Raw genomic sequence first — 142,271 nt, forward strand, 5'->3', positions numbered from 1 at the left:
ACACCCCAAATGTCCATTGAGACGCACAGAAGGACAAAACGTGGTATTGCTCGCTAAGGGGAAGAGCCCGTGAGGTCTGCGCGCTTCCTGAGTGGTAAGCAGGAGACTTATCTTCTTATCGAATTCTTTAAAGATAAAGCCTCTCTGTAAAGAATTCATCACTGTAATAATTTCAGGGCGAGACGGCCGAGGCCCCGGCACCACTCACCAGGGTGAGTATTAGTCGCACCATGTACGACAGCGCTAATTGCACGTTACTGGTGCCATATGTATATTTATTCAACATCCACCCACGTTTATTTGAGTCCCACTTTGTACTCGCAGTGAGCAGCCCAGAGCAACAGGCCTGACTAAAGCCGCAGGACGGATCCCATTGCAAACCACAAAGCTTTTAAAATTCCCCATTAAATGCAGAGAGTCCTCATGGAGGGAAGGAGCTAAGATCCCCATTGATAAGTGCAGACAGCAGATGACCTCACTGCCTCTGCCTGGTCCCCTCCCCTCCCTTGAGCGTCTCTCAAGGTCCCTGGGTGATTGTGACGCTAACAGGCTCCTTTGCAGATCAGTTATTAGTTTTAATTTTTTTAAAAAAGCCTTGCGGGGATCCCTGGGTGGCTCAGCGGTTTGGCGCCTGACTTGGGCCCAGGGCGTGACCCCAGGGTCCCGGGATTGAGTCCTGCATTGAGGTCCCTGGGTGGAGCCTGCTTCTCCCTGTGCCTGTGTCTCTGCCTCTCTCTCTCTCTCTCTATCATGAATAAATAAATCTTAAAAAAAAAAAAAGCCTTGGGATTGCATCTGAGCTCAAAGTTAGAAGAAGGAAGCGCCTGCGACCAAGGGTGACTGAGGGGCGGGCCCAGAGTCATGCCTAAGTGACTCAGGCAGGTCTCCTCAGCAAGACCCGGGTCCTCACCTGTTAGAGAAGCAGTGGGGGCAGTTATTTCAGGAAGCTTCCAGAGCTGGTTCTCAGCGCTGCTACTTCTTGATCTAATTAAATGAATTGGATTCCTTGCTAGGAATTTTGAAGTTGTACCTAAGCCTGGAATGCGAGAGCCCCGAGTTAGAGGATGTTCAGGCACTCATTGGCTCATTCATGGTTTCATCCACTGAGAGCAAAGATCGGGTGTCTACTGAGTGCGTTTCCTTAGGGGCTAGAAGGGTCTGGATGGACGTGACAGTTCTTACTGCAGAAACGCAGGATTTGCCTGGAAAGGCACAAAACCCTCATGAGGTGACCAGAGTTTTTTGTTTTACTTTTATTTTTAAAGATTTTTATTTATTTATTCACGAGAGACACAGAGACAGAAGCAGAGACCCAGGCAGAGGGAGAAGCAGGGTCCATGCAAGGGAGCCCGATGACATGGGACTCGATCCCGGGACCCGGGGGTCATGCCCTGGGCCAAAGGCAGATGCTCAACCGCTGAGCCACCCGGGCATCCCGATCAGAGCTTTAATAATAAAGGTGGGAACACGAAGGAGGAAATAGCTGCAAGGGGTGGGGTGGGGGATGTTTCTCAAAGCAATTAAATGAGAAGATAGGACCTTGAAAAGAAGGGTCTGCTTCGGGGAATGAAAGGGGTCGGGTCTCGGGACCTGCCGTGGTAAGAAGTTTGGTCATTTTCTGGTTGAAAATAATCCAGAGCAATGATGAAATAATCAAATAAACGAGGATGACAGTCACATAATGAACAAGGCAATAATCAAAAGTGGGTCATAAAAACAACCTCCCACTCTTTAAAAAACATTTTATTTTGATTAATCTCAACACCCAGTGTAGGGCTCGAACCCACAACCCCGAGATCAAGCATCACACGCTCCACCGACGGAGCCAGCTAGGCCCGCCTTTTAAAGAGAGTTCAGAACAAGAAAAATCCAAGGAGTTGCTCATATCCATAACCTGGTGGAACTGGACGGCAGAAATTGTAAAGGAGCCTCTGAGTCCCCAAAGCTTGATGGATAGTCACCCCTCATTGCCTTAACCGGGTAACGTGCCTCTTTGGCCAAGGACAAGATTTCGTTCCTTTTTCACGTTGGAATAACATTCCACTGCATAGATGTACCTCTTGTTCTTTATGGAGCTCAGATGTGGAATTCAGGAAACGGGAGGCTCCTGGGCTCAGTCGTCGGAGCATGCAACCCTCAATCTTGGGGTCATTAGTTTGAGCCCCACACTGGGGATGTACATTACTGAGAGAGAGAGAGGGAGGGAGAGAGACCAAGAAACAGACTCTTAATTATAGAGAGGTGATGGTACGGGGGGGGGGGGGGGGGGGCGGGGTAGACGGGTGATGGGGGTTACGGGGGGCGCCTGCTGTGATGGGCACCGGGTGACGCATGGAATTGCTGAATCACTATACTGTGCACCTGAAGCTAAGATAACACTGTGTGTTAACTGGAATTAAAATAAAAAATTAAAAACAAAACAAAACAAAACAAACCCAGAGTAACATGACTTAACATACCGTGATTCAGTGTCAAAACATTCAAGTTAAGTCCTTCTTTTTTAATAGGTGCAAGATGCAGAGGGCAGCTTTGAACGTCGACGACCCGGCTCAAATCCTAGCCCCACATAAGCTGAGGCTGACTATTCGGCCTCTCGGAACCCCGATTCACACAATTAAGATAATACTTCCTACCTTTCAGGGTTAAAAGAATCAAATAGGCCAATGAAAGTGTTCAGAATTTGTTCGTGCAATTACACACTTAATTTCTGTGATCTTCAAAGATAGTCTTCCCCACTGGACTAGACACTCCGTGAGGGTAACGAGGGTAACGGTTGCTTGTCCGTAGACCTGCGGCACCTGGCACGTGCCTGGCTGCCAACAAGCAGGGCTGAGGATGAGGACTTCTTAGACACGTTGTGATACATTGTGATATGTTGTGATACATTGTGATACGTTGTGATACGCCTTGGTACAGTCACATAGTGTGATGGGAGTGCCACTGCAGCGATTACTGGCATCTTTCTCAGCTTGCTTAATCATCATTTCTTTTTAGTGGTTGGGATAATTGAGATCTAACTTCTTAGCAAGCTTGATGATTATAATACAATATAATCGTCTATGTTCACGACATTGTACATTAGGTCTCCAGTACTCAGTACTCGCTGCAAGTTTGGACTCTTCATCAACATCTAGCCCACCCCTCCCCCACCCCCTGGTAACCATAATTTCACTATCTTTACAAGTTTTTTTTTAAAGATTCCACATATTAGCGATATATAGTATTTGTCTTTCTCCATCTGACGTCTCGTCTCGCTTATCATAATGTCCTCGAGGTCCGTCCGCATTGTCACACTGCAATTTTCTGAAGTGGATAACGTTAAGCCTAAGGACTTCTGGAGCTTGGGAAAACTATCGCATCGGCACAACCTCCTCCGTCAGATTTGAAAGTTACAGGCAGATCTATATTGGGCCAAGATAATAATTTGGGTGTTCTGGGCTTTATTCTCACGAGGATATGCACAGGGAAATTCTTCCGTAGGCATAATTTTCTGCTTCTCAGTTCCTTCCTGATTATGGGGAAAGAAGTAGCCTTTTCAGGGCAGCCTGGGTGGCTCAGCAGTTTGGCACCTGCCTTCAGCCCAGGGCATGATCCCGGCGACCCGGGATCGAGTCCCGCGTCGGACTCCCTGCATGGAGCCTGCTTCTCCCTCTGCCTGTCTCTCTCTCTCTCTGCATTTCTCATGAATAAATAAGTAAAATTTTATTTATTTATTTATTTATTTACTTACTTACTTATTTATTTATTTTAAAGTAGCCTTTTTCCATTTTCTTCTCTCCACAATGGGTCCTTCACCTGGAGCTTTCTGGGAGAACCTCAACATCACGGGGTCTTGCAAAAAATATGGACTTTACAGTCAGACAGATCTTAGTCACACTCTAGGCTTCCTGCATTTTCAACTATAAAGATGTGGGCAGGTGGTTTAGCTTTATTGTGTATCAGGTTCTTCATCTACAAAATGAAAATAATAATAATGTCTAATTCAGAGGGTTAGTATGAATGTCACAGGATATAGAACATACTATTTGCCTTAATTTGTCTTGTAGAGGATACTATACTTTGGAAGAAATACTGGGGAGAGGGTGACATCCAAGGACAAGGTCAAGATGCCCAATGTGAATAATGCATTAAACTCCACAAAATTCGAGAAGGATTTGACTTTGCCTATAAAGGGAAAGGGGAAGGAGGAGAGGGTGGAGGGCTCTGTATTGTTTTATCAGACATTTCCTCAAACCCTTTTCTTGCCCCCCGGCAAACCTATACATTTGCTTAAACTCATGAGATTGGTTCTGGAAGCAAGTAGCCGGGGCTGGATTTCAGGAGTAGCTTTCCTCAGCACTCAAGGCCTATAAAATATGTTTGTCCTTCCCATTAATGTGAAATTTGGGGATGGCCCGTGCATGTGCATGTGTACATTGGGGCAGGGAGAGTGAAGACTAAGCTAAGCTAGCTAAGAAGACTCTCCACTTGACTACAGGCCCTGGGTCCTAACCATATGTTCCAGACTTTTGGGACAGTCTCAGTTCCAAATATGCAGCCCTGCGGCCAAACCACGTATTTTAGTTTAGAAAATACGAAAATTAAAAAAAAAAAAAAAAAAAAAAAAGAAAATACGAAAATTGCTTCAGGGAAATAAGCAGGTGGTTCGTCGCAGTCCGAGTTTGCACTTTATAATTTGCTCATATGGAGAGCAGGTCCTGGGCAGCCCCCTGGACACCAGGGTCATCTGTTTAAGGTGATAACAAACGCCCAGGCCACTGAAGGCCGGGTCTGCTTCCAGTTTCCTTTCACTGGGTTGTAGAATGTGATGCGCCTCCGCCGCCTGCCTGGTCCGCCCTGGAGACAAGCAAGTGTGCTCCATCCAGGAAAAAAATCAGCTCTGCGTTTCCTCCCGGGCACAGGGAGGGCACCCAGCCTCCAGGGTACGATGTTATGGCAAAACACTCTTCCCTCCAAAACCCCCCAAAATAAGAATTAATATTCTTCTGACAATGGTTCGTCCCACAGACTGTTGACTTAGGTCTTGGAGGAAGGTGGGAATGAGTCACCCCATGAGGGCTGGAGCCCCAGGGCCCAAGTTCAAGATTTGACTGCACGAACCAAACTTCTGATTAAGGCTTCCGATTTCTTCTCCAGAGATGTGTGGGATTCCAAGCTTTACCAACACTTGGGAATGCCTAGGGGATTGTTTTGTTGTTGTTGTTGTTGTTGTTGTTGTTGTTTTAATGACACTATGTTCTTTGCTGATTGGAAACAGAAAAGCTCGATTAAAAAAGTTTTGGAGCCGGGCCTGGTGGGAGTCCGTGCCAGCGCTGCGCTGTGCACGTGCGTCCGAGGCCGATGGGCCCTCCCGCCCCGGCTCAGCCTCGCCTGTGCAGGAGCTCGGGTGCCCGCTGATGGCAGAAGGGAAGCCACTGCATTCGCCACCCTGCGGACGCCGCCAGCCCCTCGGGGCTCTGAGCTAACGTGGGGTTCGTTTGAGTTGAGGTGGGCCTGGAGTAGAGGTTCAGACCCCCCGCTTTCGGATCTCCCTGGCAGTGCTGGCCCGGCGTGGACGAGGCCCTCGGCACAGGCTTCCGGGTTTGGGCAGAGGCGGTTTTAACCGTGTTGGGATGCGCTTGGTCGGAGTTTCCATATTTGCGTCCCCCCCTTGCCCCCAAGGATGGGGCTATGGGGCCCTGGCTGCCCACCTGGTGAGTTGTCCCCTGGCACAGGACGGGCACTTTCAGTTTCCTGGCTTTTCAGCAAACACACTTATTTAGGCATTCTCATAAAACAAAAAACAAAAAACAAAAAAACAATGCCCCACGTTTCCCCCCTAATTGCCCGTTTCCCCTGTCTCCTAGGAAACTGCTGGAAGCGGGGCTGCTGGGCCCTTCCTGGAGCGGCTGGGTTCGCGTCTGCCAAGGCGCAGAATCCTGGCGTGTCCAGCCCGGGTCCCTGGCTCAGATCCCTACACTTTCCCGGTGTGGCAGCCGCGGCCTCGAGAGCCAGCGACTTGGCCGGAGTACGTGGCTCTGCTTATTTATTTCCTAATAGGTTCACGCGCCGTGGGAGTGGTGCCCTCGGCTGCGTCGTGGGCCGGGTCGCAGATGGGGACAGTCAGACAGACAGGGTCCCTTGGGGCGTTTGCGGTCGCCCAGAAAGCGGCTGAGAAAATAATTTCACATAGGACACTGTCCTCGATGAGCGAAGGGATGGCTGGGACGCGGGGATGGGCCGGAAAGTGATGCTTTGGGTGCTGGGAGGGGAGGGGAGGCCGGGGCACGGAGCGCGGGCAGTTGCGGGCCACTCGGATTCGGATTCTCCAGCGGGAGCCCCCCCGGGACTTGGTGGCAGTGGACTGTCGTCGGCACGGCCGCGGGGTGTGCTCCTGGTGTTCCGCTAAGTGGTTCAGGCGTTCCCGTCCCCTCCTCTCACCTGTTGTGAGGGAGTGACACGACCCAGGCCAGGAGGGATGTCACATCAAGGGTGGATCCAGCAGGTCCTGGCAGGGACCAGGGAGGAGCCACGCGGCCGCCGTCAGGGCCCCGGTACAGGTGTACACGGGAATGCCACCAGCCCCGACGGCTGTGCACCGCCCCCCCCCCCCCCCCCCCCCGGCTCCCGGGCTCCATGGTGGTGCTTTGCTCCAGCTAGTTTTTGGTTTAAGATCTTGTTTATCTGAGAGCATGCACGTGAGCTTGGGGGGCGCAGGGGGAGAGCACCTCTAGGCAGACTCCCTGCGGAGTGCGGACCCCGCCCACCAAACCTGCGAGCCAAGGCTTGGTCGCTCCACTACTGAGCCCCGGGCGCCCGGGCCACCTGTGTCCTGGGCACATCCCTCCTCTACACTGTCCTCTTCCTCGACGGCAGCACCGCACTGAAGTCGCACCCCTAACAGCTGCTCAGCCCTACAGCAGGACTTACGGATCCCCTCCGGGCGGAGGACTTGGTGGGCCGCTGCTTCTCTTCTCTTTGGCTTTTGCGCGGTGGTCGCTTTGGAGCTGCAACGGTTACTTCATCACCAGTAACAAAAAACGGCGATCGCAGGATCCCTGCTCATCTCCCGTGATGGAGCCACTGGCTCAGTGATGAGAACATCCCCGAGGTCAGAGAAGCAGACCCAGAGCTGTTTGCCCGAACCCGCCGCAGCCCAGTGTGCACCTTCCTGGAGCCTGAGGTCATGTCTGGGCGCCGGGTGCCCAGCGCTCGGCCCACCCCGGCCTGCTCCCAGGTCAGGGGTGCAGAGGCCGCCTCCTGTCTCCTGACCACCCCCCCACACTCCCCACTCCCGGCTCTGGCCTGGTCCCCAGTGGAGGTGGTGGGGCAGCCAGGCCCATGGAAGGTGTCACAGCCCCGGTAGGGGCTCACGAGGTCGGTGGGCTCTGGGTCGGCCCCAGAAGGAGGGGGGTGTGGGATCCTGCCCTGGGGCCGGGGCGACTCTGGGTCTGCCCAGAAGGAGGGGGGAGTCCTGACCCCGGTGCCATCCTTTCCTCTAACACTGCCCTGGCCCCACCCACAAACTGTCCTTCTAGGGCCATCTGTCTACGCAACAGAACACTGATGAACACCCAGGCCCCACGCCTGTTTCTTGCCAGAGCACAGAGCCCACCCTGAAATGAGGGTGGTGGTCCCCAGATGAAGGAGTTTCGGGGGAGGACCCAGAGGCCGACAGACCTGGTGGGTGCCGGAGGAGGCTCATCCTGCTGTGAACCTATGAGAAAAACTCATTCTGAGTGTCGAGGGAAGGGCTCAAAACCCCAGAGTCTGAGCTGAAGTTGAGCATGAAGTTGCTGGAGGTCGGAGGTGAGAGATGAAAATAAAGCTATTAAAAAGGATTAACGCCAGCAATTTGCTGACTGGACCCCTGCCTGGGGCAGTGCTCAGCTAACAGCAGGGGACCTGAGCCACAGTTAACCGGGCATCCGGACCACAGGCGCCAAGAGGGCTTTATTATTTATTTATTTATTTATTTATTTATTTATTTATTTATTTTTAGGACTTTATTATTTGGTGGAGGATTCCTGTTGATGAAGACTTCAGGGTTGACGCGCTTCCCTCCTGATTTGGTTCTTCCCAAAGACACTGTTGGGCCTCCTTGACTGTAATTCTTGTTAGATGAGGACAGAAAGATCCATGATATTTCTTACCGAAATGCTTGCCGAAAACACAGCGACAGAGCCTCTATGTTGAACAGCACCAGGACAGGTCATTGTGCTTGGGGTTGGGGTCACCAAGAGACCCATTAACTCCCAGTTTTGGGATTACCCACAGGGGCATCCGCAGATGGCTGCCTCGGAGCAGAGCTTAGAGTCCACGCTGCAGGGGTGACTCAAGTGTCCATCAAAGGGTTTCCAGAGAATATAAAAAATTGTGAAAGGGAATAAAGGGGAAAGGAGAAAAAAATGAGTGGGAAATATCAGAAAGGGAGACAGAATGTGAGAGACTCCTAACTGTGGGAAACAAACTAGGGGTGGTGGAAGGGGAGGTGGGTGGGTGGTAGGGTTGACTGGGTGACGGGCATTGAGTGGGGCACTGGATGGGATGAGCACTGGGGGTTATTTTGTTTGTTGGCAAATTGAACACCAATAAAAAATAAATTTATTTAAAAAAAAAAGGGGGCTTCCAGAGCAAATGAGGAAGCCGGCTGTCAACCCTGGAGGAGGCGTGCGGGGCCTCTGTCTGGGCTAACGGTGTGGCACTACATTCACTGCTGCAGGAATCCGAGCCCGACAAAAGCCAGCTTTTAAAGGAAGAACTCTTTTTTTTAAAAACTGGTTCACAGACGGTTTGTGCTCTGAAGGCTGTCTGGTTAGGGCCCCGTGGCCACCACATGTTCAGTTCTTCCAGGGGCCCTCGTCTTCCCCCGATTTGCAGCTCCTGTGTGCCAACTGGCTGTGGGCTGACCCCGTGAGATTTAAGCCGGGGAATCAAATCTTTGCTGTTCTTTGTTGCCATTGATGCCTAATTGGATATTGAATCAGTAAATGGAAAACTTTTGGCCTGTAATGCTTTTATACAAAGTTTTTTTTTTTTATTTTAATAAAATGTTTTTTGTTAAAACGATTTTATTTTAGACTTTACAAGGGCCACAGATCATTAACGCTGACAGGGATTCACCCAATCTTGTTTTATAGATGAGGAAACCGAGTCCCAGAGGCGAGAAATGATCCTCCTCCACCTCCGGGCCAGGGTCCTGGAGTTAGCTAGCCGCAGTGACTAGCAGAGCTGGGACAGGACCAGGGCTTTTGGTTTCTAGACGGGTTATTTAACTCATGAATTCGCATTGTCCAAGTTCCAACCTAGGTCTCCCGCAGAACGCATGACTCAGGTTTTATATTTGGTGTTGACTCGTTGAGGGCCGCCTGACTAGTTTAAATTTACTCAGCCAGCATTTCAGAAATTATAGCATTTCCACCACCTGTCTAAGAATTATCTGTTAAAAAATGCACATACCTGGACTTTCCCAACTTGCAGAATCAAAATGTCTGAGAACTGTATCCATGATCTGGATTTTAATGAGCTTCCCTGAAAGAGTCTTATGCACTTGAGAACCGTCCTATGTGGCTCCAAATCAGGCTACTACATTTTATTGTTTTAAAAGGCTTACTTGGGATCCCTGGGTGGCGCAGAGGTTTGGCGCCTGCCTTTGGCCCAGGGCGCGATCCTGGAGACTCGGGATCAAATCCCACGTCAGGCTCCCGGTGCATGGAGCCTGCTTCTCCCTCTGCTTGTGTCTCTGCCTCTCTCTGTGTGTCTCATGAATAAATATATAAAATCTTAAAAAAAAAAATCTCAATAAAAATTAAAAAAAATGGGCAGAAGAACTAAATAGTTCTTTTTTCTAAAAGAGACATTCAAATAGCCAACAGATCCATGCAAAGGTGCTCAGCATCATCAATCATCAGGGAAATGTAAATCAAAACCCTGATAAGAGATTACATCACACCTGTAGGAATGACTAGCATCGAGAAGACTAGAGATAAGTGTTGGCAAGGATGTGGGGGAGAGGGAGCCCTTGTGCATGTGGATGGGCCATTCAGGAGAACAATATGAAGATTCTCAAAAAATTAAAAATAGGACTGCCATAGCATCTGGCAACCTCCCTTTTGGGTATATATCCAAAGGAGATGGAAAGAGTTTATTGAAGAGCTAGATATATGCATTTTCATGGTTTTTTTTTTTTTTTTTTTTTTTTGGATTTGTTTGCGAGAGAGACAGAGAGAGTATTTCAGTCAGGTTCCCTGCTGAGCACAGAGCCCTGTGGGGAGCCCAACGCCAGGACCTGAGATCATGACCGAAGTCCAGCTCTTAACCAAGTGAGCCGCTCGGGCGCCTCTGTGCTCTCGCGTTTATTGCAGGATCATTCGCAAAAGCCAAGCTAAGGACACAAGTGTCAGTGGATGAATGCATGAGAACGATGGATAAAGATGAACGAGAAGAAAGGAAATTTTTCTACTTGCAACAACATGGTGGACCTTGAGGACATTAAGCAAAGTCAGAGAAAGCCAAATACTGTAGGATCTCTCTTATAGTAAGTGGAATCTAAAACTCTTTTTTTTTTTTTTTAAAAGATTTATTTATTCACGAGAAACACAGAGAGAGAGAGAGAGGCAGAGACCCAGGCAGAGGGAGAAGCAGGCTCCATGCAGGGAGCCCGACGTGGGACTCGAACCTGGGACCCGGGGTCATGCCCTGAGCCCAAGGCAGATGCTCAACCGCTGAGCCACCCCAGTGCCCCTAAAAATCCTTATTTTAAGTGAACTTTCAGATTCCGCTATTCTCATTTAATGTGGAGTGAAAGTCTCCCAATGTTGATTTTGTTGACTCCCTTTCTTAGTGTCAGTTTTCTTAAGTGTGTTAGAATTTTAATGCTTGGGATGTGTGCCTGGAGGGCTACCACAGGCACGTGCCCTTATTTCCTCTTTTTATCCCTTTCTCTTGTCCCGTTTGCTCCTCCCTGCCTAGCAGTTTTGCAGCTGCTCACAGTTCCCCCCGGGGCCCCAGTCCAGCCTCCCCTGGTGCTGGTGGCTGTGGACTCCATTCTTACGTGATTTGGGGCCTTTTCAGATTCAGTGACTGGCAGCTCGGTGGCCCGTGTCCCGGCCTCGAGGTCTTGCTTGCTTACTCCTGCTTTTCTAGATTCACATGTGTCCAAGCCCTCACCTCACTTGCAGCTTTTTCTCCGGCGGAAACTCGCCACCCCACTAAGCTTGCACCCGGCCTCACCCACTTGAGGCACGGTTATCACTGGTGTTGTGGAGGGTCAGCTCCTGCACCTTGCCCTCTGAGTCTACAGAGCGCACGGCTTTCGGAGCTTACTGTGTCAGAGTTCTGTTCAAAGTCTAGTGCACAGATATTTATTTCTTCTTTACGCGTGTATGTAAGTATGCTACGCTGCCCCTCCTCTAGCTATCGTTTAAATTTGCCCTTTTCAACTAGGTTATCTGTAATTGCAAAGGGTTTATTTATTTTATTTTATTTTATTTTATTTTATTTTATTTTATTTTATTTTATTTTATTTTATTATTTTATTTTATTTTATTTTATTTTATTTTATTTTATTTTATTTTATTTTTGCAAAGGGCTTAGAGAGTGGAGAGCATGCCTTCAAAGCGTGAGGTCGTGATGCCATCTGATCGCCAGGCTCTGGTGTTCTGGGGGTGGGAACAGCGGCAGTGCTCGTGGCACCTGTCTCGGAGACACCAGCCGTTATTGCCACTGCTCGGCCGGCCTTGTCCTTGGTTTCCCACAGAACATGCGTTACTCTCCTAATGTGGCTCAGGGCCTCACAAAGCCCACTGGATAAAGCTGAATTTTCCCTTAAATGACTCTGTGAAGCCCGTCAATGATTCACTTAGCAAGCACTTCAGTAATAGGTTTGCAATATCCTCTAACGACATGGATCTGGACGACGGCCAGACTAATTTCACAGGGAACGTGGCTTAAAAACGAATGAATCCTTCTCAAAAGCACACAAGATGGTCATAGAAATATATTAATATGTTTTTCTCTTTCCCCACATTAAGCTAAGATCCTCTGCAGATATTGAAACAAGCAGGAGATTCCCACAGATTAAGAATCCCAGCCGGGCTTTCCCTGAGCTTGTGCTTTAGCCTGGAGAGAAAATCATGATGTGCTGCTGCCTTACATCACTGAGGACCCAGAGGTGAGACTGGAGTTGGTTTTAGAAACCCCTTAGCCCTGCGGTATGCAAATCCCTGCAGCAGGGTAGGGATGCATGAATTATGCAAGAATTTTTTAGGGGCTCCCAGAGAAACCTCCATTTCTTTCATTAAAAATGGTTTCCTAAAGCAGCCCAGAAAATAATTTTTGGCAGGTCGCTATATTTGAGTTGTTTGAAACTCATCTACATTTTTTTCCCCCCCAGTGTTAAACCTGGTGGTTGGGATTCCCCGTCAGGCCGCAAGGGGCCATTTAACTCATAGCTGCGGAGGAGAAATGAATAATTTCAGGATTGGTCTCATAAGGGCTCTCGTGCAGATGAGGGGCTCCCAGCCCGGGCCGGGCTCAGAGGAGACTTCCCAGGGGGGGCAGAGCCAGAGCTGAGCTTAGGAAAAGACTCACGGATGCATGAGGCGGGGGTGGGGGGTGGGGGGTGTGGCAGTGGCGGGTGGGAGGGAAGATGTGCTGTTTCTTTTCTTTCTAAAAAATTTTTTTTAGATGTGCTGTTTCAGGTATGGAGAGAAGCAAGGCCGTGACATCCAGGACGGCGATGTCCCCGACGCACAGCCTCAGAGCCCCGCGCTGGTTTCCCGGGGGACCCCTCACTGCTTTCCTCTGCGCAGGGTCCCTTCCTCCTGGGGAGCCGAGTCTCAGCACAGCCACACCCCCAGGCTGAGCTGTGCTATTCAGATGCTTCCTCCTGGAACTCTGCTTTTTCTTTTTTTAATTTCAAATTTATTTATTTATTTATTTATTTATTTATTTATTTATTTATTATTGGTGTTCAATTTGCCAGCATATAGCATAACACCCAGTGCTCATCCCATCAAGTGCCCCCCTGAGTGCCCATCACCCAGTCACCCCCACCCCCCGCCCACCTCCCCTTCCACCACCCCTAGTTCGTTTCCCAGAGTTAGGAGTCTCTCATGTTCTGTCTCCCTTTCTGATATTTCCCAATCATTTTTTCTCCTTTCCCCTTTATTCCCTTTCACTATTATTTATATTCCCCAAATGAATGAGACCATATAATGTTTGTCCTTCGATTGACTTACTTCACTCAGCATCATATCCTCCAGGTCCATCCACGTCAAAGCAAATGGTGGGGATTCGTCGTTTCTAACGGCTGAGGAATATTCCATAGTATCCATATAAAAAAAAAAGAAGGAACTCTGCTTTTGAAGCGAGGCTGGGGTCAGGGCTTGGAGGGGAGTCACCGCCACGGTGGCAGGCCTGCTCGAGGGCTCCTATCCCGACCCCCTTGCTGTCCTATTTCCTCCCGAGTACCCACGGCTCCTACCTCTTTCCCAAGCGGCAACCCTCACGTACTTCCAGCAAATTCCTTTGCTTGAACTGGTTACACTATTCCACTTTGGGGGACAGTAAGGAGGTCAGCATGGGCGGGACACAGTGTATGCAGGAAGGCTAGGGCACGTCGTGGAGGGCTAGAGACATGAGCAGGCCAGAAAGTGCCTTACGTGGTATATGGAGTTTTATTTTCGCATGCTTAGGATGATTGCAAGCGTTATATTATTTTATATTATTTATATTATAAATATAATATAAATCATATTTATATAATTTTATATAAATTATAAAATTTATATTATTTTATATAATAAAATGTATTTTATTTTATATAAAATATATAGTCTATACTATAAATTATATATATAAATATATATTTGGCATATATATGGCATAAATATATATGGCATATACAAATATATATATGGCATATATATATGGCATATATATATATATATATATATATGCCACTTATATTATTTCTGTGGCCACTCCAAGGTGAACCATTTGGAAAAGGATGGGTGACGGGCACGGAAACATGGAGAACACCTCTCTCGGCGGTTCCCGTGCTCAAGGCAAGAAGCGATGATGGTTTGGGTCTCTAGGGCTTGGCTGATTCAGATGTGGGAGGTCAGGGAGAGCCGTGTGCTCATACTGTCTGATGGGGGGGCCCGGAGGGGAGAGGAGGGTCACTAGTCGGGGTTTTCAATTGAAACAGCATCAGTGAGAGATGTATTATGGACATTGGCTTATGGATTTTGGAGGCTGAGAGGTCCCATGATCGTCACCCGTGAGCCAGAGACCCAGGAGCGCTGCTGGTGTGGTTTAGTTGGACCCTGAAGCCCTGGGAACCAGTAGCAGAAATCAGTTATAGAGCTGGAGAAAATGCAGTGGGGTGAACCAGCTGCATCGTCCAGGCGGGAAGGAAAGGAGTGTGTGTCCCTCCTCCTCCTCTCCTTCGCTCCGTGCAGGCCCTCAACACACGGGACACCGCGGCCCTGGGCGTCTGGCCCTGCTGCAGCAACGTGCCCTGGAGCCGGTGGCCCCGTAACAACAGGAATCTATCCCTCGCAGTTCTAGAGGCTGGAAATCTGAGGTCGGGGCCCCGCACAGCCCTCCGGTGAGTGTCCTCTCCTTGGCTTCGTGCTACTGGCTTCTCGCTTTGTCCTTTTGTCGCAGAAAGGGAAAAAAGGGAGTTCTGTGGCACCTCTCCCATAAGGGCACTGATCACCCCCCACGGTCTCCCCTTCTACTATCGTCCCCTTGGGGATTAGGATTCCAACCCAAGAATCTTGGTGGGGGCACAAGTGTTCAGACGTGACCCCCACCCACACTGCGTCCATAGATGCAAACACCAATCTCGTCCAGGAACCTCCTTGCGGACATGCCCGGAAATAGCACTGAAGCTGGGTGGGCCGCCGCGAGGTCAGGAGTACGGGAGCAAGGGGGGCGGTCGTGCGTGTGGTGGGCTGGAGAGCTCGGTGGTGGTTTTAAGCGCTGACTTTAGACCAGAAAATTCTCTCCTGCTGCATCATCCGCAGGGCGGAGCATGTTTTTACCAATCTTGCTGTTGATGAACCTGGTCCGGGTTGGGAATTCCAGCTGGGCAGGTCTGGGGAAGGTCCGAAGGGGAGACATGGGGCCAACTGGGGAGAGAGGCAGGTGTAGTGGGGTGTGGGTTGCTGAGAGTCCCTGAAAGTTTGGGTGTAAAAAGCTGAACCTGCTGCCAACGTAATGCACTTTTCTAGGATTCCTCTTCTTTACGCCTCTGGTGGACCCCAGGGTAGGCCTGTCTTGTTCCCTTTCCCTTATTCCGGGGACCAAGGTGGGCACCCAACATTTCTCCCTCCCAGCGATCTGCCTGTATTTTGTCTGCCTCTGTGGAGCCCGCACCCTGAGATTTCTTTATGCTCCAGCTAAGTAGTTTCTGAGCATTCTAGAAAAAGGCATTCTGGAAGCGGTGGGGAGAGAATGACGATTCCAAGGGCTGTTTGCAGGGCGGAAAAAAGAACAACTCTCCTTTTCATTTTCCTCTCCTTGGAAGTGGAAAGAAGTCAGTGCCTCTGTCCGGGAGGGCTTATCTCTGGACGTTAGCACGGAACGCCGTGATCCCAGGAAGATCCACTCTGGGTTAAGGATCCAAGAGGAGCACAAGCTGGTTTGGGATGACAAGGGGGCAGATCCCAGAGATAACTTCCAAACTTCCAAGTATGGCAACGTGGTCTTCAAAGCAGGATCTGTTTTCTCGAAACTTCTCTTCTGGCTCACCGTCACCCAGCCAACAACATGCTTAGCATTTTGCACGATGTCTGCTTACCTTTCCTTAGACCGAGGGCTGCTTGAAAGCGTGGCCTCAGGCACATTCATGTCCTACCCTCTAAAGCCTGGTCCCGAGAGTGACATTCCCTAGGAACTCAGCTTGTGACTTGGATAATGAGTTGTTTTCAGAGACTCCTCTTTTCTTGGTGATTCCTTCTCTGCCCATCCTTTTCTGGGAGGCCCTCGCCCCACTTAGACTTAATGATGGAGGGAGGGAGGGAGGGGGGAGGGAGGGCATATTCAGGGCTCCAGGAGACCCAGCATCACGCATTCCTTATCCTGGTCTCATCCCTCCCTCAGAAAAGGAATCTAAGATTCCGGAAAACCTCCGAAACTCATTGACGTTTTGGGCTTAATGATGAATGTCGGGGGGTTGCTTATTAAAGCAGATCCTAAAAAAATAAAAATAAAAATAAAAATAAAAATAAAAATAAAAAAGCGGATCCTTTCATGGATAGTTCAGGACACTAACACTTTTTCTTTTCTTTCTTGGTTCTCCCTAAATTCTCTTTCTCTATGATTACCTAGTCCTTGAGAGATTAATTTCCATCCATTCTGGTTGTTAGTAAACTCCCCCCCCCTTTTTTTAGTAAACTCCCTTTTAAGAGTTATTTTAAGAGAGAGGCAATGGTCTGTATCTACATGAACAAATCCAAGCAGATGGATGGCAAGTTGAGTCAAAGAATCCCACTTTTATTTTTAAACATTTATTTAATTCTTTTTTTTCTTCATTTATTTAATTCTTTGAGAGAGAGTGAGAGAGTGAGCAATTCCAGAGAGTTCTTGGAGGCTCTTTAGATCCCAAGTCAAAAATCTCCGCCTTGGGAGGGGTGGGAGGAAGCTCTGTTGCTCGGTGGCTTCCTCACGTCCAGTTTCCATCAATTCCTTTGTGAACTCACCTATTTTGTTTCTCGAGCAGTGACCCGGCGGGTGGAGCCCCACACCCCAGGAAGCAGCGCCCGTCTGTAGTTTTAGTGCCGCAGGCTCATCCACATTCCTGGGGAGAACGGAGCTATGTGAGCATGGTTCCTTTTTCTTTGTGGCCCCAGAATTCAGCCCGATTCTGTGCAGAGGTGTTCGGCTGCTGACACGGGTGCACGGAAAGCAGAGAGGCTGCTTCTCCCAACGGGCACTCATCTTCCCCGCAGTGAGGCCCCGGGGTGGCGCCCACGGTGCCCAGGAGGCCGGGCCGCCGGACAGTGCGCCCTCCATGGTGCGCGGGTGTCACAGGGCCCCCTGCAAAACCCCGCACGGCCCTTCTTCAAAAGGGCCGAGGGGAGCTCCTGGAAATGCTCGTGTACGCAGGGGCCGGGGCGGCTTCTAGTGAGCGCTCTGTTGTGTGTTGCTCCTTAAGGAGTCGGCACCTTAGAGGACACACGGGCTCCTTCGTGGCAGTGACACGTCCCCTTCCAGGAGCCAGGCGCCCGTGGTGCTGCTCCCCGTGGTGGGCGCAGAGGGGGCGCGGAGGGGGTGCAGGGCAGGTGCAGGCAGGTGCGGGCAGGCACGGGGCAGGTGCAGGCAGGTGCAGGCAGGTGCGGGCAGGCACGGGGCAGGTGCAGGGCAGGTGGGGGGCAGGTGTGGGGAAGGTGGGGGGTGCCCTGCAAGCGGCATTGTAGCACCCGAGCACGTTTCCCGTCACTGGCGCGCCCTTTGGACCCACCCCGCAGTCCGAGGTCCAGTGTGTGCGAGTGTGTGCGGCTCTCTGTGGCAGGTCATTTTAGGGTGTAAAGCTGCCAGCCCTGAAGAGATGAAACACCCGTCACCCTGTTGTCAATGGTGGATGTCTTTCAGGGATAGCAAAGGACACGGTGTCTCCGGGGACCTCCTGCGCCAAGTCTCTCACTTTAAACTTAGCATCCTCCACACACAGGCAAGGACCAAGCCAGTGAGGAGTTCGAGCTACTGCAAGAGCCCCTGTGTCAGCTGCGGGACGCTGAGGGCTGAGGGCGGGTGCGAGGGGCAGGGGTGGGGGGACCGCCCAGGGGAGCCGGGGAGCACCTGCAGCGCAGGAAGGTGGGCCCTGGTGGCGGGTTCAAAGGTGCTCGTGTGACCAGGAGTCTCCCAAGAGGCTGAAAACTGACGCGGACGCTTTGCTCTTCTGGATCACAATGCTCCAGAAGCTTCCTATTGCTGAGGGCAGAGGAGTGTTGAAACCCTCCCAGGTGGGTCTGAATAGGGGATCCCCGTGCCCTGTGCCCATGCCCAGCCCGCCCAGCCCGTGGCCGAGCCGTCTCCTCTGGGACGTGGGCCTGTGACCTGCCCTCCCTGACCGTGTGTGTGACACGCAGATGCTGACGGCGTCTGCCGTGTCCCCGAGGCTGCTTTGCCTGGGGTGCACCGGTGGCCCCGGGCCGGGCGGGCCAGTTCTGTGGGGTCAGCGGGGCAGAGATGGGAGCCTGGGTGGCACCCGGGCCTGACGCAGGCCTTTGCTCGGCTGGGCCGTCGTCCTGGCTCCCTGGCACGCGTTCCTGCGCCCGCACCTGAGAGGGCGGCCCATGCGGACACCTAGGCCTCTCAGCAGCAGGGAGGCCGGGTTTGAACCTGAGAACCTCGGCATGCTTGTAAGGTTAAGTCGGGGCCGAGAAATGCCTGTGGGCCCAGGGTGCGGAGGGCTGGGACCACCCTGGGGACAGAAGGCGGCCGTCCCCCTGCTGGGGTGGACGGGGAGGGTCGTGGACGGCAAGTGGAGTCCCCGCTGACTGCCACTCTTCCGCTGGCTCTGAAGCCCAGCAGGAGGAAGGGCGACCTGGGCCCCGGGCCGGTTCCTGGAAGGGGCGTCGCGCAGCTTGCGGTGGTTCCCTGGGCCCCATGCTCTGGGGGTGTCCTGGGGCGGCCCTGGGACACAACGGAGGGAAGGGCACTGAGGGTGGGAACCATGGGGGCCCCGGCTGCCTGGCGGAGGGTGAGGCGAAGGTGGAGGGCGGCGTGTGCAAGGCGGTGATCCCAGGGCAAGGAAGCAGGATCACCGCCTAGGAGTGTGTCCGTTTCCATGTGAGCAATAAATGCCCGTGGCTAGGCCAGTTTGGGGGCGGCCTGGGGATCCGGTGAGCTGGAGTGGGCCTACTGCTGCCCTGCATCTCTGCCTTCCTGTCCGGGCTCGTGGGTCTGGCCACTGGCTCCCCCGACATTCAGATCCTGGTGCTAGATTCTAAGTTTCCTTAGAGATGGCTTGATTGCATTCCTCCCGCCAGGGAAGGAACCAAGGTCTGGAGATATGGAGAGGGCAGCCCAGGGTCGCATGGCGGGGCAGAGACTCGAGCCCGCGTACTTCAGTGTCAAAGGGAAAGCGGGGAAGGGACTTCACATTTATTCAGATCATCTCTGTGCTGGGTTCTGTGCTCTAGGTGTGTCTGCGGGCCCTTTACCTCCATGATGGAGTCCTAATCACTCCAAGATGTGGGAGGTGACACTGCGGAGATTGATCCCTTTGTGCTGATAAGCCGCGGACCTTTATCATATAGATTCTGAGCCAAGTCTCTGGGACCTTTACAGTCAGGTTCTCTCCTCCGCACCTCGCAGTACAAATGCCGAGGATCAGCGTCACTCGTGCACGTGGTGCATCAAAGTGACCTTGAGTCTTTCCCCGGCTCCTCTGGGCTCAAGATGTCGCTGATTTATGCTGCATTCTTCTGCAGGAGAAGCAGCACTTCTGCAGGAACTGCAGCAGTTCTTGGGAGATCATGAGTTGCAACCCAACTGTGTGGTTTGCTCAGGACTAGAGCTAACGTTTTGCCTTTGACCCCCCCTAAATACCCTAAGCAGGGGTGTCCCCCATTCCCAGGAGACATTGGTCAGTATGTCTGGCTGCACAGTGATTCTACAGAGTGGTACTGGCAGCCGATGCCGTGGGATGGAGCGCTCTGAACGTCTTTGGATGTCCTGATTATCCCAAACAGAAGAAATCTTTGTCTCAGAATGACAGTGACCCCCTCTTTGAAAAAAACTGCACTCGCTTCAAACACAAAGGCCTTCCTGAAGACTCTTTATGATTTTCATGCTAGAGATTTTGAATGGAAGTGAGCTGTCGAGAGCGACCTCTGGTCCGGTGGGCCTTCCTCCGTAGGAACGCGGCGGGAGACGGTGGTGTAATGCACGTAGAAACCTTGTCCTGAAGGAACATATCCTGTCACTCCTTTCTCTAAACTTCCTTTTCCTTATATGTAAAATGGGAATAATTATAGCACCTCCCTTATAGCAATGCTGGAGGCCAAAATGAAAGCCAAGACCTAGGACACCACAAGGTTACGTGGTGCCTGGGGGGCAGGTGGATCAAGGGCCGTCATGCAGGTGAGAGATGGTGCTTTTCAATCTTCAGTTACTGATTATAACAGCAAAAAGAAACGTCTGGAGGAGCTCCTGAAAAAGGACGGCTTCTTCCATCTTGAGCCAAAGTATCCCCTCAAGGGTCAGGAAAGTATACGGAGAGTGCTTACAACAGTGTCCGGTATGATTAATTCGGGTGAATCAATTAATAGCTTTAATCCTGAATATAATATAAAATGTTGAACAGAAACATCAGAGCTCTTTTGTAAAATGTGCAACTCTAGGTACTAAAAAGTTGAAATACCCTTACTGTCCACCTAAATTGTAAAAATCAAATATTTCGATACCCTTAAAACATGCATCTGCTACTAGAGACTAAGAATTCTAGGCGTTGAAGAGTTACAACCAACTCAAGTAACCATCTGCAGCCACCTCACATTCTACCTGCAGAACTCACAGAGACTCTGTTTTAGGGTGTTGGGTTATAGGGACGTCACTTTTAAAGTTGGACTTTAAAGAGCCAGGTCATTCTAGAGGAATGCAAGGAGTGTGAGGTCGGACAGTGGGAAAGCAGATAAGGAATCTGCTATCTCTCGACCAATGGCTAGAAGTTAACGTTTCACTGCCTCCTGCAGAGAAGCCAGGGAGCGGGCTACACACACACACACACACACACACACACACACACACACATACACACACACGGTTTTACTTAGGAGAAGAAAGAGAAAGTGGCAACCGGGGTAAGATGAATTCATCATTACCGCACACACAACCCCTCCATGCACAGCAGTCGTCGTCGTTTTTCAACAGCTCCGTGTTTGTCATCTTCGAATAGGCACAATGATGTTAGAGGGTCGATACGACATACTCAATGCTAATATTGAGTAGTAAATGTCAACGTAATGGCATTTTTCAGTGTCATCTGATCCATTTTGTGCCTGTTCTATGATAGAAACTGTCATAAAGCCCGTAGGAGATGCAAAGAAGAGCAAGGAGTGACCCCTAGCCTCAAAGGATTTACCATGTATTAAACCCCTCGAGACACATAGAGCAGTGTTTCTCGACTGGCTCAGTTGGTGGAGCATCCAACTCTTGGTCTAGGGGTCCATGTTAGGGTCTAGGTCTAGGGGTCAAGCTCCATGCTGAATGTAGAAATTACTTAAAAAAACCCAAAATCTTAAAGAGAAATCACAGATCTGTTACAAAGGGAGGTTCCCAGGACCCAAAGTAGATGGGATGCACGAATCTGCATTTAACCCCCCCCCACCCCCATAATTCTGATAAACACTGAGGTTTGAGTGGCATTGGTCTGAAGTAAGAATAGCCTCCGAGCCTAGGTTACAAAGCCTTCATTTCCTGTGCCTATACAGTTAGTGTAGCTGCGTCTTGTAGGGGCGTGCCAAGAATATTGAAAGAAGTGTGCAGCCTGGGGGCCCCAAGATGAGAAAGACATGTCAGATGTGTTTGGGAAGTAGAGGAATTGGCCTTGGGGAGCAAGGAGTGGCTTGATTTCTGTGGCAACTTGAGGAACAGATGAATGTAATCTCAATGTTTAGGAATGCCCCGTTGGTGTGCCCATCATCAGGGCTTAGGCCTCATGCTTTTTAGTGTGCTGTCAGAGGGAAATTCAGACATTTGCTTCTCCATAAATACTTATCGATGGATATTTTTGGAATTAAAACATACCAGGAAAGCGGTTTAATTCCCGTATGTCCGTCTTTGGGTGGATGGGTTGGGCAGATTGGATAGATCTGTTGGGTACAATAGATAGTGACTCCTGGTCAGTTTGGGGGGCTCCTGCTTGGGATGTTGAAGGTCTGTTCATGCTGGAAGAAACAGTAAGAAAGTCTGAACCTCGGAAAGGAGAACCTGTAGAGAGTCAGTGGGTGGAGAGAGGGAAGCATGCATGTGTTGGGAGGAAGAGGCAGTTCGGGGACGCGCAGAAGCTGTCCTTTTCCCTGGGAATCTCCCTGGAGGGGTTTCTGTGGCAGAGCTCGGAGCACATCGTCCAGCCTGGGCTTGAGAGGCTGAGTGGGAGATGCAGGAGGAGAAAAATCTAGAAGTGGACTGTGGTCGGACAGAGAGGGTCTTCCTTTCTTGTGACCAGAGAAGCAGAGAGAGCTTGGTGTAAGCTTGAAGAGGAAGTAGGAGAACCTGCTGGGAAGGAGTATGATCCCCTGGGTGGGGAAGACCTGGAAGAGAACCGGTTAAACAGGAAGCCTGAGTCCAGTTATCTGAATGGGAGGACAGTGTCTTTTAGTTTAACTCTTGACCTCGACCCTGAGATGCTCTCCCACTGCACCAAAAATGGGGGCGGGGCATTTATAGGACTCCTAATGGGATGGAGGAAAAGTGGAGTTCTAGATGAGGGAGTGGTAGACTGGAATAGAAGTCTTTGGACACATCCTTTTATAATCCTCTAGTAGGGATGGGCCAGGAACTGAGGAACCCCCAAGAAGCTGGTAGGGGAAGTACTTTGGTTCAAGGCCTGCCTCTGGGATTTTGCCTTTGGGATTCTTTTCATCCTGAGATGAAAAGCAGATTTGTGTGAAGCATAGTTTATCCTGCGAGCTGACTCCATCCATCGGCCCAGTCCTTGGGACCGTTGTCAAGTAAGTGCTATCACGGCTTGAAAGAAAAAGAAACCAATTCTGTCACTTTCCTGACCCTTGAGGGGATACTTTGGCTCAAGATGGAAGAAGCTGTCCTTTTTCAGGACCTCTTCCAGACGTTTCTTTTTGCTGTTATAATCAGTAACTGAAGATTGAGAAGCACCATCTCTCACCTGCATGACGGCCCTTGATCCACCTGCCCCCCAGTCACCGCGTAACCTCGTGGTGTCCTCGGTCTTGGCTTTCGTTTTGGCCTCCAGCTTGTGGTAAGGAGGAGCCAGGCTCCATCATGCCGGGGGCTCAACTTAGATGGTGAGTAAATAAGCAGAGAAGCACTGGAAGAGCTCCTTTGTAGGAATACGAGGTTGCTTTGAAGCAGGCCAGGGGCCCCCGCAGAGCTGAACCTCAGCTCCATGGTGGCCAGGTCTCTTGCAGGGGCCTCTGGGGCCTGCAACACGTGAGGGCAGCCCTGTGGAAGGGAGGCCCTGTGGAGCATATTCTGCTCAGCGTGGAGAGAGGGGGCCTCGTTTATTTTCAACACGACACACCAGGACATACTCATCCAAGTAAGTGAGTGTCAGCTACTTTTTCAAAGTAGCTTCAAGGCACACTGGACGTTCTCCTCCCCCCTGGCATTTTCTCCTAATACTTAATGGTGGCAAATCTCCATACTTGGAAGATAAAATGATTCTTGCAAATTATTTAAATCCTTAGAAGCCAGGTCCAGTGAATAAAGTAGGAGATCAAACAGGCTCAGTTATAATATCCTGATATTCTTTTCTTCATGGAAAATGGCCCTGAAAGCAATAATAATAGGAATTTCAATATCATACTAAGCAATGCAGCCCTATTGGAGGCATCCCCCAAGGTGAATATTTTCATGGCAATGCTATACTTGATGTATAAGGTCTACTGGCTTAAAAAACTTTCTCTCATATGTAAAATTCCCATTCCTACTGCCATTTACCAGCTACTTTTAAATTTAGGGTTCCCTCTGAGAACTGCTGTTTCTCCAAAACAAATATCCTTTCCTCTTTAAAATGTTCTTCAGTCACATGTAACATGATTGAAAAGATTGGCTTTGAGCAAACAAAATTGCATGACGATTTTGCCAGATTTAATGATTTTTGTCTACAAGTTTGATGGGCTAACAGCTCTTCCTCACTACATGCAGAGATGGCGGGAAGACTTAAAGCAAACATAATCTATATGACAGCTGGGACAACTTTATAGCGACAAATACTAGGAGAGAGGTTTGACTTGAACCACCTTTACTTGAAAAACTATCTCTGTGTTTAATGGAGCTTCTCACGGCTGAAGCATTTGAGTGCTTTAAAAAGATAACCCTTATTCATATCAAGAACATTCCACATTTTTTCCTTGGCATTTGAAAATCTCAAGCTAAGGATGTCTGTCCTTGCTCACATTACACGCTCTTCAACTTGGGAATTCAGCAAAATCCGAAAGATAAGATTTGAACAAGTCTATCTCCTCATGTCATCACACGGGGAAGCTTACATTGCTGGGCACTGACGGAAGCACAGCTCAGTTCCCACTAAACTGCAAGAGGGTTTGGTGGCTCTTCAGCTGAAAATCACCGAGGCTCATTTCTTTTGAACACCACATCTTTTTCTGGATTCTCTATTCTGTTCCATTGATCTCTGTGTCTGTGTTTGTGCCAGGACCACACTGTCTTGATGACCACAGCTTTGTAGGACAACCTGAAATCCGCCATTGTGATGCCCCGGATCTGGTTTTCTTTTTCAATATTCCCCTGGCTATTCGGGATCTTTTCTGATTCCACACGAATCTTAAGATGATTTGTTCCAACTCTCTGAAGAAAGTCCATGGTATTTTGATAGGAATTGCACTGAACATGTACATTGCCCTGGGTAGCATGGACATTTTCACAATATTAATTCCTCCAATCCATGAGCATGAAATATTTTCCCATCTCTTTGTGTCTTCCTCAATTTCTTTCAGAAGTGTTCTTTTCTGTTTAGGGTAGAGATCCTTTAGCCCGTTGGTTAGGTTTATTCCTAGGTATCTTATGCTTTTGCAACTCTATGGTCAACTAATATTCAACAAAGCAGGAAAGACTATCCACTGGAAAAAGGACAGTCTCTTCCATAAATGGTGCTGGGAACATTGGACATCCATATGCAGAAGAATGAAACTAGACCATTCTCTGACACCAGACACAAAGATACACTCAAAATGGTTGAAAGACCTAAATGTGAGACAAGAATCCATCAAAATCCTAGAGGAGAACACAGGCAACACCCTTTTTGAACTTGGCCACAGCAACTTCTTGCAAGATACATCCATGAAGGCCAGAGAAACAAAAGCAAAAATGAACTATTGGGACTTCATCAGGATAGAAAGCTTCTGCACAGCAAAAGAAAGAGTCAACAAAACTACAAGACAACCTACAGATGGAAGAAGATATTTGCAAATGACGTATCAGATCAAGGGCTAGTATCCAAGATCTATAAAGAACTTATTAAACTCAACAGCAAAGAAACAAACAATCCAATCATGAAATGGGCAGAAGGCATGAACATAAACCTCATGGAGGAAGACACAGACATGGCCAACAAGCACATGAGGAAATGCTCAGCGTCACCTGGAATCAGGAAAATACACATCAAAACCACAATGAGATCCCACCTCATCCCAGTGAGAATGGGGACAATTAACAAGGCAGGAAACCACAAATGTTGCAGAGGGTGTGGAGAAAGGGGAACCCTCCTACACTGTGGGTGGGAATGTGAACTGGTGCAGCCACTCTGGAAAACTGTGTGGAGGCTCCTCAAAGAGGTAAAAATAGACCTGCCCTACGACCCAGCAATTGCACTGCTGGGGATTTACCCCAAAGATACAGATGCTGTGAAACGCTGGGACACCTGCACCCCGATGTTTCTAGCAGCAATGTCCACAATAGCCAGACTGCGGAAGGAGCCTTGGTGTCCATCGACAGATGATGGATAGAGAAGCTGTGGTCTATGTATACAATGGAATATTCCTCGGCCAGTAGAAACGACAAATACCCACTATTTGCTTGAATGTGTATGGAACCTGGAGGGTATTATGTTGAGTGAAATAAGTCAATCGGAAAGAGACAAACATATGGTCTCATTCATTTGGGGGATATAAGAAATAGTGAAAGGGATTATAGGGGAAAGGAGAGAAAATGAGTGAAAATATCAGTGAGAGTGATGGAACATGAGAGACTCCTAACTCTGGGAAATGAACTAGGGGTGGTGGAAGGGGAGGAGGGCGGGGGGTGACTGGGTGACAGGCACTGAGGGGGGCACTGGACGGGATGAGCACTAGGTGTGATGCTGTATGTTGGCAAATTGAACTCCAATAAAAAAAATTAAATAAACACTATGTCTTGAAAACTGATTACGTGTTTGCTCAATTTACAATGCAGATCTGTTTTAAAAAATTCTAACCGTTTCAAAGTTCTAAGTCCCTTTTTAAATCTCTGCTTCTTCTGAGAAACTGACTCACAGTATAAATATGAATGTAAGAAATTAACCTGAACCGTGATAACTGAGGGCTACTGGTGAGTTAGAAAAATCTAGAAAATTGCTCATTAGGTAATAAACAGAAAGGAAGAGAGAAAAATCTAACAGTTTTTACTTTAGTCATTCAAGTAAAGGGGAAAATTCTGCTAAAAAAACACAAGTAGTTTTAATTTTCTTTATGGTATCTTGGAATTTCAAGTGAAATTTTGTAAATCGAAGGAAAGTGTTACTAGGCAGGTAATACTCAGTAGTTATATTGTTTTTTAAATGATTTTATTTGAGAGACAAAGAGAGCACGAGGTGGGTGAGGGGCAGAGGGAGAGAAGCAGACTCTGCGCTGAGCAGCAGGGGACCCAGCGAGGGCCTCGATCCCGGACCCGGAGATCACGACCTGAGCGGGAGTCACACGCTTAACCGGCTGGCTCACCAGGCGCTCCTCCGTAGCTACTTTTAAATAGAAGCAAAAAAGGGGATCCCTGGGGGCGCTCAGCGGTTGAGCACCTGCCTTGGGCCCAGGGCGTGACCCCAGGGTCCCGGGATAGAGTCCCACATCAGGCTCCCTACATGGAGCCTGCTTCTCCCTCTGCCTGTGTCTCTGCCTCTCTCTGTGGGTCTCTCATGAATAAATAAATAAAAACCTTAAAAATAAATGAATGAATGAATGAATGAATGAATGAATAAATAAATAAATAAATAAATAAATAAATAAATAAATAAAAGCATAGCTGAATGTATTCCCTAAAAGTTGTGCTGTAAAATATACAAAGATCCTGTATGGTCAGAACCTTTTCTTAGGGAAATAAGTGGTTTTTAGGGGCCATGTGTTTCTCCAAGAGTTCAATATACTTCATCAAATCCCCTAAACTTTAGATAGACTTTGTAGGTAAATACTTCCCACCTGAGTTCTTGGTCAAAAGGAGCATTTTATGGTATTTATGGGTTGTCAACCTACCTAAAGATATTGTATGTTTTAAAAAATATTATACAAAAAATAAAAATAAATAAAAAATATTATACAAACAATATTAAAGAAACGTTTGGAAGGAAAGTTAACTCATGAGTATCCCCATCCTAGCATGTTTTTTCAATTTGTTCCTATCACCTTCCCGTTGTTACCCACCTACACGCACGTCCTCAGGTACTTACAATCATTTTATGTGTTGCTTTGCAATCTACCCTTTCGTTTAGGGTATCCGTTGTGGGCGTTACCTTTATTATTTGAGAATATTCAAATAATACAAGGAAGACAAGTGGGACGTTTGAGACTCATGATGCTCTAGACGTGCAGAGCTGTGTAAGCAGCAGCTCACGAGACACAGGCCAAACTCCCTGGGGGTATCAGGCCTGCAGAGAGTGAGGAAGCAAGCAGTGCCCTACAAGGAGAATTCATATGCTAGATACAGGTGGTCACCTGGGAGATGTGCTCAGAACAATGGGACGAACAGGAGGGCTCTTTCAGATAAAGAAGGAAGAGAAAGACCAAGTCCTGATGCTCCATCACCTCCTCGGTGACAGCTGTGTCACCCTAGTGGTGCCTGCTGAAGATATCCCATATGGTCCACCCATGCTCAGCCCGAGAAAGGCGCATCACATCCACAGCTTGTTTGGCAAGTTATTGCCGTCGGCCCAGTGTCCTTGGCCCGGAATCTCTGCCCTAGCAGGAGTGCATCCCGGCCCACCGGGGCCTGGGTCCTTGTAACCACAGTAGCAGAAGCGGGGAGGACAGGGAGAAGCAGAGTCGCTGTCAAGCGGGAGGCCCTAAGCCGAGCTCGATCCCAGGACCCGGAGATCGTGACCCGAGCCGAAGGCAGGCGCTTAATGGATTAAGCCCCCCAGGCGCCCCTCTTGCCATATAAGTGGATTTAACATATTGAGCGGCGTAAGCATGTGGATTTGGTTTGTGGGTCTTTCCGTTTGGTGACCCGGAGGGAGCCTGCCTGACAGTGTACGTGGAGTCTCCCGCATGACGAGATTCGCGGAGATGCTGAAAGTGTTTCATCTCCAAAAGGAAAGGATCAGGGCTCCGCTTCTGAGCAGGTGAGGAAAGACTCTGTGGGCCGGAAGAGGAGCTGATTGCGTAGCAATAAGGCTCTTGAGCCTGTGTGGCGTCTATAGGTATTGGGACGAAGATCTGTTGAATGAGTGAATGAGTGAATGAATGAATGTGTGCCGCAAGTCGGGGCTACCCAGGAGCTAGGCAATCTGAAGGGAGGGGAAAGATGAGTCATTCCGGTTTAAATGGTCTTTAAAGGGTAGAAGGTGGGGACACTCCAGTGGCTCATTGGTCGAGCATCTACCTCTGGCCCAGGGCGTGACCCCGGGTCCTGGGATCGAGTCCTGTGTCGGGCTCCCTGCATGGAGCCTGCTTCTCCCTCTGCCTGGGTCTCTGCCTCTCTCTCTATCTCTGGGTCTCTCATGAAATAAATAAAATCTTTAAGAAAAAGAAAAGAAAGAAAGAATTGTGGACCTACATTGTTCCTCTGTCCCTGCTGAGGCCGGGCCACGCTAGGGGCAGCTGTGGGACATGGGGTAGGGGGGGAGCGCAGCCTCCTGCCGGCTCGGGGCTTTCCTGGAAGGGAAGACCCTTGCTGTCCCCGGCTGCCTCAAAAAAGGTAAAGTGTATTCATTTCAGAGCTAACTCCTCCCTGAACAGGACAGCAGGTGGGGAGGAAAGTAGGGCTTTGTATCGTTTTTTTTTTTTTTCCCAAAGTGATTTGAATCCCACCCAGTTTTGCCATAATCAACGCTGCTGTCCCTCGTCGGGCCCAGGGCACCTCCAACACGCTCCTCACGCACGGAGCAGGAGCCGTCCAGGTCAAGCCCTGTGCCTGGACGGGGGGGGGGGCTGCTGTCTATTTCCCGTTTTCCAAAATATAAAACAAAATGTTCCTACCGGAGCCTTGACCTATAGATGAGAGGCTGACCCGAGCCTTGGAGCTTCCTGCCTGTCGGCGGTCTGTCTGTGAGATCGTTCCTTTCTGTGTTTTGCTCCCCGCAGCCTATCCTCAGCTTGCGAGGCAGAGAAGGGCAGCCACGGGTCGGGGGGGCCCCAGACTCGGTTTACGTGGCGCCCCTGAAATTCTCGGTGCCTTTGGAAATGGGGGCGCCTGTGTTTGCATGTTGTGCCGATGACACGGGTGGCGGTCGGGTGGCCAGGCCCAACCGCGGGCATCGGGGGTGCGGCTGGCCCGCTGGCCCCCGGCCTCCTCTCTGGTGTCACCTGGGTGCTCCCCTGTCTGGTGATGTTGGCGTTTGGGGCTCCCCACCTCTACGGGCCACACGGAGACCCTGAGCCCGGGCTGGAGGAGGCGCCCGGTAGGGTGACCGTAGCGACTGTGGCTCGCAGCCACGGGGACCTGCACTGTGGCCACACAGGAAGCGCTCGGTCCCGTGCGGGCACAGAGGCGGCATTATTTGGGAAAAAGAAGAGGCGTGAGCAGAGGCTGAGGCTGCGAGGCCCCAGAGCCGCCCCAAAGGGAAGCCTGCCTCGGCTGCAGGTGCACAGGGGACTGTCTCCACCTCTGTCCCCGTCGACTCACCCTTTACTTGGTGAAGCCCCCCTGGGACTTTCTCAGGAGACCGCCCCCCGCCCTTGGAGTCTCCGGTAGGGTTTCTTTGCCTCAAATAAATAAATAAATAAAATTATTTATTTTTTTTTTCTGATTTTTTCTGATTTTAAAAGTTGGCCCTTGTGTGAAAAAAACTTGGAAAACATGAAAAAGAATCAAGAAGAATGATTCATAATCCTGGGACTTAGTGACGATCACTGTCCTTATTTTATTTTATTTTATTTTATTTTAATTAATTTAATTTAATTTAATTTATTTTATTTTATTGTATTTATTTTATTGTATTTATTTTATTTTGTTTTATTTATTTTATTGTATTTATTTTATTGTATTTATTTTATTGTATTTTATTTATTTTATTTTATTTTATTTTATTTTATTATTATTATTTTTTTAAGGGCTGTTTCCTTGTGAAGGAGGCAAGTCTGCTGCTGCCCTTAAACACGACCATATACTGAGGGTGCCTGGGGGCTCCATGGTAGAGCCTCTGCCTTGAGCCCAGGGCGTGACCCCGGGGTCCTGGGTTCGAGTCCCACACTGGGCTTCCCGCAGGTAACCTGTGTCTCTGCCTCTCTCTCTCTCTGGGTTTCTCATGAATAAATAAATAAAATCTTTTTTTTTTTTTAAAGACCACAGGCTGATTCCGTGCGCCTGAGGCCCCCGTGTGTGCGAACAGCCCTCCGAGGACGCACCTCTCCGGGCCCCTTGGGAACCCTACTTGTGTCTCCTGCAGCTTGTGGAGTCGCTTTGCCTTCTCCTCGTGGGGGAAGAGGACGTTTATGCGTTAAGTTCGGTCTGATGGAACGGAGAACGGGCTGGGCTAAGAGTCCTCCTTCTGGGGGGACTTGTGTTATTGAGGTGCTCAGACGATTTAACTGCAAACGTGGAGCCTCTTATGCCAGGAAGCTTCCCGTGTCTGTCCACCTTCAATCCGTGTGGCTTGTTGAGGGTTTCCCGAGCTACTCCCGGGAAGGTCCCCGGACGAGACCTCGCAGGACCCTCTCTGAGGGGTTGGAGTCTGGGCGTTGCTGCGAGAAGAGGTTTTCTTCTCTTTACGTAAAAAACCCCAAAAAAACCCTTTAAAGTCCTTTGTGTTTGTTCGACTTGGAAGACGAACGGATCACAGTTACCTTGAGAGCTAGGTCGTAGCTCCATACCTTCTGTGTAAAGACTTAGTTTAGGGGCGTCCAGGTGGCTCGCTGGATCAGGCAGCCGAGGCTTGGGTTCAGCTCACAATGACGACCTCAGGCTCATGAGATGCAGCCCTTGCACCGGCTCCTCTCTTGACCCTCCACATCTTCCTCCCTCTCTCTCTCTCTCTCTCAAAAAAAAAAAAAAAAAGATTTAGTTTTAAAAAGAAAGAGAAAAATCAATGTCCACACCAGGTGGGGGAGGTTCTTTCCCACGCGCCTCCATCTGCTCATCCTACTTTCATCTAACATCCCTGTCAGCCTTCAAAGAATACGCTTTGTTGCGTGAACCTGAACGAAAGGACGATCCGCTTTTCTCGTGTTAGAGTTCTAAAAGTTCCTCTGAATTTATCCAATTTCATTGAGGCGGCATCTTGGCAGCGGCAGTGCGGGCCTGTCCCTGGGGGGAGGTGGGGACAGGAGCGGGAGGAGGAGGACAGCGGCGCCCCCGCCCCTGCTGGCCACAGCCCTCCCTCGCTGGCCGCGCACATGGGGTCTTATTCCTGCTCGTAAATCATACGCCGATTAATCCCAAAGCTGGTTCACGTTTCCACGACGGGGATGAGGAGCTGCAGGCGTCTGAGCTCACTTGCACTTTTCTGCATGAGCGGAGGCCGACCCAGAGGCCCTCCGGTGTGCTGTGGCGTCATCGGAGGTTCACTGCAGTGGCACCTTTAGGTCTTCCTATTTTTTTTTAAAGATTTTCTTTCTTTCTTTCTTTCTTTCTTTCTTTCTTTCTTTCTTTCTTTCTTTCTTTCTTCCTTCCTTCCTTCCTTCCTTCCTTCCTTCCTTCCTTTCTTTCTTTCTTTCTTTCTTTCTTTCTTTCTTTCTTTCTTTCTTTCTTCTTTCAAACACAGGGAGAGAGGGAGGCAGGGACCCAGGCAGAGGGAGAAGCAGGCTCCACGCAGGGAGCCCAATGCGGGACTCGATCCCGGGACCCCGGGGTCACACCCTGGGCCAAAGGCAGACGCTCCACCACTGAGCCACCTGGACGCCCCTTTATAGGGTTTTCCAAAGTCATCCTCAGGGCCTCGAGCAGGATGAGCCTCAGAATGTGTAGCTGGGTGTCCTGCGTCCCCCGCACTTCCTCTGGAATTCCCTTACAATCGTCGGAGGACCTGCAGGCCTGCGGGGGTTGATCACCCCCCTGGGATGACGCGGGCCTGCGTCTGTGCAGACGGAGACGGAAGGGCGGCCTGGCTGGGCCCCATGTCCTGCCGGCCCCTGCAGACTTCTACCAAGGGAGGGCCGATGGCCTGGCCACGACTGTGGGATTTGGGTGTTTTTGACCCTTTCAGTTTCCCTGACACCTGATTGTGGGAGTGCAGAGGCTAGACCTCCTGGGAGGTGCTGGTGGGTTGTGCTTACTTTCCCTTTGTGGGGAAGCTGAGAAGAGGCACAGAGGAGGTGAGCTGTGCCCCAGACGATGTGGATGCAGCCCTGGGCCTTACCGGCTGGCAGCCCTGGGTCCCAAGCCATGGAGCTTCCGGGGGCTCCGAGAGCTCGCGGGGGTGGGGGGTCAGCCACACTGCTCGGGGGACCCCATCTCTGTCGGAAGCGATTTTATTTTCCCCGGGAACGGAAGTGCTTTTTCTTTAGGAACAACTCAAGTCGCGCATGATTTTCTGACAAAAGCCAGGAGTCTCCATTTTACCTTCAGATGGAATCTCCCAGAGAACTTAAGTAACCACCGAAAGTCAGGCTGACGGCTGCCCTGCGCTCGCCACCGCACCTGCTGATGACGTGCATCTCTACCCCGGACCCCGGAGGGCTCCTCGCGTCTTGACAAGAGGACGGGACCTGCGTGCGCCCCCTTGGCCTCCCGCTCTCCACCAGACCACTTCGCCGTGACTGGTGGCATTTCTGTCTCCCGGTCATTTTCAGATGGCGACCGTTGGTTTGTGTCCACGGCGCCCTGGTGCAGCGGCAAACCCGCACGACAGTGGCGGGGGCTCCGCGGGTGGCCGGTGACCAGGCCACGTCCTGGGTCAGGAGACAGGAGGGGAAGCGGAGTGAGGGGGGGCCTCCGTTCCCAGGAACCCCTTGGATCTGCTGCCCGCCCTGCATGCTGCTCGCTGACAAACAGAGCTCCCCCCCCCCCCCCCCCCCCCCCGCCGTGTAGACGAAGCCGGTGCTGGCTGGGCCCGCGCTCTGACGGCCGCCCCGTGTCCCGTGGTAGGTGACAGCAGATGCCAGGAACTCGGGCCACAGCCCACTCCCGCCCGCTACAAGGTGTCCCCGCATGCGGCAGGCCAGGTCCCGCCCCGTCCTCCGCGGGCCTCAGGGAGCTGCCCCGCACTCGTGCAATATGGCAATGACAGGTTGGAATCGCGACACTCGTGAACCCCGGGCGGGGACCTCAGCCACCTGCCGCCGCCGCTGTCCCCGCGGTTCTCGCTCGGGAGCTGCCGTCTCGGTCACAGTCGGGTTGAAGGGAGCCCCAGCCCCCCGGGACCCCCGGCGGCGCCACCCACCAGCAGGGTGAGGACAAGGCCCCGCACGTCCCTGTCCCCGGGCGGGCTCATTGGTGGTAGCGCGCAGGCCACGGCCAGTCATGTCTGCGGAGCAGAGGCCAGGAGGAGGACTGCGCTTGTCGGAGTCTCTGGAAAATAATCCCGGGTCAAAACAGCAGGGTTTTTTTTTCTTTTCTTTTTTTTTTTAATTTGAACATGTGCTTCTTATAAATACAGTCCAGGATGATAAACTGTGCGCGCAACCAGGGATGCTGAGGAAACGTGGTTGGTGCGTCCTCGTCTGTGAACGTGCTCGGGCTGTTTTCGTTAAGAAATAATTCATTTTCCATATTTATTGGGGGAGGTTCTTTTACGATTATTTAAATACACTTTCTTTGCCTGCATTGACTTGTTTACTCGATGTTAATGGTTCTTCACAAATATTTACTAGATCTCTCAGTAAACTGTTCTCGAAATTAGACCAGAAGGTTCGAAACTCTGTCTCTCACTCCTTCCTTTTAGTATCCAGCCTTTTAAGGTCATCTCGCTACTGGTATCTGTGCAATTAACTGAGAGCATTTTATTTTATGTTTTTTTATTTTATTTTATTCTATTTTTTATTTTATGTTTTATTTTTTCCCCGTTATTATTTTTTTTCAACAAACCATGGTTTGTCCTCCTCTTTCTTTCTTCTTTCTTTCTTTCTTTCTTTCTTTCTTTCTTTCTTTCTTTCTTTCAAGATTTATTTGTTTGTTCATGATAGACACACAGAGAGAGAGAGGCAGAGACCCAGGCAGAGGGAGAAGCAGGCTCCATGCAGGGAGCCCGACGCAGGACTCGATCCCGGGATCCCGGGGTCAGGCCCTGGGCCAAAGGCAGGTGCAAAACCACTGAGCCCCCCGGGGATCCCTGACTTAAATTTTTAAAATTAAATCCACTTAATCAGCAAATGATGTATTATTGGTTTCAGAGGTAGAGGTCAGGGATCCATCAGTCTGATACCGCATGCGTGCTAGTCCCATCACGTGCCCCCCATGCCCGTCCCCCGCCCCCCTACCACCTTCCCTGGGTTTGTTTCCTATGATCAGTCTCCATGGTTTGTCTCCCTCTCTCATTTCACCTCCTTTTATTTTTCCCTCCCTTCCCCTATGATCCTGTTTTATTTCTTAAATTCCACATATGAGTGAGATCATATAATTGTCTTTCTCTCATCGACTTATTTTGCCTTTCTGATGGCTTAATTACTCATTTCGTAATGGGGAAAAATTCACAGTCCAGCTGAATCTCTGCCTCCACATCCTATTCTCCTTGGGCCCTGGAAATGTAAAGTTGCCGGGTCCTGGGAAATCATCCAGTTAGCAGTGACCCAGTCGTCTCCTGCCTGGAGGCAGCCCTGGGTAGGGCCCTGGGTAGGGTCCGGCCATGTCCCCGAGGGGGCTGGTCTCTGAGTTCCCGCCTGGGAGGTGCTGGCACCCAGCAGAGCGGGTCGGGGTGATGGGGGTCCTCTGGCTTCTGGCGGGTGCTCTATGGAATGTCCTTGGCCTTATGGTCTTTTATTTTTAAGCTTTCTTAGAGCACGAGCAGGAGTGGGGAGGGCAGGGGCCCGGGAGGAAGACCCTGAAGCAGACCCCTGAGCTCAGAGCCCCACGTGGGCTCAGTCCCAGCACCCGGAGGTCACGACCTGAGCTGAAATGAGTTGGCCGCGGAACCTGCTGAGCCTCCCGGCGGGGGGGGGGGGGCGCCCAGCCCCGCGGTCCGTGAGGTTTTCGGCCTCCTAGACGGTGCGGTCCCGTCCGCCCGGCTCCTCCGGGCCACGCTACCCCACGCTCGCCAGCCAGCGGACCTCGAAGCTGGGCCGGCCCTTCCTCGGCGTCTCCTCACAGAAGCACCCTGGCTCCTTGGCTTCACCCCCGGGGGCCCTGGCCCGACACTGCCTTTAGGAAACCCTGCCACGCTGGGATTTCAAACACAGGCTCCTTTACTCTGCAGTGTATTTAGCTGAGGCGGGGCGGGTGGGCAGTGCCCGGGCAGGTGTGGGCAGGTGTGGGGCTTGGGGGCAGAGAGAGGCAGGTGCGGGGTGGGTGGGCAGTGCCCAGGCAGGTGCAGGGCAAGGCCTCCGGGAAGGTGTGGGGTGGGTGGGCAGTGCCCAGGCAGGTGCAGGGCCCCGGGCAGGTGTGGGGCAGGTGCGGGGCACAACAGACCCACGGTGAACACCAGTCTTCTCTCAGGTCTCAGCACTCCACACTCACCCAGGAAGATGTTTAACCTCTTCCCTTTTCAGTGGGGAGAAATTTTTTTCCCCCTAAACTATTATTTATGAATAAGCTGTATATATAGGTCGCTTAGGATTCTAGTACTTGATTTTTTAAAGATTTTATGTATTTATTTATTTAGAGGGTGAGTGAGGGGAGGGTCAGGGGAGGGAGGGAGAGAGGATGTCGGGGAGACCGTGCTGAGCGAAGAGCTCCAAGCAGGACTCAATCTCACGACCCAGAAATCATGACCGGAGTTGAAAGCAGGAGCTGCTCGCTCGACTGACTAAGCCACCCAGGCTTCCTGAGATTATATATGTTTTTTTTTTTAAGATTTTATTTATTTATTCATGACAGACACAGAGAGAGAGAGAGAGAGAGAGAGAGAGGCAGAGACACAGGCAGAGGGAGAGCAGGCTTCATGCAGGAAGCCCGATGTGGGACTCAATCCCGGGACCCCGGGGTCACGCCCTGGGCTGAAGGCGGCGCTAAGCCACTAAGACCCCCGGGCTGCCCTATATATGGTTTTTTTGAGCAGAGAGAGAGAGAAAGGCAGGGGGCAAGACCGAGAGGGAACCTCGGGGTCGGAGGCTTAACCCGCTGAGCCACCCAGGAGCCCCTCTAGCACCTGATATTTAACACTGAGCTTCTGAACCTCAGAAAACCTTTCATCTGTTCAAAAGCCTTAGTTTTCTCGGGGTTCAAGACTATCTCTATCATAAGTTTACAAAGTCAAATGTGGTTTCTTCATTCTCGCTGTGTTTTGACCTCTCCTGGGGCACAAGTCTCCGTCTCAAATTCAGGTTGTTTTGTGTGTGTTTTGTTTTTAAGTTTATTTATTTATTTTTTAGGAATCTCTGCCCCCAGTGTGGGACTTGAACTCAAGACCCTGAGATCAAGAGTCACATGGTCTTCCCACCACCCAGCCAGGTGCCCTTCGGACTCCGTTTCAATGGAGGGAAAATGGGGGGCGACCCCTTCGGCGGGCGTTTGCTGGATGTTCTCTGTGTGCCCTTGGGAACTGGGGCTCCCGGCAGGATGCGACCTCGGCCGTGTTCTGGTCTCCCCGCGCTTGCAGCTCTTACCAAGGTCTCTGTTGCGGCTGGTTCTGGGTCTGCCCCACATTTATGACCCAGTTTGTGCAGAGAACTATTTTCGTCTCTGCTTTCTATGCCTCCACGGTAGCGTTTGGATTCGATAAGTGTGAGATCTCACCCCGAAGCCGTTTCTTGAAAGGGATCGCAAACATCGAGGAGTGGATGATCTAAGCGGCCCTAAGAACTCCTCTCCCACAACGCCGTGAGGTCCCCAAGGTGGGAACACGACGCGTCCGCTCATCCACACCGCATGGCCGTTGTCGGGGGCCCTGGGGTCAGCGACAAGGGCACTGGGGCCACTGGAGGTTGCACCCAGCCCCCCAACAGCATCCTTCTAGGGGAAACTAGGTGGTGACGTGAGCCTGCATCGTGCCTGGTACATTCAAGGTGACCACAAGTACAGGCTGAGGGGCGCCCGGGGCTCAGCCAGCGTGGGGCTCGGGTCATGACCCGGGGTCCTGGGGTGCAGCCCACGTGGGCTCCTTGCTCGGCGGGGCGTTCGCTTCTCCCTCTGCCTGTCCCACTCCCCTTGCTTGAGCTCTCTCTCTCTCAAATGAATAAATAATGACAATCTTAAAAAAAATTGTGGATTGACTGGGCCTGTGAGATAAGCTGAGCAGCCAGGTCATCCATCCACGTCATTTCTTTTTTTTTTAAATAATAAATTTATTTTTTATTGGTGTTCAATTTGCCAACATACAGAATAGTACCCAGTGCTCATCCCATCAAGTGCCCCCCTCAGTGCCCCGTCCATGTCATTTTTTCTGGGAAGAAACTGGAGGCACATTGAGTCTTCGGCACAAGGAAGGAGATGGGGCGTCGGTTCTTGTTCTGTGGGACTGGGAATCAGTAGGACTCTGGGCCTAGAGAACTTTTTTATTGATTATTATTATTATTATTTATTGATTATTATAAAGTCTTGCTCAGCCAAGACAAAGTCTTAATGAACTTCCAGAGGGTTCCATGGGGCCCCTTAGATCACCCAGGAGGGAGAATGACAAAGTACAAAACCCGGGAAGGTCTGGGCCATACTTGCTGCCTCTTTCATTGAAAAACAGTATAATAGAGCAAGGAGTGGCCCCGAATTCAAATCCTCCCTCTGTTGTTTCCTAACTGACCCTGAAGGAGTCATTTAACATCCTTGAACTTCAGGAAACATATCTGATGAGTCAGGCTTGCAAAGATAAGAAGGACTAAGATGCCAAGTACCCAGGAATCTAAGTTATCATTTGTGTTTTATTTATTTCTTTTTAATTTTTTAAAAAAATTTTTTAAAAAAATTTAAAAGGCGCCCCCAATTAATGTTTGAAATAATGTGTTTTTCTTTTTCCACATTTTCCAAATATATAAAATAATATCATATTGAATATGTTCTTTCAAACATATTTGTTTTATTTCCCCAAATATTTCCCAGATTTGTGAGTGGCCGTCTTCCGTTGATAGTCACTGAGTTGAACTTTCTAAATTGCCCCTTGTTCAGAGGGGGCACGTGCTGTGGAGTATTATAACATTATCGGCCTGGATGTCATTACCACTCATTGTCTTTGGAGGCATTTACGAGGCAGCTCCATGCTTGGGGCATGTCCAGGTAGGTTGGCAGCCTTTGGTTTCTGGCACCTTGAGAGCCAAGATGGTTCTGCAATGATCAGCCTTGGAGGCTTGAACATGGAAAGACTGGGAAGTTTTTTTTTTTTTTTTTTTTTTTAAGATTTTATTTATTTATTCATGAGAGACAGAGAGAGAGAGAGGCAGAGACCCAGGCAGAGGGAGAAGCAGGCTCCATACAGGGAGCCCGACACGGGCCTCGATCCCAGGACCCCGGGGTCACGCCCTAGGCCCAAGGCAGATGCTCAACTGCTGAGCCCCCCAGGCGCCCCCACGACTGGTGACTCTGGATCACAGTTAACGGTATTTCCAAAGCACACGAGCCAAGGGAAGGAATTCCTGGGGTCCTACGCCAGTAGTGAGTCACACAGAGGATCCTGAACTGGGTGTGAAGATGGGGAAACGTTAGTTAGTCTGGAAAAGCTCAGAGATTTTGGGTTTTGGGAGCTGCTGCAGAGAAGGAAAGGACGTGGAAGGGGGTGAGTCCAGACCAGGGCTGAACGAGTAGATAAATCCTGGGATTTAGAGATTAGGGGAGCAGGGGAGATCCCCTGGTCCAACCAATGAATGGAATATCCTGTAGCCCTCGCATCCTGGCCCAGGGCCGTCGGAGACATTTCTGCTTTCCAGAGCTCCTCCAGGAGCTGGGATGTCAGGGTAGAGGCAGGACAGGGTGTTGCGAGGATTTGGGAGGAAGCGACGGGTCAGTTGTGGGGGGGGGGCACGAGCTTGGGGAAGGCTTCCCAGAGGTGGTGGCATTCTGCCGTTGAGGACACTGAGGCCCAAGGAGAAGAAACAAAGCATCCAGGAACATGCACCGGGGAGGTAGCAGAGCTACGGAGCTGTGGCTCGTTCTGGCCACCGTCCTGCAGCTGTGTGCCTGCCCGGGAAAGTGAGGGCTCACGGGAGGCCTGGGGGTCCTGGAGCAGGAGGGGCTGGTCCTGGGCCTCCCAATTAGGCACCCTGAGGCTGCATGTGCTTCGCCGTGCAGAGCCTGCTGCCTTGGGTGAAGTGAGAAGGCCTTGGGCGGGCACCGGGCAGGCACCGGGCGGGCACTTTGGGTGGGTCCCCTGCCCAGGGGCTGTCCGCGCTGCGTTGCTGGTGACGAGCGGCCCAGGCGCCGGCCCAGGGGCCTGGAGAAGCCCTGTGCCTTCTTCCGTCACCTTGGTCCTTGCCAGCACATTCAGCTTGGGTGGCCGTGCCTGGACCTGCTGCGACCCGAGAGCCTTGGGGTGTGGCGAGTGGGGCCCAGGGCCGTCCTCCCAGCTTTCGAAGCCCTGCTGGTACCAGGGCTGCTGGCGGAATAGCCTCCAGGGACACTTGCAACAGGGTTTCACACGAGCAGGGAAGGACCCGTCCTGGGGTTCTGGGATTCGATGTTCACGTTGTCGGAGAGCAAATAAGCTGCGTGGAGCGCGATTCACATTATTAGACGAGGAGATGGAAATCCTAAGTGCTTCCAACTCCATTTCCTTCATTTAGGAGTTTCTCATGTTGTAAGTGTGACCCTAAGAAAGCAGCTCAAAACGATGCTGAAAACGTGGGGGGAACAAAGGGAAGAAACAAGAAGATCTGAGGCTGCAGTTGACCCAGTCCGTGTCACCTGGGGTTCCGGGCAAGGAGTCGCTGCTTCTCGGGTCCCCTCCACCTTCCCTGGTGCCCTAATGCAGTCCAATGTCGGGTTTCAGAATGGGAGGTTCAGTGAGATGTAAGAGGCGCAGATGTTCGGAGGAGCTGGAGGGTGGCTGGGTGTGAGCTGACTGCCCCGCTGACAGCCGGAAAGCCGAGGCCCAGGCTGCACGTGAAATGGTTGGGGGAGCCGGATCCGGAGCACCGCGCTGGAAGGCCGCCCCAGTAGACACCAGGGTGGGAAAAAATGTGCTCCGCTGATTTTTTCTCGAAGACTCAAGATGCTCTATTTGTTCAGTATAACAGGCTTTCCATTACCTTCAGTAGTTCTGTGGTCCCACTTCCTGGGCCACCCAGCGGCAGAGTGAGGACACACAATAGGATCCCATTTCTTTTTTTTTTTTTTAATTTTATTTATTTATTCATGATAGAGAGAGAGAGAGAGAGAGAGAGGCAGAGCGAGACCCAGGCAGAGGGAGACGCAGGCTCCATGCAGGGAGCCCGACGTGGGACTCGATCCCAGAACTCCAGGATCGCACCCTGGGCCAAAGGCAGGCGCTATAGGATCCCATTTCTAAGAAAAGCATCATCCGGGTCTTGGGTCTCGGGTCTCGGGTCTCGGGCGGGGGGAGGCTTTAGAGAAAGGAACGTCTGGAACCACTTGCTTGGGACTCTAAGCCTGATCAGCTGGAGAAAGGAGTCCACAGTCCACAGGCCGGGGCCCCCCTTGTTTGGTCTCAGAGCAACTTGGTCTCCAGGCTGCCGTGCTCATGACACGGGGGGCAGGGGCCATTCCTCTGCCACGGGGGAGCTGCTGCTTTGGACCTGAGTGGCCGTTCCCTCCAGTCGATGGCTCTGGAGCAAGCAGCTCCTGGATGGTCAACGCAGCGACCTCGTCCCTTGTCATTCTGAGCCGCATGAAGGCGAGAGGAAGAAAGGCCAGGCTGGTGGCCCGAACTCACCTGAGCAGCTTCGGGAATGGCCAGGGGAAGGGACCTAAAGCAGCGGGGCGGGCGGGCGGGGGTGTTCCCGCTCCATACTCACGGCACGGGCAACGTCGGAGACCCCCTGAAACCTGGTGTGCTCAGGGATCGAGGAAAACAGAAACTCGGGGGTGCCCGGGGCGCTCGGCGAGGGAGCGTCTGCCTCAGCCCAGGGCGTGACCCCGGGTCCCGGGATCGAGTCCTGTGTCGGGCTCTCTGCGTGGAGCCTGCGTCTCCCTCTGCCTGGGTCTCCGCCTCTCTCTCCCTCTCTCTGTGTCTCTCATGGATAAATAAATACAATCTTAAGGAAAAAAAAAGAGGGAAGAAAACAGGAACTCATGTTCAGTGTCAGTGGAGGGCAGCTTTTGTGCTCTTACTTCGTAGAGCGAATTGGTAATTCCCAGTAAAGTGGGGATGCGTCTCCTTGTCAATCGGGTATTGCGTGTCTCAGAATTCACTCTAAGACTGTCTCATAAATGCCCAAGGGACACTGTTTGTAAGAGCAGAAAAAGCAAAAATGATGCAATGTGCTATCACCTCGAGCGGGGGCTTGACCAGCTGCAGCCCCCGGGGTTAAATCCCGCTACCTACCTGTTTCTGCTTAGCTTGCAGGTAGTTTTTACATTTTTAGAGGCTTAAAAATATCTGTGACACAGTTTTACACCGTGTAAAGATTTTATGAAATTTGAGCGTTAGTGTCCAGGGTGAGGTTGAACAGAGCCATGCTCACTCATGCAAGCGTTGTACTTACTGCGGGGCCTCCACAAATACTGTTAATTTACATTAAAAGTAGATTTCTTGAGCCTGGATGAAAAAAAAAATTGATCTATGTGTGATTTATTTAAACCTTTTGAATCGATTCCTAGCATTAGGGTCGCCAACTCATTTAACGTGGTAAACATAGAGAGCAAGCATGAGGGTCAATGTCCGCTTATTTTCCTTTTTTTTTGTAAAATAACTTTTTTAAAAAATAATTTTCTTTAGTAAAATAACCAAAGGAATCGAGTAGAAGGGACTTGTCCTGACAAACCTGAGTGAACCTAGCCAAAGCAATTCCACAGTCACCTCCCGCACGTGTAGAAAAGGCATCACTTTCGCCCCAGGCAGTCCTCTCGAATGATACTGTGAGACGTGATAAATGCGCATGAGAGTAGCAGCTCGGACCCGGTTTCCTGTTTGGGGTTTGGTAAATTGTGTGCTTTCCATTGCATTAAAGTCGATTTCTATACGTACCGTAGCAGCTTCCTGTGTTTGTTGAAGAAGATACACACCGGCGCGGGCTTTTTCCACCGTGAGAAAAAATACTTTCCAGCTGCATTGCGTTTCTGGAAGTGGACCCACCTGTCACCACTGGCACCAAGTATTTAGCAGTCTGGACGCTGGTGGAGGGGAGGGAGGGGTTTGCACGGCTCCCAAGCCGCGTTTGCCACCGGGCGAACCTCACAATGTGATGTTTCTGAGCTCCGAGCTCTGGGTAGCGGAGCTTGTGGGGGGGTGGTGGCCAGCCCTGCAACTGGGAAGGATCGAGCCCGCCAGGGCCTTGCCCGTGAACGGACGGGGACGCTCATCCATGTATGGTGGCGCTTGCTTATCTGACCCACTTTACGGGTTATTCACAGAAAGTTTTAGGCCAAGCCTGGATCCTTTCTTCCGACCGGTCTTACCACCCTGTGTGATTCTCCAGATGGGCTCCCCCTCTCCGGTGGTGTGCGGGGGAAACCAGTCAGGATGCCTCCCTGTTAGTGTTCTGTACGTGCCTATCCTGTGCCCCACTTTTTATGAGATCCAACTTTTTTTCCAATACTTTATTTTATTTAAATTCAATTTGCCAGAATGTAGTATAGCCCCCAGTGCTCATCCCGTCCAGGGACCCCCGTCAGTGCCCGTCATCCAGTCACCCCATCCCCCGGCCCACCTCCCCTTCCTCAGCCCTTTGTTTTTCAGAGTTAGGAGTCGCTCACAGTTTGTCTCCCTCTCTGATTTTCCCTGCTCAGTTCCCCCCCTTCCCTGATGGTCCCTTTCACTATTTCTATTCCACATATGAGTGAACCCAGATGATGGTTGTCCCTCTCCGACTGACTTATTTTCACTCAGCATCATACCCTCCAGGTCCTGGATCAACTCTGTATGTAACACTGTGATGTAAGTGGTGTCGTCTTATTTCCCAGAGGAGGGGACGGAGACTCAGAGTTCAAGATACTGGTCTACGGGCACACACACATTTCGAAGTTGAATACGAGTTCTAGGTTAACCACAGCTTTTGAGAGCTCGAGCCGTGGAGACTTCTCTCTGAGTGCCAGGAATCTGAAATGATTTCTACCAATTTTGCAAGGCAGATTTTAAACCAATCTCCTCCCCTGCCACTTTTTTTTCCAAGTAAACTATACCCCCGATGTGAGGCTCAAAGTCACAACCCAGAGATCAAGAGTTGCGTGCTCTCTGAGCCAGCCAGGGGCCCCTAGACCCGTCTCCTTTTATATAAACAACAACAAAAACCCTGAAGATCTTAACACTTGAGATGGCGAGAAAGTAAATAAAATCCAAGCTATAACATAATATGTTATTCAGGTTTTTTTTTTTTCAGGTTTGAAAAAATAAAATCAGTTGAACAAAGATGGTGACAGTGTCTTTATTGCTAGAAAACCATTCTTTTCGGGCAGATTATAAATGTAAGTAATCTATTCCGATACATTTTTTTTGCCCGATGCAGAGCAATTTCCACGTTCTTTCCAGATGATTCCTTTGTTAATATTTCCACTTAAAGCCTTGTTACCTTTGCTCTGTGTCCTACTGCACATCGTCGTTTCCATAGCAACGAGATAGCCTGAGGAGGGGTAGCAACTGGCTCTTGAGAGGATGAAAATGCAATGGAAAGTTCCACCTGAAATAACAACATGCAAATCACTTCAGCATATGATAAACAACAAAGAAAGTGATGCTTTTTTGGGGGAGACAGCTTATTTGGTTTTTGGACTGTGCTCGTTTTTCTGACAGCTTCTCTTTCTTGTGCTATCTCCCTTGCGTTATTTTTTTCTTTTTTTGAGACCAAAATAAAATCATTAAAAAACAAAAATTCAACCTGACATTGCATGTGACTCAATGGCAGATGTAGAGATTTGTGCTGCCAGAGATAGTTCTGGAGCAGAACGTTTTACGAAAGCTTTTGATTCTGAAACCAATGTGAACCTTGATGAAGCGACCTTTAGTTGCCAGGAGAGAGCTCAAGTGTGAGATGCTGCGCGGAAGTGAGACTTCCCCAGCTATTCTCTCAAGAACGTCTGCTATGACTTTTGCTCACCTCCTTCCAGAGGGTCTTTAACACACTCAAATAAATGAAAGTATTCAGTATTGAGCTACCAGGTCTTAGAGGAATATTCGATTTCCTTTTTGGAATCTTGAAAGTAGCTTTCAAAATTGGGTTCCCCTAAAATAAAATCGTTGCTGAAATGCCATCTTGAGATGGCCTGTAGAAGAGGTGACATAGATACTCATTTTATGTTATCAGAAGTGGTGGGGCTGTTTTCAGTGCCCCTCCCTCTCGCGACACGAAGCACACTGTGTGTATGTGCGGGGGTCAATGGTGTTCTTGTAAAATTGGGGGAGATGTCAGTGTCTGTCCACTCGGAGGCCCAATAAAGTCATTCTTCATGGCTGTTTGTGGCTCTTATCTGTGGGTATTGCTCTTGGATGTCTTCCCCTAGGTTTTCAGGCAAGCAAAGACCATAGGGCGCATCTTTAAGACTCTGGAAAGCTAGTGCCCAAGCACCACAATGCCTCCCTTTATGCAGGTATGTAGTGGGCTCAATTGCCTCAAGCTGCACCCTCACCTCCGCCCCTTCCCTGGGGTCATGCTGGCATGGGGGAGCCCCCGTCATGACGCCTGGCGCCTTCACTGCAAAGCTGCTCATTTATATTTTGCTCTGTCTCATGAAATAATGAAGTCAATAGCTGGAAGATCTTAAGGTGAGGTCCTCTGGCCTCCTGCTTCAGAATAATTTGTGATAACTGTTTAAAAAAAAAAAAAGGAGGGATCCCTGGGTGGCACAGTGGTTTGGCGCCTGCCTTTGGCCCAGGGCATGATCCTGGAGACCCAGGATCGAATCCCACATCGGGCTCCCGGTGCATGGAGCCTGCTTCTCCCTCTGCCTGTGTCTCTGCCTCTCTCTCTCTCTCTGTGACTATCATAAATTAAAAAAAAAAAAAATTAAAAAAAAAAAAAAAAAAGCAGTCCCAAACCCAGACCTATTGATCCATTTCTGGTGGTGAGATGTATAATCTGAATTTTGTTTTTTTTAAAGATTTTATTTATTTATTCATGATAGACACAGAGAGAGAGAGAGGCAGAGACACAGGCAGAGGGAGAAGCAGGCTCCATTCAGGGAGCTTGATGCGGGACTCGATCCCTGGACTCCAGGGTCACGCCCTGGGCCAAAGGCAGGCGCCAAACCGCTGAGCCACCCATGGATCCCCTATAATCTGAATTTTTAGAAAATATTTATTTGACAGCACAAGCGGGGGGAGGTCAGGCAGAAGGGGAGGGAGTGGTGGGCTCTCCACTGCAGGGACCCCGGATCATGACCTGAGCTGAAGGCAGACGCTTAGGGGACTGAGCCACCCAGGCGCCCCTGTAATCTGAATTTTGAGTAGATTTCCGGTTTTTACTTGTTTATTTGATGCTCAATAAAGCCCTCCTCTGAGGAAGATTCGGGGGGTGGGAGGGACTGACCCTGGTGCTTAAAAAGCTGTCAAGTCCTCTCATGCAGGAGCAGCCTCCTGGTCCCTGTGCCAACGGCCCCCGGCCCCTGAGCCTGGCCCCTTCATCTGCGTCCTCGCCAGGCCCTGAACCCTTCAGGTTACTCCTTATGTTTTCCTTAATTCTTCTGCAAAATCTGGATGAGGAATGATCCGTCTTTGCAAACTGTGTGGGATTAGGAACGTGTGCGGAAGCACAGCTGCAGAGACGGAGGTGGAGAGTTGTGTATTTTTGTCCCAATAGCTCTGCCCTCCTGGGTGACCTCGATTGCACTGGTTCTTTCTGGGGCGTGCAGGGCGGTGGGGTGGGCGTACAGTAGCTGTGGATATTCCGTGCGGGGCCTTCCACAAAAACATTTCCATTTAGTGAGAGGGGTGCTGATAGGATATGATTAGGAGGCAGCGTGGTTATCTAATAATTTGGTTCAGGGCCACATGAATCCTAGCTTGCATTTCCCGGGAAGAAATAAAATTTTGGCTGAAGGACAGTGACCCAGAAACACTGAGAGACATGTGGAGAAATCTACTTGGGTTTTTACTTATTTATTATTTAAATATTTTATGTATTTATTCATGAGAGAGAAAGAGAGGCAGAGACCCAGGCAGAGGGAGAAGCAGGTTCCATGCAGGGAGCCCGACGCGGGACTCGATTCTGGGACCCTGGGGTCAGGCCTTGGGCCCAAGGCGGCGCTACACCGCCGAGCCCCCGGCTGCCCCAGGAACGTCCTCTTAAGGGCTCTTGTTTCCTATTCCTGTTTACAAAACACACGAACATGGCTCATTTCTTCAGCTCGACAGACTCCCAGTGACTTGCTTCCAGGGAGCCGCACCCCTTCCTTCTGAGCGCCAAGGCCCATGTCCCTGAGCCCCGCAGGTCATGAGGCTGTGCCCGCCGCTAGGTTCCCGGGGTCCAGCTCTGAGATGCAGATGCCGGGTAGGAAGTTCCTGGGGGAGGCCTTGGAGAGCTGTGTCGGTAGGGTGCAGCCCCGGGGCTCGGGGAACGGGGGTGGGGGGCTGAAAGGCCAGGCGGCCACCCCACAGGTCTGCAGCGTCCCCGAGGGAGCTCAGGGGCCGGAAAGCACTGGATGGTTGTCCTATCAGAGGCAAAGGGACCCTGCTTTTACATCCCGTGTGCCCCTCCAGGGTCGGTGGTGCCCGGCGCCCGGGAGGGGATGGGACCCCGGTAAGGCCTGCGCGGCCGCTGAAGAGCCGTCGGCGGCCAGGTCTCTAGGCACTGGGGCCGGACGCGGGAACAGAGGCTGTGACACTTGCCCGAGGTCGCGCCGTCCTTGCAGGGCCCCAGGGGGATGGAGTCCACGCTCCCAGTCGTTACCGCCCCGCCCGCAGCCCACGGACCTGCCCGATTCTGGAAGAGAAGTAAATGCTTTGAAGACAGTGAAGGGGGCACAGGAAGGTGAGGTAAGCAGACTGGCCCGCTTCTGCGACCCGGGGACGTGAGACGTGATGCTGCGCATGGTGAGACCCAGGGGTCCTGATCTGGCTGAGCACGCGGCCAGCAGGCCCACCCAGAGCCCCTCCAGGGGCCTTGGGCTGCCTCCCAGCCTGCCTCGCAGCCTGGCCTGTGTGCCGAGCTGCCTGTGGGGCCCGGGGGGCTCGGGGGTTGGGGCATCTCAGACTCAGGACCCGGGGGGCTTGGCGGCCAGGGGGCCTCGGACTCAGGACCTGGGAGGCTCAGTGGCCGGGGTGCCTCGGACTCAGGATCAGGGGGCTTGGTGGCCAGGGTGCCTTGGATGCAGGTGCGGAAGGCAGAGGAGCTCGGGGGCCTGGGTGTCTCTGGGTGCCACGTGGTAGGAAGCAGCTGGGCTGGAGCGCTCCCACGGGGCTTTTTATTACGAAAGAGAAATAAAGGTATCCTCTAAGGCCTGGAATTTTAGGGGGTCAGTATTTGTCACAGAGCTTAGTCTAATGTCATGAGTACAGGGTAGAGATATGTTTGGAATCCTCCGGTCTTGGAGAACCTGGGCGCCTCAGTCGTGGGAGTGGCTCTTGATTTTGGCTCAGGTCCAGATCTGGGGGTTGAGCCCTGCTGGGGCCTCCGCACGTGGCAGGGAGTCTGTGTGAGATTCTCTTGCTCCCTCTGCCCCTCCCCCATCTTGCGTGCACTCTGTCTCGAAATAAATAGGATATTTATAAGAAATGCTTTAGTATAGGACGCCTGGGAGGCTCAGCGGTGGAGCGTCTGCCTTCGGCTCAGGGCGTGACCCCGGGGTCCTGGGATCGAGTCCCTCATCGGGCTCCCTGCATGGAGCCTGCTTCTCCCTCTAAAATAAATAAAATATCTAAAAAAAAATATGTTGGTATAAATAGCATAATGTATTATTATTATTATTGGGGGTGGTATGATGGTTAATTTTATCAGCGTGCCTGGGACGCAGGGCCAGATGTTGGTCAAGCGTTATTCTGGATGTTTCTGTGAAGGTATTTTTTGAATGAGATTATCATTGAAATATGTGGAGTTTGAGTAAAGCTGATGCGAGTGGGCCCTAGCCAATGAGTCGAATGCTTTCGTGGAGCAGAGGTCGACGTCTGGAAGCAGCAAGGAATCTGGCTGGCAGTCGGCCCCAAGCTCCTTCTGCAGCGCCCTGCATCCTGGCTCCTCAGCAGAATCCTTTGCACTCACCCTCGACTCTGCCCCGAGTCTCCAGCCCGCCAGTCTCCCCCTTCAGACTGGACTCCTCAAGCCTCCAGAATCATTAGAATGAATTTCTGTATAGACACATCCTGCTGCTTCCGTTTGGACAAGCTGGACTGATTACAAGGAGTTATTGGCACATGAAGCACCAGATGAGGAACCCCACCTTCCAGAGGGCAACCGCGCCCTCGCATATTGTCATGGAAATCTACTCCAGGAAGGCAGGTAATTGGGATAAAGACTGTTAGAGACACATACACATCTTGTTGGTGGACAGATCGTAGCCGAGATGTATGGATGGCTAAGACGTTTTATCTATCACCATTTCCCTTGTCAGAATGAGATGGGAGAGCCTGTCAAGGCCCATTGCCTTAAGGCTACAACACTCCTGGGCCTGGGCCCGTGTCCCACAGAAAACGGCACAGCCCGATCCAACCAGGGGGCTGGTGGAGCCTGCGGCAAGGGTTTCTCGTGTCTGCCCCGAGGGAACCTCGTGCGCCAAGTGTTTGCTTGTGAGCCGGTGAGCCCAAGGACAGAGGAAAGGGGTTCACCCAGCTTCCAGCGACAGGTCGAAAGAGTGTTTTTTTGGGGTGTTTATCAATGATTCAGGTGGCACAATTTGATGTAGGGTGTCTCACCGTTAATCTCCAAAGGCTTTCACTAGTTACCAAAAGAGCTGACCATTGTTGAGTGACCAGTGTGACTTACATCAATTCTTCAAGACTGGAAAGAAGGCAACAGAGAATAGTATGTGGGTGAGCATGGACAGTCCTTAAAGGGATGGATGGATGGATGGATGGATGGATGGATGGATGGATGGATAGGTGGATGGATACATGGATGGATGGATGGATACATGGATGGATGAATGGATACATGGATGGATGGATGGATGGATGGATGGATGGATGGATACATGGATGGATGGATTAGAGAAAGAGCTCGTGAGTGACTGGGGGATGGGGAGTGGAGGGTCAGAAAGAAAGAGAATCTTAAGCGGGCTCCATGCCCAGGGCAGAGCCTGACATGGGGCTTGATCTCACGATCCAAAGATATTAACCTAAGCCAAAATCAAGAGTCAGACATTCCACCGACGGAGCCACCCAGGTGCCCAGGGACCTGGATTTAAATCCTATATCTGCCACTTGCTAGTTGTGTGGCCCTGGTCAACACATTCTTCTTTTTCAATCTTCTTTCAAGTATTTCCCAGTCACTAGGGGCTGTTGGGGAGATCACACAGGCGAATGCTTGTGCCAGGCTCAGTTTGGTGCCTAAGTGAGCGTCTGGAACAAGCGTTGACGGGTATCACCATCGGCAGCGAGCAGTGCTGTGTAACGGCGGGCTGCACACAGGTGAAGGTCAATCGTTAGGCACTGTGGCAAAGGCATATCCCTTTGACGGCGTTCTTACGTGCCTTCTTAATGAAGAGAATAAACACCCAAAAAACAACCCAGGCATCCCCTGATTTGTGAAAGCGTGTGCTATGCCACTTTGCTTTTATGCAAGGCCTACATTAGGACTTGCCTTGTTTTTGTTAACAAAGAAATCCAAAGAGAATTTTCACTTCTATGAAACAAGGTGAAACACAGAAAGAACATTTGTTCTGCAGCCGCCAGTCATTAGAGAGGCCGCGACCGCGTCGGGCGTGAGCCGGATGGCCCCAACCTCCCGCCCCGGCAACCACACTCGGCCACCGCGGCTTTGAACTGTGCCTGGGGACACCTCTGCTTTATCTCCATTTGTCTTGTTCATCATAAGCAAAATGGGGCCTAAGGTATTGAAAAAACCTAAGAGATGTTATTCTTCGGGTCGGGGATGCTCAGATATTTCCGTCTAAATGAATGGTGGCTGCTGCTTCACATGATGCCGTTTCTGCTTTACTGAAGTTTTCAGAGGGACGCTCTACCTTTGGGGAGCAGGGGAAGCCTGTGGTGTCCTGTGCTGCTAAACTGTGAAGGCTTGAGTGTTTCCCCCCGAGGTGTGCGCAGAGAGCTGTAATTTAATTCTTCAGCTTACCCTGGATGGTGTTTTCTGAGCCACTGTGAGAGATGTTGCAATGAGCTCTGAGCCATGGTGCTCTGTGTTCAAGTACGTGTGGGAGGTAGTGGTGTATTTGTCAGCTGGGGCTGCCATACGGAACCCCGCAGGCTGGGTGACTCCGACGGAGGAAGCTTACCTCCTCACAGTTCTGGAAGTCGAAGAGTGGAATGCTGGCAGGTTGGCTCTTAGTGAGGTCTCTTCCCGGCTTGCAGGTGGTTTCCTTCGTGCTGCATCCTCACTGTGACCTTTCCTCTGTCTGTGAGCACTCCTGGTATCCCATCTTCTTCTTGCAGGGATGCCAGTCCTATTGGACGAGGGCCTCACCTTCATCACCTCATTTTCACCTTAATTACCTCCTTAATCCCCTGTCTCCCAATACCCCCCTAACCTTGGAGGTTAGGGCTCTAACATGTGAATATCAGGGGAACACAGTTCAGTCCAGAACAGCTGCGTCTGAAATGTCAACTACGCTTCTTTGTTATTGGACTTTATTATCCTAAAGGTGAAAGGATACATAATGACATATAAGTTTCCCAAACTTATTATCCTTTGAAATCCCATTTGGATTTTTAAGACATCTCTTATTTGGGAAAAGCCGTTCAGAATAAACTGTGGTGCTCACCAGTACTCAGGGAAAGCTGAGACAGGTAGGACTGTTGACTTTCATATTGAATAGTCTAGTTTGTTCTCGCCTATTGTTGATTTTTAAAAAATATTTATTTATTCCTGAGAGACATAGAGAGAGAGGCAGAGACACAGAGAGGGAGAGGGAGAAGCAGGTCCGTGCAGGGCGCCCGATGGGGACCGATCCCGGGACCCCAGGGTCACGCCCTGGGCTGAAGGCAGACGCTCCACCGCTGGGCCCCCCAGGGGCCCCTGTTAATGGGTCTAAATGCTGGTTTGAGAACCAGCCCAGACAGGCCGGGAGAGGACTCCTTTCCTTGCCGGGAGAGGACTCCTTTCCTTGCCGCAGCAAGCTTGCTGATCACAGCCGCGCTTCCGGGTGCTGCTCGTGCTCTTTCACAGTTTCCCTGGAAAGCTCACAGGGTACGACATCTAAATATTAATAAGTGGGACATCACTGTATTTAGAAAGTGGTTCCCCGTCTCCTGATAAAAATGGCAATACTAAAATATTATGCTTTTGGACTGACATTGCTGTAATGTGATGTGCTCATTTGTATTCATGCAGAGCTTCAAAACAAGCATCCTAGTCTGCAGATTTTTCTAATTAAATAGCCGGAAAAACCATCTACCATTATCTCATTTGAACTCTCTGTAATAGCTTATTTCCTCTTCTTCTTTCTAATGTATAAATAAAGCCTTCAGATTTTAATTTCCCGGAGCCCTTTTCTTTACTCATAAACACTACCTTTCTGGAAATTCTTTTACATTAGTTTATTTAACATAAAAATGTATTACATTATCTTTCTGATGCAACGTTAAAAGGCAAATTGCTGTGATTCTTCGTTATTAAGGAATTATTATTAATAAATATTGTGATTCGTTGCTACAAAACATTAAAGCATATAATTTTCTTCTCTGCGCTAAGCCTCATTATTTAACAAATGTGAAGCTTTGTTATTATTTGGTGATTGTATTTAGGAACAACATTCTCTCAAAGGCAGGATAGTGTTGTAGGGATGTGGCCTCCAGTATCATAGAAGCCATATATTATCTGTCAGATGCTGGAAAGGGGCCGGGGGTTTCATTTTTAAAATTTGTAAAATGAGGCTATCTTTTTTTTTTAATTTGTGTGATTGCAAAGATGATAAACCCAATTCAAAGGAGCTAGAAAAAGAAAGGAGTTTTCTCTAAATATTATTATTATTATTTCAAAGAATAATAAGTATTATCGGTTGATCGTTAACTGATTGATTAAAAATCTTTGGCACCCACGTCGGCAGGCATGCACCCAACCACACTAACACATCTAGATCTTATTCTGGATTTTATTTAACCATCTCTCTATTTTGGGTGTTTACATTGTTTTAGATTTCTACCATTATGAATAGTGTTATAATGAACTTTTACATACTTAGAGTCTCCCAAGTCCGAGATTGATTATTTTGTTAGAGAAAATTCCTAAAAGTAAAGTTAACTGGGTCGATGTGTATGTACATAACTGTTCACGCATATATTTCAAAATGGTTTTCCTGAAAAGTAACCCAACTTCCATTCCTCCCTAGAGGAGTCTACGAGAGCAGCCACTTCTCCTCACTCCTACTGGTGCTGAAAAGTAGTAGCTCATTGTTGTCTTAATTTGCATACTTTTGGTTATTAGTCATTTGTTACTGGAAAGACTAACCATTTTCTAATGTTCTCATTAGCCAGTTCCATTTTCCTGAGAATCGTCTAATTGCACAAGCCTATCTTTATATTAGACCTTACTGTTTTTCTTATAAATTTATGGCAATTCTTTACATATTAAAAATATCAATATGTAACTTACATATTAAAAATCATTTGCAAAAAAAAAATAAAAAAAATCCTTTGCCAATACATTTTCCTATTTATCATCTGGTATTTTGTTCATACCATTTTCTGGTGGACAGTTACTTAAATTGAAATGGTTTTATGTAGACAAATACAAATATCTATTAAAGATGGGTGGTGAAGATATGGGTATCTATGTATTTTTTCTAGTCGAAAATGATCCATGGATAAAACAGAAAGTCATATTTGCTCTTTAAGGATTTCTTCCATTTTTATTTCTACTTAGAAAGCCCTTCTATTTTTTTTCCTGGCATTATTTCATAAAGAGTTTGGTTGTCCTGTCTCCGTTCGCTTCCTAGAGTGGTGTCGTTGTTAAGTCTCTATTTTCCTCTATTTTCCTATTTTCTAGTTCCTGTGAACTAGACCCTTGTATTTCTGACTCCACCACGTCTGTTAGGAAAGAACCATCTCGGGGGAAGAAAGAACCATGAGAAGGACGTGAGCTGCGTCCTGAGACGGTGGGAATGAAACACCTTCAAAATTGGAAGCTCTCGGCAGAGGTTGACTTGACACAGATTTTATGCGATGGACTCAGCGAATCAATCAGAGTGTCTGCGGCCTGGTTCGGGTCCGCGCCAACTCCCCCAGCACATCCTCTCCCCGGGTTCAGGTAGCGTGTGCCCCTCGGTCACTGACGCCGCGCAGACGGAGCGACAGGCAGGCCACAGTACCCGGACGCTTCTGTAGGGTGTAGCGCGTGCCTTGTGTGGACAAAGGCTTGGGGGTTTTGGGGTTAGTCCTGACTTAAGAGGGCGAACTTCCTCGGTGACCCAGCTACCTTACCTGCACCTTATTTCCCGCAGAGCCCAGGAAATGCCTTGATTCCAGCAGATGCTCCCTGAATGCCCTGGTGATTGTAACCTCCTCTTCTGCAGGTTGCGATTCTTAGCAAATCTGTACACAACAGGAGGATTTCTGTTTATTCATTTCTTTAGAGTTCTAGGATTTTTGTTTTCCACCAAATGCTTTTTTACACACGGGGCTGAGCACAGGTATCCTGGATATTATGTTCGATCTCAACAGAATGGACAGACTATTTTTCAAAGCCTGATTTTGGATTTTTGTTTCGGCTCATGATCACCTTATTATTTTGTGTTGTATTAAGGTAGGAGGTGCCCCGGGGCTCCCCGGTGGCTGGGTCGGTCCGTTAAGGGTCAGACTTTGGCGCCACTCATCATTCCGGATCCTGCCTCTCCCTCTCCCTCTGCCCCTGCGTGAGCGCTCTCTCTCCCTGAGTGAGCACACGGTGTTGCCGTCTGCTCCCCGGACACCGGCCGCGCGGTTTCAGGCAAGCCGCTGTCCTATCCTGGGCTGTGGTTCACCCACAGGCGGGCGTGGAGCTGGGAGCAGGAGGGGGGCCTCCGGGACAGCGCGGCCTGGCCCTGCTGTCCTCGCAGGACGTGTGGGCACCTTGCAGACGGGGCGTGTGGCTGGAGGAGCCGTCGTGGGTGCGCGCGGCTGCCTCGGCCCCCGGCTCGGCAGGGGCAGGAAAACCAGCGGAGCTCACACTCTCTCCGTGGCCCGGCGGCAGCAGCCCGCGTTGCCCCGTGTGACTATTTGCAAACCAAGAACGGAAATAAGAGGCAGCCCAAGGCCTGCACAGAGCTGCAGACTGTCTCCACGCAACGCCCTGGAGCGCAGCTCCCCACTCCTCGCCTCCGTCCCCACGGCCTCCCCTGCTCTCGCCACCTCTTCCCTCCATTCTCGTGCACAGAGCACACGGCTGCCGTCTCCCTGCGGTGGACATACTCTGCGCGTCGGCCACACTGTCGCCCTTTGCAGGTGCCTTTGTCTCTGTTTATGATGCTTGGCGAGCCGTAGCCAGGAAATACAAATCCGGCTTTTCCATCTTTTTTTTTTTTTTTTAATATTACAGCTTGTACTTCATAATATCCTGCATTTAAGAAACGTGATTACTGCTAATTATCATTTAGAAAATTGTTTTTTGCTTGATTAGAGATTTTAGCTATGTGTCCTCAGATCTACTGGGTCTTCATTATGTGCAGCACTCTCTGGTCTGCACCGGCTTAAATATTAATGTATGGAAATGCAGCTTCATCTCGCCGCACCTTTTGATGTCAGAAGCATAATCAGCGTAATTGGCTTAGATTGTTTTTTCTCCTGTTTGTATTTCATATTATCTAATGTCATTAGCGAGTTGACTGCTGAGTGGGTAATCTGCATTTCAGAACTGCTCCTTGAGCACATTATTACCATCGATTTTGATTATTTTAATTTCCATTCACCGTAGGCAGGCCCTCAAGCTGTGTCGTATTATTCAAAGAGCTGCCTGCTTTCTTCACTCACCGAGCAAACCTTGCTGCCTCCCAAGACCCACCAGCATTCTCAGAAATCCTGGTGGTTTTCCTCGGTCGGGGGGAACCCTGGTTTGCGCAGCCGCCTGCAGTGCCGGAGCGGGGAGCCCGGGGCCCTTGGGGAGGCCCAGCTGGGTGGGGGCGGCTTCCCGAGCCACAGGCCCCCCTCCCCGCGGCCAAGCAGAGCCGTGTACCCCGGGGCTGGCGTGCGTCATGTGCCCTGGAGAGCGCTTGCCGGCCAGCTGGGGGTTTGCAGTCCAGCTTCCTTTTGGTCTTTGAGCAGATTCCAAAGCCGAGCGTAAGAGGAACCCTACGTCAGGGCCTGAGTTGGCTCCGGGCGGCCCGGGTCCCGCGATGACCCGGCTGGTGGCCATGAGGTTGTGTGTAGTGACTGGAACCTTGGGTGTCCGGGCAGTGGAAGAGACGCCACTGCCGGGTCCTGCTTCTGTCCTTCTGGGGGCAGGAGCACAGGGGCTGGGGGGCCACCCTGCGCCTGGCGTCAGGGGTGCGCAGCCCTCCCCTGGGATGAGCCTGGGTCGCGGCCTGTGGCATGCACCTGTTGGCCGCCAGGCGGCGAGGCTTGCGGGCGCCCCAGGTGTGGCTTCGGTCCCACACGCCCCTCCGAGGGAAACGGGAGTGCACAGGGTGTGATGAGGGCATGTGTGCGATGTGTCGACACGTGTGTGCACGTTCCAGGGTCCGGGGCAAGGCCGCCTGCCTATGACCTGAGTCAGCTGTGATCCCCTGGCTCCCTTCTCCCCCGGGCGAGCTCGATCCCCCCGCGGGGCCGGGCGCTCGGGGTCCCATCCTCTGGAAGGCGCTGCCTGGCCTGACCCGGCAGGTGGGCGCACACCCGCTTCCTTTAGGAGCCGGGGGCCCAGAGGTGGGCGGGCTCCTCCATGTGAAGTCTCCGTCCTGATGGTTAGGACGCGCCACACCAATTCCTACTGAATCTCGGTATTACAGGAACTCGTAATTATCTAAAGGGATTTTTATTTATTTATTTAAAAATTTTTATTTATTTATTCATGAGAGACACACAGAGAGAGAGAGAGGCAGAGACACAGGCAGAGGGAGAAGCAGGCTCCATGCAGGGAGCCCGACATGGGACTCGATCCCGGGACCCCGGGGTTCCGCCCTGGGCCGAAGGTGGCGCCAAACCGCTGGGCCCCCCAGGAGCCCTCTAAAGGGATTTTAAATGCTCTCAGCAGGAAGCCCGGAGAGGGACTGTGAGCCCGACGCTAGCGCCCGTCCCCGCAGGCCTGCGCTGCCCGAAGGTAGCTGGGCTTCCTCGAAGGAGCAGCTGAGGTAGACGCAGGCGGCGTGTGCGGTCCGTGTTGGGATGGGGACGGCGATCCGGACCGTCCCTGCCTGCTGCGCCCCGGGCCAGGCCTCCCGGGCTCCTGACGGGCGGCGCCCTGCTGCGGTGGGGCCAGTGTCCTCCCGCTCGATCCTGTGCTGGAGCCTGGTCTTCGCGGGACCTGGGGACGAGCCGGCTTCGCCACCAGCTTTCAGGTCAGTTACAGCATCAGGCTGGGCTCACGGGCGCCCGGGAACGTGGCCACCCGGGACGCGGTGGCGTCTTGTCCCAGCTGCCGGGGGACGTTCTAACAATGGAGCCGACATGTCGGTGGGTTTACCTGGTGACACAGGGGCAAAGGGCAGATGGGGCCGGTGGCTCCTGGACCCTTGTGTTTCACTGGCCGTTAACATTTCTAAAACGATGTTAAAGATCAACGTCCCTCCCTGCTACGTGAGGGCCTCAAGGCAGTCCGGGGGCTCAGGGTGAAGCGGGTGAAGCGTCTGCCTTTGGCTCAGGCCACGGCCTCGGGGGCCAGGGCCGAGCCCCGCTCGGTGGGCGTAACCCTGCTCGCGGCGACGCTGCTCCTCCCTCGGACCCTCATGCTCTCTCTCTTTCAAATAAATAAATCTTGGGGGGAACAAAAGGACCAAGGTGTCACCCACTAGGACACCACGTGGTGCGTGTGCACGCGTGTGTGCACGTGTGAGAGAGGATGAAAAGGGGAGAGCGAGACGTTGACAGGAAAGCGCGGTCCTTGTATCCAGTTAAAAAAACCGAGACGCTTAATATGGTGGGTTTGGTTTTTCAGTTTAGCGAAGACGGCTGGGAGCTGGCATCCAACAGCGGCCGAGCCCGCCATGTCCGAGCCCCGTCCGGGTGTCACGTTGGCCTGTGGTCACGTGTGGCCCTGCCTCAGGGGGCCCGTCCTGCCTCCCTCATCCCTTCTCGTAGGTCTGTCCCTGCTGCGGTTGCCTTGCTCCCCCAGGCTGCCGTCCGGGTCCTGGCTCGGGGCAGGAAGGCTGGGTGCCCCCAGGGTACCCCATTACCCCAGTTACCCCGGTTACCTCATTACCCTGGTTACCCCGTTACCCCAGTTACCCCATTACCACGGTTACCCCGTTACCCCAGTTACTCCCGTTACCCTGTTACCCCAGTTACCCTGTTGCCCTCGTTACCCCTGTTACCCCATTACCCCGGTTACCCCAGTTACCCTGTTACCCCGTCCAAGGGGCAGGTTTCCTTTCTGAACACCCCGGTGACCTCCGACCCGGGGAGAGTGCTCATGGGGACTGTCCATCAGGGTGGGGACCACCGGTGTTGGGCTGGCACCCCACTCACAGCCGCCCTGGGCCGTCCTGTGGCCCCACTGGCCCTGCACCCACCCCGCAGTGTTGGGTTCTCAATACTCTTCTAATCAGCCCCTGCTGTAGGAGACCAAATTAAAAAAAAAATCTTTCTTAAATTAAGATATATTATGTTATTTGCTTCTCTTCAATCTACTGGGCCTATTTCTCTGTCATAGAAATAGATTAATGGGCTGAAAATTTCACCAGAGCTTGTTTTCGCAAGCGTTTTGCTGATCTTAGTGCTTTTGTTTGGGCCAGAATTTACAGTAACTGTAGGTTTGGAATTTTTTTTCATTATTTGGATTTTAAGCTTCAGTAAAATATTTTGGAAGGACGCAAGAGCGGAGGGCGCAATCACGCGTATTTTTATGAATTTTACAAAGGAGCTTGTTTTTGACGCCCGTGAAGTCGGCTGGTTTGGCGTTTTGATAATAATGAGGTTGATGTTCCTCATTCAAAGGACTTCTGGGGAACTGTTTTATCGGTTAAACTGAAACAAAACACTTCTCTTTGAGGGATTACAATCTTGTATTCTAATTATCATGAAGCAGTGCAGCAGCTGGATCCTGGCATCTCAGTTTCTTGAGGGTTTGAATTCAAGGACTGGATAATATCTTTTGATTAATGAAAGACAAAACTGCACACATTCTTTAAGATCCTAGAAAGCTATTTCTCTTGTTCTGTCTGTAAAAAAAAAAAAAAAAAAAATGCAATATAGCCCCGGTTTTAATGAGGTACCATGATTCATTAAAGCGTTTTGGCAGTTTTGGGGTTTTTTTTTTTTTTGGTCAGAGATGGCTTTGCTGCCTGTGGAGTCTTGAGGATCTTCTACGGCGGGAAGTAGAGCCGAACCCTCAGGGGCTTCTATGCTCCTCACATGAAAACGGTGTGGTCCACACAGTCCGAGAGCTGAACACCACCAGATTCATGGCGATGCTCAGATGCTGGCTTGGCCGTCCCGATCCGGGTGGTGGAGTTCCTGGGGAGCCAGGGGCCTTTTAAGCTTATGGAAGTTCTGCACTTAAAGTGCTGGACGTGGGATCCCTGGGGGGCTCAGCGGTTTAGCCCCTGCCTTCAGCCCAGGGTATGATCCTGGGGACCTGGGATCGAGTCCCACGTCAGGCTCCCTGCATGGAGCCTGCTTCTCCCTCTGCCTGTGTCTCTGCCTCTCTCTCATAAATAAGTAAATAAATACATCTTTTTTAAAAAAATAAAGCACTGGACGTGCATGAGGGTCACCTCGGGCCCCCGGGTCTTCTCAACGGCTCTGCCCCCTTGGCAAGGGTCTTGCGCCAGACCCTGGGCCGGGCCTGCCCAGCTGTCACCAGCTGAGTCACGGCCCATCACGCGGGAGTGGGGTCACGCAGAGGGAGGTCGTAGAGATCAGAGGACGTAGAGCGGAGCGAGAGCTCTGATGAACTGTGGGGCTCTTCGTGGACCCTGTGGAAGCCAGCGTGGTCAAGGATTGGTAGGGGTCAGCCGCAAACGTGCCCGTCCTCTCCACACTCACTGGCTGGGAGGCAGCCTGTCTGCTGCCCTCCCACAGGCTCGGGTGCCAGGCTTTTCATGCAATTATGTCCCATCTGGTGATGTCACCAAAGGGGCTCCAGGACATGTGCAAACCTGAGTCTGGAGGCTTGAAGGTCATCCTTCAACCACGAGGCAGGGGCTGGACACCCTTAAGGCCTAGAGGTAAGAGAATAAGGATGGAAGCGAGTAAGCCTTCTGCCCAAACATGTCATCTGGTTGGAGGCGGAGGGGAGGAAACTCTGCCCTGATGGCATCTGAGCCCTGACAGCCTGGGAGGCATGTGGAAACCCAGGCTCTGCTCTTGGCACAAAGAGCCAGCCTACCGGGCTCCTTGGCAGGGGTGAACCCAAGCATCTGTTGGGAGGGGAGAATATATTTAAATGGAGTTAGTTTCAATATTTTAGTTTCCCGTCACTAGGGATGAGCAAACCCAGCAGCGCTCTGTGCTTCCAGATAGCCTGACTTGTTTTTCAAGCATTTTGGGATTGGCTTAAATTCTACATGTGTTTTGCCAGCTTTCCTTCTTTAATTATCAGTATTAAACCCGTGTGTATGAACTGGAATGAGAATTTCATCACCGTCTTGATGTCTACTTAACGCTTCGATTCATCCAGAAGCTGTACTGAGCAAGGGCTGCTGTACCTCGTAGAGCCTTGAAGGAGGTTTATGAAACATTTCTCTCCATATAAGATGTAGCACCAATCTCAGCCTGTCTTTCCTCACAAAGAAATTTGGATTTGGGTGATTAGGTTGGGATCTCAATCCCAAATGTGCGATGCTTGAGGCGTGGTTGGAACAACACAGAGTAAGTTCTCACTGTCTTATTTGCATTTGACTTGGAGGCAATCGTTTTGGTAAAATCCCCAAAAGGATTTTCAAGAAAGCACATGCTCTTTAGAAAACATTATTCTCTACCCCTCCGTCTCGCATACAGTTGCCACAGCCAAGGAGAAACAATTTCCGTGGCCCATCGTTTTTTTTTTTTTTTTTTCTTTTTCTTTTTCTTTCTTTTTGTCAAGTACGACACACAGATTGGTTCCAGGCAGTGGGAGATGAGCACAAAGAGAAATGGTAATTTCCAAACACTCCTTACCTTCCCATTGCCCGGTATCCCATCTGTGTCTGTCCCAGGCCGTGTGTAGTCCTGAGGACACCACAATTCTGATTTAGGGGAAAAGGCATCGTTTGTTAATGACAAAATAATGGTGTTATTTGGCTCTGGTCACAAGGTACTCTTCTACTCCGACAGTTTGTTCTGAGATAACAGCAGGGCTGGGAACTGGAACTCCAAGTGTTAGGAGCTAGGGTGGGGTGGGGCGGGATTTCACGACTGTCTCGTCAAACCCCTTGTTTTTTTCTTTTTTTTTTTATAAATTTATTTTTTATTGGTGTTCAATTTGCCAACATATAGAATAACACCCAGTGCTCATCCCATCAAGTGCCCCCCTCAGTGCCCAACACCCAGTCACCCCCACCCCCCGCCTACCTCCCTTTCTACCACCCCTTGTTCGTTTCCCAGAGTTAGGAGTCTCTCATGTTCTGTCTCCCTTTCTGATATTTCCCACTCATTTTTCTCCTTTCCCCTTTATTCCCTTTCACTATTTTTTATATTCCTCAAGTGAATGAGACCATATAATTCAAACCCCCTTGTTATCAAAGGGTCCGAAATATTAATGAACAAATATAAATCTGGGCGCACGGCAGGCATGTAATAAATGTTTTTGAATTAATGCATTAATTAATCTCAGAAACTAAGCTCTTTTTATGCTAAATTGAAGTGCACGTGTAGACAAGAAGCACAGTGGACTGTTCTGACATCCTCCTCTTCTGTCCTCTGTCTACAGACCAACCTGTGTTTCCTGGAATCGGGGTGAATTTCGTGCTCCGTGGTCAGTTAATGCAAATTCCTAACGGTAAATGTCATACTTTAACGAGGATTAGTTTGGAGGGAAATGGTTCCAAAACTCACTAGATTTTGGTCACAACTTCGTGAGCTTGTCTAAGAAGCTGCACCATTCACATTTTTATTTATTTATTTATTTATTTATTTATTTATTTATTTATTTATTATTTATTATTTTTTTTCCGTTCACATTTTTACATCGAACTTTGTGTTTTGAGATAATTACGGACATTTGCACGCTGTCATCAGAAATAATACAGACGTACCCCGCGTACCCTGGACCCAGTGGTAACGTCTTATACAACAGTGTCGTACAATATCGTAACTGGGGTATTGACGCTAACACAGTCAAGAAATAGAACATTTTTTACAGTTGATGTATAATTGACATCTAACGTCGTATTAGTCTCAGATGAACAACACAATGACTCGGTATTCATTCGCCTGCAGTGTAGACGACACCACATGCAGCCCAGCACCATGCATAGCTGTCCGATTGTCTTTTTTTCTTGTGATGAGGCTTTTTAAGATTTACTTTCTTACCGACTTTCAAACACACCACGCAGTTCCGCTGACTATTACCTGCCGTGCTGTACGTTACATCCAGGACTCATTTATTTTACAGATGGAGGTTGTTTGAACCTATCGATGCCCTTCACTCCCCACCTGTGTCAACCACCGATCTGTTCTCCGAATCTGTGAGTGAGGATTTCCGTCTTAAGATTTTTCTGCGTGAAGTCATATAGGGTTTGTCTCTGTGTGATTGACTTCACTTAGCAGAATGCCCTCCGGGTCTGTCCATGCTGTCCCTAATGGCAAGATTTATTCTCTTCTAGGCTGAAGAGGGTTCCACAGCGTGTCTACACCACATCGTTTTTATCCATGGATGGGCACTTGGGTCGGATCCGTTTCTCAACTATTACAAATAATGTCGTAATGAACATTGTGTTGTTCATCCGAGACTAATACGACGTTAGATGTCAATTATACATGCATAGATAGTGCATCTATCTTTTTGAATTAGTGTTTTTGTTTTCCTTCCATAAATATCTGAAGTGGAAGGCCTATTTTTAATTTTTAAATTTTTTCATAAGAGACAGAGAGAGAGAGGCAGAGACATAGGGCAGAAGCAGAAGCAGGCTCCATGCAGGGACTTGATCCTGGGACTCCAGGATCACACCCTGGGCCAAAGGCAGGCGCTAAACCGCTGAGCCACCCAGGGATCCCAAGTTCTTTATACATTTTGGATATTAACTCTATATCAGAGATGGGGCTTATAAATATTTTATCATTTTGTTGTTAAAATGCCTTTCCATTTTGTTGATGGTTTTCTTCACTGTGCCAAAGCTGTTTAGTTTGATGTGGTTGTACCACTTGTTTATTTTTGTTTTTATTGCTTTTGGAGTCAGATCCCCCAAATCATCAAGGGTAAGGTCACGGCTTACTGTGTATGTTTGTGTTTTGTAGAGTTTATGGTTTCAGGTCTTACTTTCAAGTCTTTAATCCCTTTGGAGTTACTTTTTATGTGTGATGTAAGACGGGGTCTAGGCACACCTGGGGGGGGGCTCAGCGGTGCAGCATCTGCCTTGGGCCCAGGGTGTGACCCCGGGGTCCCGGGATCGAGTCCCACATCGGGCTCCCTGCATGGAGCCTGCTTCTCCCTCTGCCTGGGTCTCTGCCTCTCTCTGTGTCTCTTATGAATAAATAAATAAAATCTTAAAAAAAAAAGACAGGGGTCTAGTTTCAAGATAGAGAACATTTTATCACCTCAAGGATCCCCCCAGTTGCCCCTCTCAAGCCACTCCCACTTCCTTCCTACCCTCACCCTTTCCTTAACGATGGATGACCACTAATCCGTCCTCCATTTCCATAATCTTTTCATCTCAAGAATGTTATAAGAATGGAATCCTATAGAATTGAATATCTTGGGATTGGCTTTTTTTCATTCAGCATAATTCTGCAGAGACTCATGCAGGCTGCTGCATGTATCAGGACTATATCCCGGGGGCGCCCGGGTGGCTCAGTCAGTTGAGCGTCTGTCTAACTTTTGATTTTGGCTCAGGTCATGGTCCTGGGGCATGAGATCCAGCCCCGTGTCGGGCTCCACACTTAGCAGGGGCTCCTCTCCCTCTGCCCCTGCCCCTGCCCCTGCCCCTGCCCCTCACTCTCACACACTCTCAGTAATAAACAAACAAATCTTTTAAATAAATAAATAAATCTTTAGAAAGTCGTCCTTTCCTTTTTTTACTAGTAAGCAATACTCCATATTGTGGATACAAGACAGTTTTAACGATATCTGGGCGTCTAAATTTTGGTTTATCCTCGCATCTATTTCTTTAATGAGTTTCTTTCTTGAGATTTATTTTTCACTTGTTTCAAGCATGTTTATAATTACCTATTGAAGCATTTCATGATGGCTGCTTTAAAATCCTTGTCAGGTCAAACATCTGTCATCTCAGTGTTGGTATCTGTTGGTCTTTTTTTTTTTTTTTTTTTTTTAAGGTTTTCTTTCTTTAAGTAATCTCTATACCCAACATGGGGCTTGAGCTCACCAACCCGGGACCAAGAGCTGCACGCTCTTCTGATGGAGCCAGCCAGGTGCCCCCTGGGGATGGTCTTTTTTTCATTGAGTTTGAAATCTTCCTGATTCTTGGTATGAGGATTCTTGATTAAAACCTGGACATCCTGGATATTGTGTCATCAGATTCTGAGTCTTATTTAACCCTTCTGCTTTAGCTGGTTTCCTCTGTCACCACTCCAGCAGGGGGAGAGGAGGAAGCGACCCGTTCTTAGCGTTCTTAGCTCGTAGATGTCCTGGTTCCCCACTGTGCCTCTTGGACACTCAGGGCTCCCCATGTAACAGGGAGCTCAGCCGTCCTGCCTTCACCAATGACCTGCCTGGCCGGTAGGGTAGAGGCGCTGCCTTGTTACCCCCACCCCACGGTCTCCACTGACCGCGCGAGAGGGAAAGTGGTCTTCTTACTGCTAATGACAGTGGCAGCGGTGGATGTCCGGCTCTCAGCTAGGGCCCCTGTGCCATCATCTAGCAGGGAGGGAGGGAGGCCTCATTACTGCTGGGTGGGGGTGGCAGTGGTCTCTCTGGGTGTGAGGAGGGACTCGTCACCATTCAGCGGGGATGAATGTCCTGGCTTCCTGCTTTGCACCTCGTGACGCCCTTCAAAGCCTAGGCCTACATTAGCCTTTATCAGTGCAGGTAGGGGGAGGGCCATACATTTTTCTCTGGTGTTTTGTCGGATTACTGTCTAAAAGTTCTCTGTCCTACTAGGGCTACTCCTTTCCTGGCCCTTTTTCTAAAGAGAGGAGGCTTTGATGTTGTTTTTGGCCTGCATTGTTGGTCCTTCTGGGTGGCTAGCGCCTTCTAGCCCGAGATATAAGAGGCCAAAAGACAACCCAGGGGGGATTCCCAGGTGGCTCAGCAGTTTAGCACCTGCCTTCGGCCCAGGAGTGATCCTGGAGTCCTGGGATCGAGTCCCATGTTGGGCTCCCTGCATGGAGCCTATTTCTCCCTCTGCCTCTCTCTCTCTCTCTCATGAATAATTAGATAAAATCTTAAAAAAAAAAAAAAAGAACATGATTCTTTCTTTAAAAAAAAAGACAACCCAGGAAACTTGCCACCATTTTGTTCCTTGGGTCTCCAGCTCCCTAATGGTTTTCCTTCCTCCTTTCCTTTCAAAGACTTGTATTTTTATTTTATATATAATGTCTAAGCTTTTTTTTTTTTTTCTTCTGGTTATAGTTAGTGGGAACAATAAGGAAAAGTAAATCTACTTCCCTTTCCCATGTTTTTATTTTAAATTGGGGTGGAGTAAGAGATGAAATTGAGGTCAGAGAAGAAAAGTTGTGTTTTTTTGGGGGGGATTTTTTTGTTTGTTTTTTTAAGGATTCCTGTTGATTGGGAAAAGCAACTTTCGTTTTGTTTTCGGCTCTCGTGCTTACCTTGAACCAAACATTTGGTGTAGCTGTTACTGGTTTCTAACCCCCTCCATAGCTACAGAGCTCATCATGTTTCCCTTTTCATTAGAGCCACTCATTTGCAGTTTGGCACATGGCAGCCAGGGCTTTCCGAGGGAGGCTCTGGGAGGTGAAGCCACTTTGGGAAGGCTCCTATTTTCTGACAGCTCCATCTCCTCTGCTGTCCGTGTCTTCACCCCTCATAGACATTGTGGTTAGTTGGCAGTTTTATTTTATCACTCAACTCAGGAAACAGGTGGGTGTGGCTACACACTATTATGAACAACATTTTGGGCCCATTAAAAATGATTATCATCACGAAAGCTCTATTCGGAAGACCAGTTGTTGTTTTTTTAAACTCTGCCAGTAACTTTGTCTTGAAAAACGGTATCTACGCACCGTACACACACGTGCAGAGGCTCCAACCTAAAAATTGGCTGTTAGCATTCATATTTTATTGAACCCATAAATTATGAGTTTAGCATTTTAGTCAAATTGAATGCCAAGTGTTTCATTTCAGGCCCTAGTGTCCATATTGACAGGACTTTAAATCTACTACTTGTGCATCTGGAGCTTGTTAGATGTTTATAGTTTGAAGGGAGCCAAATGTCAATGGCACCTTGGGTCTATGCAGAGATCCAGCAGAGCGAGCAGTTACTGGGCCCCGAGGAAGCAGAAACAGGCACCCGAGGGCCAGGGCCCCGGTGATCTACATTGTGTAAGAAAGGTCTTGGCCAGTGGGGAGATTGATCGGCTTACAGTTACAAGTTTTCTCATAATTCATCTCCAAGAAACAAGGGATATGTTCACAGAGACCTGCATCAGTGCCGCGACGGGAGGACTGGTACGTCTCTCCGGAGGAGCACCCCCCAGTACAACTCTCTGTGGCGATGGAATGTTTTGTAGCTGTGCCGTCTAACGTGTGGCCACTTACCACACGTGGCTACTGAGCACTCCACACGTGGCTAGTGCAGCAGAGAAACTGACTTTCTATCTAAATTAATTAGACATTTTGGTTTTCATAGGCACATGTAACGAGTAATTACTGTTTTGAACAGCCCAGCTCTAGAGCCGAACCAGATGTGAAGAAATACCAGGAATCAGTTCCTCTTTTGCAACCATGATTATCCAGGGACGATTTTTTTATTCCATCCGTCCATCCGGTCACCCACCCCATGGCCTCTAAAGTTAAGCATGTCTGTGGCAAGTCACTGTGATTATCGGGGAGGATGCATGAGGTACGTGCTATTCCCAGCCCTCCTCTTGGTGCAGGATGTCTTTTCAAATGAATTTCTCTCCAGACCCAGCACAAGGCATTATGAGGAGACACAGGCCGCGGGTTCAGACCGACCTGCGTTTCCACCCGGCTTCAACTGTTCCAGGTCCTTAAGGCATGTTACTTAATCTCGCCGAGCCTCCATTGCTTCATCTGAAAGATTAAAATCAGCCTGTGATGAGTAATTTTGTGTTCCACTCTGGCTGGACCACGATACCCAGATAGCTGGTCAGACACTGTTCTGGTTGTTTCTGTGAGAGTGTTTCTGAGTGAGCGTCATGTTTAAATTGGTGGACTTTCCGTAAAACAGATTTCATTCCGTAATGTGGGTGGGCCTTGTTCAGTCAGTTGAAAGTCTAAACAGAGCAAAAGGCCGACCACCCCTGAGCAAGAGGAATTCTCCAGCAGACTGCCTTTGGATTTTATCTGAGACATCGGCTTTTCCTGGTGTTCTAGTTGGCTGCAGCTTCTTCCTAAGTCTCTCGGCTGTGGGCCTCCCCCATCACCTCCTAGGCTCTCCAGGCCTCCACAGTGGTGGGAGCCAATTCTTAAAATAAATCTCCTATCTATCATCTATATCTATCTATCTATCTATCTATCTATCTATCTATCTATCTATCATCTATCATCTATTTATCTATTATCTATCCATCTATTATCTATCTACCTATCCATCTATTATCTATCTACCTATCTATCTGTAATCTATCAATCTATTATCTATCTATCATCTATCTATCTATTATCTATCATCTATCTATCATCTATCTATCTATCTATCTACCTATCTATTATCTATCTATCTAGCTATCTATCTATCTATCTATCTATCTATCATCTATCAATCATCCATTTGCACACACATCTCTTATGGATGGAATGTTTGTGTATCCCCCAAGTTCATATGGTGAAGCCCTAATCCTACCTGGTGGTATTTGGAGATGAGGCCTCTGGAAGGTGGTGAGGGTTAGATTAGGTAGTGAGGGTGGGGCCCTCAGGATGGGATTATTGGCCCTATTAGAAGAAGAAAAGAGAGAGGGAGAAAGATGTTGATCTCTCCCCCTCCCTCCCTCTGCCATGTGAGGACAGTTAGGAGGCAGTCCGGGAAGAGACCTCTCACCAGAACCCAACCATGCTGACATTCTAATCTCAGGCTTTCCACCTCCAGAATCGAGAGAAGGAAAGTTCTGTTGTTTGAGCTCCCCAGTCAGTGGCATTTTGTTATGTCAGCTTGAGCCAATAACTGTCCCTGGGGAGCCCTGACCGCACAGGGCTGTCGAGGAACTTGAATAAGGCGCAGTACTCAGCATGAAGTGAGTCTTGCTGGGTAAAGTCCCCTTGTCCCTCCCACAGCACCAACACTGCCGTCCGTCCCAGGCCGACCCTGTCCGCCCTTCTACCCCAGTGACTTCCCCACCTTCCCCGCAGTCCCAGGCTGGCCATCCCCCCAGGCCAGCTTGCATGCTGCGTCCTCAGGGCTACTTTTCCAAAAGACTTCAATGCACAGCAGTGTCTCCCTTTTCTAGACTCTAGTACACTCCAAAATCTATGCCTTTGCTGCTTAATGCTTTCCAATTTGCTTCCTTGTCTTAAACTTTAAGACATAGCCACTTCCGAGCGACTGCTTACTACGGACCAGGTGCTGCAGCAGGTACTTGCCCGTGCATCTTGTCTACTTCTCAGGACGACCTTGTGGGTAGGCGCTGGGGAGTCACCGTGCAACCTGCAGATGAGGGAATTAAGGTCTGCAAAGGTTGAATATGTGCGTGGGGACGCTCTGACGGAAAAGATATTTGGAATACCTCCTGACACGCTGCCCTCGGTGCTCAGCCACCCCCTTCCACCAGAGCTCTCCGGCTGTTAAAGCCAGACAAGGAATTCTGCTGGCCTCAGAAGGAGCGGGAGGGGCGGCCTGGAGCACAGGTGACAGTGCGTCCCTTTGGTTTTTCTCTGGCAGCCCCGCCGCCCATGAGAGCAGTGATAATGCCGGGAACTCACTTTGCCGGCTTCCTTCGTGGCCGTTCCCGGGCAGACCGGTCAGTTTGGACCAACCGAGGCGGCGTTGCCACGAGCTCCTGAGGAATACAGCTCCTCCCGAACAGAGAGAGTCTCTCCACATATGAGGCCTTGACGCCTCTTCTTCGCGTCCTCCTGCGGATGCTGACAAGCGAGGCCTGGCTCCTGCAGGAGGATTAGAGTAGGTTCTGGACCCCAGGCCACTGGATCCTTGCGGGCACCATTGAGCTGCTGAACCAACTCTAACTCGCCTGCATTTTAAACCTCTCGTTATGAAAGAGAATAAAAATGTCAAAGCCAAGTTGCATATTCTGTTACTGAGAGAGAAAAGTGTTCCGATGCATCCCCAGGTATGCTTTGTAAAACTTTGGGGTCTCTGTTGAGGCAATAATAACCTTGGAAGTTGGGATCCTGTCACTTGATGTAGAGTCAGCACGTACTGATGTGGAGAAGCAAGCGGAGGGAGGTCGTTTATACAGCCCATGGGTCCCTAGGAAAATGGGGCCCTGTCATCTAGGAAGGGAAGGGATACAGCTCCACGAGCAGACCATAGAGGGTCAAAGGCATGGAAATATTCAGAAACAGAGGAGCCGCACAGGTCAAGATGGAGAAAACCAAGACAAGAGCACACGTTTGGGTCGGACATGATGTTGGCATGAACAGGACCGCCATCATGGCCTCTTTCTGCGCAGTTACGGGGGGTAAGTGTCCAGGGCCTACATGGGGAGAGCTGGGCCTGGATTATGATCCCGCTGGACTGTACGCAGTAGGGACGAATTGCTCCTTAGGCAAGTGGGGTGCTGTGAGAAAGTGGAAACGGATTTGAAGACGACCATCAACCCGTGTCCTCTACAACAGTGTTCCCCAAAGTCCCGTCTGCAGATTGAGAGGGGCCTACAAAATCCTGTTCATCTGCGAGGAAGGAAGTTCAGAACTTGAGAATCTGTGTTTAGAAATGGCACGGACCAAAGAAATTTTATGTTCGTGGACCATAACAAGGAATTTGGACCGGTATTATGTAGGTCTTTTTTTTTACATCATTTTTTTCTCAAAATGAAAGTTTATTGCATTTTATAATACCATCCATCGGTCTGTGAAGGATTTTCCCCCCATTTTAAGAACTAAAGTATAATCTACATAAAATAAGTCACCTTTTTTAGTGTGAGTCTTGGCAAATATATACAGTATAGCAGCTACTACCGCCATGAAGTTGGAAAAGGTTCTCTCACCCCACAAATCCCCTCTAGTTCCTTTGTAGTCAAACCTCCCCCAAACTCTCAGCCCCTGGCAACCACTGGTCTATTCCCCATCCCTAGAGTTTCCCTTTGTAAAAATATCACATAGATGGAGTCTTCCATTATGTAGACCTTTAGAAACATTGATTTTATTTAAAAAATTATTTTTTGAATTGAGATACAGTGGACATAGAACATATTATTTTCAGGCGTAATAACATAACGATGTGATATTTGCACACATTATGTGGTCTTTCGAGTCTGGCCTATCTTACTTGGCATAAAACATGTGAGATTCATCGACGTTACTATGCATATTATTTGTTTCTTTTGACTACTGAGTAGTATTTCATGGATACCCACAGTTATTTATCAATTCTCCAGTTGAGATACAAGTTTTTTCTAGTTTTGGTAACTGTGAATAAGGCCACTATAAACATTTGTATGTAGTTCTTTGCATAAACATAAGGTTTTTAATTCATTGAATAAATATGTAGGAGAGGATTGCTGGGTCATATGGCAAGTCTATGTTTGGGTTTATAGGAAACGGTAAAACTATTTTTCAAGGCATCTAAGCCACCTCATCCTCTGATTAGCGACGTACGGGAGTTCCAGTTGCCCCATAGGATACTAGCCTTTGTAATGGGATCTCAGCAGTTTCAATTTGAATTTGACTAATGATGTTGAGCATCTTTTTATGCGATTATTAGCCATCTGTGTATCTTCCTTAGTTAAATGTCTGTTAAAATCTTTTGGCAATTAAAAAAAATTAGTTTTTTCCTCCCTGTTATTGAGTTGTGAGAGTTCTTTATATATTCTGGATATGAGTTCTTTATCACATAAGTGCTTTGCCAACAGTTTCTCCTTGTCTTGTGTTTTCATTCACTTAACAGGGTCTTTTGGAGAGAAGTTCTTAATTTTGATGAAGTCCAGTTTATCCATTATTTCTCTTTATGCATCATTATTTCAGAATCATAGTCAATTTTCTAAAAGTTTTTTAGTGTTAGATTTTGAATTTAGGTTTATGATTCATTTTGAATTAATTTTTGTAAAGTGTGGGAAGTGTGAATGATTTTTTTTTTTTTTTTTGGTATATGTGAATCACTATTTCACTATTTATTGAAAAGATCCTGTGAAAAATTTTAAATTAGCAAACTAGCAAGAATGATTTTAGGAGCATTGACTTTACATAACATTTTCATTTAGCTGCTGCCCTGAGATCCATTCTCACGTTGTTGTCAAGGTGTCCAGATGTCCTTCATGTGAGCCACAGTTACTCACCTTTCATTGAAATTATTCATAGGCCGGATTAGAGAGGCAGAATGAGCTCATACCTGATTAATCAAAGAATAGCTTTTTAGCTTTCTCGGTTTGGTAAATAAAAGGCATTCTCAGAAATTCAATACAAAGCGTTCTTTCTTCTTTTTAATCTTTGAACAATTGAGCTTGCAATTTTTCTTCTCAATATGTTCCAAATCTCTCTGGCTGCTGGAGAAATTGGATAAAGATTCCCTTCTATCCTCATTTTATCTCATATTGCTCTGTTCCAAATAGTTGGAAACAGCTGGATTTTTCATTAATCTGTGGGAAACTTGGAAATTGCCAAAGGCTGGCAAAACAACTCAAGTCTATGTGTGAAATCCTACATGGAATTCCGGAAGAGAAAGTGGTATAGCTCAGATAGCGTTGGTTAGCAGTCTCCTGTGGCGGAGTGCTTGGCACTGAGGGGTAGCTTGTTTATCAGGGTGGTCATGCTCTCACTTCTGGAAGAGAAACTGAGGACGGTGCTCTCACATTGGCACTTGAATAATTAGGTCAACCTTCGTGCTGGCGTGAGAATGAATAAGTCATGTCGACTCGTAACCCAGTACTGGTGGGAAGGACTCAGCGTTGCTGGAAAATACATTTCATCACAGGGAGAATAATCCATTATTCTTGGCACCACAAAGTTAGTTCTGAACTGGAGGCTAACTCAAAGGGGAGATAAGCCTGTTTCTCCACCTCCTCTCTCATCCGCAGCCTCGGAGGCTCTACGGATTTATCAGTTCATGATGCGGTGCAGTAACAGTTACTAGATCTGTTGACTTGAGAGTCTATGTGACCCTGCGGAGTTGTCTGGAAAATCAGGAATTCTGTTACCTCATCCAGGACTACTTCCTAAAATGTCAAGATGCTACAAAATCCGTTTTAAAGTCAGGGACCTTTTTCTTGATCCACAAAGAAGGGATAAAAGTATAATGCTGAGGAGTCAGGAAAATCACTCATTACCAGAATGTTCTCTTCGAGGTGGTATTCAAACACCTAAAACCAAGTCCCGATGCTTTCCTGTGCCTATCTTATGAATTTTTTTTTTCTTTTTTCTTCTCTGGAACCAAACGTGCTCAACTCACCTAATCAAAGGGAATTTATCAGAAGAATATGGAGTGTGTCATGCAATGTGTCAAGGCAGAAATTTTAGCCAGACACCCGGAGAGACTGGTACAGCTGGATGCCTCCCCTGTCCTGCCGCGGCCCCGGTCCTGTTCCTCTCTGCCTCTGTCTGCGGGCTTGTTTCCTTTTTCTATCACTAGCATGCTCTCCATTATCCCGTGAGCTAACACAGTTGCCCCAGCTTCAAGCTTATATCACTTCTCAGTTCAAGCACCCAGCAGAGGCAAATGAGAGCCCCAAGACCCACCCCCTTCTCAACCTCCAAGCCCTGTTTGCTGGCCTCAGCCTGTCTTGAAAAAGGGTCCTCACTTCTGATTTAACTGGCAAGGCCTGGGTCCAGAGTCTGGAGCTGCCCAACCACACAGGTGGAGGAATCACCCTAAAAAGAGACACAGCCCATGGGCCAACTGGCTCCACTTCTCTACAAATGTCGCCATTACTAATTTCAGGGGACAAAGAGCTAAATGACAGGAATATCGAACACTGTTCAGAAAAAAAAAAAAAAAAAAAAGATTCCAGTATAGCTTTGCTCTCTACCTTCGGAGCCAAAATGGACAGAAGGATCCAGAAGGCATCATCTGCAGGACTGCATCAGGCGGCCCTAGAAAGAACGGATCCCAGAGTTGTCTCCAGCCATGACGACTTGGCCGTGATTCACATGCTGAATTAATCAAATAACCTTCGAAGCCACCATCTTCCGGGAGGTTAGGGCCCATACCACTCAGGGAAGATTATTATCCAAGCTCAGGTGACTAAATGGCATCCGGGGACCTTCCACGAACCCGAGGAGGTTCCTTATAGGGAAAAAGGAACTTAGAGTTTGTCCAAGTAGATGCACCTCTCCCAATTACTAAGAGCTGAAGCAGCCTTGGCGCACCTCTGACTCCGTAACAGGAGTTCCCAGCTGTACCTTCTCCCCGTTTGGAAGCTCTATCATGCATCTGACACGAGGGTCCTCTGCCTTTCCTTAACAGGTGGCCTGTTTGCAGGATACCTGCCCATGGAGCCAGGGGTGCCGCTCGAGAGCTGCGGCTTATTCTCTCATCAGTGGAGACTGAATGGGGGAGAGGCTCAGCCTGTCCCGAGAGGCTGGGTCCATCAGACGAGCCACAGAGGTCTGACGGCAGATGGGAAAGGTTCTTATGGCCAGGAGGAGAAGTCAAAGTTCAGGGGTGGCAACGTGTGTGTGTAGGAAGTGGTAAGGGGTAGGGTTTGGGGGAGAATAACTAGAAATGGAGAGTGGGTGTGATTCAAAGAGGAGACTGGGGAGAGATGCACTGGGCAGGACCCGAGTTCACGAATGATGGAAGGGGAAGCAGAGAGCCGCCTTTCCAGAAAGTCAGAGGGTCTGTGCATGGCTCTCCCGACGCAGAACCCATCCTTTTATCCCAACTTGCTTTTTCCCTTATGTGTGACTCGTTCATCAAGGAGGCGCTTCCAGAGTCGACTGGGCGTGGTGGTGCTAGACGCACGACAGGGAAGCAGGTGTGATTTCCAGAAGGTCCCTCAGAGGGCACCTCGAGCCCGACCCCAAAAGGAGCTCTGGAGATACGTAGTTTTGTCCTCAGAATGCATCTCAAGGAATTTGGGCTTTCGCACTCCTCGGCCCCTCAGTTTGTGGCTAAGGGCTTCCCCCTGCGGGTTCCTAGCTGCTTTTCCATCCAGCCCGAGAGCCAGAGAGATCCTTCGGCCTATGAGAAGACCCCCCCCTTGTACACGTAAGTGCGTCGGCCTTAAAGAATGTCGACATCCCTATGGTATATCCACTTGCTGCCCTACCCCACGTCGGCGGAGTGCCTCCTCCACGTGGGGATGCGCGAGGCACTGGGGGTGCAGGAAACCCCAACGCGGTCCCCCCTGGCTATCGTGGAGCGTGCGTCCGCCAGATACTACCACACTTGGCAGACATGCAACAGTCGAAAATAACCGTCTCTCTTGATTTCTGAAGGTGGCAGCTTTCTGCTGGATACTTCTTCATCGGCCAGTGTCACAGGCTGGGAGGTCGATGGATAAGGCGGGTGCTTATGGGCACTTGCTAGGGGTCAGGTCTTGTGCGGCCGTGGGGAAGGTATCTAACTGCAGAGTTCTTGGTCAGATTCGGTTTGGAAAAGGGTCGCAAAAACCTTCCAGGAGGATTAAAGGAATGTATGAAGCCGCCTTTGGTGCCCGGGCAGTGCTTTGGCTGCAGAGGGCGGCCGGACAGACGGCGAGAGAGCTGAGCCGGGGCGGCCAGCGTGGGATGGGAGGGCGGCACGGGGACTCCAGCGCTCCTCTGGCAGGACTTCCCGCCTCGCTCGGCGGATGACTAACCGATGGGACAGTCCTTCCTCCCTGCTCCTGGGCTCCAAGGGCAGGTTTCAAGGAACATTGGATAAAGCACTAGGGCAGCCAAGGGGGTGGTTGCTGAAAATCCTGACAGGGTTGCAAGAAATTGAGAAAGCAGACACTTGGCTTTGGGTAAGAGACTGAAATTAGGTATTTTTGGGGTGCAAGAGAGGTCGTGGAAAAACTGTGGCTAAGTGATCCTAAGTTTTCCACATGTGACCAGCCCTTCAATTTTCACAAAATGTTTAATGGTCAAGGTGATGCTGAGAACGGCCATGAAGAGAATGCTGACCCCATAGGCCCCATGCCTTTGGTCCCCCCAACCGAGCCTGAGGGACCTGGAGAGGGTTGATGGGGTGGGGACGAGGGTGCCTGAAACTATTATACTGGACTCTGTGCCCTCACGCCAATAAAGCCGAGGATGGCAAGGAACAGTGGGGTTAGTCACGTGGCCGAAGGAAGGTCCTCGCGTCTCCGAGACTCGGGATCCTCTGCGTATTGAGGACGACGTCCTTTGGGGTCGGGCCCCCTGGCAGTGGGAGCAGCTCTGTGTCCAGACACGGGCTGTACGTCTAGGTTCCATGTCTCACTGTAAATTGGCTTCTGGCTACGCCTTCCCCGGGGATCAGCTTCCGTCATCCAGAGGGCAGAGTGACCCTGCTGGAAGGGAACACATGGTGGGGCCGCCTTGTGCACAGACGAAGACGGGGTCCCCCTGCAGGAGGTGGTGCGGGCGACGGCGCGGTCGGTGGCTCTGATGACACAGCGCGTGGAGCCCGACTGTCAGGGAAGAGCTCTTGAGAAGTCGGGGAGAAGGGCTGTGGTCGGCACCCTGGGCATGGGCCGCACACGGGGAGAGGGAAGGGACGGCAGGGGACGTGCGGCCTGGGGGGCAGCCGAGGGTCAGCAACAGTCCCCCGAGCCACCTGTCCGGGGCGGAGGGAGCAGGGTATTCAGGCCATGAGGGCTCCACCCCCGTGGGGACTGGCCTTCAGCTGCAGAGCAGTGGGGTGGGGGGGGGGTGGCGATGGGAAAGCTCCTTGGCCACATCGGGGGCTGAGGGGGGCTCAGGACCTGTGTGGATGGCCCCACACCCGTGGCTGCGGCCCGGAAGGTGCTGACCGTGGAGGGGGGGACCTGTTAGGTCATGAAGGAGTGACACCCGGCGAGGGCTGGGAATGGGCACAGACGAGCACGGGGACGACGGCAGTGCCATCACGGGGAAACCAGCAGCACTGCAGGCTACGTGCCCGCTCGCTCCGTGGCTCACGCCGGGGCTCACAGCTGCAGAAACGGGCATGGCCAATGGGAGGCCTCAGGCCTGCGGCTCGAGATGGTTTGAAGATCAAAAATCCTAAAAACGATGATCTGGCAATGTTGAAGTTGCCCCAAACCTACCGAAACTTAGGATACATTTTTTTTTTTTTATGACACCGTGGGCCAGGTCGTCCTCATGAAATAGAGCTTGCGCGTCACGCCTGTCACGGCTGCGCTGGGCAGTCGCTGCACCAACTGCAGAAAACAGTGCTGATTTATTGGAGGTTTTCGGAGCCATTTGCTGTAAAAGGGCATCTAATGGATGTTGCACATTGGTGGGCTCGGGGCCCCCCGTCCCGGCACGTGAAGCAACATATCTTCCCATTTCACCAGAGGGAGAGGGTGAGGCAGAGAGGACCACGAGGGTTAGAGCATCTTCAACCTCCTTCGCAGGGGCTGTGGAAGCGTCCTTCCGTGAAGAGGGACATTTGATTGATGCTTCTCCTGGGAGGGGGGGTGGGTGACCGTGAGGAGTCATCATCGCGTGGGGCCGGTCTTTGGGGACGGGCTTCCCCTGCCGTGTGGAGGGTCAGCTGTACAGGATGCGTGGAGAGACCGAGCCCATAGTGCAAAGCCCCAGGCGCGTAGGAGCCAGGAGGGTGCCGAGCAGAGAAGCCCTGACGCCCAGGGCCATGCAGGCCGTGGGTGCCGTGACGCGGAGCCCAAGGTATGCTCCAGTGGCCAGGTGTCCGCGACGGTCGCGCAGGGCGCAGAGGGCCCAGCCCTGGACTGAGCCGCTCCCGGTGAGCGCGTGGCTCAGAGAAGAGGGTGGGATCGTGCGGAGTCCCCCCAGGCCAAAGGTGAGAGCGGAATACTTGGGATGGGGCGTCCTGAGTTTCCCGCAGGCGGGATCCCGAAGAGCCGCGCAGTTGGGGGACAAGGGCCGCACTGTGGGGACTTAGGGCTCGGTCTCAGCTCCTGCCGTCACCTGTCCTTCCCTGGAGACGGACACGCTCATGGGGCTGCTTCCAAGGAGCCACCTGCCGAACAGCTTCCACAAGCCCGGTGTGCCTGTGCTTGTTTTTAAAATATTTTTATTTATTTATTTGACAAAGGAGGAGAGTGAGCAAGGGCGAGCGCAGAAGCAGGGGAGCCAGAAGCAGGCTCCCGCCGGGCAGGCTCCATCCCAGGACCTGGGCACCACAGCCTGAGCTGATGGCAGATGCATCACTACCGAGCCCCCAGGTCCCTCCACCTCCAGTTTATTTATTTATTTATTTATTTATTTATTTATTTATTTATTTATTTATTTTCACCTCCAGTTTTAAACTTTAAATTGAACTGAGCTCCAGGAGGCAGCTGAGAAGCCAGAGGAGCTGACGGCAGGGAGGGGACGGCGAGGCCAACGCAGCGAGGTTCCTGGCTGCGTGAGCGAGCGTGAGCCAGGGGGACGAGAGGCCACCGAACCAGGATGAACGCGGCCTCATTTTCTGAGTTTTGGTCTTGACCCCGAACCAGGTGTGCAGACTAGGGGATCAGTGGAGACTGGGAAACAGCCAAGGGTTCAGAAAGTGGCAGCGGGCGGCAGAGGCGTCTGGCAGACCAGGACACTTCAGGGGAAAAAGATTTAATCCAATTTAATGTAAGTGAGTTTCCGCCCAACCCAGAACAGCAGGAAATGTCGTCTCCTGGGAAAGAGGGGCCCAGGATCGCATTTCCCGGGGCCGCCTCCCCCGCGGCAGAAGCAAGGTCACTTCAAAGGCACTGTCCAGGGGATGCTTCCGGTGTGTGAGTGGATGGGAGCACTGGCGGGTGCTGTGCTTCTTGCAGGCAGGAGCCCCGGGGTGGGGGTGCAGGAGGCTTCTGGGGAGCTCGGCCTGCACTGCACTGGGGCTGGTGATGGGGGAAGGAGGCAGCGTCTGCCGCAGGAAGCAGGTGGTGCTTCTACCTTCCTCCTAAATGTGCCTCGGCTTGGAGGGGAGCGGAGCCTCCTCATCCTCCCCTCCTCCCCACTCCCCCTCCTCATCCCTTCTCAGGCTCCTTCCTTCCCCTTCCCTCCTCATCCCCCCTCCCACCCTCCCCCCCTTCTTCTCCCCCCTCGGTCTGAGACTCTAACAGATTCCCTGGGACCACATCCAGGCCCAGGTACTAGCTGCCTCCATCTTGCCCCCCCACATCCAGGACCCCCACTCCCCCAGGACCCCAGAAGCACAAACTTGTACTGCGGATGGCTAAAGTCAAACTGCCTCCTTGGTTGTTTGGGTTTTGTTTTTTGTTTTTAAGAAGAATTTTGGAAAGGATTAAGGAGCCCCGCAGCCCCCACGCTGCTCCCAAGGGATGCAGAGCTGCTGTGCCTGTGGGTTTGCAGAAGCGGCAGGTGCTTGAGCCTGGGGTGGGGGGGCTGGTTGGGAAGAGCCGATGTAGGGGGTGGGGGTGTCTTCTGAAGCAGAACGGATGACTGGAGGGTCACACGCGGAGTCCCGCCCTCGGGCCGAGTTCCCCGGAGCAGGTGCCTGGCTGGGCTGTGCAGCCTGTCTACACCGCAGGGACCTGGCAGGGCTGCAGCCTGAGGTTCCGGGGAAGCCCGTCCGGAAAAGGGTTTGGACGATCCCGGTTCCCGGGAGCGAGGACCTAGGGTAGGAGCCGTGGACTAGCCTCACCCAGGGTTTGGAAGGACAGACTCTGGCCGTGCAAGCCCCTCTGTGCCCGCCGGCCCTTGGTAGCTGCGCTGCAAAAGGCAGTTTGGCGAAGTGACCCCAAAACAAAGAAATAACAAATTTCCCCTTTGCGGAGCTCAGAGCAGCCTGTGCCAAGGTCCAACCTTCGGGGCTGAGGCCTGTGCCCCTGAAGGGCAGTTCGAGAGGCGGGGACCCAGCGGGGGTGGAGGGGGAGGGGGGAAGGGGGATGGGGGATGGGGAGGGGGGGAGGGAGAAGGTGGAAGGGGGAGGAGGGAGGAGGTGGTGGGGGGAGGAGGGAGGAGGCTGGAGGGGGAGGAGGAGGCCAGCGGGGTAGACGGAGGAAGGAGGAGGTGGGTGGGGGGAGGAGGTGGGCGGGGGAGGAGGGAGGAGGTGGTGGGTGGGGGGAGGAGGTGGGCGGGGGAGGAGGGAGGAGGTGGTGGGGGCAGGAGGGAGGAGGGGAGAGGAGGGAGGAGGGGAGAGGAGGGAGGAGGGAGGAGGTCAGGGGAGAGGAGGGAGGAGGTCAGGGGAGAGGAGGGAGGAGGGAGGAGGGATGAGGATGGGGGAGGAGGAAGGGGGCCAGCAGGAGCAGCCACGGAACACAGAGGAGGGGATGCTCGCTGGAGAAGCAGGGGAAGCTGGGCGAAGGCAAGAGTGCTCCCGGGGAGGTGAGGAGGGTGCGGCCAGCCTGGGCTTCCTGCACACGGCCTAATGTGGCCCCGGGCTCTGGGGAAGGCCGGGCCGCAGAGCTGCAGGACCCCTGAGGCACAGGGGTTGCCATGATTTGGGGCTCACGGAGACTGTTGTCGGATGTGTGAGCGACTCCCTGACACGGCCGCCCCTACCCCTGCCGTTCTGCTTTAGAGGAAGCGCGGCCTCACTTTGCAGTATCCATTTTCTGCCAGGATATGGGGCACCAGGCGCATGGGGCTCGGCAGGAGCCAAGGCATATTGGTTACATATGCTCCATCTTCTTGTTGAGACCTGTTTATACTTGGCGGAGTCAACCATCGACCCACAGGGAGGACTCTGTGGAACAGCAGTTACTACTAGCGGTGGGAGGTTTGCAGTGAAGGGGAGAATCGGGACACGTATGCAGACTCAGTGCTTATTCAAAGCTGAGTTCCTACCAGATTTTTTATCTCAAAGGGAAGAATGGTGTAGACATGACGTGAGGCTAGGCCTGGGCCTGGATCCAGAGGCCCGGGTTGTGGTCGAGGTCACACCATTGACGACTGTGCAGCAAAGTCTCCTTGGTTCCCGTCTGGATCATCAGCCTTCTCCCCTCAACCCCGCCCCCCCAGCACGATTACAGAAATACAGTAATAAATATATAGACACGTAAGATGGTCCATTTGTGATTTTTTGGATGCAAATCAACCTCAGGGAAGAATTCTAAGCTCCACTCTTGGGGCTGGTTTAGAGAACGAACTTGACCACCGTGTGTTCTGTGCATTGGTGAGAGCGAGGTCTGCTCGGGGGGTTCACTGGTCTCCACCTTCGGGGCGGGGAGGCCGTGAGGGACAAGCCCAGCCTGTGGAGACTCCGAGTGAGTCACCGGAGGAGCAGGTTGGAGAACCCACGTGGGAAGAGCCGCGTGGGCTCTGCAGGTGTGTGATGCCCGCTGATGCCTGATGTTACCCACAGCGATTTTAATATGTAATTTAGATAATTTGTGGCAAATTTTCAAATAGAAGAAAATCTGTGAGCTCTTTTCCCTCCCTCATTAAAAAAAGGTAAAGGAAAAAGGAGGATAGTCTTTTCACAAAATATGATAATGACCCGCTCACGGGAAGGACTGTTTTTTTTTTTTTTTTTAAGGAAGTCACTTGTGGCAGGCAGGGTCACGTCCCAGGGCTTCCCAGGGGTTCGTGTGCTAGTCCCTGGAGCCCAGGGGCACGCGGCCCAAGGAACTTTGCGGACGTGAAGTTAAGGATCTGAGACAGGGGAAACCCTGTCCCGGGGTGTCAGGGGCACTCAGTGATCCCGGGCCCTTATCAGAGGATGGTGGGGTATTGTGGTCAGAGGGCGGGTGTGACCACAGTAGTGCCGGGCAGAGCAAGGCCCTTGCTGGAGCCATGAGCCAGAGATGCCGACGGCCTCCAGAGACTGAGAAGGGCAAGGAGTGGGTTTTCCAGGAGGGCCTCCAGGAAGGCTGCGGCCTCCCAGGGCCGGACCTTGGCTCTCAGGCCATCTTCAGCTCCTGGTCCCCGGGGCACCGCGACAACAGAGCTCCCTCATTCTAGGCCATGGAGTTTGTGGTAAGCGGTTCCAGCACAGCAGGGAGCTCATCCAGCTGGCGAGGGCTCCTGGTCCTCTGCGCTCTGCGCCCCTTCCCACCCTGATGCCCCAGCTCAGCGCCCTGCTCCCTCTCTCCCTCTCTCCCTCTCTTGTAATTGCCCCTTTAACTTGTCTCTTCATTGTTTTTTTAAAAAAGATGTTATTTATCCGAGAGAGAGAAAGAGGGAGCACAGAGGGAGAGGGAGAAGCAGGCTCCTCACTGACTGCAGAGCCCGACTCGGGGCTCAACCCCAGAGCCCTGAGGTCATGACCGAGGCTGAGGGCGGACACGAAGCTAACGGAGACCCCGGTGCCCCTTGTCTCCTTGTTAGAGGGGAGCCTCCTGAGGGCAGGGGATTGTCTTGCTCATGGGGTGTTTCAGCCGTTGGGCACGCGCAGTGCCTCCCATGGAACAAGGGCACAACCACTAGTTGAATGAACTGGTGAAATCGGGGCCGGACAGGGAATTTGCAAATGGACCCAAAGGGTGGGGTGGCTCCCAGGGAGTGTAGCTGCCCTCTCTGGCTTGGGAGGATCTGGGTGTCGCCCTTTGGTGATACCAACTGACAGCGAAGACAGGTTACGAGGGAATGTGAAGGGGGTTCCTTGTATCCCCAGACTCCTTGGTTCCGGCCATCTTCCTGCCTCCCACCGTGGCCCACGCAGTTGACTCATGCGGGTCATAAACCTGAGTGGGCGTGGAGGCCTTCTGAGCTGCCCCGTCCAGGAGAGACCTTGTCGGGGCTTGTTCAGGTCCCACGGCCTGGTTATTTGCTGCAAGCGGTGTGCAATCCCCAGGGGTGCTCATTGCCCTTGGACGCTCTGTGCTAGGTCTCTGGGCTTAGGCTGCCCCTAACTTCTGCCTGGGCCCAGCCTTCACACCTTCTTTGGCCTCTGGAGCAACGAGAGTCTTTTCTGTCCGGACCCCCATTGCGCCTTCTTCGAGCTTTAGGCTGAGCTCTGGCGAGGGTCGTCTTCTCCATTGCAGGCGTCTCGCTGGGGATTTTTGCTTCCTAACCTCTCTCTCTGCTCTCGACAACTCTTGAGAGGCTTCGTGTAAATGCCATGCTTTGGGTGATTCTAGATCTGCCATTCTGGATTCCTCACTCCTGCACCCATCCCGTTTCTCTTCCATCTCAGAGCCACCATCTCTGCTGCTCTCTTTGTGGACTCCCTGTCCTGGATGGCTTGATCGGGGCAACTCCATTCAGCTTTTTTCTGGCATTTTTCCCTTTCAGCACCCACCACCCAGGTGGCCCACCTGAGACTTCCTTGTCTACTTAGCCTTGCCTTCTTCCCTCCTGCTACCGAAAGGCCGGAAGGTGACACGGCACGCTTTGGGGGTGGAGGTAGCTTCAGTCTTTTCCGAAGTCATCCCTAGGGCGGTAAAGGATCATCACATTTGAAAGCACTAAAGAAAGAACGCAGGGTGTTTGGGCTGCTACTCCTGTCACCCTGCCGATCGCGAGTGGAGTCGGCGGATGGCAAGGGGCTGCCCACCTCCTCTCTCACCGGGCGAATGGCGTCTCTTTCAAAGACACACACTAGATGGAAAGAACGGCCTTCTCCGATACAGAGAGACATTTTTGGTAAAGATAATTAAAATCAGATGGAAGGCATATAACCCTAAGAATGGAAAATAGGGATTTGAACAGACACAGTTTTTAAAGATTGTATGTAGGGCAGCCCCGGTAGCCCAGCGGTTTAGCGCCGCCTGCAGCCCGGGGTGTGATCCTGGAAACCCGGGATTGAGTCCCACGTCGGGCTCCCTGCATGGAGCCTGCTTCTCCCTCTGCCTGGGTCTCTGCCTCTCTCTGGGTCTCTCATGAAAGAATAAATAAATCTTTTTAAAAAATGGTTAAAGATGGTCAAATTAAAGTGTATTTGACCACAGTGAAAAATATGCTAAATGTCACATGGAAATCACGGCCTGGCGGCTTTTCCACGACTTGCATTTACTTTCTGGCCAAGGGTACACGGGGAAAACGTCATGGGGCGTACAAGCATTGTGGAAAGAGATCAGTATCAGCGTGCTTCCTGGGGTCCGTGGTCCGTGTCCCTTCCTCCTTCCGAATAATGGTGAGAAAATCTTTACACAGCGCTCAAGGACGCCCTCCCACGAAGCAGGTTTTTCCTGTGACTTAGCACACCGATCTAGGAAAGGAAACGTGTTTAATGAGCGGAGTGTGTGTTTGCAGAAGTAGCCAAATAAACTCGGTGACCGTGGCAACCCCCCAGCGCGGTGCTGGGCCGCCCCGGATCTTGCAACTCCTGCGCGTGCATCACAGGGCACTTTTGTCCCGGGCTCCTTACGTCACACTGGAAGTATGTGACCCCAGGTAGCTGCAACTGAAAGAGAGCTTTGATCCAGCCCAGCCAGCAGCCTGATGCCTCCCTCTTGCTTTAGGTAATTTCTGGGTCCTGTGAACTTTTGAACGAGAGCTACTGGCCACTCACCCTGGGAGCCAGAGCTGGTTTGCGGGGCATAAACCCAGACCCAGTGTGTGTGTGGGGGTGTGGCCGGCGAGCCGCCCCAGGGCACGGGGGGGGGGGGGGGGGGGGGGGGGGGGGGGGGGAGGCCACCCCCCCCATGGGGCCTGCCTCTCCCTCTCCCTCTCATGAATAAATAAGTGAAATCTTATTTATAAATCTAATAATCTTATAAATCTAAAATCTTAAATCTAATCTTATAAATAAATAAATAAATAAATAATAAATAAAATAATAAATAAATAAATAAATGAAATAAGGGCATCATAAAATATGTTTAAGGAACCCCAACAAAATTCTGCATTTTGGTGTCACCCATGGCTGCCAGAACAAAGAGCCTCATGACCCGTCTGTCATACTTGCTGCGTGGTCTTCACGCAAGGACCCGGGAGGAGTCGCCTCTGGTGGGGGAGACTTGCGTGGGAACATGGACACGGGATGGAGGCGCGCTCCTCCCCCAGCTGCTTTCCCATCCTTGACTCCTACACACCAGCGCGTGGAAGGGCGTGGGACCCACAGGGAAGCAGGACGTGTGTGGTGCTTACTCTATCCTTGAGGCCAGGTGGCCGGGTGGCTGGGTGGGGACCGAGCTTCGTGCTTGCACCTGGTCCTTCCCTGCCTCTGGGGAGCCGTGGATCCAGTGAGGCACACGGTTGGGACAAAGGGAGCTCCCTCTCCCTTGGTGGTTTTTGCCACCACTTCCAGGAGAAACAGGAACAGGGTCCTCTGGTTTCTTTTCAGGTCGCCAGCAGGACCCCGATGGCAGGACCGTGACGGGGGCTGACACGCAGCCTCGGGAAAGCTCGCGTGTCTGACTGGCGCTTCTCGGTGGCCCAGGTGGGGGCGGGCTGGTGATGAAATACTCCATGGCCGTGGCCGTGGCTGTGGGCACAGCATCTGCGGGGTTGCCCATGTGGGCAGGGTGGTCGCGCCGCCCAGGCCCCTAGGCGCTCCCCGCGGCGGCAGGACACACCTCTGTTGCCTTGTCCTATAGTGGGTGGGTGACTCCTCGCCTCGCCGCCGTGGTGTCTCCATCTTACATTTGAAACGAAAATAGGTTACTTGCCTAAGGACAAGGTGACCAAGGGCAGACTTTTCATTGTAAGTCAGTTTATTGCCTCCTTTTACTCTTTTCGACACTGTTGATTCTTACGTTTTGCTGAGAAATAACGAGCTCCTCCGTGCACGGCAAGAAACACAGTGAAGTCGTCCTTGGGAACTTGTCTCGGGGAGCTGGCTGCGGGGTGGGGCGGGGGGGGTGTAGCTTGTCGGAGCCAAACTTCTTGCCCGTCAAGGCTGGAAGCACTTCCCCTCGTCCAGCATCGGACGGGCTTGATTGGGTAGTATTGGGATGTGGGGGTACAGTGGGCAGGAAGTGACGTGGGGTGCGGCTTTCTGGAGGCGGCCCGGGCGTGCTAGTGCCCCTCGCTGAAGGATGTTTGGGTTTGGCTGATGACCCAGGTTGTACTTGATTCAGTTTTGAATTCTGAATAAAAAGGAAAGCCAATATCACAGAGTTGACGAGGGATGCAGACCCACCAGGGAGGCAGGGAGGCTGACGGAGGCCACGGGCTGGAGAGAGACCAAGATAGGGACTGAGCTGGTGTCGCCGCCTCCCCTCCACCTGTCCGCTCTGTGCCGGGGGCCTGGTCTTGAGGTCTTTTCCTTCTAGGCCCCTGGAGCTCTCTCCTCCCCTTGGTTTGGTCAAGAGCGGAGGGGAGGCTGGGGTGGTCCTTTTCTGCTCTCTCCCCAGAAGTTGCTACTTCCCCTTTGACGTTGCAGCTTCTCCTTCCAGTGCAAAATGGGCTCAAGCACCATCTTTCGCCCTTCGTGCTTGGTCGGGGTTGTGGTGGCACCAGCCGTCGCTGCTCCGAGGGTCCCTCCTCACCCCTGTGACTTGTCTGTCTGGCCGCACCCCCCTGGAGGCCCCTTCGCCTGCTGCTCCTTGTGCGCCCCCCGTGTGGGCTGAGGTCTGCTTGTCGGCAGGACGCGGGCCGAGCTCCGAAGGTGCAACGTTCCAAGGAGTCGCCTGCGGCCTGGTTCCGAGGATCCCGACTCCGTAGCCCCGGAGCCCGAGACTCGGCTGCTCTTGAGGTCCCAGCTGCTGCCCAAGCTGCCGGTCCGGGGACCCTGCTTCCAGAAGGAAGAAGTAACAGCACTTGCCGGGTAACCGCGCGGTCGCAGCTGTTGGCGGGTGCGGCCCAAGGGACGAAAATATGGAATCTCACTACAAAACCCAGTAAACAAAAATGTGGGCTCCCCCTTGTCCTGGGGGTCAGAGATGGGTGGATGTCAACGCAAGACCAAGGGCATGATGGTTTTCACGCGTGGCTCCCGGCCACCCCTTTCCGCGCAGACGCGAGTGTGTCGCGTACACGGCAACTGGAGAAACTCCAGGGCCCACTGACTGCTCCGTGGTTGGGGGTCATTTCATTATATTTCCACGGGGAGGTCGGGGCCTGCTTCTCCCTCTGCCTGGGTCTCTGCCTCTCTCTCTCTCTCTCTCTCTCACGAATAAATACATAAAAAAATAAATTTCTGCATTCTGTTGCCTCATGCAGTCTTGCACAGGTAGGTGCAGGTGAACGTTTCTCCCTTGCTGGGGGGGAGACGGGGGGGAGTGGCAGGTGTGCATTAGTGTGAGGCACTCGACCTTTGTGGAGAGCAGCCACCCGGTGCTGCCAAGTAAGCGGCATTACAGCCCTATTGTCCCTGAGACCCTGCACTTCCAGCCTGACGCTCTCCCGTGCTTCTCACCACAGAGCAAGGTCATCCCCGTCTACATCTGCTGACGGGTGGGAACTGCTTCAGCGGCACCTGCTCTCTGTTCACACCGAGGTCTTGACAATAAGGATGGAATTTACATTGCGCCTTTCATCTCTGGAGTTCGACAGTCCGACGCCAACCTTTATCCTTCCTTGTGAAGCTGCAGCGTTTGTTTTAATTTCGTTGCTTCAGGTGGAGCAGGAATGTGCTGGAGACAAAGGTCGGAGGACCTGCTCAGGGACTCTGAGCAGGTCAAGGCCACGGTGGGGGTGGAGCTGCACGTTCTGTGGCTGGACACTGTGTAGTCTTTATTTTCTTTTCCCCCCTGGTTTCTTTACCTAAAAAATTAGGTAAATGCAGCATGCTCTTTAAAAAAAAAATAATGGGAGATCCTTGGGTGGCTCAGTGGTTTAGTGCCTGCCTTTGGCCCAGGGCGTGATCCTGGAGTCCCGGGATCGAGTCCCAAGTCGGGCCCCCTGCATGGAGCCTGCTTCTCCCTCTGCCTGTGTCTCTGCCTCTCTCTCTCTCTCTGTGTCTATCATAAATAAATAAATAAATAAATAAATAAACAAACAAATAATCTTAAAAAAATAAAAATAAAAAATAAAAAAATAATGATTTTTTAATTTAAAACTAAATTTAATAAATTTAAATTTTTAAAAATTTAATAATGATTAAATTAAAAAATCATTATTATTATTATTTTTTTTTACTTTTAATTCCAGTACACATCACATAGTGTTATCTAAGGACCTAGAGGCTTGCAATTTTTTTTTCTACCATGTTCCAAATACGTTTAGAGTCAGAGAGATGGAAATCAAAGAAATTGCAAAGTCTGTATTTTTAGAAATCTCTTCTAAAGTGCTTATAAGGTCTTTGGTCCGATTGCTGGATTTACCTCGGAGCTTAGAATATCGTCATTCCCCTCAGCCTGGCTTCGCTTCCCAGCTTCCCACCTGCTCTTCTTTCCTTATTAAAATGTCTCTGTTACAACTCACGGGCTCAGGATGCCTCGGTGATTACCAGCCACACTCGAGGCTTTAGGCAGATTACCTTTTTCTCTGATCATCACACCGACCCTCAAGGGCGACTCAGCAGCTACTGTTGAAAATTCAAAACCTTATAACTCAACACCTGAGCATCGTGCCGTTTGCAGGGAGCGCGGAATGGCAACGCATCCTAGAGGTTGGTCCCTGGATGGCGGGCTCATCTCAGAGCAGAGGTAACAGTAGCTGAAAGACCAACAAACACCACCAGCTTCTCAAAACACTTGACACTTAATCCCCGGAACATCTTTTTGCAGGGGATGAAATATTCAGACTTGAGCTTTGCGGAAGCTGGGAGCTCCAGGCCTTGGCTGGAGGCCGCCGTGGACCTAGACACTCCCCAAAGCCCAGTCCTCTGGATGCACGCCCCTCCTGCTGCTCCTCAGACCCTGCGCTCCTTCAGTTAATGAGATAAAACACAAGCAAGAAGAAAATGCAGTTGCACGTTAACAAGTTTATATTTGATGCAAAACAAGAAAAAAAATGCAGTTAATTTACATCAGAATGAATCCTTGCATGTTGCCAGGCTTCTCCGCGTGGACAGTCGTGACCCCAGGTCCCAGGATCGAGTCCTGCGTCGGGCTCCCTGCGTGGAACCCGCTTCTCCCTCTACCTGTGTCTCTGCCTCTCTCTCTGTGTGTCTCATGAATAAATAAATAAAATCTTAAAAATAAATACAACTTCCTATTCAACAGCATTTTAAAATAATAGAAGGATTGAAGCAGAGTCTGTAGGAACGAAGGCATGCGTCGAATCAAGATACACTGAGCTGGTGCCCGGGGTGGCCCAGTGGGTTAAGTGTCCGACTCTTGGCTTCAGCTCGGGCCCCGGGCTCCCTCCTCCTGTGTCCTCTCTCTGTGTGTGTCTATCATAAATAAATAAATAAATAAATAAATAAATAAATAAATCTTAAAAAAATAAAAATAAAAAATAAAAAAAATAATGATTTTATTATCATTCACCCTGCCGGCCTCGTTGTCTCTCCCGCTGCCCCTCGTTTGCTCACTTGCCCGCAGCCTCTTGCTAAGAAACCAAGAGATAAAAGAAAGCTTTAAACGACACCCTCAGTGTCACCCCTAAGGTAGGGTCAGTAAGCACAGGTGATTATTGCCCACATTGGAAAAAAAGGTAAGACTTTGAGACTTTCCTGTCTGCACATATTTCTATGTGAAGATTCTTTAAAATGTGAGGCTTTTACTATTTTATTTTATTTTATTTTATTTTATATTTTATTTTTTTCTTAAATTTTTTTTTATTTATTCATAAGAGAGAGAGAGAGAGGCAGAGACACAGGCAGAGGGAGAAGCAGGCTCCCTGCAGGGAGCCCGACATGGGACTCGATCCCAGGACCTGGGGTCACGACCTGGGCCAAAGGCAGGTGCCCAACCGCTGAGCCCAGGAAGGGACAGCACAACCCGGAGGGCGATGTGGCCACAGGTGCACGTCAAGTTTTGACCCGAGCCCTTGGATCCGGGTGGGGGCGGGGGGAGAGCTCTGCAAACACGGGACCTCTTCCCGGGGAGTAAGGGCACCAAGAAGGCGGGAAAGAGCTCAGGCAAAGAGTGAAGCAAGTGGAAGGTCCCGGTGTGACAGTGGAGGCGCCTGTGCCTCCAGCACAAGCCGTGTACCCATCCACGCGGGGCAAGAGGAGGTGTCGCACTGGGTGCACGTCCCGGGCTCAGCTCCGTCGGCCCCTGAGGCTCTGTTTCGTTCAGGCCCGAGTTTCCCCCATATACCCTGAGGCCTGTGGCTGCCCGGGTGCTGTCGGGCCCCACCTGGGTCTGGCGCAGAAGCAGCAGGGTCACGGCCAGTGACCCCACCTGACAGCCTCACCGACGGCTCGAACAGGGGGCTCGAACAGGGGGCCCAGAGGCCTCGGGCGCCGATGGCCGTTACATGTGGGAGATCAAGGGAGAAACCTGAGGCGCGGTCAGCTCCGCACCCACGGGCCCACGGACTAGCCGGTGAGCGGCGCTGCCGCGGGGTCAGGGGATACGGGTGGCTTCGCACAGTCCCTTCTGCATGAAATCCGGAAATCCCTCCCCACCCCAAGCTTCAGAACAACGTTTCTTTCGTTTTTCTCAGCAAGCCCCGTGAGTGAGCGCTGCTCAGTCTGCTTCCCCTCCTGCAGGACCTGGAACCTTGGCCACCACCTCCTTCTCCAGCACAGCGCCCGGCGGCCCGAGCTGCCCCCCATGGGGGCGCCAGCCAGTGTCCCCCACACTCCCAGCACAAATGCGCATGCCCTTGTCCTTTATTGGTCTTCGAACAGAGGACAGTGAAAACTGCAGACGTGGAGAAGCTACAAGGGCTCAGAGTCACTTTGATCTGAACCCCAGATAGTCTGGTCCCCCAACTGCTCTCACAAGCTCACCGAGCGTGTCCCTCCATCCTCCCAGGTGGTTCTGGGGCTCCCGGGGTCTCGTGGGCTCCCGGGCCCTGGGGTGGCCGTGCTCTCCGGCCTGCAGAGCGGGGCGGCAGGTGCCGTGGTCTGCGGGGAGCGGGCAGGGGCTCCCCTCCTCGGGCACGCGGAGCTACGTGCAGGCTGTGGCTCCACTGGGCCGGCGTCATGGACACAGCGGCTGTGCTGCCCCATCATGCCCTGTGTCCCTGAACACAGGCTGTGGGAGCCTAGGCCTGCTGCCCCGCGGCCTCCCCCTGCCCCGGGTCCTCTTTGCAGAAGGAGCTGCCGCCTGAGCTCCCAGGGCCCCTGGGATGCTGCCTGGACTCCAGGATCACGCCCTGGGCTGAAGGGAGGGTCAGCGGTTGAGCGTCTGCCTTGGGCCAAGGGCATGACCCCCCGTCCCAAGATCGAGTCCTGTGTCGGTCTCCCTGCATGGAGCCTGCTTCTCCCTCTGCCTCAGGAATAAATAAATACAATCTTAAAAAAAAAAAAAAAGAAGAAATTAGGTGGAAGCACCTTCTCCACCGAGGTCTGGAGAAGCAAGAGTGAGTGTCCGCAGGCCAGGACCCCTAAGTGGCCGCCGCCCACCGCCTCTCGTCTCCGTCCCATCATAGGCACGGCCCCTGCGTGTTCTCTGACAAACCTCACAAGCATCACCTTCCACCGACGTCTGCTTATTTTCCCACGAATTCAGAATTTAGTGAGACCGGATTCGATGAGGTTTCAGGGATTTCCATTTTCACACCAAGATGATGTGTGGTGAAGAACATGTAATTATTATTTCAATCTTGTGGATATAAAAATACAACCTAGGCTACACATGTCTAAAAACCTACAAGAATTTTCTCCTATGCAGAAAAAAAAAAAAAAAACAAACCCAAAACCAACCCAGCTTCAGATGTCGTGAATGTGTTAGACACAGAAGAGAGCCAAGTTTAAGAAAAGGAAAGACGTGAAGTGTGCGTTCGGTTTATTATTTATTTATTTATTTATTTATTTTAAATTTTTTTACAAAGATTTTATTTATTTATTTATTCATGAGAGACACACAAAAGAGAGGCAGAGACACAGGCAGAGGGAGAAGCAGGCTCCATGCAGGGAGCCCAAAGTGGGACTTGAACCCGGGTCTCCAGGATCACACCCTGGGCTGAAGGCAGAAGCTTAACCGCTGCACCCAGGCATCCCTATTTTTTATTTTCTTAATTTTTTTTGTGCATTCGGTTTAGAATCCAGAGTTATCTGCCAGTTGTCCGTGAAACGCATCACCTTAGCTTGCAGGTTCCCCGTTTCTCTCCTGTTTGGTAGACTTTTTTTTTTTTTCCAATTCTTCTTCCAAAGTCTCTTAGCTCATTTTTACCCCCCACCCCCACCCCCCGGTTTCACGTGTCCGCAGAGACCCAGCGAGGGCGTCTACACCGGGCTTGCTAGCATGGAGGCTCCATAGAGTCGACGATGGATTCAAAGCAACATTTGCGCAGGACCCGAAGTGAGCTGGTTTATGAGCCAGAGTTTGGAGCGTGCTCAGACGCCTTCCGTCAATGCAAGCCCCCCAGTGCGCGGTTTTATCACTCCACTGTACTTGCCTTTTGTAAAGCACCTGCTACCATGACAATATTCACTCGGTAAACAACACATGAAACGAAATACACTTCCTTCTCTATTTTAATAATGTTCTATTCATGCTTTTTTTTTTTTTTTTTGGTCTTGGAACAAAGAATCATTGTGGTAAGTCGCTCTGCCAATATTAGGCGGATATCTTATTGCAAGCAAATAAAGAGATAAAATGGCACGCCGCAGGAAAACTCATGAAGTTCTTCTCAAAAAGAAAAAAAAAAAAAAAGAGGAGAACATGGCCACAACACCAAAGATGAAAAGCCAGGAAACAGCTCAATGGAATTATTGCAATACGAGCACAGGTCCTTGGATCTTCCATTACTGACCCTTCGTGTCCGGAGCAAAGTTCAAATTGGAGTTTCTTGATCGAGTATTTTTTTTTTTAAATCCATTGTTCCTCTCTGAGTGATCTCGTCCTTAGGAGAGCTGACGGTGGTGTTCCACAGGGCGGAGCCAGGGCCACCAATTCTAGCAGGTACTAAGCCACCACTTATCTTCCTCAAATTATCGAAAATCGCCATTTGTGGGATCCCTGGGGGGCTCAGCGGTTTGGCTCCTGCCTTCAGCCCAGGGCGTGACCCCGGGGTCCTGGGATCAAATCCCACATCGGGCTCCTTGCGTGGAGCCTGCTTCTCCCTCTGCCTGTGTCTCTGCCTCTCTCTGTGTCTCTCATGAATAAACAAAATCTTTAAAAAAAAAACCCACACATTAAAAAAAAATCGCCATTTGTAGAGTCCACATTGTATTTAGCTTAAATTTAGGATTGAACGTCTGTAGCTCTAGGACGTCCAGAGGGTTTGCAAAACTCTCGACTGTAAATATTTTCTCTGTCTTTAGTCCCCGTGGTATCTCTGAAGACAGTTGTTTTAGTCCCATTGGTAAGGATTTGCTGATGCCCCAAAGAACCAAAGCATATAATTCGAGAGCAAGAAAATTGAAGTCTTGTCGTGCAATGTTGACATGTTTTCACCCACATTTGCTGCCCGTTGACCAAGGATCCACATGGTGGTCACGTGTCTGGCTGCATCACAGACCCCACGTGGGGTCCAATGGAATGGAGGGAAAGAGCGATTTCGCCTCTTACTCCTCTGGCTTTGGCTGAAGATCAAGAGGCTGTAAGAGCACAAGGCTTGGAAGACGTCCGGAATGGCCGTGGTCCCCCCGACCAGGCTTCCCCAGAATGCTCGAGTGGCCACGGTGTCTTGTTTGGAACATTAGAGAATGGATCCGGTGGACGTTTCGATCTTTTAACGAGTGAATATAGCTGAGGCGCCGAGGGTTTCTGAAAGATGGAGGGGAGGGCAACAGAACTTGGATCTTGCCTTTAGAATCTTCTTAAGAACCAGATGTGAAGCTAAGATCAAAGAAGGCCTCCTCGCAAGGGCGAGATGCAAGGTGAGCCTTGAAGGGTGAGAAAGAGGAAGTTGGGATCAAATTCAAGAGTAGGCATTTTGCCTACAGGAATCACAGGGGCCGAACAAAGAAGGGGGGAGCACGGGGTAGGCCTCAGTGTCAGCCTGTGCTTTACGGGGGTCCTGGAGGTCCAACTCTGGAAAAGTTCTCCCAAGTCCTACCCTCCCAAATTTTTGGGGCTGATGTTGTTCCTCCTGGGAATAGCGTCGCCACCAGTGCTGAGCCGAATGCCCATCTTCCCTGTGCTTTCCGTGCCCTCGGCCCCTGTTCCAATGCGGGTCTTTGGGCCAGACGTGCACTTACCTGTTCTTAAGGGACCTCCTCCGTTTTACGCTCCTCTCAGATGGGCCCTGTCTGGACCACGTTTGTCTCTTCCTAAGGCTCTGGACGGCGCTCAGTGGGCCCTTAAGAGTTACTGCTGGAACTGCATGAACAAACACAAGCTTTTCATTAAATGAGGACTTCCCAATGCTTAGAATTCTCTCAAAATGCGGTGGACGGGCTCGTGACTGTCCTAAAGGTGAAAGTAACGCGTGAACACTAAGTGCGGCTACATTTTATAATTAAACTCATAAGAATAAAGCTTACTCTAGACCATCATGGAGAAAACGGGATACGATGCCGAGCAGACCCACCTGAAGGGTCCGTCAGACACGTTTGCCTGAAGGTTCTCCTTGTCCCGGGGCGCCCCGTGACCCACTGCCACCAGGGACCCCCGAGCAGCCCCGCAGGAGCACAGGGAACTGTGCTGGAAAGACTCGGCCTCTGAGGTGGGAAGCCTAGACCGCACTGCGGAGGATGCTAGGTGCACCTGGGCACGCTGACCCCGGGCCTGACGGGACACTCAGGGCCCGGGCACCAGGTGTGCTTATGTCAGGGCTGGGAGGACGGGAAGATGCAGGGGGGGGGTGTTTATGAACCATGAAGAACTATCCTGTCATCATCCTAATGGTGTGAGAAGGAAGCTGGCGGGTCTCCGTCTAGCAGGTAACGGGCGCTGGGCCTTGGGGCGTCTGGTGGGACGTTCTCTGCTGCCACTGCCACCGCTTTCTGACCTGACGGGGAAGGAACATGGGTCACCAGGGGCGGAATGTGGGGCCATCAAAGCCTGTCGTTGGCAGGACCCCGTGCACCCTCCGCTATTTCATGCCAGGGCCCAGAGCCGGACGCGCCCGCAGGCCTGTGTGTGTACAGCCCCCCCAGGGCTGCACGGAAACCCCGAGGCACAGCCTGGTGTGGGGCGTGGGGCATGGGCGGACAGCGGGCACCCCCTTCCAGCTCTCGCCCCTCGTCCGCTTGGCTCCAGGCTGTCGGGGGCTGGCCTGGTCGCCGTGTTGAAAGTCCTGGTCGGTCTCCCTTCCAGGCTGTTGGGTCCAGTTGGAGGAGCATTGGCATGCTTGCCTCTCTTCTGTCTACACTGCTTTCTGGCGACATCTGAACCCGAGAGGGCTTGGTTGCTGCCTGGGGGCACTCGGTCTTGGCTGAGGATGGATGTATCGTCGTTGACTCGTCGTTGACCCGCGAAGCCCAGAGGGTAGAGGACGAATGCTTGATTGCGCATGGCAGGTACCACGGACTCCCGTCTTCTGCTGGGATCAGTCCACACTCGCGGGTGAGGACTGAGGCCTCGAACCCCCGGCCGCCTGCCCGCCCCCCTTGGAGTTTGCACAGTCTCCCAACCCCCATGTGTATGGATGCCTGAGTCAGCGTTTGTCAAGACAAAGACACGTTGTGCTGAGCTGCGCTTTTCGCCTGTGCTTCATTTAAAATTGATTTTCTGGTTACACTCATAATCCTGACAGGGAAACGGGCGTCGAAGGAAAACGTGTAACCAGTCGGGGCCGGAGCTTGTGCCGTGTGCTCTCCTCCGGTGTGGAGCTTGGGGAGAGGCGACAGGCAGGCTGAAAGAGCCAGGCGGGCCGTGAGTCCATCGTAGCAGAGTTGATTGCAGGGAGAGGCACAGTCTATGGTTGTTTTTTTTTTTAAATGTTGAATATTTCCCCGAAAATTCCATCCCATTGATTGGTTGTCTGGTGTTATTTGGTTTGCATAACAGTTCAGTCAGCTGTGGACCCAGAGCCTGGTCCCTGGGCCTTTGCCGGAGGAGAGGCCCCGCGGCAAGGGTGGGTGCACCAGGCTGAGCTCCCACAGCGGGCAGCGACCCTCCGCCTCTCGTCTGGTGGGAACCGTGGGCCTCCTCTTGGAGGAAGAAGAACGTTCGACGGCAGAGAACTTCTCAACCGTCGCGGGGCGGGTGCGAGGACTTCCACTCACACAGGTAAGGGGGCGCGACTCACCTTGGGCAGCATCCTGCTTAGGCCTGGACCGTCCAGGGGCTGTGGGGCTGCGGAGGCCAAGCTGCTGCACTTTAACCAGAAGGATGGGCCTGAGGCTGCACAGGCAACCCAGCGCGCATGCTCACAGGAGGTGGCTTTCTTTTTTTCTTTAAGATTTTACTTATTTATTCATGAGAGACACAGAGAGAGAAGCAGAGACCCAGGCAGAGGGAGAAGCAGGCTCCCTACAGGGAGCCCGATGTGGGACTCGATCCCGGGACCCCAGGGTCACACCCTGGGCCGCAGGCGGACGCTCCACCGCGAGTCACCCAGGCTGCCCTGAACATTGTCCTTTATCACCATGAAAATCCCCCAATAGCAGACAGTTGCTGGGGGTCCCTGCCCTCGGATGCGAGGCCATATGGGAGGAGCACGAAGTGCGACGACTAGTGTTTCAGGGCCAATGTGGTACCGCAGGTGCTCCTCTGCCCCGAGAGCTCAGCCGCTCACACCTGCTGAGGAGGCAGGTTCTGGGGACCCCAGGTCCCCCTCTGCTACTGGCAGTGTGACATCGGGAAGCTGTTTGTCTGTTCAAAGCCCCTGTTCCCTGTTCCCTTGAGGCGGCTTGCCAGCAGGCTGTCACAAGGACGACATGACCCCGGGCTCCGCACACAGTGTCTGGGCACCTGCGGCGCCGGGACCGAAGGATCCAAGGAGCTCCTGTCTCCCGCATCTCCCGTGACTTTGCCCTTGCCGTGTCAGGGCCACGAGCCAGCAGCGCCAGCCTGAGGGAGGAGGGATACCCACGGGAAGGTGGCCTGCCTTACGACGGCCTCTTCGAAGCCCCATGAAGATCACGGTTTCCCCTACGTGTGTAGTGCTAACACCCGTGCAAAGACTTGAAAAAAAAAATGAAAGACAAGGCTGAAAAGGTGACATCGAAACTACCAAACTCCAAAATTTTGAAGGGACTGGAGATCATCGCGAGGTGGATGGAAACAACTGAGTAACCGGCGTCACCAGCTCCCGGCCCGCGTGCACTCGGCCCCCAGGAAGCGGAGCCGCGGGGCCCACGTCGAGCCGAGGCCCCCCCAGCCCGGGCGGGAAGCAGAGGGCCTCTCCCCGTCCCTCCTGCGACCACCTGTCCCCTTGCCTCTTGTCCTCACCGAGGCCTCCACCTTGTAACCAAGGCCAACACCTCCCAGGTCACAGAGGGACGCTCCCGGGAAACAGCGGCCGGCTGGCAATGGTCCCAGATGGTGGGGGACCTACTCTGCGGGGACACGGGGACATGCTGCCCACGGTCCTGTCCCTTCTGCGTGGGCAGGGCCTCCGACCGACTCCCACCCACAGAGCAGGGCGGAGGCGATGAGGCCGCCCCGGGACCAGGCTCCAGGGAGACGGGTTCCTGCCTCGAGGCAGAGGTGGCCACATAGTGGGGAACCTGATGGGGCCACCTGCCAGGACCTGGGGCATGGCCCCGTAGACAGACAGCGACACCTGGCACTCCTGCCCAGAGCTCCTCAGCACCGTGGGCTTGGAGAGGCCCCGCGATCCCCGAAGCGATGCAGCTCCCAACACCCCGATTCCAACCTTGCCAGGCCCCGGGCCCAGGACGTGGACAGGCCGGGCCCAGACTCCCAGAGGGTACGGGAGCGATTACGGTGTCTGTGAGGTCGGCCTCTTGTGGGTACGAAGGTGTCTGGGAGCGGAGCACGCTGGGAGGTAGGGGACTAAGTGGGTCATGAGGAGCCAGGAGCCAGACAGCGGAGGTCAGAGTGAGGTGCCACCCCAAGGGGCCGACCCGAGGCCCGTGGGAATGGGATGTGGCCTGGGAGCGCCAACTGTAAAGACCTGCCTTCCAGCTGGAAATCCAACAAGGAGATTCCATTGCAGAGCCTGTGGCCCGATGTGGAGGGAGGGAAAACCTGCCAGGAAGCATCCAGGGACCATGTGAAGAGATTTATAAAGTCTTCCTGGGAGACGAAAAAGAAGGCTGCCCACTGAAAATACTAAGTTCTTCTTCTGTAAGTTTCATGTCATTTCAACAAAAATTGTAACAGAGACATTCAGATCTTGACAAAATCATCCTACACTTTTCCGGAACGACGATCACTTCGGAGTCGTGAGTCCACCGGTTGAAGGAGGAGAGTGAGGGAAGCTATTTTTCAGCAGAAAATAAAACATCATGAAACTATGATAAGTGTGAATACGGAGCATTAGTGTGGGGACGGGCAGACGAGGAACGCAGGGCCGCAACAACCCAAGGGCAAGCAGGTGTGGGCCTTTGCGTTGTCCCGCTGTAGGAGGAGCATCTTACTTGCGACCGCTGGGGAAAGGCCGAGTACTTGCTGCCTGCCCTTGGGGAAAACGGCCCCCGATGGGCGCAGAGCCTATCGCGACCTCATACACGCCTCACTCAAAAATTCCGATTCGTCCACATTTAACCGTAAAACTGAAAATGTAGGGGCGCCTGGTGGTTCAGTCAGTTGCGTGTCTGACTCTTTGGTTTTGGCTCAGGTCTCGACCTCAGGGCTGTGAGATCCGAGGTGTCGGGCTCCACGCTGGGTGTTGAGCCCGCTTGGGGTTCTCTGCCTCCTTCTTCCTCTGCCCCTCCCCCTAAAAACGATGAAGATGCGTAGGTCACGCAAAGCACGGGCGAACATCTTGGGCGACTCTGGGAGTAGGAAAGGCATCTTGAAGTGCTCCACCAAAGCCAAGGTCCTAAAAAAAAAAAAAAAAAAAAAAGCCAAGGTCCTAGAATGATTGTTATAGCCGATCGCACACACGGCGGGGCGGGGGGGGGGGGGGGGGAATTCTGTAGGATATAAAATCACACACACGCAACTTGAAAGGCGAACAAATGGGAAAAAATATGTGACATAAATACCAGTTGTTAAGTTTTCAGCTTTTATAAGGCCCTTAGGAAAACAAAAAACAGCCAATCGGAAAAATGGGGAAAGGCTATAAAGAGGCAATCCCGGGGCGTCCAGGGGCTCAACAGTTGAGCCTTGGGCTCAGGGCGTGACCCCGGGGTCCTGGGATCGAGTCCCACATCGGGGTCCCAGCGGGAAGCCTGCTTCTCCCTCTGCCCCCTGCTCACGCTCTTTCTCTTATTCTCTCAAATAAATAAAGTCTTAAAAAAAGGGTGGGGGGCAACATCAAAATCCACCAGCCATGTTGGCTTTGCCCCTTGCACCTTTGTTCCTCCTTTCAGGAATCTCAGTTTCTAAGGCTTCTGGGAGCAGCGAGGCTGGGGTACCGCAAGGCTGGCCAGTGCGATCCGGCTTTGGGGACATGTGCAGGGCTGGTTATCTAACAAGGTCCTCTTCCTTCCACGTCCCCCAGGAATTTCCAGGAAGGGATCAGACCTTCCTTTCATTAAATAATATCACTCGACGGAGATTTTATTCCCAACCACAGCTGCACCCTAAAGTAGGCATTCATTACGAAAGCCTGTTTTGTTAAAAAAAAAAAAAAATTTTTTTTCAACGACAGTACAACTATCCTGACCTTGGCATCCAAGGATAACTGGTATTTTCTGTGTGCGAGTGTGTGACCCACGAATGCACATATGCTCATAAAAGCACGTGTTGATTCATATTTTTGCAAAAATGAGATCATGCTTTCCCCAGTTCAATGATACATCATGAGCTTCTTCCCATGTTAACGTGCATCTACTTCATCGTCTTAAATGGATGCACGTTATTCTTCAAAACGAACGTGCTATAATTAATTTAGGCCGTCTCCTCCTGATAAACTCTAAGACTCTTTCCTCTTTGCCATGGTAAAGGCCTCTAATTGATTCCTTACGCACACATTTGGCCGGGATCTGGTTACTTCCTCAGAACGAATTCCCAGAACAGAGATAATTAGTCGGCATTGGACATACGGGAAGAAAGAGCCAGACGAGATGATCGGACGCAGGAGCAAAAGTTCTAGTACTGGGGGAAGAGGGAGGACGGTGAGTTTATCCGGGTCGCGAAGGTTTGAATTTGCGCCCAGTGCTGCCCCGGGGGCACCCGCGTGGGTCCCCGGAGGGAGAAGCGACCAGCTCACTGCTTCCAGCCCCTCCCAGCAGTGGGTCCGGGAGGAGGTGAGGCTGACGCAGCTGCTGGGGGTGGGGGCTCCCTCGAGGGAACGGAGGCCTCATGCATGCATGGAACCCACGGCTCCCCATGGCCGGGGCCCCGAGGTGTGAGTCAGTGGTGCCTGCTCGTCTACACCCGCCGTAGGGAAGAGGAAGAGAGGCGTGGTGTGAACGAGCTCTGCGCTGAACACCTCAGAAGCCCCGGGATGGACTTGAGGCACAGGCCCAGGCCCTGCCTGCCCGTAGTTCTGCGGTCTAGGAGGGGACCTGGGGCTTGTTTGTGCCCACCGGCGGGTCCTCGGGTGAGACAAGCCCTGCAGATGCAAGGGACAGCCATTTGCCACCCCAGCCGTATAGGATTTAAAATTTAAATCCCCCTTTTATTTAAAATCCGATGTGATCGGTTCTCTCAAGCAAAGCCTTCACGTAACTGCTAGTTACACGCATCTCACGTCTTTTATCTTCATCCCCATTTCTTGGAATGACGCCTACCCACAGGCCGATGAGGAGCAACCCAAATCTCCCCTTAGGAGAGTATGGCAGGCAGTGTTTGCGGTCACACCACCGCGTCATCCCCCTTCCTGATGGCTTCTGCGTGGAGGGCTGGCTAGAGACCCGTTGGCTCAGCCCGTTTCTCAGCCCTAAATATAAGTCATTATTAGTCAAAACCAGTCACAATAACCTCATTTTGTGTGGCCTTCGGTTGGCTGAGGGATGGCGTGCCATCCTGTTTTGACGAGTTAGGTCAAGGGGACGTCTGCTGCCGTAGGCTCAGTTCTCCAAGTGATGAGACCATGTCTCCCAGGAGGACGTCTTTCTCCTACCCCTTCCTCTGTATGATGGAGAGGTGATGCCTCGAAGAGCAGTGACCACCAGGTGCTGAGTATGAAGACGCTAAGATGATGAGTCAGCAAGACGGAGAGTGCCTGGGGCCCCCAAGGCTTTGGGAGCAAATGGACGCCTCACAGTTGCTCATCTCCTCACTTAAGAAAATGAGAAAAAGGAACTCCTGTCTTTTAAGGCCATGCTAAGTTCAGTGTTTGGTTACACTACCAAAGGCATTCTTAAGTGGCACGTGGAATAAATAAAACAAGAGTGACTTGAGGATCCAAGAACAGGATCTCTGGAGCCCGATCGCCTGCATTCAAGTGTAAGGTCTTCTGCGGGTTCGTTTTGTGACTTTGGCTTGTCAGACTCTCTGTACTTCAGTTCCTCTTTTTGTAAGAAGGAGATGATAATAGTGCGCCCCTCACAGATTCTCTATTTCTACTGGACTACACTGCACAAACCGCGGCTTCACATTTTTTATGGGGTCGTATCAATGCATAAGCGTCCAGAGTCAGATAGCAGTGCCTAGGTTATTTTTAATACAAGAATGGAACGCCTCGGGCAGCCCGGGTGGCTCAGCGGTTTAGCGCCGCCTTCAGCCCAGGTTGTGATCCTGGAGACCCGGGATCGAGTCCCACATCGGGCTCCCTGCATGGAGCCTGCTTCTCCCTCTGCCTGTGTCTCTGCCTCTCTCTCTGTGTCTCTCACGAATAAATAAATAAACTCTTAAAAAAAAAGTAAAAAAAAGAAGAATGGAACACTTCTGCTAACGTGTCATTTTAAGTAAACTTGGACTGAGACATGGTTTGTCCATTTTTTTCCAGCTCCTCTCATATTATTATGGTCAAAGGTAAAATCGCTAGTCTTTGGGATGGTCTAGAACCAACGTTTGGGATTCTCCACCCTCATACAACAAAAAAAGCAGAGTTACTCCACATGGAAGTCTCAGTCGTAAGCCGCTCTGAGTGGAGCCCGACCGTTTTTGAGCTATAGTTCTGAATGAGTTCATATTTATGTGGCCACCTTTTTCCTCAATATAGTATTTCTTCCTAAGTTTCTTTTTTCAGAAATTAATTCTGAAAGCGTTTCCATTCCTGTCTCTTTGTTTCTTTCCAGGAGACCAATCAACAAACAACTTATGTTAATGAGGGGGTCACGTGAAGGGCAAAGGAAGTAGGAAGACCATCTCTGCAGTCCCACTAGTTTTCGCGGGGTCCTTCAGGATATAAGGTCACCCGATGTTCTGCTTCTACAGGTGGGTCTTTAAGCACGAGGCGCTGGACATTCATATCTTGGTTGGCCAAAAAACTCACGTTTTTTTGAAACTACGCCATTTCTGATGAGCAGGTGGGAACTTGAAGAGAAGAAGGCAAAGACCCCATTTAAATTTGACCTCAGGACCCCAACACACTTGGAGTTGACCCATATGGGGTGTCCAGGCTTCTGACAATATCCTTTGTGGGATTGCCTCCTTTCTGGTTCAAAGGAGAAAGGTAGCTCTGGGTTCGGCACAGTTGGGAATACGGGAGCAACCACAGGCCAGCCCCGCGTGCTGCTGATCACAGCTTGGATGTCGTCCGCCTCAGGCAGCAAGGGTTCATCGAGCCCGCAGGCGGTGCCTGCCTCTGGACTCCAGGCGCTGAGTATTCTGAGGCTCTGAGCGTGGGCTTCAATCTCACACTTCTGCTTGAAGTAACAAAACGTTCATAATAACGTTGCGTTTAGATTCAGGGCTCCTTTTTCCAATTTCATAACGCTCTCAGGATGACTCAGCACACAGTCCTCCCCTGAGCCAACGTCAGGGATCCCATCCTCTGGCAACAGAGCCCCCAGGGTCTGATGAATCAGGGAAGAAGAGTTTAAACATAGTATAACTACCCCAGTTTTAAATCCAACGACCTGACATTGGACACTCACAAGCAGGATCCTAGCGCGTGAGAATCAGGAGGCAATTTAGCGATTCCTTTGGACGATTATTCTCAAACTTCGGTGTCCACCAGGATCACTGGGAGGGCATGTCAAACACAGGTGAACGCTCAGTAAGTCTGGGGTGGGGCCCAAGAGCTCCCAGGTGAGGTTGGTACAATTGTTGCTGTACCACACCTTGAGAACCACCAGTTTAGACAACTCGTGCCCTTTACAATAAAGGAGACTGGAATGGGGAGATTGGGGAAGTGTCCAATGTAATAGAGGAAACTAAGGAGCTAAACCCAGATCCATTTCTTTTTTGAGTTCAGGTTGATGGTTCTTCTTTCCATTCCACTGTTAATGCCACAAATTAATCATATCCTCAATAATGTGTTAGAGCTCGGTGCTTTCCCACGAGGTGGCTACTAACTTTGGGAAGTCATGCAACCTCGTTATTGTCTCAGATTTTGCAAAATGAGATAATAAGAGTCCTAGAACTGGGGATCCCTGGGTGGTACAGTGGTTTAGTGCCTGCCTTAGGCCCAGGGTGTGATCCTGGAGGCCCGGGATCAAGTCCCACGTCGGCCTCCCTGCATGGAGCCTGCTTCTCCCTCTGCCTGTGTCTCTGCCTCCTCTCTCTGTGTCTCTCATGAATAAGTAAATAAAATTAAAAAAAGAAAAGAAAAGAAAAGAAAAGAAAAGAGTCCTAGAACTGTAGAGAACTGTAGCATCTGCCTATAGAGTGGCTGTGGGGATTAGGATATACTCCTTTATGAAATTCTTAGAATCCTGCCGTGGGAGCTGCTATGATTGCTATTATTGAATATCAGTTATTTCCAATTAATTTAAAAATTTTATATCACCGAAGCTTCTTCTTATCTGGTCAAACCAAGTGGAAAAGAACAGTGGACTACAAGGAAAACTTCAGGATGCGGCTAATCCTAAAGCTGGCAGGTAAAATAATTAGATTTTAGGTTTTAGGTCTTCTATAGCATCTACTCTCTCTCTCTCTTTTCCTACGTGAGGAACAGAGAAGTTAGAGAAAAATGAAGTGGCTTATCTAAGCTTTTAGACCCAATTATCAACACTGCCAGTTGTAGAGCTTGGTTGGATTCATCACTGTCCTCATCTGGGCAGTAGTTTTGAATGTAGCATTAGCGTCCACTTGCAGATTTGTCTCTCTTTCCTTTTTCCAAGAAAGCCCCTGAAATCCTAGAGCTGACAACAGACCATTGCTTCAATCTCATTATTTCTTTGCTCTGAAAGCCTTTTCCCTGAACCCTTTTTGTCGTCGCTCCTGCATGCAGTAAAGTGGGAAGACTCCGTTTCCATTAAGTTCTAAAAATCCTCAGAAGAGTATTTGAACCTATTCCGGTTATTTCTACACTTCCTTGCGTTGAGATGCGTCAAAGCCATGGAAATGAAGTATTCCTCGGTTTAAAAATAGGGACTCATTTAAAGTATCTAAATTGCCATTTGGGCAGCAAAAGGTTAATAGTGCATAGAAAAAAAAATTCCAGCAGTCCACAAATCTAAGCATAATTATGTATGAACATGAGGCTTTTATTGCTGTCAAAATTAATCACTTTTCAAGTTCCAGCTGTTAAAACCCTCCTGGCAGCTCTCCAAGCAATTCCCCTACAGTTACTTTTCCTTCAATTAAATTCTGGTGCAGTTCACAGGCTCCTGTTACATAAGCAGCAATTTTAAAAATGGACTTTGTGGGGTTTTTCTTGCCCTTTTTTTTGATCTTTGCTTGAAACTAGAAAGTGACAGAAAGTGAAGTTTGCTTCTTTTACTCTTTCCGTTCCACTTTCATGGACCTTCAAGCCTCCAAACCAAGCAATAGGGGATTAAAGTATTAGTGTTTATTATAGCGCGCTTTATGCGAGTGTAGTGGTCGGTAATAGTTTTTATTAGCCATTCCCCTCAGCTGTCCTCGGTTGTGCTGGCTCTCTGTGATCCCACCCACTTCTCTTTCGCCACCTGAGACGCTTCGCAGGAAGCGCAGTTCTTGAATCTTCGGGGGTGGGACTGGCACCTCCATCGTGCTGCTTACTTCTAGGGTAGTGGGAACCCCTGCCCCCAGGTGTGCGGGGGAGACTGACAGTGTGGGAATGACTGGGAAGAGCCAACCTCTCCGGTGCCCGGGGCTGTCCGGCTTCCTGGAGGCATCGGGGGTGGGGCACGCACCCCTAGATTCCAGCAGCCACTGCCCAGGAATGGGCCCTGTGCAGGGGCGTCCTCAGGAGGTGCAGCGGTGGCTCCAGGACACTCTGCTCTGCTCCACAGGTTTGCAGTCACGAGGCACGTGGATGTGGTAGTGGGATTGCTGTCCTCCCGCTTTTCAGCCTGGAATTCCCAAGGGATGTCCCCCCCCACCCCCCCAGGAGGCAGGCAGGCTGGGGACGAAGGAGGCCCAGCCATGCTCTCTGGGGCCGGCCGCTCGGGTGGCACTTATGGAGCCTGCAGTACCCAGGTCCACGTGCCAGGTTCCTTCCGGGCCTGTGTTACCTGGGTCCCCATGGCTTAGCCTGGGGTGCAGGGTCTGAGGTCCCCCCTCCCTGGTTGTGCCCGAAGGTCCCAGGGCCGCCGTGTGTTAGACGTCCCCACTCTGCAGCCTTGGGTTTCTATCTCGTCCTCTACCCTCACACGCAGTTAACATATTTCCAGATACTTCCAGGTGCAGATTTCTTCCCGACAGGAGCAGCTGGCACGAAAGCTGCAACGGGGTAGGGGACACGGAGACGTCTTTGTGGCAGTGATACAAGAGCGTCGAGGCCCGTCCGTCCAAGACCAGTAAGAACGCAGCACGCACCTGCGGGGTTTGCCCACTGTGTCACGGACGTGCGGTTTGAGGCTAGTCCAGACCCCGCGGCTGGGAAGGGAGGCCGCACGCGTAGGCCAAATCGTCGTGCTGTCTTCGTCATCTATGCTCTAAAGTGGCTGGTCGTTGACAACTGGGGCTTTGGCACCCTGAGCCAGCCGTGGCTTAGGACACCGAGCAGGATTCCCTGTCTGGATAGAAGCCTTGCTGGTTGGCCGGGTGGTGGCCTGGGGGGTCATATGGGCCACTTGATGGTAGCCACGATTCCCCTGAGGCTGCCCGGGGTGACAAGGGCGGGTCGGAGCCCATCCACGCTCAAGGAAGTGGCTGCAGGCCCTGGCGCCTTGGCAGGAATCTGGAGCCGGGACACAGTCACTGGAAGTCACCGGGTTCTCCGCATCGCAGTGGGAAACAAACCCCTCCTTCGTTCCCTTGTAGACTAATCGGCCGGTTAGCTTGCTGCACTGTGACCCAGTGGACTTGCTATAGGCAGGGTCGCGTTGACAGGCCTTCCCGGCCTGGCTGGGGCGTCCAGAGCAGACTCCATCGGGATGGGGGCTGCTCTGGATGCCCAGAGGCCGAGACTCTTCTCCCGGGAGGCTGCCCAGAAGACAGGAGACACGACAAGGAGAAGTCCAAGAGACACGACAGGAGGCGCGTCGAGGAGACGGAGGCCAGAGGGCACTGCCAGCGAAGCCATGCCCCTTGGTGTGGATGTACCTGCTGTTTGCAGGCCGTTTCCTAGACGCTGTCACATGCATAGTCCTCACTAATTACCTTACAGAAATGGGCACGTGTATTATTTCCAATGTGAGTACTTTGCGTGTGTTTTTATCCGCTTGTTTCCCCAGTTTCGATAATCTGGGGGTGGTTTGGCCAGGCTCGGTGTCCCCTAGACCTTTAGATTCCAAGGTTCTAACTCTGAACATCTCGCCGGTTTCTACCCGGTGGTAACTAAAAACAAATATACGAGCAGTCCACCAGTCAGGGGATAGGAAGTTCTGTTTGGAGTTAGAATCGTCTTGCATTTGGCCAAAACACAGCTACACTAATTTGTATTGCGCTTATTCCATCTGCTTTCTGGTTTAAAATGCCCTGCATGGCTTCAGACTCCGGGTGTGCAACATTTTCCATTTACAAATTTTCCTGCCTAATCCGTTTTATTTTCTCCTGAGAGCTTCTTGAAGACGCTATGGGTCAGCCTCCAATCCGCAGAGTCCAGTTTCACGTGATGGGGTGGCCTGACCTTGTAAACGGGTGATAAAGCCCAAAGATACGACCACGGGAGGCCTTCAGAGCCAGGAGGTCGGTGCCGGGGACTCTGCAAGTTGTGCCACCCAACCGACGGCTCTGTAGAGGCAAAAGTCCTGCGCCCAAGTCCCCCTAATGCCCACAGCTTGACACCTCCGCTCCCCAGTTGTGCGGCTACGGACACGGCCTGCAGGCCTCCGTAGGGCGGCTTGCTTGTTCTTTTCACACCCGTTGAGGCCTGAATGCTTAGAGATTTTTTTTTCTTACTACTCAGTTATGGAAGAGGAGTGGACGCACGTAAAAACGGTGACGCCCACAGGAAGACGGGTGTCAGACTCTGGGCTCGCGGGAGGACGGGTGCCGGGGGAGGCGGGGGGGCTCCCTTCCAGAATCTGGCACCTCCTGTCTGTTCACTTGAGCTTCAGCTGGTAAATAGGGTTGTTTTGAAGACAAACTGGCAGGCAAAGTTTAAAAGAAATGATCTCGGGCAGCCCGGGGGGCTCAGCGGTCTAGCGCCGCCTTTGGCCCAGGGCGTGACCCCGGGGTCCCGGGATCGAGTTCTGCGTCGGGCTCCCTGCACGGAGCCTGCTCCTCCCTCCGCCTGTGTCTCTGGGTCTCATGAATAAATAAAATATTTTTTTAAAAAAGAAAACTCAAGAAATAAATCCCTAACTTGTAATCTGCCCCCCCCAACAGTATCCCTGTCGATATTTTTGGTGTATAGAGTTTCATCGCCTTTTCTAAGTGGAAAACACATCATTTGACAAAACGAGGGTCAAACAGAGACTGTTTTCTCCCTGCTTTTCTAGGTGTGTGAGAATGACTCTCCTACATCATTACGTAGGCCTGAAATCCCGGCCTTAAACCGTTGCAAAGTCCTCTGCGTCTTGCACCTGAACCTGAACCCTTCAGGTGCGTCTCGCACCTTAAGTTTCTTCTGTCGTCAGACATTTAGGTGGCCTCTAAGTTCCCCAGGAGCAGTACGGGGCGCACCCATACATTGCCATCCGCCTCACTGATGCCCTTACCGCAGACCCCTAGGAAGGGAGACTCTGCGTGAGGGACCGGCCGCCACGGGGTCTGGACCACCAGGGTCTTAATGAGCGAACCGTGTTTTGGCGGGTTCTGGAGGAGGGAAACCGTGGCTCGGTGTGCTGGTTCGGTTCAGCTGGGCGCGCTCCTCTTGGCCTGTGCACAGCAGGGCTGATGTTGCCTCACGCGACAGGACTCTGCTTCTTCCTCTTGGGTGAGGGTCCCAGCCTTACACCCTCATTAAGGTCACCCCCTACCCGCCCCACCTCTGAAGACAGGCCCGCGGGGTGTGCATGCGTCAGGGCCCCCGCGAGTGAACCTGGTGGGGGACGGCCAGGGAGCCCGGCCAGGAATGCTCCTGGTCCGCGGCTGCCGCTGTGCTCCAGGGCCAGGGCCCACCCAGTTCAGGGCGCCGCCAGCAAGGTGGGGGAGCTCCCGGCGTGTCTGTGTCAACACAGTGTGGTCAGCAAGGAGGCGCAGCCGCTGTGGGATGAGGGAAGATCCCGCCTTAATTCGGGTCTGATTCCCAGGAAGGTGAATGTCTGTTGCTTGTGTGCTATTTGTGGTTCCTCTTTCACGGATTCTTCTTCTTTTCATTTTTTAATATTTTATTTATTTATTCACGAGAGAGAGACAGAGAGAGAGAGAGAGACAGAGAGAGAGAGGCAGAGACACAGGCAGAGGGAGAAGCAGGCTCCATGCAAGGAGCCTGACATGGGACTCGATCCTGGGTCTCCAGGATCACGCCCTGGGCCAAGGTGCCAGGCTGCCCTCACGGATTCTCTCCTAAGCAAGGTGAAGTAAATAAATAACCCAAGGCCTCATCCACCTGTAGGAGCGATCCCGGAGGGATGTGAGCAGGTGCCGGCCCAGCGGACGGGATCGCCTCTACGGCTCCCCGAAACCCCTGCACTACGGAGACGACAACCCCGATGCAGGATGTGCACTTGCGGCCTTCAGGTCCCACGCCCCCCTGCTCTGTGCAGCAGTGCCTGGCCCGTTCTGGGCCCGCGGTCATGGGTGGATCGAGCCTCCCCTCTTGGTTGTCTGCGCCTCCCATCTTAGTCTTGACATCTGCAACTTGCCCCCCCCCCCGTTTCCTCCCCGCCTCGGCCCCCCCGTCTTCGGGGCGAGCCTCCCAGGGTCCCCCTGCACACGACTGGCTTGACTTCCCAGGGTCCCAGCTGCAGCCGAAGCTTTCTCTGCCTGCTCCCCCCTACCCCACTCTCCGGGCCTGCAGCGTCTGTGCGCCTCCCAGCCACCCCATCATCCCCAGGCTCCTGCCCCTCGGCTCCGGTTTCTGTGAGGCCAGGGCTGCTCAGACCCTCGCGGACACAGGAAGCATCTCACAGGATCCTTGGTCCGCGGTGGATCCGCTCCCCAGGTGGGTTCGTCTTCGGGGTCTCCGGAGCGCCACTCTCTCCCCGTTGAGCATCGGCCCCCTTCTCCCCCGGCCTCCGGCTCAGGGGACCCGCGGCCCCTCCAGCACGCAGCGGGAAAGGACTGGGCCGTCACCCTCTTTGCCATGCAGGGGCGTCTCTGCTGGAGGCCAGCAAGCACAGGCCCCCCTCCCCGTTTCCCCACACCCACCCTCAGCCCTGCTGGGGTCCACGGATGCTTTTTCATTGTTTGTGCTCTCAAGCTTCACGCTTCCAAGTGTGGAGTCCGGTGTGTTGAGCGGGACGCTGGGAGAGGTCGAGGTGGGGACAGCTACCGGGGGTCATCAGACTGGAAATTCTTCGGCCTGCAGCGTCTGGCTCAGTATTCCCGCGTAGATGCCGCACTGGGCAGCAGCATCGGGCCCGGACACCCATCCCCGCCTGCCAGTTGTGTGTCTCCTGCTGGCGAGGCCAGCTTCCCGCCCTCACCGTTTCCGTCCCGGGGGCGGGGGTTGCCGGGTGGCCCGTGGCTGCTGGGCCCCGGCCACCGTCTCGCTCCTCTCCCGGCCTTCCAATTACTGCTAAGGACACGTCACCTGAGGCCACACTGGGCACTTCTTGGTCCCCCAGCGCGGCCAAGTGGCTCCGCCTTGTGAAAGTCATCAATTCCAGACGTAGCTCGATGGTCTAGGTCCTCCACGACCTGTGCTCACTCTGGCCGGGGCTTTACTCTTGTGCTTCCTGCGCCTATTAAAAGGGATCGTGCAAAAAAAATAAATAAATAAAAAATAAAAATAATAATAAAAAAATAAACAGGATCGTTCACCATTTCCAAATGTGCTCCATGTTTTTCCGCTTTGACCTCCTATATACCGTTGCTTCCTCTCAGATCTCCCTCTTTTTTTTTTTTAAAGCTGCAATTTTATCCATGTTCTAGATATCTTCTAGAGCCGCATTAAAGTGCGGACTTCTCTAGGAGGCCGAAGGCATCTTTTCTCCGTCTGAGCCCTGACACCCGGATCAAGCGTAATCCTGCTTGGCGCCGGAGTTCGTATGTGCATGTGTGTGTCCTACGTGCTCTGTGTTTTATAAAAGATTTTATTTGACAGAGAGAGTGCGCAAGTAGGGGGAGGGGGAGAGGGAGAGGGAGAGGCTGGCTCCCCGCTGAGCAAGGAGCCCAGGGCAGGACTCAATCCCAGGACCCCGGGACCATTACCTGAGCTGAAGGCAGATGGACGCCCAACCACCTGAGCCCCCCAGATGCCCCTGCTCTTTTTCACTTTATAGGTCACTCTATGCAAGGATCAGGAAACTGAGCCGTAAATTGAGAATTTTAACGCTCGACTCGTGTTTGAGGCATGCGAAACAGGACACCGCCCCGGGGTTTCACGTACAGGGCTCGACACGCAGTGGGCGCTCGCTGATCTGGACCAAATGAACAAGGCTCTTCTGGTTTCCTACCTCTCGGCTCCATGTTATTTCCAACCTAAGACGTGCTCATCTCCTAAACTTGGCTAAATTTGCAAGGCTCTTGGTTTCAGTCGCGTCGTATATTTTTCCTGAGCGCTGCCGGAAAGTCCAGGGGGACGTGGGGACCCATCAAGTGGAAGGACCATTAGTGGAAACCACAGGCACCGAACAGCTGGGTAACGCGAACTGACAGGTTCAACCCAATCTCCAGAAATGCATCAATCACAGGACGGTGGCAGGTTTTTGGGAGAGTTTGGAGATATTTGAGGAGAAGCCAGGGTGCCGAGTAAAATGGTCCATAGTGCTGGTTTTCATGGCCAAAGTCTCCATCGTACCCAACGCCCTTGGAAAGACGGTGAAGTTATGGGTAAACGCGACTCTTCGTTTTCTTGAGAGCCTTAGGAAACAGGACAGTTTTGTGTTTTGGGGTTTTTGTGGGGTTTTTTGAGCAGCGTCATAACAGAAACTGCCCCAGGAGTGGGGTCTGCTGTTGCACTCCCGTGCAACGCCGCTCTCCCTGGGGCTGTGCCACCAGCTTCCAGAGTGACCACTGCCGAAGGCGGTCCTTCTTGGGTAGCGTTTTCTAGTATAAAGTATTTTGGGCTGATTTGGCCCAACTACATGGAAGCGTAATGCGGTTGGCGCGGTCATCCTCTGACACACGACGCGGCCCTCAGAGGGCCGTCCTGGTCTCTGGGGCGTCAACAGTCCACAAGGAGTCAGGATGACCAATCCTGAGTGACGGCCTTGGGAAAGCCACCCAGGTCCGTGCAGGATCTCTGGCCTGTGGCTTTTCTCAGGAGAGGATGCACGGGGACGGCAAACCCGAGGTGAACGTGGACACCCCTGCCTGGGGAGCCAAGGCTCAGTCCTCGTGCCGCAGGCGGGGCTCCAACCTCTTAGGGACCTGGCTTTTTCTGACAACCTCACTATCCATCATTTTCCCTTCGTATGCGTTACCTCTGCAAGGTATCTCCTCTTCATTCATAATAGGAAGCAGGGGCGGGGGTGCCAGTGGGGGGTGTTGGTAGGATTTAGGGGGGAAGAGTGTATTCATAGAGGACAGGTACTTGCTTCAGGACTGCTTCCTGCTTTTCTCCAGAAAGAAACATCCCCCAAGGTTCCCAAGTGATTTCCCAAGTGATTTCCCACTGCCCTGGCAGTGGGCGTGCTCCGGGGCCAGCCAGCAGGCTGGGTTGGGGGGGACACCACCCTGTGCAGGGGCACCACAGAGAATCCCAGCTCAGGGCTCAGCACAGAGCCCAGCCTGAGGAAGCACCTGGTAGGGGCCGGCTTGCGCTCCCCAAGGCCCGGGGTTCTCTTCCTGCACCTGCTTCAGCCTCGCCACAGGGTTTACGACCCCATTATCCTGCGTGGCTCCCGACTCCTTGGTATTGGGTACTCAACAGTTGCTGGACTTCTTTCCCATGCAGGGGCCCTGGGCCTGGCTCACAGGAGGACCCAGCTGGGCGGCAGTGGCGCAGACAGGGTCCCAGACGGTGACAGGCCCTACCCGGGGCCCCTTCTGGCTGTGCTCCAGGGACCCAGAGGACGGCCCCGACCCCAAGGCAGCAGCAAGAGGCCATGGCGGGATCCTGCCACTTAGGAAGCCCCCACGTGGGGTCCTTAGGACGGGCGGGGAGGTCAGCGAGACGCACCCCTTGGACTCTGGATTTCAGAGTCGTCCGGGCCCCGGGCCACAGGGACTGCGCAGGGAAGCTGCCGCAGGGGACGAGGGCAGAGGTCAGCGGCTGAGGTCACCGCAGAGCCTGCAGAGGGGATGGATCACGGCTGGGCCTCGGCCCTGGGAAGAGCCCCAGAGCTGCCCCACCTGCCTGCCGACCGCGCCCAGTCCCCCCCACTCTGGGCCGCCCCCCCCCAGTCTCCGGCCCGGTAACTGGGGTGCTGGGCTCTGAAGGGAATGCGCGGGAGTGTGCAATTCCACCCAACGGAGCATGAGGGGGGTGGCCCCCCTGTGGCCTCCACGGCCCTGCCCGAGACCCTACAGCCACTCCCGGGGGACGGCTCCGTGGCGCTGGAGATGCTGTGTGTGCGGGCACGGCGGCTCCTCGGCCTGGGCGCCCCCTTAACTGACCCGCGGGTATGGCGGCTCCTCGGCCTGGGCCCTGGGGCCCCCCTGTTTACTGACCCGGCTTTTCTTCCAAAGCGAATTCAAGAGACCAGCGCTGCCCCCACTCGGGCTCCATTTACGTAACCCGCCGGGCTGGCGCTTGTGGAACTCAGTCGTCTGCTGACTTCGGGTCGCGGGTGCCGGGAGAGGCCAGCAGACGACAGGTTGCTGGAGGCACCTCCGGCCTGTTCTGTTCCGTCTTGTTGGCTTCAAGGATTTCGCAAAGCTTTGTGTTGCTGCCAACTGTCTCCTTGGGGGTGTTTTCCACAAGCAGCATCCCACTCGCTCTCCTGTGCCTGTGTGGGCCCCCCAACTTGTCAGCAGGTGGCCGGAGTGGGGGCACCAGGTCCCCAGACACCCTTTGAGGCCTGCGGTTGGGGAGCAGGCCGCAGGCTCTGGGCCTCCTCGTCTCATCCCATCCCCGTCCTGTCCCTCTCCCCCTCCCCCTCCCCATCCCATCCCCCATCCCCGTCCTGTCCCCCTCCCCCTCCCCCTCCCCATCCCCCATCCCTGTCCCCATCCCTTGCCCCCTCTCCTTCCCCGTCCCACCCCATCCCCTGCCCCACCCTGTCCCCCGTCCAGTCCCAGAGTAGACAGCTTCACGGTGTGACCCGGGGGTGTCCTCAGGCCCCGCAGCTCCCACACAAGTGATGCAGCCTCCGGATCCGCTTCCCCGAGTTCTTGGCCCCGCAGATTCCGGAGTGTGGTGTCCTCAGGCCCCAGCCTGACTTCGTTTCCAGGCACCTGTCCTCCTCACGTGCTGGCGGGATGCCTCGGCCTCTCCTCCACCCTGCCCCATCGGGTGCCCCGTGGACTCCGCCCGCCCTGGAAGGGCTCAAGGCTCTGAGGGCTGCTGGGGGTCCTGGAGGGCGGGTGTCACCATGCGGGGCGGGAGCTGCCATCTGTGCTCACACCTCGGGGCCGCGCCTGGACCGCACCACCCGCAAGGCCACGGCCCCGCTGCTCCCAGGGAGAAACCCACCGCCTCACCCCCGAGGCTCCGCGGTGACCGCGTGCACGGTCCCTGGGCGGCCTTGACCCCCGGGCCCCCCCCCTGCACTGGGCCCCTTCCCCTGCACTGAGTCCCCCTCCCCTGCACCAGCTTCCTCCCCCACACCAGGGCCTCTCCCCTACACTAGGCCCCTCTTCTGCACTGGGTCTCCCTCCCCTGCACGCAGCCCCATCCCCCGCACCAGGCCTGTCCCTTGCATCGGCCCCCTTCCCTGCACCAGGGCCTCCCCTGCACCCGGCCCCTCCTCCACGTCTCTGGCCTGGGTGCTCCAGCAGGTTCCCTGCCCAGTGAGGCACCCAGGGTGCAGGTGGGTCGGGAGGGTCACCCGAGGGCATCGGGGCAGTTTCCAGCACGGCTGTAGGGTGTGCGGTGTGCCCGTGGCCGTTGGGGAACCCCCGCAGCCCCTGGGGCCGTGTTTTGGGCAGATGCAGGTTTTAGTTTCCACTTGCATAAAAAAACCCTTTATAGGCCTCAGCTGCTCCTAACGTGGGCTTTCTCCCTCCTACCTGCTTCTCTCGTTTCTGGCACTTTCTCCTCTGCCTCTCCCCACCCTTCCTTTGAGGAAGGCTCTTCTCTGCTCCTGCACCTTGGTCTTGGCCGGTCCTTCCCTTCCCACCTGCCGGCCCGGCCCAGCAGTAGCCCCGGCTCCCCTGTAAATCCCCCCAAGGTGCTTTAGGAGAAGCAAGTGCCAGGGGGAGGCGGCCCAGCTGCACCCCATGAGCACCCACTGGCCTCCCTGTTGGGGAGGCCGCCCCTAGGCTGCGGGCAGCCCCGGGGCCTGGGCGGAGGAACTGCCATGGACACGGACAGAAACACCCCACGGCCACTCCGTCCCCCTCTGGACGCTGCTCTGAGGAGGCAAGACCTGTGTCCCTAGGAGGCCTAAGACCTGAGTGATGGCAGGGGTGCAGCAGGCCCCCTCCTGCCCTCCGGTCTGCTCCTGACGGCCACGGCCCGTGGGGTCCCTGCAGCCGGAGCAGCCCTGCTCCTTGGCTGGCGCTGTTAGCTCTTCCAGCTTCACTGACATTCCTCATAGCCCCGATTTCCAGTGAGGCCTAGAACGTTCCCTGGCATCTAAGAACCTTACGCCTAATGAGAAGCTGGGTCAGAACTTGGACCCCAGGCCTCGAAGTCCTGCTAGGGTCTGCTCCCCGTGTCCCCCACCCCGTGTGCTGCGGTGCTGGGCTGGTCCTTTACTCCCTCCTGACTGGGCAGAAGAGGCCCAGGAGGCCACGGACTGGACGGACTGGGGTGAGGACGCTCCAGGGCGGGACCCGGTGCTGCTCACCCTGCCCTAGGGCATCACCGTGAGAGCAAGCTTGGCTCTCCAAGTCCTTGGGGGGCCTCCATCAGCAGTGACCGGTGTCTCCTTCCCAGCCGCAGACACGTTGCCGTCATCTCTCTGGGTCAGAGTAGAGCCTGCCTGTGAAGCCACCCACACGTGGACCTGCTTCCCTTCTCTCCCCGCCTCACACGGTGTTGCCGTGTGGGCGTGTGGCACACTCGGGCTTTGCTGCAGATCCGGGTCGCAGAGGTGCTACATGTGGCGATTCCCTAACCTGCGGCACAGCCGGCCTGGGACTTGGCTGCAGCCCCAAAGCTGTGCTCTCCACCATCCCGTGCAAGTGGCCTGGGTGGCCACACCAGCCCTCTGCCTTTCGCCTGCACCCCCCCCCCATGTGGCCCACATGCGCAGATTCATAAAGGGGGTCCCTGAGTAGTGGGCCGAGGGCCTTGGGGGTCAGGGCTGTGGCATTTGCCCTCTCCTTCCCATGGAGTGCCCTACAGTCTGGCGAGGGAAGGCTGCTGGTCAGGACCGCCGACCCTGGGGTGCCTGCCCTGCCCCCTCAGGCAGTCCTTCAGCAGGCTCCTCGGGGAGCAGGCACCCCGAGACATTGGGACATGTCCTCCTGGAGCCCCTCCCCACCCATTCCGGGCACCTAGTTCTCCCAGAATGCCTTCGAGGGCCTGCTGGGCTCCATCTACCCGAGGAGGAATATGCTTGGCCCTGGGCCTGAGCCTGGCGGGGATGTGGGGGATCCCGAATGTGCGGCCTCCGTGGCCACATGCATGTGCTGGAGACCCTCCTGGTGGAGGATGGAGCTGAGGTAGGAAGAGAAGCAGAGCAACCATTGGCCAGGGACGGCGCTGGGATGACAGGAGCATGTCTCACAGATTAAATTCCAGGAGACTGACAATTCTCAATTCAGACTGATCTTCCAGGCTGCAGGAAGGTATATTTGTCCAGGTAGGAGGCCATCATGAGGGCGTACTTGCCCAGGTAGGATCCATCATGAGGGCATACTTGCCCAGGTAGGAGCCATCATGAGGGCGTACTTGTCCAGGTAGGAAGCCATCATGAGGGTTTACTTGTCCAGGTAGGAGGCCATCATGGGGGCCTACTTGCCCAGGTAGGAGGCCATCATGAGGGCCTACTTGCCCGGGTAGGAGGCCATCATGAAGGCCTACTTGCCCAGGTAGGAGCCATCATGAAGATGTACTTTCCCAAGTAGGAGCCATCATGAGGGCATACTTGTCCAGGCAGGGTCCAGGTGAGGTCCAGACAGGATCCAGGCAGGGTCCAGGCAAGGTCCAGTGCCTCCAGCCTCCAGATCCACGGCCCGACTGATGCCACCTGGAGCCTGAGACAGCTGTTTTGGAGAGCTGCTGTGACCTGGAATTCGCTACTTCCCTCCGTCTTCCTATTGGCGGCTTCTCCGTGGCTGTCTCCCCGACCCCCAAGTGTGTCCTAACAAGTGACCCCAGGCTCTGGGGTCAGACTGTATTCATTGCGAGGCTCCGGCATTTACTGGCCATGGGTCCCCAGCAGGTCCCCAGCCCCTCCTCCGCCAGGGTTTCCGCATCTATGAAATAGAAGTAATAATAATACGGACTTCGTAGGATGCATGAAGAATCGGTGTTATGCCCACCGTGAGCTTGCAAGTGTGTGATTGCTGTGTGTGGTCCGGATCTGAAGCCTCAAGTACCCTGAGTGCTCAGTGCTGGTACTGAAGGAACAGATTCTGAGTTGTTGGGTTTTTTTAAAGATTTTATTTATTTATTCATGAGAGACAGAGAGAGAGGCAGAGACATAGGCAGGGGGAGAAGCAGGCTCCATTCAGGGAGCCCAACGTGGGACTCGATCTTGGGACTCCAGGGTCATGCCCTGGGCTGAAGGCAGATGCTCAACCACTGAGCCACTGGGATCCCTCTTGATGCTTAAGTGGAAGGTTCAGAAGCACTTCTGACCCGGGGAAAGTGCCAGACTGGGGTCATCGCCAATCTCTCCTGGGCCGCGTCTGCCGGGACATCCAAGGCCCAGGGATGTTCTGGGTGGCTGGGGCGAGGGGCAGGGATGGCCGAGCCTCCGGGACCCGGGCCTCTCGAGCCTCCTCCCCATGCCCCAGGGGGCCGGGCCGGTGCAGCCTGCACGTTCACGCTTTGGAAGAGACACAGCAGCAGCAGTTGCTGTCTGGGCCGACACGTTCCTCAATAATTGGCCGCCGTTGGCCTCTGCCAGGACCATCCTTGGTCCCTCTGTCTCACCCGGTGATTCGGAAACCAGGCTGGGGTCCACGATGACCGTTTTGGCTGGAACTAATGTCCTCTTGGAGGTGAGGAGGGAGAAGAGAAAAGCAGAGTGACATGGGCGGGGGCACAGGTGATTCCATAAGTTTTGGCCGAAGGGGATCGAGTCCTTTAAAGCAGGTAACTAGAAAGAGAATATTGTTCTACTTTGTTCTTTTTTTTTTTTTTCCCTCCATCCCCTAGGCTCACGTTTCTAAGAGCTTGAACTTTCGAGGCTCGAACAAGAAAGCATATGATCTTAAACACCTCCCAGTTAATCACAAGTGCAGCCCAGCGGCGAGGGGAGGACTCACCTGCACAGCTGACTTCTTGCTCCTGCTCGCAGTGCTTGCCCTCCCGCCGCCCCCCCCTTCCAGCTGGCGGGGAAGGCGTCCCCTCAGCACCTGGCCTGCAGCAATTTTTCGAGGGAAAAAGCCACCGACGTGAAAATATTCCTCGTAGGGCAACCAGGTGACAAGGATGGTGATTCTAAACACATGTGACTTTTGGCAATGCTCCTCGTACTCTGGGTGACAGGGGCCGTTTGCCCCCATTTACAGGCGGAAGGTGGGACACGCCGTGAGCTGCCTGGGCCGCGCAGCTCCTTGTCCACTGCATCGTCCCCGTGTTGCTCCCGTGTCACCCCAGCACGCTGCCCAAGAACTGCGTGCCTTTCCCAACTGCGGAGGCCGCAGGATCCCTGCAGGTGCGCAGCCCCCTCCACGCCCTGCTGGGCTGCAGCCCTACGGGTTGTTCCCTAGGAGCGCGGGGCCCTAGGGCGGGGGGCATGGGCCATCGCCACGGCCACGGTGCTCCTGAGGGGCCTTTGAGGGATGGCCCTCCTGCCCCCCCCAATTCCATCTCAGAAACGAGGGACTGGCTGTTCATGTCCCGGGCGGGCCCTGGGTGCTGGGCCGGCGGGGCAGCGGGAGGGTGGCGGGGGGACGGCGGGGGGGAGGGGTGCTGCCTGGGTAGGGTGGAGGCACCTCGGGGACGGGAGAGGCAGGTCCATCACTATTGGGGGAGGAGAGCCGGCATCTACGGAGGCTGGCCGGAGGCGAGCCCAGTGCTTTCCATGGGGCAGGCGGCCGCAGACGGGCCCGCGGGGTTGGCACCACCCTACGGGGTAGCTCCTAAACCAGGCTCTGGTCCCCTGGTGCAGCCGCACGGGGAGGCTGAGCAGGGGAGCGTTGGGGACCTGGGTGAGGTCAGGACGCTTTTCTTTGCTCGTCTATCACTTCAGGGCCTGGGCCTGTCAGGGGCCGCTCCTCCCTTCCGCCCAGACAATGCGTTCTCTCAGCAGCCAGTGGCGCGGGGAAGGGGCTGAGCTGGACGGCACAGCTCAGTGCCCGCAGCCTGCCAGGGGGCAGGTGCGGCCCAGATGCCCGGCTGTGTCAGGCGGGGGCACGGCACAGCCGCTTCTGCTTCCACTTACTCAGCTCTGCGCCGAGAGGTGTCCTCTACGTGCCGACTAGAGCGGAGCAGGATGGGCCGTATCTGCATCTAGTCTAATGTGGGGACTGCGGCTTAGCCCCCCCCCCACACCTCAACACCTCCCCCAGCAGGTGCGGCACCGGCTCCACGGCCAGGGCGCCTTCTGCGCTCACGGAACCTGCTGTGGAGACGAGGGGAGCCACAGGCCCCCCGAGGGCCACTCCGCCCGGTGCCCGGTCGGGTGGGGCGTCCCGAGGCCCCGGGCCAGGCGGCGGGGTGGGGGAGCGGGCAGCTAGCAGGAAGCCTCCCGAGGACCCGGAGCCTGGACGTGCCCGGTGCAGGGGCCGGTGGGCTGAGAAGGCAGAGGCCAGGGCTCTTCTCCCCACAGGTCTGCCGCCCCCTTCCCCCCGCAGTGCTGGGCCCCCCTCATCCTTCAGGACTTTAGATGCTTCCAAGGGCAGCTCAGCTCTTATGGAAGGCAGCAGCCCTCTCCGCTGCAGCCCGCTCTCCCCACCACGTAGCACAAGGGCCAGTGAGGCACCTGCTGCCCCTGCCTCTGGGGGGATGCGCCCAGCACTCCGTCCCAGCCGCGGCGGCTCCGAGGCAAGCGGCTCCGAGGCAAGCGCGGCCACAGCCTGAGGTGCTCAGTCAACACCCTGGAGAGTGGAGGAGAGTCTCATTTCGCGGATTTTTTGTTGGCCGACTGAATCAAAGTTCTTATTTTACGCACTAGGAAGAGAATCCATCGAGTCCATTGACTCGGCGTGGAGCTGGACGTCTTTCAGGAGGAAAGGTTCTCGTTAAAACCTACAACCACAACAAAGCAAGCAAAACGGAGCAATTGATGTAAGCATGCCAGTCAAGTCTGCGTGTTAAGAAGTAGAATAAAAAGGAATAAAAATTTATGAACAGTTGCAGTCGGGCCCTGCACCAACACGACCTGCTATTATGCATAATTCAGTGCGTGGCATTTGAGTGTTGGACCCTGTCCAATGCGGTTTATTACTGGATGAAGCAGGGGAATCTTGTTAAAACACAGCTTTACCTAAAACACGGTCCCAGACACGGATACAGAGAACAATGTCGCCGGGAGGCTCCAATACAGTTGTCAGACGGGGATACAGTCCTCATTTTTTATTCTCTGTCCAACTTCTCGCTTGGAACTAATGAGTAGCCTGGATTATTCTCCTTTTTAAAAACATTTGTTTTGTTTGGTGAAGATGACAAGAGCCGTGTCAGCTCTAATACAGGAGAAAAAAATGTTTAGGGTAAATATCCTTGGATGTGCAGCGGCTGCTTTTTAACTTAAACTGAGAAATACGTAATTTTAATTATAGAATTTAGAGACTACAAATCAGAACTGCTTTAAATGTCCTTAAATGATTAAAAATAATCTTTCTTCACTTTAGTTAAAATTGTATTTGAAAGAAGATAGGAGTGGGGAAAGGGAACAGGGAGAGTGAGGGAGGTATGATCAGAAAATACAGAGGATGGGGGATCCCTGGGTGGCCCAGCAGTTTAGGGCCTGCTTTCGGCCCAGGGCGTGATCCTGGAGTCCTGGGATCGCGTACTGCCGCGTCGGGCTCCCTGCATGGAGCCTGCTTCTCCCTCTGCCTGTCTCTCTCTCTCTCTCTCTCTCTCTGTCTCTCATGAATAAATAAATAAAATCTTAAAAAAAAAAAAAAAGAAAAGAAAATACAGAGGATGAATTTCAAATATTGGCTGATGCAATTAGGATCTTGCCATTTCTTATGCAACTTCACCAGCAGAACCAGAAAGTTAGCGTGTCTTTAGAGATTGCCTCTCTCCGTGTCCCTACCCCCACCTTCCCCTGGCCCATGAAAGTCAAATTGTCTGGAAAAATACATCCTAATAATGAAAATAATATTTTGGTTGGGCTGTGGCTTATTCTTGAAGCTGCCACGCAGGAGTCTTTTGCAGGAGCTTTACAATTCTACAGATTAGGCACTTTGTGGTTTATAGAATGTGAAAAATAAAGCCGGTGGTTTGAGTTAAAGTACATTTTTATCAGGCCCGCCTGTGATCTTACCATTAACTAAGAATACGATCGTGGTTGGGTTGAGGTGATGGTTGAAATCCAGGCTCCGTGAGAAGCCAATTCCTGGCCTGGCCCCATTCTCTCCACTCCCACCTCCACTTCCCACCCCAGGCCTGAGTCGGGTTCCTTGGGCAGAGGAGAGCCGCCGCTATAGGACTGCTACGAAGGACCTATTTTTAAAAAATCTACCTTTTCTATTTCAGTGTTGTGCACAGGACATGGATCCGTCCTCCCATTCTGTCTGCAATGTTTGTAACTGTGCTACAGGGGCACTTCTTTTCTCCAGGCAGATTCTATATCATAAATATATATAGACCGCTAACCCTGGAAAATACTATAAACTATGGATCATTATATAATTCAGATAGTCATTTATAAAAAAGCAATGTAATTTAAAATCTTGTTCTCTAAGCTCTGGAAACAGTATTTTTTTTTCCAATCTTTTTGTCATTTCAAAAATTGAGATATCTGGTCAACCTATAGTGATAAGAATGATGATTATGAAAGATGTGTCACCATTGAGATTTATTCGGAAAATGCCAGAGACTGTATCAGCAGTAGGGTATCTCTGAGGATGCAGAAATCAAGATTCATTCCTTTTTTACTCACTACCCTTAGTATTTATTTTTCCTTCCACTGTACTCCAAATATCTACCATCCTTCAGCTGTGCAAATCGAATCTCCAACGTGAAAACCAACGAGGCTACATGCCTTCTAGACTACCTTCCTAAAGAATTGCAAGGCATTTTCCAAATTTTTAGGCTTCTGTTCAGCATCAGAACAATAAAAGTTACAAGAGTAGATGGAATGTATTAGGCTCAAACATGCATTATTTTTAAGCCAGAGAATTAAACCGAAGAAAATTGAGAATAGAGAAATAGGTCAGTGAAATAGTATAGGAAACTGAGAAACAGATCGACGTCTATACGGATGTTGGTCATTTATGCTAGACGTGGGGCTAAAAAACCAGTGGGGAAAATTAACTTACTAAGTTGGTGGTGTTGGAATGATTTCCAAGTAGAAAAAAATTCCACTAGATTCCTTCCTCATACCATGCAAAAATAAATAAATAAATAAATTCAAGAAACACAATTATAAAACATTTAGAAGAAACAATTTCTTCACTACCTCAAAAGTGAGGCTTTCTTTATTCTTTATTATTCATTCATTCATTCATTCATTCATTCACTCAAGGTTTTATTGATTTATTTGAGAGACAGAAAGAGAGAGAGCACAAGCTGGGTGAGGGGCAGAGGGAGAAGACTCCTCACTGAGCAGGGAGCCTGCGGGGTTTGACCCCGGGACCCCAGGATCATGACCTGAGCCAAAGACAGACATTTAACCAACTGAGCCACCCATGCACCCTGAAAAGGCTTTCTTTTAAAGTAGTAAAAATGGGGGATCCCTGGGTGGCTCAGCGGTTTGGCACGCCTGCCTTTGGCCCAGGGCAGGATCCTGGAGTCCCCGGATCGAGTCCCGCGTCAGGCTCCTGGCATGGAGCCTGCTTCTCCCTCTGCCTGTGTCTCTGCCTCTCTCTCTCTCTCTCTGTGTGTCTCTCATGAATAAGTAAATAAAATCTTTTAAAAAAATAGAGTAGTAAAAATGTATCTTATAAAGAAAAAGATTTATAGATTTGACTGTATTGAAATAAAGACTCCCACATGACAGAAGACAGAGATGGGGCCAGAGGTAAGAAGTGATGCAAAGGATTTGTACCAGATACAATAAGCGGAAGATTAATGTTCAAGCTATATTTTAAAAAAGAAAATACTTAAAAGAAAATATAAGCTACTTTAAAAATGAGCAGAGAGAAGAGAAAGGGAATTCAAATCAGACTAAACCTAAATGGCTGACAAACATACTAAAAAAAAACCTTCTCTACCTTATAAGTAATCAGCAAAATGAAAATAAAGACAAGGAAATATGATTTCACACCCAACAGTCTGGCAAAATTAAGATTGGTGGTGTAATATTCATGAAGAACACACGGATTACATTAGCATATTAGTATAGTTTATTAGTTCATTAGTATAACCAACAATCAAGAGCAATCAATAATTTTTAGTAAAACCTTTGTTGCATTATAATCTATGACCCAGCATGTCAATTTCTAGCTTCTCTTCTCTCTCTCTCTCTCTTTTTTTTTTTTTTTTTAAGATTTTATTTATTTATTCCTGAGACACACAGAGAGAGAGGCAGAGACACAGGCAGGGGGAAAAGCAGGCTCCATGCAGGGAGCCCGACGCGGAACTCGATCCCAGGACCCCAGGATCACGCCCTGAGAGGAAGGCAGACGCTCAACCACTAGCCATCCAGGTTGCCCCAGGTTCTCATGTTTATAGAGGTGAAGTATTAAAGTCAACCTAAGTGTCTGGTCAATTTAGAATGGGCATGATTTTCCAAATACTTTGCCATAAAACAGGTACAGGCACCAATCAGTCAGTCCTACCAGATGACGGTGGGCTCTGGGGGCCGTATTTGCACAGCAGGGATGGCTGTACTGCCCAAGAAGCCTGAACAGTGGACCCAAGTGACGTAGAGTAGAAGTCAAGGGTAGGGTCTCTGGGTTCAGCTCCTGTGGGGTTGAATTCTGGATCTGCTGCGTATTGACTGTGAAATCTGGGCAAATTCCTTGTCTGTTCCTTTAATTTTCTCCTCATGTACAACAGGGCTCATGACAAACCTTCCTTGTGAATTGTCATGAAGATGTACAGAAATACTTGTACAGAAAAACTCCCGGAACACTCCCCATATCCTTATCGAGTGAGCACTCAATATGTGTGGCAGGAAAATGGAAATGAATAAACAAAATGCACTGTATATTTATACAACAGAATATCACATAACAATGAAAATGATCGAAATTTATGCACTCACCTAGATAGAGTTCAAAAAACATGATGAGTGAAAAAAGAACCCTGAAAAACAACTTATTTATGGATTCATATCAGAAGTTAAAATGGGAAAGTATGGACCAAGAGGACACCCATCAGACTGATACTATCTCTGGGGAGCCCTTGGGTTACAAAATGGATTTCAACTATTTTTTTTTCTTTTTTCATAGACTTTAAAGACTGCCGTCTTTTTTTAAAAGACTTTATTCATAGAGACACACAGAGACACAGGCAGAGGGAGAAGCAGGCTCCATGCAGGGAACCCGACGTGGGTCTAGTTCCTGGGCCTCCAGGATCACGCCCAGGGCTGCAGGCAGTGCTAAACCACTGGGCCACTGGGGCTGCCCTCAACTAATTTTTTTTTTTAATCTAAAAGAAAAACATTCTCAAGCAAAATGACAAAAATTCAACACTTCTTAGTTCTGAGTTGTGGCTAGACATTTGTAATATTCTCTGAACTTTCCTGTATTTTTCAATTTCTTTTTTTAAAAAGCCCTGAAAGCAATGTGAGGCCAGGTGTCAGGAGATCTGGGCGCCAGTACCAATTCTCCTCTAATTAGCTACGTGACTTTGAGTCAATCACTTAGATCTTTCAAGAGCTTAGTTTCCTCCTCTGAAAAAACAAGTTAAGAATACTTTTTACTTCAAGTGGTGGGGAGGGGGTGGGGATGGCTGGTTTTGAGGATTAATGGTATTTGGGGGAAGTTCTATGAATTGAATGCTCAAGCTCTATTCCCATGTTCGGTAAAATAAAATCGGGTTGTTGGCTTGATGACTCCTAGGACTTCCCTGACTCTAGTGGCAGAGGTGGGCAAGGTGTTCTGAGAAGGAAGCAGGAAATGCCGAGGGGTTGCGCGGGAGCCGGCTCCTGGCTTGCGGCTGGGACTGTGGATGCCTGCTGAGCACCCAGCCCTTCCGGCAGGAGAGCCCAGGGTGGACTCGGGCCGTGAGATGCATTCTAGCGAGAGATGCCTAGTCTCTGTGAGCAGAAGCCGTTGACCGGGCTTCTAGAAGTGCTGCCTCAGCTGGGAGAGGTTCCTCTCAGCCTTTTTTCTACCTCCCATTTCTATCTCAGAAAGTACAGGCGATAGCTGGCATTCCGATGGCTGCCATGGATCACGAGGTACCCTGGAGGGCAGACGGCATGAGCTAAATCTGAGGGAGAAGAGAGGTGAGAAGTGAGTCCTTGATGACGGCGGAGTGGCCGTCGCAGCGTTGGACTGCCCACGTCAGGATCTTGTTACCCGTGGACCATAATCGTGGGTGTTAGTAGGTCACTTGTCTGGGCTTCTGCTCTATGGGCTGAGCTACTCCCAACCACTGGGCAGTTGTCCCTCCCAGGATGCTTGCTCCCCCAATGCACCTGAACAGGGCAACTGGCAAGGAGGAGAAGGATGCAGCAGCACCCACCCCTCTGGTCCCCGAAGGAGGGGGGCCCTCACCTGCTCTCCCGCCTCTTACAAAGCCCCCAACAGTGTGCTCCGGGAGCCCCAAAGCTCGGGGAAGGCCCCGCAGTGGGCCGGCCCGCATGGACGTCTGCCCCCACCACGGCTTCCTGGTGGAGAAGCCCTTGTCCCTGGAGCCCCAGGTGGCCGGTGCCTCACATGTCACTCCTGGTTGCTATCGGCGGTAAGACAGCAGGAGACAGGATGCTCTCCCTGGACGGGGGAAAGGAAGAGAGACCATGGGCACAGGTACGTTTCTGCGATGCAAAGCTTCCTGTGACCTGGTTGTGACAACTGCAATCTGCACGCTCTAGGGAGACTGTTATGCCAGCTAGAAAGGAACGCTGGTCAACACTCACCAGCGGCAAGGTGTCAGCCGTGCTCGGGGCGCATGGAGGGCTAGATGATCATGTTTTAATGGAGTAGGAAGAAGAAAGAAAGATGCAAGGTGTTCCCCTACGCGGGAGTGATGAAGGGGACGTAAAAAAGATCCATCAGCTCGCTGGAGCTGGATCCATCAGCCCACAGCGCACACGGTCCCCAGTGAAGTGCTCAGGGACTTGGTGTGTAGCACCAGCAGCTCACCCAAGATACGGAGATCAGCAAAGAAGGACCTTTAAAAAGTAAGAAAAAAAAAGGAAAGAGAGAGAGAGAGAGAGAGAGAGGAAGAGTAAGGAAGAAAGGAGGGAAGAAAAGCCACGAAGAAAGGAGGGAAGGAAAGCCACGAGAAGAGATGAGAAGAAAAAGGAAAAAATAAAAGAAAATTAAAGAAGGTCCAGAAAAATCAACTTTCTCTACCTCCTTGAATCAGATGGAGTGAGTGGTTGACACGGGGGTGGTTGGGGGGCTTCAATGATGACTGAAGGGCGAGCTCCTTGAACTTGGGAAAGAGCCCAGCAGAGGGGAGTTCGTTCTAATGAGAGCAGTGCCCCCCATCCACCCATCTTCTCACAGGGTCAGGGAAGGTGAGTCACGTCCTGAGGGGCCGTGGAGCCCGGGTGCCCTCTCCAGGAGGGGTCTGGGCCTCATCTGGGCCTCATGCCACTGGGCTTCACGCCGTCTGGTTTCCCTCACTTCCAAATCCTGGGATCAGAGCCTCGTGTGGGGCGCTGTTGGGTGGGAGGAGAAGCCGGGCCCTCGCACAGGCCAGCCCGGTCATGAGATCCCGCCATCCCCTCCCTCCTCCTCCTCCTCCTACTCCTCCTCCTCCTTCTGCACCTGTCACTGTGCTGCCCCAGCGGCCCCACCGAGACACTCCCCGAGGCCGGGGCCAAGGCAGCGGCGTGAAAGGCCCACCTGGCCATGCACCAGGCCTCGCACGGGAGGAACCCAAGCCAGCCGTCGGGTTGGCCCGTCTCCACCGGCGCTCCCGATCCCCGCGACGGCACTCTAGCCTCTCTCCCCCAAAAACAATCCTTAAAGGATCTGCATCCGAAGCAACGGCTGTGGCTGCTGCGGGTTTTACAGCCCCGTGGAAGCGTCAGGCCAGCATGGTTTTAATATGTGGCCTTCAATGCACATTATATGTGATATGGAGGGGAATTCAGAGGAGACCCAGTTTTGGGGGATGCGCTGCGTGCTTCCCTCCGCGGACCATGCACACGGCCCCAGGATCGTGAGCGTGACTACACGGCCCTTCCCGAAGCCGTCGTCCGTGCGTCCTGCATGTGCACACCAGGCCCGACGGGGCCAACCACTGCAAAGCACAGAGGGAATTTGAGTGACACCATCTCCGCCCTTCTCTGTGAGCCCTTGGGGTGTCATCTCTGGTTGAGACGAGGACACCAGTAAGCCTGGGGCAGCGTGTTTCTGTTAAGGTGGATTTTTAGCTCATAACATGAGATATCTTAACGTGAACAATATCTTTGAAATTAAAATGTGCTCTTCTTTTTAAATGATGATGATTTCTTTTTACATGAAAGGCCGATTCCAGTAAATAAAATATCACCACAATGATATCATTTCATAGTTATCTGACTTGTACTCTTTGCAGACATTTTGGTTTTATTAAAATTCGCTTAGAAGTTACTGGACGATTCTTTACATAAAATACTGTTATAGCCTATTGTAAAGAAAGGATCAAAGTTCAAGCTGTAAGCTGGATATAAAATTCTTGAATAAAAAGTGCTTTTTCCTTTTATGTACATAGACATTATTATTATTATTTTATTTTTATTTCTTTTTACTGGCAAATTATACACAGAAAGCACAATAAGGGAACATTTTCACTGCCTCTGAAACTTTCCCTGGTTTTTCCAGCCATTTGATTTTTAATTGTATTTCAAGATTTTGATGAAAATAGTTTTGCTGAATAGAGGGGGGATGTTAGCCATGATCTGCTGGGGGGATTCAACGGACAACACAGGCCAGTGATCATGGTCTCCGCGTCCTGAGCAGGGAACTCTCGAGATGCCAAGTGGGGCCAGAAGCACAGGGCGTCCCGGCTGCACGAAGAGGAAACTTTTCTTGGTTCAGGGTGCTGGATTTTCAGTCGTGTCGGCTGCACCCTGAAGGAAACAAGCCGCAGCGGTGGTCACCACAAATAGCTTCTCCAGGCATCGGGCAGCTATTTCCATCAGTTTCTTTCCCAAATGGCCCAGACTCAGACTTCCTTTGGTCTACTTCAGACACTCGACCAGACTCACCTCAAGACCCACTGCCCGGACATCTGCACAGGACGGAGTGGCCACCGTGGGACCCTTTCTCCATGCGTTCATTGATCGCACCCTCTGGGCCTGTGCAGGGCTGTCTAATGCCCCCCACCCCCCACCGCCGACACTGAATTAAACTTCAATTCTATCCGGGGAGGGAGCTCTAGGGTGGGTTGTGCAGCCACGCCATACGTCGATGGGACCGCCTGGGAGCCCGCCATGCTGCTCGGACCCTGTGGATTCCCCACACCCTCAGCCCCGTCCTCTAAAGCTGTTTAGTTATTTGCAGTTGAAGCTGCTCATCACCTGGAAGGAGTCCCCTAGGGCTCGACTGCACATCAGACAACGACCGGGGCTCTCTCTGCTGCTGCTGGGCATGCTCTCCTCTCCGGGGGATATTTCTCTGGGTGGCCAAAGCCTGGACTTACATGTGCTCAGGCCGGGGACTCTGTCCTTCTGGGCTGAGCCGGGCCAGACGGCAGCGAGGCTCCTCCCTGCGAGCCACTCACGCAGGTGAGCACAAATCCACATCACACCTGGTTCCTCTTTTCCAGGCCGTGTTTGCAGCCCGTTAGTGGTTTGGGCAGGTGAGAACGAGGCTTTGGGTGGCAAGTACACATCCATCACAGCGCCAGCCTGGAGAGGCACAGAGACTTGGTTCCAGTCTGGCAGCCCACCCTGAAGAAATGAACAAAGGCGAGGAAAGTTCCTGCCCACTGCCTCCCACTGCTCTGTTTCAGTCTCTCTCTGCTCCTTGCACCTCTCTCCATCTGTGTTCCTCTGCGTCCTGGGCCTCTTTGATTCTTACTCTCTCTCTTTGTTTTCCCAGCAGATTATTTTCTCTTTTTACAAAAATCCTCCTTCCTCCCTCTAACATTACAACATCTAGTAACTGAAGTAAAACCTTCCAGAAATTAAAACACAACACAGCTTCACCGCATGGCCCCGCTCTCAGCACCCTGCCCCTTATTTTAGGCATCCTGCCAACTCTAACCAGAGTAATGCACTTGCTGTGGTTAGATGTTTCATCAAGATCTCAGAGAAGGCCTGGTACTCACTTACGTCTCCCCTGCGACCTCCTTTGGTTCAGGTTCCTGGGTTCACGGGCAAAATTTCAAGCCACTGAGCTGATTACATCAGCCTCACCCCACCCGACCGGAGCTTCCCTGTAAAACACTCATCCCTGGTGCTGGCAAAGGAGGCAGCTGCAAGCACATCTCCAGCTCCAAGCATCTAACTTCTACCTGGACCCTGGAACTTGTCATAGCCCCTTGACTTGATGTGCTGGGGCCCAGGGATATCAGGCTCTTCTCACCCAGCCTCAGGAAGCAGCTGCCTGTGGAGGCCCTGGCAGCTGCTGAACACACGGAGCAGCAGTGCACACCCGTCCAGGATGGGAGACGAAGAAGGGGGCCATGTCCAGCTGCAGCCACGGGGAGGACTGCAGAGGGCAGGGTGTAATTACCTTGAATGTACCTCCCTGTCTCCCAACATCAAGGACGTTTGTGAATTCCCCCTGGTTTGAGAACATAAATAAAAAATTGCTTCTGGTCATAATGCCAGGCAAAGCGGGATGACAGAAACAGCTTTACAACCTGCCTCTGTAGAAGGGATGACCCCAGGAGGGAGAATGCAAACACTGAACCTCATTTCTGAGGCCCTGCTCCAGCCAGACAAGACAAGGCAAGAGTTTAGCATTTTTCAAAAAAAAAAAAAATTATTAGAGCAACTGATTTTCCATAAACGCGTATTTTGTGTGACAGTGGTCATGGTATACCAGACGGATGGTCTTTTTTTTCACCCTTCTACAAAAGCAGCAGGTTTTACACTGAGGCAGGGGCTTCCCTACTAATAAATGATGCACAAGAGGTCCTTCTGTTCAAGGCCTCTCTCATCCGGAAGAGGATGTCAGCTTTCTTTATGGCATTTCTTACCCACGAATTCCTGTACTCGTTTTTTTTCCCCTTTAAAAAATTATTAAAGATAGCATACTTATAGAAAACTCCGTGTTGAGGAATCTGAGACTATGGTATCAGCCAGAAAGCCTTGACTGCTGGTGTGGAGCTCATGGGTCATGGAGTCGTTGGCGTCTATGCAGATGCTTCTTCCTGAAGTAGTCCGGGCACTCGGGAGGAGCCCCCGGCAATCCAGCGCAGGCCGTTCCACGTGTCGTTCACTTTGTGTCGCATGCAGTGCTGCTCTGCTCACCCGAGTCGCCTCCCTAAACCGCATCGGCCATCTGTGTGCCTGGGAAGAACAGCTACCGGGGCACAGTTTAACCCCCATTGGCTTTCAGATGACAGGACGAGGACGCACTGAATGTCAAGGTCTTATTTTGGGAATGATAAAACAGTAAGCTTTGAGCTTTGTGTGCTATCATCAGAGCCGCCGCATTTCTTACAAAGGAGAGTGGACAACAATTTATGTTTTGAGTCTCTCTCTCTCTCTCTCTCTCTCAAACCAAGATGATCTCAACATCCTGTCCTGCAAGCCGAGGTGGTACAGTACTTACAGCAGGCTAGTTTGACTCGTGACCCTAACAGTGTCGGTTGTGCGGTATTAAAAATGAGCCCTCTGAATTGGAGCAGGGCTTTGCCTCAGGTAACCTGGTTAGGGAACGTGTGTGCATCCAGTTCAGTGACTAGATGGAAACAGGTCTACATGCTACGTTCACATTATCAGTGGGCTCTGGGTGCATCCGTGGAAGTCACAGATGAGTCTCCTCGTTAAACGGCCACCTCTTGAGTTTTGTGGCAGCAGCAGCGGCCGCCGGGCCGGCGGGCAGACCACAGGCACATGAGACGGTGCACAGGAAGCCCAACGGACCTTTGAATTAATAAACAGAGACAGAAAACACGACGTTTCCAAAGCCACCTGAGCACATCTGAGAGGAGCTCCATTTGCTGGTGGGAGAAAAAATAACCACAAGACATTTTCACACTGACACGGAAGCCAAAACTCCCAGTAGAAACCATTCTTTGTTGTGTGAAGTTGGATGGGTTCTTTGCCATCCTGAATTTCAGGTTGCTCCTCTTTAAGATGAGAAAAATACTTCACAGCGGGGTTAAGCGGATCTAATCAAATGAGATTATGTAAATAAAAGTCATCTTTAAATTACAGAGCAGCGTGCAATATTAGGTATTATTATTATTATTATTATTATTATCTCATAAGGTTATTGCAGGGTTCAAAAGAGATCATGTATTTGAAATCACATGAAAAAAATCTGGAAGGGCACAAGGGTAAGGGGGAGTTGCAGTAATAGTATCACAGCTTTTAGTTGTGGGTGGCTAGAGATGCTGTGAAAAGAGGATAGAAGAGCATCGTGGAAATAAAGAGTTCAGGGTGTATTTTAAAATGGGAGATAATAGAGGGATGGGGTAGCTGGGTGACAGGTGCTCGATGGGATGAGCACTGGGTGTTATACTATGTGTTGGCAAGTTGAATTTAAATTTAAGGAAATTAAAAAAATAATAAAACAAAAATGGGAGACGAGCCCTGGAATTTTCCAGAACAGAAACATCAATGTCAGTGGAGCTGTGAACAGATCAGAAGTCATCCTTCCGCTGAGTCCGTGTGGCGTTTTATATTTAATCGGCATTTTTTGATGATAGGAAAGGGAGACTGACTCAGGTTACAATGAGGAAATGGAGGCTCACTGATGGATGCACGTGGGCAGAGCTCTGTACCGGGCCTCATGGGAAATCGCGAAGAGCCAAGTCTCATGGAGAATGGAATGCACAGCAGGAACTGGGAGGTTCTACAGCGTGAAAAGCAACTGTAGGAACTGCATTATCTTGTTGCCCTCGAGCGACAGGAGTTTTCTAATTTTCTGCTGTTCGTGTCACTACACAACCAAGGAGCTCATCCTCTCCTGGTGCGTCACTTGGTTTCTGCTTTCTAGGTTCCCAGACCTCCCTCACCTAGCTCCTGCCTCCCTGTGTTTCTCTTGCCTGTGCCTTTTGCTGTCCCAGGCTTCCGCTGATCGCCTCTCTGCTTCTTGCCTACCTTCCAACTCATGAATCTCTTTCTCTCCCTCTAATTCACATTTAGACCCTTCATGAGAGAGGTCTGAGAGGGTCCATGTATCCCCTTTGTCTGCTGGATGTGACTCTTGTCTCAGGCCAACTCGGGCTGCCCTCGGGTAAGGCTTCTGTACCTGGACTAGCTACCTACCGTCTGGGAGGTAGGATCACAGTGTATGGATGTCAATAGCAATCTGTGCTTCTTGGAACCCCTGAGCTTGGGGCTGCCAGTTGGGACCCCCCTGGCGAGGTGTGAGGCAGGGGTCTGCTGGTGGGCACGTATTCCAGAGCTTTAGGACATTCGTGAGTGTGCTTGGAGCTCTGCGGTTACTTCCCATTACTCCTACTGGAGCAGCGTAAGGAACTCTCTGCAAAGACAAACAAATCCAATATCCTCATCCCCCGCACAAACTATGATGACGATGGTAGAGAAGATGAAGAAGGAGGAAGAATGGGAAAAGAGAAAGAAGAACAATGGGAGGATTTTGAGATATCTTGTGTGAAAGCCTTTCTCTGAAAGCCTCTCTGAAAAGAGACAGGAAATGCCTGCTCCCGAGGGTCAGGGACAGCGCACTTGGCTCAAACTGATCATCGTTTCGGATTCTAGATTTTTATTTAACATAGAGTCAAAGTAGCTTCTTCAGCATGATTAGCAACCCCAGAATCTTGGAAGAGAGAGAAAGTTCGCGGTAACCCCGTTCTCTCTTCGTTCTGCACGGTCTAACCCCTTCATCTTAGAGAAGCGGGATGAGGGTGTCAAGACGCATGGCTTGAGCAATGGAGGGGAGGCCCTGCTCTGGGGCTGCAGAACAGAGCAGTGATTTCAGCTGAGCGGTTCTCTGCACTAGATGCTGGCTCCAGTCAGCTGGGTCCCTCTGGGGCACTTGGGGAGATGAACACATGATTGGTCTGAAAATCACCCCTGCCACGTGAGGCAGCTGGCCTGCAATTCCTGTCAATATGGCTTATATAAAATAGAAGTATGCTTTTTCTGTAAGAGGCTGGTGTATTTTCTAAGATTTGTCTTCAGTCCTTGAGCGTCTCCAAGCCATTTCCGTGTGTCCCATTCTCACCTCCGATTTGCTCAGCCTTGGAGTTGTTACCAGACGTTTAGAAGAGGATGTCTTCTTGGTTTCCGGGGGCCGGTGAAGGCCAGAGCCACCAATGGCAAACAACAACAACACAACAACAGCAAACAGCAGCAAAATGCCCCTGCAGCTTAGCCAAATTCCTCAAATTTAACCACACAAACAATGGCTACCTTGGGTGAGCCTTTTTAGAAGTTTTCTGTTCTGCCAACAAAAAACCAAAAAAGTATTGCCACGGGATTTTTTTTTTTTTAAATCTCATGTGTTATGGCAGTAGCCAAGATTCTCATTATTCTAAAGTAATTAACAAAATAACTTGGGAAGCCTGGTGGCTCAGCAGTTGAGCATCTGCCTTCAGCCCAGGGCGTGATCCTGGAGACCCAGGATCAAGCCCCACGTCGGGTTCCCTGCATGGAACCTGTTTCTCCCTCTGCCTGTGTCTCTGCCTCTCTCTCTGTGCCTCTCATGAATAAATAAATAAAATCTTAAAAAAAATAACCAAAATATGTGTTAGGCATCTGCTGTGTTAACCATGTGGCCTTGGGCAAGTTGGCCTTTGTACTTGACTCCGTTTCTCATCGGGACCCTGGAGGATTTAGTTTCTCAGCGCCGGGCCTGGCTTACAGCGAGAGCTTAATAAACATCGCCTACTAATGTCATGTCCCCTTTGATTTACCATCTTAAGAACTTTATGAAGAATGAAGCTCATATGAAATGAAGTCATTGCTTAGTTTCTAGAAGGTACTAAGTGAGGGAGTTAGAGTAGGGAGCTAAATTTTGACTCCAGTTAGGCGGTGTTTTCGCTCCAGGGGAGCTACTTCCCACAAGCGCTATAGTTGGGAGAATGTTCTGGAGAAGGTCCTGGTGCTGGAAAATGTCTTCTCCTCTCTTCTTCTCAAAGAGGGCTGAGCAGGGGGCTCCCATTGTGCACGCTGGGTTGGAATATCCACGTTCAGGATTCAGGAAACCCACCGAGTCCCTCAAGGCATGTTGAGGGTGTCCTGAGTGCTCCCCCCTCCCCCATCCTGATGGATAGAAGCTCCCAGACTGGGCGGGTGTTGGAGGAGAACCACGCTCCTCTCCACCTCTGCCTATGGTTGGAACTGTTTGCCATCCCTTAAGGGGTCTCAAGCGATTCTAGGCTCCTCGCTTCAGAAAATCAACATAATGCCCCCCAAGCCTTACTGTTTTCCTAGGGTAGCTGATGTGCATGGAGCCACTCAATGGATGATGGGCGGCCCCATGCAAAGCTTGACAGGCTTTTCTCAGGTGATGAAAAAGGTGGCCCTTCCTGGGGAAAGCCTACCCATTGGCCACCCCTCCTGAGACAGTCTTGTGTCCCAGAGTTCTGAGAAGTGCAAGGAGTGGCGTGGGCGGATTTCGTTGGCACCCGTGGACAGGCAAGTGGGCAGCTCCTCGCTTCCTGCTTCCCTCCCAGGGGCTGATTTGACCGCGCTTGGTAACGTGGGCGACATTAGCAAAAACTTCAGTGAAAGCAACACGAGGATTCAGAGAAACCAGGGAAGAGGACCTTAGGTCACCTGCAAAGCATGTGCCCGCGGGAGTGACGCATAATAACAGCCTAAGAAGAGACAGGGGCGGGGTGAGGTGGACAGATGGCTGTGCGCCCAGGAATCCACCCGAACGCACACAGGGCCACATACACACACCTGACCCAAGTGCGGCTCCTCAGCCTTAGCCCCGGCTGACCGTGTCCCCACGGAGTCTGCGGGCCTGCTCGTGTTGCTCAGGGAACCACGTAGACACCTGCGCTCCTCCCGCAGACCATTGCTAGATGACCAGATGGGCCCGTGCAGGCAGCCCCAGGGCTCCGGACGGTACAGACTGCACAGCAAGGGATCGGTCATCACTCTGTTGTCCCCCATGAAGCAATGACGGCCTCTGCCCCTGACCTAGCGTTCCCTTGTGGCTGTCTTCTCTTCCATGCCGTGGAGGCTTGATTGGTTTCATCTTGGGCGTGCCGGAGGGCATTGGTTGGATTTTAGCTTAGATTGAACACAGTGCAGGAGAGGAGGTGTGTGTGTGTGAGGGAGAGAGCGAGAGAAGCTCCTGCTTGCCTCGTCACTGGAAGGCCTCCTGAGACCTCTGAGCCCAACCTGAGGGATGGAGCCGATGGGTTACCTGCATCAGGTGCGTTTGTCCAAGCGTGCTCATGCAGCCGTGCAGGAAGGTGGGCGAGCCGGCCTCCCCTCAGCAGTCACTCACCAGCCTCGTGACCGTCCTTACTGCCCGGCGTCAGTGTGTCTCGAGGACCCAGGGCCAGGCCCGGGCTCAGCCGGTGCCTCGCTGCTGGGGCATCTGGGCCGGGGACGGGTGTGCGCTGAGAGGGGCATGGGGCAGGGCTCATCGGGAGCATCCTTGCTTTGAAGTCCTGGAGCAGGCGACTTGGCTGACAGTTTCTGGAAGCCGGCCAAGGCCCGGTATGCTGTGGAAATAGCCGGCTTAGGTTTCCTCTGCACATGAGCACATTCGCACTGGGCTCCTGGGCCTCCGGGGCTTCCTGATGTTTCTCAGGCGGGCGTGCTAGGGAACGGGGGCCTCGGGCTGCATGGCAACCTGCCATCTGTGCCCCTCCGGACGCGCCCGTGCAAACCCACTTCCCACGGCCAAACTGTGCATCCCCGTGGGCTCCCAGTGCCCTGCTGCCCGGCCCCGCCCCCAGGACGCGGGCTCCAGGCTCCCAGTGCAGGCTGCTTCCTCCACAACCTACCTTTGCATTTCCAGCTTGAAACTAATGCCATATGCATGTGGAGAAAAATCCCGGTCAGGCCATTACAGCCCTACCTGCCAATTCAGGGAAGGAAAAAAGAAATCCATCATGCTCTAGTGAAAGATCCCCCTTCTGTCCGCCTGTGTCTTTTCCCTCCCACCTTTACTCCTCATCATCCTGTTATTAATTCCGAGAACAAAGGACATAAAAAGCTAATTACGTGCGATTCCCAGGCACCCTGCGAGGGTTAACGTACCAGCCACACTTCTCAGCACCCAGCAACATGTGCTAAATTGTTCCCTCATACATGCACATTTCCCAGTAGACTCCCCATTTCAAGTTTCCCTCCAGCCCGGGAACCAGACCCTGCACTTCCTGATTTAAATCTCACCAGCCTGGACTGAGGAAACTACAGGTAACCTTGCGGAGCACCTGTTTCCTCTGAACTCCTGCGAGGGCAGACCCGTTGATAAGGGCAACTTGACGTGACGGGGTTGGAGTCTGAAAGCTGTCAGGTGTGTGCCGCTGACCCGCTGGTGGGAAACGTAATTGAACGTAGCTGCAAGCTGGTTCTGCTGTGAGTTGGGTTGGGTCGCCAACCTCCAAATTCATTTGTTCGAGTCCTAACCCCACCCGCTCGCAATGTGGGACCTTATTGGGAGATGGGATCTTGGCAGAAAGAATCAAGTTAAAATGGGACCTCTGGGGGAGGCCGACGTCCAATGCGACTGGTGTGTCATAGACAGGGAAGTCTGGGGAAACACACACAGGATCAATGCCATGCGGATATGAAACAGTCACACGCAAGTTGAGGAGAGACACTGGAAAGGATCCCTTCCTACAGCCCTCAGCAGGAACCGACCCTGCAGACACCTTGACCTCAGACTCCAGCTTCCAGAACCGTGAGACAATACGTTTCTGTCTCCTGAGCCGTCCAGCCTGTGATACTTAGCCTCAGCAGCCCTCACAAGCTCATGCGGTCCCTGGACAGCAGACCCTGAGGAAGGGGGTGGCATGAGGGGAGGACTTTGGGGGCAAATTCCTATAGAAGAGAAGAGAAAGAAACCGACCGGGAAGAGGGAGGCATCAGGCCAAGCTGTGATATGATCCCCTGAAGGCCCCAGCTGACTCAACGGGAAGTTCTGGATCTAGGCCCCCTTCCTAGTTGGAACACAGGTCTGGGCCTTTGTACCCTCCTGGCAATCTACCCCCGGGTGTGGGCTGCCTCTGGAAGGAGGTATGACCTTGGGACCTTGGGGAAGGTGGTTTTCTTCAGCCAAGGCAATTCCTGAGGACAGCGGCTGACAGTAGGAACAGTGTTTTGGGAGCCTCCCCAGCCGTTGAGGGCACGAGTCCTTCCCTCGTTGGGAAGTGTCTGGGTGGCACATCACAGCATCCACACGGATGCACGTTGTTGGCTGAAGGATGGCTTGTCATATTCTGAGATTCTCAAAATGGAGTTTAGCTTTGTAAGTTGTGGCTGTCTTTCCCGTTCACCGCTCATCGTCTACTTTAGTGATGGAGCGGGCGGTGGCTCCCTGCCCTGAGCCTCCTCTGGGAAGAGGTGGGCTGTTGTCGGAAGTGTATCGCTCAGCGTCTGGACAGAAGGATGGAAACTGCTCTGGAGGCTTTACATGGAGGGGGACAGATAGAGTGAAGGGCTTACAAAGGACCTGGAAGGGTTGGTGGGCACCTAGGAGGGAGGTGCTCCCCAGAGAGCAGAGTGCTAGCGTTGACCGGGCTTGGGGTCCCCAGGCCTACACTCTGTGCCTAGCCACCGCTGCTGCTGCACCCCTGCTGTTGGCTGGGTGGCTCCCTCTGACCCAGACTCAGGATGCCACGTACTGATGCTGCTGAGACCAGGGCTGATGCTGCCGGAGCTCAGACTTACCGGGAAGCTTCAGAACCCCATTGCTGCTGGCCTGTTACTGCAGTTAGAGGCTCCGCCAGCCAAGGACCAAGAGGCCTCTCATGCCCTGTATCTTCTAGCTTCCCTTGTCGCAGGGGCACTGGCTCCAGGCCCCGGCCATGGAGCGGAGAGCATGGCCAGGGACTGTCCAGACGGCAGTCCTCTGCGGGGCTAAGGGATTACACAACAGCACGGCCCCGCCAGCCGATGGTCCGATGGGGAACCAATGACCAGGAACAGAACGTCACAGACAAACTGCCCGGGTCTGAGAAGGGGAGCCACCCAAGGGCAAGACAGCTCCAGAATCTGATCCATCTTCCACCCCCAACCACGTGCTGCTCCATGTGCCCTACTCCTCCCGAGGGCAACAGAGCCTTCCCCACCCAGCCCGCGCCAAGGCCAGCAACGTGGGGCCACTTCTGGCAGGGTGCTGGTGGCGACCTTGTGGGAGCCCAGCCTATGCCGATGCTCTGAGCACATCGTTCCACTGCTGCAGCCCGGCCATCCTCTTCCTTCTCTCTGGTTCCACTGAGCGCACTGAGCGGCAGCCTGGCCACGAAAGGGCCGAGAGGCCCAACTAAACTATCGGGCCCTGTGGATGAAGCCCTAGGAAGGTGGAACCTCAGCCAGATTTCCGGTGATTTGGTTGTGTTCACCAAATAAATGGTCTTTGCATGTTTTTATTTCTCTGGGACGTTGATGACATACTAGCATCTGTCTTAAGAATAAAACCTTTTGTGCTTATTGTCTACGAACCCTTTCAAGGTGACTTTGCATCATTTTCATCATTCTTTCGGCAGCCTTACGATACAGCCCCAGTTGTCTTTCTTCATTCGTTTGTTGGTCCCTTCGGGAAATATTTACTGGGTGCCAACCAAGGGGGTTTAGCAACGTATGGTGGGAGGATATAAAGGAGACAGAGGAGGAGGAGGAAGAAGGAGAGGAATAGCCCTGCTAAAGCGTTTATCTTCACAAAGAAGGGATCTCCTTTCGCAAGTAAAGCAACTAAATTTCACAAAAGAAAACCAGTCAGTGGTACCAAGACTTGAGGTTGGCAAACCTGAGCTGTTCCAACAAACAGCGCCCTTCCCCTTGAAGACTAAGATGACACAGTCAATGGACTCAACTCCCACGATTCTGGTGACTTTCTCCTATTATCTCAAATGTCGCCTGGTTATAGATTGATAAGAGTTCGGTGTATGGTCACCGTGACGCATTTTCATCTGTCCTCAAGAAAGGTGATGGAAACGGGCGTGGTGTTTTCCCCGAAGCTTAGCTTTATAGAGACAAAATAAGCCATATATTGTATTCCTTCTCCCTAAGCATGTGGCTGGTATAATTTTTCCACAGACAGCTGAGCTCAACAGCCTGTGCGTGGTGGTTCAACACGAGAACGGTAGGCGATGCAAGTTGGGAGAAAAGATCCCTGGGAGTTCAGTGGGCTCGGCTGCCAGAGCCGGTCGCGCCATGTGGTGAGCTCTGTGGGGCAGCCAACTCTGACAGGTTACACTCTTCTCACCTGGGGTTTTATCCGCCCACCAGACCCCGTAGCACTCCCGAAGTTAAGACAGGAGCTGAGAATTTTAGCAAGCTGGCACCGCCGTTAGTATAATTTTACCCCCTGGCAATTTCTTCCAGCCACGGACTATCTCAGAGTAGCTCTTCAGATCATACTTCGGATTTCAAGTAATAGGCTGAACCCATTCTTTCCTCTTTGGCGCTGTTCCTACCCCCAGCAGAAGCACCGATGTTGCCGGGGTTTCCTCCGCGATGCGGGGGCCACAGAGGGGAGACGGTGTGGCTGGGGGAGGCCGGGAATGAGTCGAAGAAGGGCCCTTGATGCTCCCTGTCTGTAGGGTCCTCCCGGCGAAGGTCACCCTGGCCATAAAGCCTTTGTTCCACTCACTTAAAAACCGTGAACTACGCTCTGTGCACCAGGCTTTTTTTTTTTTTTTTTTTCATTTTAACTCCTAGAAGAGACCATTTTTCCTGGTTGCACCTGGGTGTTTCCTTAAGATAACAGAGAAGAGAAGGCAGTTGTGTGTTGCCGCCGTTGGGTACGGGCTTAATCTGCAACCATCAGTTTCATTAGTCTTAATATTCTAATTATATCTCTACATTCCGCCCTGTGAGCCTTTACTGCTCAAACAAGCTGGCTCAGAAATTAATTGCTATGTTCTTGCACAGAGAATATACAAAACAAAGGACTGTTGTGCCACAGGGCTGGAAGGAGTGGGGTTTATTATTATTATTATTATTATTATTATTATTATTATTTATTCTCATTCCCTTTAGTGTCTTCAAGAGGAGCCAGCCCCAAATGCTCAGGAAGGCCTCTGAGTGACCGGTGGCCATCAGGGAAGCCCCACCGGGGTGTGGGCTTACCTGGATGAATGTCCGACCGGCCATCTGCTTCTGTCAGGACTTAGAGACATTTCTTGAGGTTTTCTCAGGCTGTTGGAAAATCTGTTGTCTATTTCCAAGATGTTCTTGCCCCGATAGAGGACCCTAAATGCCGCCCCAAGGTCCACGGAGCGTGAAGACCACCGGGAGATTTGACTTGTGTAACAATCCCCTTTCATCTTAGGAGTCCGAGTCACTCAGTAATAATGGATGTTCTGTGTTTGCAAAGCCATGGAGTCTTGTAGGGTGGCTCATCTTGATAGAGCCCTCGGCTGATAGGGACCCTCCATTCACACCACTTTAAAATGAGGAGACTATGATACGGAAGAAGGAACTAAATCTCTCGGCATTTCCCCATTCACGATTCAGTTCTGATAGAGAATTCCAGAACAATTATCCCAGCCTATGTGGGCAGTTTCTCAAGGTTGAGAAGAGAAATCCTAAGGACATATATGGCAGCAGAGTAGGAACGAGGCAGTTCGTTGGAACGGGGCCACGGCACAGTGGGGGCACCGCACCGGGGCATCATCTTTCCACAGCCGGCGGGCACGCTTTTGAGACCCCAGGGCTCTGCTTCGAGATCGATAATCCGAGGTATTTATGGAGCATCTGTGATGTATCCAATTTGGAGATGGGGTGAAAACAAGAGATGGAAAACACAGTTCCTCATCTTTAAGAATATCTACAGTCTGGCTGGAGAGGTAAGGTTCAGACAAATGAATTGCAGGGGAACATCAGGCCAGCACTTCGCGTTTACGGGTCAGAGCAGAGGACGGGCCGAGAGCACCCGCCTCTGGTACAAGCAGGGGAGGCTTCCAGAAGGGGGCAGGCCCAGTGTGCGGCCTCGATGAAGACAAGTCTGCAGACGAAGGAAGAGGTTAAGGAGCAAACCATGGCCTCGGTGGCACCTTGTGGCCGACCGGCACTCGTCCTCCTGAGTGGTTGTCCCCCCGCGTGCACCTGCGGGGGGCCAGCTCATGTGCAACTCATAGTCCCCTAGGAGTGTTCTTAAAAAAGGTGGGGGACACCCGGGTGGCTCCGCGGTGGAGCATCTGCCTTCAGCCCAGGGCATGACTCCGGGGTCCCGGGATCAAGTCCCGCATCGGGCTCCCGGCATGGAGCCTGCTTCTCCCTCGGCCTGCGTCTCTGCCTCTCTCTGTGTCTCTCAGGAATAAATCAATACATCTTTTAAGACGCCTCTAGCACGCTACATGGTAAAACACACATAACGTAGACTTTCCCGTCTTAGCCTGAGCGTGCAGTTCCATGCGGCCATCGCCCTGCAGGTCTCCAGAACCTCTCCATCCGCTGGACGGAAGCTCTCGCACTGCCGGCCCTGGACACTGGCTTTCTACCCCATGTCTCTGTGACCTCCATCGTTTGCAGATGGCGCTTGTGTCTGTGCCGGGCTTACTCCACGGGGCGGCTGCCTCCAGGTCCAGCCGGGGCGCAGCGGGTGTCAGGATGCCATCCTCCACAGGCTGACCATCACTCCCTCGTGTGCAGATGCCGCTCCTTGCGCCCACCGCCCGCTGATGGGCACCCACGTCACCTCACCTCTAGGCTCTTGTGAATCGGGCGGCCACGGCCTGGGGTGCATGCCTCTTCGGGGCGCTGCCTTCAATTCCTTTGGCTCCTACCCAGAAGTGGAGCCGCTGGGTCGGGTGGTGATCCTACTGTCCGTTTTCCAGCGGCGTCCCTACTGTTTCCTGGGGCGGAGGTGGCGTCCGGCTCAGGCCACCAGCGCATGGCTTGCAGTCGCGGCCTCCGGGTCACTTCTCCACAGCACACGAAGACGCTCACGTCTGCGGTTCACGGATTACTTTGGTCCTTCCCTGTGTCTGGAGCCCCAGCAGGAGGGTCTGCGCTGGTAACGCTGGGGGGCTCACGTACCACTCGGATGTTTCTCATTTTAGTAAAGCTCTAGAAACTTCTCTGGGCCGCCCACATTGACCGGTTGTACGCAGAGGCTCAGCCGTGGGGTCTCGGCCCCTGCCGTCCTCGGGCTCGCAGTGGCTGGGAGGAGGGCAGGGACCTGGCGAGCTAGGCGGCTGCGGACTCGCCCATCCTTGCCCGGGCAGCGAGGGCTGCCGGGATGTGCCGTACGCCTGGCCCAGGGCAGCTCCCTCCTGGTCCTCATTGCCGCTGAGCCGAGGCCGGGAAGCAGCTCCCCGACGGAGGAAGCACCCGTGTCAAGCTTCTGGCTTTCCAACTCTTTGCTTTGAGCGAGGGGCTTTGCATCTTGGGGTCCCCACACTGAGGGATGGCGACCGACTGAGGAGGTCCTGTGACTTCATGGCCAGAGCACTGAGCCCGGCGCGTGGCAGGTGAGCACGAGGCTCCACGGCCCACGGTGGGGGCTGCGAAGGCACGACAGGTGCACAGAGTCCCGCAGCTCAGACACCAGCCCAGTGGCAGGGGCTCTGGCACAGTCGAGGCCAAGTGACATCACCCGCCCCAACGGCCCGGACCGGCCAGCCCTCCTGCGGGGGACTTGATCCCGGATCTCCAGGATCACGCCCTGGGCCAAAGGCAGGCACTAAACCGCTGAGCCCCCCGGGCTGCCCAAGTTTTAAGACTTTTTAAGATAAAAAATTGGGATGAGAAAGGATCACTGGAGAGCCTGAGGCCTTCAAGATCACCTGGTGTGGAGACAGCTGCCCCGGACCCCAGGGTGGGGGCGCAGACGGCATCCGGCCACTCCCATCCGTCCATGGGCTCCCTGCCTCGCAACATAGGAGCTCCTGTGTCTTGTGCATCATTATCGGCCAGCTGTTGCTTGCAGGTGGGGAAACCCACAGTGCCTGCACCGAGGCAGCAGACCGGCCCCAGCCACAGGGTCGCCTTCTGAGTCTGTAGAGGGGCCACCCGTCCTCCCGCGCCTCTTTCCTCCCCCCAAGGGGTCGGCAAGCAAGCAGGTTTTCCCTCAGACACCCTCTCAGTGTCAGCCTGGCTTCTATTAAGGTATTGGGTTGGATTTCAGAGGAATGGTTTCATCCTTTGAGCAATTAGTACCTTTTTTTTTTTTTTTTAAAGATTTTATCCTTTTTAAAATTCAGACCCTGTCCTGAGGATCCCCCCGAAATGCTTTTGTCAGGACGGGTTGTGTGTCCTGCATCGTGTTTTGCCAGCTGTCCAGGCCAGCAGCACAGAGAAAACACTGAGGCATATGGTTCGAATGCTTGCATTTTTATCTGGGTAAAATCTATGTGAAAAGACCTCAGAATTCAAAAAGTCAGTCAGTGCACATGATGTCAGCATGTTTACTGTTTCTCTCTCCCGGGGACGTTTCCTTGGCACCCCCATCCGAGCTAGGTGTGTCTAATTGTTCCAAAGGCACAGCT

At 52.0% G+C, this 142,271-nt stretch overlaps 2 long non-coding RNA genes across 3 annotated transcripts; both read left to right on the plus strand.

Moving 5' to 3' along the window:
* Positions 1-10,237: 10,237 nt before the first annotated feature.
* LOC140597290 (uncharacterized) lies at positions 10,238-12,862 on the plus strand. Its single transcript, XR_011999156.1, has 3 exons — positions 10,238-10,516; positions 12,012-12,151; positions 12,667-12,862. It is a non-coding gene; the product is annotated as an uncharacterized lncRNA (long non-coding RNA).
* Positions 12,863-54,201: 41,339 nt separating this feature from the next.
* LOC112908234 (uncharacterized) lies at positions 54,202-107,411 on the plus strand. 2 transcript variants are annotated; one of them, XR_011999166.1, is made up of 4 exons: positions 54,202-54,703; positions 94,574-94,795; positions 100,828-102,573; positions 104,293-107,411. It is a non-coding gene; the product is annotated as an uncharacterized lncRNA (long non-coding RNA). The 2 variants fall into 2 exon arrangements; XR_011999165.1 differs by having other exon boundaries at positions 100,828-107,411.
* Positions 107,412-142,271: the final 34,860 nt, after the last annotated feature.

Source organism: Vulpes vulpes, unplaced genomic scaffold (genome assembly GCF_048418805.1).
Source record: "Vulpes vulpes isolate BD-2025 unplaced genomic scaffold, VulVul3 u000000652, whole genome shotgun sequence".
Classification (NCBI taxonomy): Eukaryota; Metazoa; Chordata; class Mammalia; order Carnivora; family Canidae; genus Vulpes; species Vulpes vulpes.